The sequence below is a fragment of the Podarcis vaucheri genome (assembly GCF_965113315.1).
Source record: "Podarcis vaucheri genome assembly, chromosome: 6".
Taxonomy (NCBI): Eukaryota; Metazoa; Chordata; class Lepidosauria; order Squamata; family Lacertidae; genus Podarcis; species Podarcis vaucheri.
Genome location: NC_138764.1, coordinates 23,958,105 through 24,101,092, shown reverse-complemented (window position 1 = coordinate 24,101,092; position 142,988 = coordinate 23,958,105). Strand labels below are relative to the sequence as shown.

The 142,988-nt window shown below is 43.4% G+C and overlaps 6 protein-coding genes and 1 long non-coding RNA gene across 16 annotated transcripts in view; 4 read left to right on the top strand and 3 right to left on the bottom strand.

The window, feature by feature from the left end:
* The window catches only part of LOC309533871 (complement factor H-like), a 12,106-nt gene extending 3,850 nt beyond the window's left edge, over nt 1–8,256 (top strand). For 4 of the 8 annotated variants that reach the window (XM_082225547.1, XM_082225546.1, XM_082225553.1 and 1 more), the window contains 6 exons: nt 1,326–1,517; nt 3,442–3,537; nt 3,998–4,168; nt 5,117–5,317; nt 6,210–6,389; nt 8,054–8,256. In XM_082225547.1, the coding sequence (XP_082081673.1) occupies nt 1,326–1,517; nt 3,442–3,537; nt 3,998–4,168; nt 5,117–5,317; nt 6,210–6,389; nt 8,054–8,085 (872 nt within the window). In that variant the 3' untranslated portion in view covers nt 8,086–8,256. The remainder of the gene's footprint in view (nt 1–1,325; nt 1,518–3,441; nt 3,538–3,997; nt 4,169–5,116; nt 5,318–6,209; nt 6,390–8,053) is intronic. The other 4 variants (XM_082225551.1, XM_082225550.1, XM_082225552.1 and 1 more) reach the window with 4 other exon arrangements.
* A 3,662-nt stretch (nt 8,257–11,918) lies between these two features.
* Nucleotides 11,919–20,998, top strand: LOC309533879 (coagulation factor XIII B chain-like). Its single transcript, XM_082225571.1, has 5 exons — nt 11,919–12,113; nt 14,372–14,548; nt 16,412–16,600; nt 17,770–17,946; nt 20,697–20,998. Exons 1-5 carry the CDS (start codon nt 12,053–12,055, stop codon nt 20,888–20,890), a joined length of 798 nt encoding a protein of 265 aa, XP_082081697.1. The 5' UTR covers nt 11,919–12,052; the 3' UTR covers nt 20,891–20,998.
* A 6,405-nt stretch (nt 20,999–27,403) lies between these two features.
* On the top strand, nt 27,404–88,604 carry LOC309533859 (complement factor H-related protein 5-like). 3 transcript variants are annotated; one of them, XM_082225522.1, is made up of 8 exons: nt 27,404–27,570; nt 79,800–79,970; nt 80,900–81,088; nt 82,150–82,332; nt 84,048–84,260; nt 84,902–85,075; nt 85,977–86,159; nt 87,954–88,604. In XM_082225522.1, the coding sequence occupies exons 1-8, from the start codon at nt 27,507–27,509 to the stop codon at nt 88,157–88,159; spliced, it is 1,383 nt and encodes a 460-aa protein (XP_082081648.1). In that variant the 5' UTR covers nt 27,404–27,506; the 3' UTR covers nt 88,160–88,604. The 3 variants fall into 3 exon arrangements, with proteins under 3 accessions (XP_082081648.1, XP_082081649.1, XP_082081647.1); XM_082225521.1 differs by lacking the exon at nt 27,404–27,570 and adding an exon at nt 78,290–78,587; XM_082225523.1 differs by lacking the exons at nt 27,404–27,570; nt 80,900–81,088 and adding an exon at nt 78,289–78,587.
* Nucleotides 29,057–73,019, top strand: LOC309533828 (complement factor H-like). The gene is made up of 18 exons (XM_082225444.1): nt 29,057–29,256; nt 30,976–31,188; nt 36,728–36,898; nt 38,085–38,258; nt 38,992–39,192; nt 41,297–41,479; nt 49,254–49,430; nt 50,457–50,630; nt 51,570–51,752; nt 52,820–52,999; nt 55,464–55,634; nt 58,865–59,041; nt 60,767–60,943; nt 63,807–63,983; nt 65,862–66,038; nt 69,206–69,388; nt 71,010–71,206; nt 72,534–73,019. Exons 1-18 carry the CDS (start codon nt 29,076–29,078, stop codon nt 72,534–72,536), a joined length of 3,099 nt encoding a protein of 1,032 aa, XP_082081570.1. The 5' UTR covers nt 29,057–29,075; the 3' UTR covers nt 72,537–73,019.
* LOC309533905 lies at nt 88,474–90,918 on the bottom strand. The gene is made up of 2 exons (XR_014220499.1): nt 89,470–90,918; nt 88,474–89,189 (listed from the first exon to the last, which is right to left on the bottom strand). It is a non-coding gene; the product is annotated as an uncharacterized lncRNA (long non-coding RNA).
* Nucleotides 90,919–91,028: 110 nt separating this feature from the next.
* LOC309533840 (complement factor H-related protein 5-like) lies at nt 91,029–118,579 on the bottom strand. Its single transcript, XM_082225477.1, has 13 exons — nt 118,321–118,579; nt 115,531–115,764; nt 113,830–113,935; nt 112,025–112,101; nt 111,060–111,260; nt 108,523–108,705; nt 106,109–106,279; nt 103,741–103,923; nt 102,756–102,935; nt 102,031–102,204; nt 93,424–93,594; nt 91,815–91,952; nt 91,029–91,722 (listed from the first exon to the last, which is right to left on the bottom strand). Exons 1-13 carry the CDS (start codon nt 118,382–118,384, stop codon nt 91,643–91,645), a joined length of 1,962 nt encoding a protein of 653 aa, XP_082081603.1. The 5' UTR covers nt 118,385–118,579; the 3' UTR covers nt 91,029–91,642.
* A 3,299-nt stretch (nt 118,580–121,878) lies between these two features.
* LOC309533858 (complement factor H-related protein 2-like) overlaps nt 121,879–142,988 on the bottom strand; it is a 23,160-nt gene continuing 2,050 nt past the window's right edge. The window contains exons 3-9 of the mRNA XM_082225520.1: nt 142,522–142,710; nt 141,341–141,523; nt 140,038–140,250; nt 139,609–139,782; nt 139,104–139,304; nt 125,333–125,515; nt 121,879–122,440 (exon numbers count right to left, since the gene is read on the bottom strand). Coding sequence (XP_082081646.1) covers nt 122,421–122,440; nt 125,333–125,515; nt 139,104–139,304; nt 139,609–139,782; nt 140,038–140,250; nt 141,341–141,523; nt 142,522–142,710 — 1,163 coding nt within the window. The 3' untranslated portion in view covers nt 121,879–122,420. The remainder of the gene's footprint in view (nt 122,441–125,332; nt 125,516–139,103; nt 139,305–139,608; nt 139,783–140,037; nt 140,251–141,340; nt 141,524–142,521; nt 142,711–142,988) is intronic.

Genomic DNA, 142,988 nt, shown 5'->3' with positions numbered 1-142,988 from the left:
ATACCAGACCAATAGTGGGTCCAACGGTCAAGAAGGTGGTTTCTGCATGTGCTGTGGATGGGGCTTGTCAACCTGGGAAGGTAGCTTATCTAGGAGAAGGAAATCTCTGATCCTAAACCTCCTCTGCCTTTTGGGATATCTTCAAGAGAAGAAAAGGCTACACAAATCCGGAGTGGAGTCCCTTATAGGGTTGGAAGTCTCCTTCCAGGAACTCTTGCAGCCAAGCTGGTGCCACACATATTGCTCTGCTTTCCTTTGGACCACATCAGTGAAACCTAGAGGCCGGTCTTGTCATCTGGGTAGCCCAGGACCTCCCTACACACCGCCCAGGCTTGCACCCCAGGGAGCTCATTTCGGTAGCAGCTAATGTAGCAGTTTGACTTAGCTTCCATCTGAACATATGTAGGCACTCTACATCAGGGCTGGGGAACCTGTAGCCCTCCAGATGCTGTTGGACAAGGCCTAAATTCCCTGACATTTGGCCCTGCCAGCTGTGACTGATGTTCAGCAACATCTGGAAGGCCACAGGTTAGCCACACCTGCTCTAGGTGATCAGGACTCCTGGTTTTATAGAAGTACCAATTGCATGGAGTGCTAATGCTAATGTGCACAGGGATTGATTTGAAAAGGTTGCCCTCAACATCTAGGCCAGGCTTCCTCAACCTCGGCCCTCCAGATGTTTTTGGCCTACAACTCCCATGATCCCTAGCTAGCAGGACCAGTGGTCAGGGATGATGGGAACTGTAGTCTCTAAACATCTGGAGGGTCGAAGTTGAGGAAGAATGGCCTAGATGTTGAAGGCTAGGAACAATGGACCAATGAGGCTGAAGGGAGCTGGAATCCAGATACACTTGGAAGGATATACAGTGGTACCTCGGGTTACATACGCTTCAGGTTACATACGCTTCAGGTTACATACGCTTCAGGTTACAGACTCCGCTAACCCAGAAGTAGTACCTCGGGTTAAGAACCGTACCTCAGGATGAGAACAGAAATTGCACAATGGCAGCAGCAGGAGGCCCCATTAGCTAAAGTGGTGCTTCAGGTTAAGAACAGTTTCAGGTTAAGAATGGACGAATTAAGTACTTAACCCGAGGTACCACTGTAATCTGAAAAGGGATATAATATAAAAAATATCATTTGAACCCAAGTTAATATGTGGGTTAATTTTCATTCAGAATTGAGCAAAAACTGGATGTCATTTGTAGGCCATAGAGTTATAAGCTACTCCTAGGGATCCAATTAATCTAAAGTCAGACCTGGAAGGCTAAATAGGAGAAGCCAATTCCAAAGATGACCCCATCTCTGTCTTCCTTTTCTTTCAGCACCCTGCACTATCACAAAACAACAGCTGGAAGCCAGAAACCTGCTGTTGTACGGTGGGCAAAAACATTCAGAGTTGATTAAAAATGCACATACAATGGAATTCATATGCATGAAAGGATACATAATGATCTCTCCTTCTGTGAGAACGTGCATTGATGGGACCATGGATCTGCCATCCTGTAACCCTGTCGGTAACTGCATTGATAATGCTATTTCACATCAGTTGGGTGGTTTATCTGAAGGGTGTGTGTTTCTGCTGTGTTTGAGCTGGTCTGCTGACACCATCAAATTTTGGCTCTGCATTTTGCCCAGGCAAAATGGGTCTTTGCTTTATGCAGAAAACCCATGAGAACATCACCTTCCGGTTTAAAAGCATCTCCCAGTACCTTCTCCCATTTGCTTGGATAGCCTCTAAATCCCTTAATCTCCCACCAATGAGTTGAATTCACCACCATCATAATGATCATTGGATCCAGCTGTTGTTGTTGTGTAAAATGACCTTAATAAAATCCTATTGGATTGCTTACACAAACCACTGCTGGATGCCTGTGGAAGTGAAAACAAACGTTTCTAAGTGAGGATAAATTCATCTGCCTAGTTTTGTTGTCACCAAAGCCAGGAAATACAGGCTACAGTGGTACCTCTGGTTAAGAACTTAATTCGTTCCAGAGGTCCATTCTTAATCTGAAACTGTTCTTAACCTGAGGTACCACTTTAGCTAATGGTGCCTCCCGCTGCCGCCGTGCCATCGGAGCCCGATTTCTGTTCTCATTCTGAAGCAAGTTCTTAACCTGAGGTACTATTTCTGGGTTAGTGGAGTCTGTAACCTGACGTGTCTGTAACCTGAAGCATCTGTAACCCGAGGTACCACTGTAGTTTGTTGCAGTGTCTAGGTTTTTTATCGTTTTACCTCTGGGAAGGAGGAACAGGGTAGGAAGAGGATGGGAGTCTGGTGAGGTATTTGGAAAGGCTTTGTGGGTCAGATTTATAATAATAAAATAATAATACTGTAATTTATTATTTATACTCCGCCCATCTGGTTGAGTTTCCCCAGCCACTCTGGGCAGCTTCCAATCAAGTGTTAAAAACAATACAGCATTAAATATTGAAAACTTCCCTATGATTTAGCCTATGAGCTGCTAGCTCCCTACTCCTGCATAATAGTGGACATGACTATGAGCTTGATATAGAAACAAACAAGCTCATGCCTTCCAACATCCCAGTGAAAATAGGGAAGCTCAATTCAATAATAGTAAGAGTAAGAGTAGTAGTAGTAGTGGTAACAACAACAACAACAACAACAATAACCCAGCCACTCTGGGCAGCTTTCAACATACATAAAAGCATAATAAAATGATACGGGGCTGCCTTCAGATGTCTTCTAAAGGTTGTACTGTATAGTTACTTATCTTCTTGGCCCGGGGGGTCATGTAACTCCATACTGTCCAACATTTATCTGATGAAAATAGGGATGTCCTAAGGAAAAGCAGGACATTCCGGGATTAAAACAGAAACCAGGACAGCTTCTGTAAATCCAGGACTGTCCTTTGAAAACAGGGACACTAGGAGGGTTTACAAGCTACCTGAGACATATGTGCAGATGTTTTATATTGAACTTCTCAGGTGGAAGCAACCAAAGGACTAATGCTACTCTGGTAGCATTTAAATCAGACTTTTGCCTTGATCAAAATTCACCTCCCTTTCCCTCACAGAGCCCTGTGCTATCTTACTCAATGAAACAGGAAGCTAGTAAACAGAAGAATGTATGAGGATATTTTTTTATAATGCACTTACATTGATGATTTGATTGCAAACCAGAACATGCTATTTCAAAAACCTTTCCACATCTGTTTTTACACGCCACTGCAAAGCAAAGTGTAATGTCCGCTTAGTTTGAACTGACTGGGATTGTGCCTCTTTCCATGAAGTAACTTTTGACAACGATCATATATGCCTTCAGATCGGAGACCACAGGTGTTAGAGATTTATGGGCAACAGAGGTGTGGCACATGCCTCCAGCATCACACAGAGATGTTAGATGCTAGAAAGGGCATTCATAAGATAACTTACCTATTCTACCATTATAACATATGTTATTCCATTGGGTCATTCCAGTGTCTGACCAAGAGACTTCCATCACTGGTGACATCCCTGCCGGTGCCACCACTTCCAAGAATCTGCTGCTGCTAGCATCAGATCTCTCCACACCAGGTACCAGAATGATTCAATGCCCCCTGTTACCCATTAGGCTGGAATAGGGATGGAACGATCTGCCAGTCCCTCAGTTTCTCATTTTTCTCAGTCTTAAGTTCATGGGGCAAAACTCAGCTGAAAGGGGTGTCCTAAAACAGGGAAGAAGGGATTAAACAATCCTCCCATATTGCCGCTGCTCCAGTCAAATTTGCAGTCCCCTTCTTGTGCAATTGATTTTCATTTTAAAAAACACTGGAAGATCATATCACTGATCCCCACTGCAATGCATTTTGAGCTGAGGCTAAGTGCTTGCAGGATGGCAGCCACTGTTGATTGCTGGGGTGGCTAGTTTGCATTCTAGAATGATCATTTAATTTTAAAAGCCATGTGGTGGTGGTTATATGTTGCAACCACTGAGCGGTATTGAGGAAGACATTAACCGTACTTCCTAAAATTCCTTTTTCTGTTTCACCACAAGTGATGTGCACTGCCCCAGAAATAGGTGGCGGCAACTTCTTTCCTGTAAAGAGTCAGTACAAATTTGAGGAAGTGATCTCTGCTAAATGTAATCAGGGATATCAGCTGGAAAGCCGCAAGAGCTCTTTTAAATGTACAAAGTATGGCTGGTTACCATCTCCAAAGTGTGTACGTAAGTAATTTTCATGTTGTAGTATTTTCCCCCCCATGTAGTGTTAATCTCAATGACTGATAATGGAATCTGTTTTGTATTTTTGATGGTTTTTCATCTACTTTTCCCCAAGGTGTGTGTTATGTACTGAAGTTCTCACCCTGGGCCAGCAGGGGGGTACTGTAGATAGTTTTCACTCAGGTCCACATATGCAAATAAGGGATTGAAAGTGACGTTCAGTGATTGGATAGTTACAGAAAATGGTTACTGTTGCGTTCTAGTGGAGCTCTATATAAGCAGGCTGGCTGAACCCTTCAGTTCAGTTCCGTTCTGACCTGTGAATAAACAAGAGCTGTTTGAAGAATCGCTGTGTCGTCTGATATGTTCACCCACAATTTAACAGTGTGTTTATATCATATGCCAGGGCTGGCATTCTGAATTTGCCACTTGTATGGTTTCAAGTACCAGCTCCTCTCTGAACCATAAACCCCACCTCCAGTTCTTAAATCCACTAGCACACTAAACAAGTTGTCTATACTGAATTGTTCAAAGAACCCTCAAGAGAGAGCAATGGTATCGGCCTGGCTCAAGGCCTTACATTCCCAATCCAACAAACTGTGGATACACACAGTGGAAGCCATTTGACTTCTGAGGTGCATTCGAAAATGGAAGCCATTCGAAAACCCAAACGTTCAGCAACGGAGACATTCAAAAACTGAGGTACCACAGTATCACTACACAATTATGTTGATCCTCGTGGAAAACCATTCCAGTTTCAGAGCCACATTACAGGGACCATAAGAATAAGAGGAAATATTCGCAATTCACAGAGTTTAGGACTGGCGAGTCAATGGGGCTATTAGGCTAACATTGGAAAAACCTGCATTAACAAACAGAACCGAGTACCGTCAAGCAAAATAACTGAAGGTGTTTATCTGTTTTAACAGTCTCTGTTTATCTCTTTCAAAGCAAAGCAATGTGATTATCCCCATATAGAGAATGGAGCACTATCTTGGTCTAACACATACTACAGTGATGTCTATTTTCCAAAAAAGGAGGGACAGACAATTAGTTTCAGATGCAAGCACGGCTTTCTGCCAGAAAATAAAAAGTACTGGTATAGAATTAGATGCACCAATTTGGGCTGGGATCCAGAACCGAAATGTTTCAGTAAGTGTATGTTTCTCTTATTCTCCTTGAGCTAAGAAGGCACCAGCAACATTAATGATGGCTGCTGAGGTGCTTTCAAAGAGTTAGTCTACCTAAGATGGAAATAGCATATAAGTCAAAAGCAGGGCTGACCCGTTCTATTTTGTCACCTGAGTCAAAACAGAAAGGTTCCACTCCCGCTCTGCTGTCACTCTGTCAAAGCCTCACTTGGTGGGGTTGCATGGCTGTAGCTTCCAGGATGTGGCAAGATCTTATGAGAGATTGGAGAGATATTGCCGGAACCCAGAAGCTGGATGCAGCTGAAGGCTGCCATAGCTCCCTGGTGCTGGCACCTTCCTTCTATGTTTTTCCCACCTGACATTTCAAACTTGCTTGTAAATATGAGCCCTTTCTTGGTATTTCGAACCCCTTGCGCAACGAGGGAGATTTGGGATGCGCGTGCAAGTCCCCACCCACTCCTTATCACATGGGGGTTTTTGGATGCCTGAATAGGGCTAGAATTTGCAAACATTCATTCCAAACCTGCTTTAGGACAATCCCTGTGTGTGCGCGCCATGATTCTGCAGGCATGCCTAAAAAGTGCTGAATATCATATTGGGTGTAGCAGAATGTAGCATTCGGAGAATCTTGGTTCTTTCATTTTTTAAAAAAGTAAGTTTCTTAGGAGCTTATGCTAGGAACCTGCCTTATACTAAGCAAGAGACTCTTGGTCAGTATTGCACAGTGTGATGCCATTCAATATTTGGCAGTGGATTTCCATGATTTCATACAGGGGCCTCTTCCATAGCTGGACCAGGATGTCCAAATGTATTTTGCGTACTGTTCTCTAATAAAGGTTTTGTACACATTTCCTCTCTTTACATTCATGCACATGTATTCGTTTTGCCTTTAGGACTGTGCACCCCTCCTAAACACTTGCCACATGGTGAAGTAATTTACGACTCTAAGAATAACTTCATCGAGGGTGATAACGTTTCGTTTCGTTGTGATGCAGGATATCGACCTGAAAATCAAGCAACGGCCACGTGTACAAAAAATGACTGGTTGCCTACTCCAAGCTGTTCCTCCCTGTGTAAGCTTTACTTGATAACTGATCAATACACCTCGGATTGTGGATACAGCCTATCTGATTCTGCCTTAAACAAGCCGCATTAACTTCATACCCTTACTTCCATGATAGTTCTGTACCAACAAATTCCTTTAATAAGGTTTTGGGGGGACATGGAATAGAACTGCATGCGTCTGGGCTGACTTAAGGCTCATTCACGCTCCTGTTTGTCCCATGATTTCTAAGCAGGGGTTGCAGATGATTTTCTTTTGTCCCACTGCTTTCCCTGAGAAAACCCATTGTTTACTGCTGAATCGGAACAAACACCGATCTGCAGAAAACTCGATGGATGTTTGTTCCGATTCAGCAGTAAACAGCAGGTCTTTCTGGGCAAAGCGGTGGGGCGAAAGAAAAACCTATAGGACCTAGATATCAAACAGATATGTGGACGAGCCCTTAGCTTTCAGTGTGATCCTATAAATCCTTTATTTACAGTGGCACATTTCTGTATTTGCACTGCAGCCCAAACAGGAAATTAGATTAGGTTTCATAAATGGTTCCACAGCAATCTGCTCAGATTTATGAGACCAGAGGCTCAGTCCTGTGGTCCAGGCAAGATGGCTGCCCCTGACTTGGCTGGATATGAGCAAGTAGTATTCAGAAAGAGAGAAGCTTCAGAAATGCTATTTGCTATTTGGCAGGATTCTGGCCCACCCCAGTGGCTAATCATTTGTGACCTCCAACCTGTATAGGCAATGGATTTGTTTCTTCTCTCTTCCCCATCTGGATGGGAATTGGCGGATGGTTTATTTATTACCTCAAAAAAGGATTAAAATTCCAATAATAGTTAAATAACAACAGGTGGCTGCTACTGCTGTGCTCCCTTAGTAGAAATATTATAGTTCGCTAAACCAGTTGCCTCTATGAATCTCAACTGAGGGACAAGGAGGGATATTCACAGCTTGGACACTAGGCTAATGGCTTTGGGTTGACTTGCTACCATAAGAGATAATGAGCAATCAAAACCAAGACTCAGAAATGCTGAAAATGATGCCCTGCTGATGTTGGATTCTATTTCTCATGAGCCCGGAGCACATCAGGGATATTGGGAGGAGCCCCAGGAACACACAAAGAGCATCATTTTAGCTATCCTTGCTCTGCTGAAAGGGTGCCAATTTGTATAAAATATGGGTTGGGGGGGAGGAAAGTTCTGCCCCCCACAACATTTGAATAGCAATGCCTATCAATTTTTGGGAGGCATCCCCCTCAAATATTTTATGGGGGGGGGCGTGAAGGGACCTTGGCCCCTAGGAGTTGACTCCTGTGCTCTGCTAACTGCACAGTGAGTGTTCTCAATTTGTTCCCATCAGCAAGCCTCATTTCGCAACACGTTTTAGTGCTGCACGCTAGGACAGTAGTACCTCAGGTTAAGAACTTAATTTGTCTGGAGGTCCGTTCTTAACCTGAAACTCTTCTTAACCTGAAGCACCACTTTAGCTAATGAGGCCTCCTGCTGCTGCCGCCGCACAATTTCTGTTCTCACCCTGAAGCAAAGTTCTTAACCCAAGTTACTATTTCTGGGTTAGAGGAGTCTGTAACCTGAAGCGTCTGTAACCTGAGGTACCATTGTATAAAGAATCTAACATATGTTGTATTTCCTCAACCCCCCCCCCCCAATAACATTACAGCTGCATCCAGATTTGAGAGAAGACTTCAGTAGGTCAACCTCACCAGCGCCTGGAGATTAATGTATATATGCTATTTATTTTTATATGATTTGAATTCTTTCTTAATTTTATCGCTATGGATGTTGTTTGTTTGTATTCATGCTGTTAGCTGCCTTGTGTAGAAAGTCACAGTACAAATAAATTATTTTTTTAAATATAAAAAATAGCAAGATTTTATATCTGTAATAACTCCCACCCTTTATTATACATATGTCACAATGTTGTGAACTGAAGCATTTATTTAACAGGGGCTAGGGCTATAGCACTCCTCCATCAGGGACCCTTGGAGGGTAACTCTATTTGATGTAGGTCATAGGGCCCTCCAAGTGGTGATTTACCCTTAGATGGACTCCCAGCAGATGGGTTGGAGAGGTATACGTAATTTGGCTTCACCCAATGCCTATGCCAAACGATTCACATCTGTAACCAATAAAGTTGTGACCTATTTGAATCCATAAAACCATATGCTGTGTCATGTCTGGTTATTCACCCCTTAGGCAACTGTGGGGTCATGGGGTCTTGGCTCGCAACTAATTTTACATAAAGTTAGGCAAATCAAGAAAAGGCTTGAGTATTCAAAGAAAATTTAAATAGAGCACTGGAAGAAATTTATGGCGCTTAACTAGATGGTTGTATTTTTTATCTACAGTGGTGCCTCGCAAGACGAAAAGAATCCGTTCTGTGATTCTCTTCGTCTAGCGGTTTTTTTCGTCTTGCGAAGCAAGCCCATTGAAGGATTAGCGGATTAGCGCTATTAGCGGCTTTTAGAGGCTTTTAGAGGCTTTTAGAGGCTTTTAGCAGCTTATCTGCTGATCGGATCAGCTGATAAGCGGCTTAGTGGCTTAGAAAAAAGGGGGGGGGGAAGGAAAAAAAACACCAGCAGGAACTCGCAAGACATTTTCGTCTTGCGAAGCAAGTCCATAGGAGATTCGTTTTGCGAAGCACCTCCAAAACGGAAAACTCTTTCGTCTAGCGAGTTTTCCGTCTTGCGAGGCATTCGTCTTGCGGGGCACCACTGTATAACGGCTAAGATAATAAAGGCATATACTGGTAAAGTTGAAATGAATTGAAATCCAGTTTTTACAGCAAGTTCTAACAGAAATAATGAAAAGTAATATGAATATATGGGTTGCACACAAGCTCTAAAAGCAGAAAATGGCTCAAACTAGATTTCCCCATGTGGAACAAAATAAAGAGTTCTACCGCAGCCAGTTAAAGGGCATCCTATGTAGGATCTTGTTTGTACCCTGGGGACTAGGGGCAGGTGCCTGACACCTGAAAAGCCAGCCTAGATGAAGGCAGTATTGTTTCAAGGGGGGTGGGGGGTGGATAGGTATATATATAGAAAGGAGCATTACTGGATGCCAAGATCCAAGTCTCTTTGGTGAGAGAACCCCAGCAGAGATTTAAAATCACAAAGCATTCAGCAAAGCAAAGTGTGGAAACGTGGGCTGTTAGACCTTTAAAATATGCCCTTCTAAGTTCCTTTCAAAGTTTCTCTCTTCCCCTTGCACAGAAGAAGACCGCAGGTTTAGTAGGTTAAAAATGGTTTACTTACAAACCCACCAAAGGTCTGAATCATGTGCTATTCCATACAGCGTTCGGAAGAAGTTGCGCAGGAAGTAAAACTTTGCTTAGCAAGTATGACTTGGCAACTATGGGGATCCTGCAAGCAGGGCCCGAGTGCAACAGCATCCTCCCCACTTGTGATTTCCAGGACCTGGTATTCAGAGGCAGACCCAGCAGCATAGCCACAACCCTGTCAAGAGCCAAGTGGCGCCACATTGCGCTGCCTGCCCACCCAGCCAGGTGGCAATCCTGGTGGCTTGCCACGACACTTGGAGGACGAATCCGTTGGGGTACTGCCAGGGAGACGGGGGCATTTGGCAGGCCCCCAGCTGGCTCCAGCCATCAGCCGGTACAGCATCAATCAGCAACACAAGCCTCAGATATGTTTAGAAGCTCTGCACGGTCTTATCAGCAGAGTGAATAAATCCTCGCAACGGAAGTGGCAGACATGTGCAAGCATTATTTACAGCATTTTATTCAGCATAGTTCAGGAACAAAGGAAAAACATGTCTGCTTCCCTTTGTGACAAGCAAACAGCAAAAACAAAAGCAATATATAAACGGAAGTTCCCAGCGAGTGCTGGAATGTAAACAGGCATGTAACACACAGCAGTCATGCCTGTTCCCCTTTAAGGTGGAACGGAACTGTATCCTAACAGAATCCCCCAATGTCTGTGGAGAGGAGCCAGGTTGCCACTTGACCGCCTCCCTCTGTCTGCACCTGCTCACTATTGGCTGAGTGAGGAGTAAGTGAGTGCTGGTCAGGTGGCCATTTAGTGAGGGGACTGAAGGGTGACTCGCCACAGCCTGGAGACTGAAGGGCAACTTGACCTCAAGAATGCGGCAGAATGCAAGGAAGGTGGATAGAGCCCTCCGTCCAGTCTGCACTGAGCCTCCACGGTTGCCAGTCTCTGCCAGCCTCTGCCAACCTCTGCCAGCCTCTGCCAGCCTCTGCTATGGGGATGCCTAGCTTGCTACATTTGATGAGTAAACTTGTCAAAGGACACAGTCTCCCAGTTTTATCAACGCACTGGTATCTAGAACGTTGCTTGGTAGACTTCCAGTTGGCAGCTATAAACATCTTTGCTGTTGCTGCTTCTTTTTCTTTGGCGATCACTCATAGTCAAGTAAGATTGTCTTACATGAACACGGTTTTAACAGTGAGTCCGTAAGTGACTATGGAGGCCAATTCTGAATTTACATTTCCTTACACAGTGGTGACATAGGTTTCTGGGCGGGAGTTGATGACATTGAGGATTTGCCAAGCATGCCTTCCACTTAGCACGTTTCTCTCTTTTGTCCTGAGTTCGAGTGCCTTCAAAGCCTGTGACACATTTGGTAAAGGCTGTTCTCCAATTGGAGCGTTCGTAGGCCAGTGTTTCCCAGTTGTCGGTGTTTATGCTACATTTTTAAAGATTTGCCTTGAGAGATTCTTTAAACCTCTTTTGTTGACCCACCAGCATTACACTTTCCATTTTAAAGTTTGAAATAGAGTAGTTTCTTTGGAAGACGATCATCAGGCATCCGCACAACATGACCAGTCCACACAGTTGCTAAAGAAAGCTTTTTATCCAGAGATCTAGGATCATTTGACTGAAAACAATGAAGTTGGAGAAGGTCCTATTATTTACACGTCATGTTACTGCATCCTCTCTCTTTTATCACGGGATGCTGGTGGTGAGGATCATGTAGACCACCTTGTGCACATTGGTGGGAAAGTGTGATCTAAATAGAATAGTAAATAAATGAATGTTCAATAGTTGAGGTAAAGGTGAGCATTTTGACACTAGCTCATCTCAAAATAAGACATTCCACCTGACAAAAGCTGCAGCCAGCTAAGGAAAGTACATCCCAATGCATTGATCGGATTTTTCCTTGCCAGAGGGGAAAGTGTGTGTGTGTGTGTGTGTGTGTGTGTGTGTGTGTGTACCTTTAGATTGAAGGAGGGACTGTAGTTCATGCTCTGCCCCCCTAAGGCCCCAAATTCAATCCCTGGCAGTTCCAATTAAACAGATGAGGTAACGGATGATCTCCCTGCCCGAGAGCTGAAGCCAGTCAGAGAATACTAAGCCAGATGAGCAAGCAAAAAATCTGATCTGGTACAACAAGACAGCTTCTCATGTTCCCGGTTTAGCTTTGCTTCTTTTGCTGCCCAGATTGCAACACGAAACCCACAGAGCCTCTCAACAGCAAATGCTTATTTTAACTATTCCCTCCACCTCCCATTATCTCCCCCAGTCACCAAAGAAGGCATATCTCAGTGTTGTGGCAAACCATTAACTACAACAGGGGGAGTTGATCTCAGGCCTTGGACTCTTGTTTGGCCTCCTCTGAGCATTTCGGAGCTAGACTGCACGCGGCAGATCAAATGAAAATTGCCTGACATCCTGAGATGAACCGGCTGAGGTGCATAGTTCTGTTGCTTCTGTGGACAGGCTGTACTTCCCAAAATGGTAAGTTGTTCAGATAAAAAGGCAGTTTTAACCAGGGGGAAAGGAGGTGGCCATTCTGCTTGGTATCAAAAGGATTAACTGGTGAAGAGTGCAGAGGGTGGGCTGGTGATCATCAGGGCTGGTCCAAGACATTTTGTTGCCTGAAGCAATGGGCAGTATGGTGCTTCATTTCCATTCCATGTACAAAAGCTGACTGGTCACCTGATCAGATAGAGGGAGGGTGCCCAAGCAAGGCCATGTTGTCACTGGAGGGGAATGGGGATGGAGGAACAAGCAGGGGCTGCTGCCGTCCCTGGCACCTGCTGCATGAGACAGTTGTCTTAATGCCTAACGGTAGAGCTGACCGAAAGTGGTAAATATGAAGGGGAGCAGGTGGCGCTCAGGTCTAAGCTACTGAGTCTCTTGGGCTTGCCTATCAGAAGGTCGGCGGTTCAAATCCTCGTGATGGGGTGAGCTCCTGTTGCTCTGTCCCGGCTTCTGCCAACAAAGTAGATAAATAGGTACCGCTGTGGCTGGAAGGTAAACGGCATTTCCATGTGTTTTGGTTTCCATTACAGTGTTCTGTTGTGCTGGAAGCGGTTTATCCCCCCCCCCAATTTTTAAAATTAATTTTCCAAAAATAAAATAAAATTAAACAAACAAATAGACAAACAAACATAAATCTCATCCATATTTAAACCAATCTTAGTAGCATTGTTAAGTGACTTCCTCATATCCCCCTGGTTGAATTTCAATGTATATCATTTTAACAGTTTTCCAAAACCAATATTCTTATAAAATTAACTTAATCACTTAACATCTTTCTTTCTTTCAAATTTGGCATTAAACATATTAATTCATCACATTACATATTTAAATCCTAAGCCTATCTGATATTTGCAAGCTTTTCCAATTAAGTTAACTTAACATATTTAACTAAGTAGGCTTTAAATTTCATCCATTCCTCCTGGTACTCCTCCTCCTTCTGGTCACGGACTCTTCCAGTCAGGTCGGTTAGCTCTGAAAAATCCATCATCTTCATCTACCACTCTTCCACTGTTGGTACTTCTTGTGTTTTCCAATTCTTCACTAACAAAATTCTTGCTGCAGTTGTGGCATACAAAAACAATTTAACAACTTTCTTGGGCAATTCCAAACCTGCTATTCCAAGAAGAAATGTCTCTGGTTTCTTAATAAATGTATATTTCAACATTTTCTTCAATTCATTATAAATCTTCTCCCAGAAGTCTTTCACTTTGGGGCAGGTCCACCACATATGATAAAAGGTACCATATTTTTCTTTACATTTCCAACATAAATTATCACTGTTATGGTATATCTTGGCTAATTTTACAGGAGTCAAATACCATCTGTACATCATTTTCACTATATTTTCCTTACATGCAGTGAACTTGACCCCTTTCTTCCACAATCTTTCCCAGTCTTTAAACATTATATTATGTCCCACATCTCTTGCCCAATCTATCATCGCTGATTTAACTTGTTTATCCTTTGTATGCCATTCCAACAATAAATTATACCGGAAGCGGTTTAGTCATGCTGGCCACGACTAAATATGGATGATAAATATGGCCATGATAAATATGGATTTTCCCTTTGTATTGACTTGAATTAAATGGTGGTGTCAGTATAGGAACATCATCCTCAAAAAACCCATAACATCCATCTTCATCCTTCTATGCTATGTTGCTCAGAAGCAGTAGCTTAGGGCTGAAAAAAGAAGACACCAGAGCTTCATGCCGTCATGCATTTATTTAAATAACTATCTGACTTTTAGAAGACATCTGAAGGCAGCCCTGTTTAGGGAAGTTTTTAATGTTTGGTGTTTTATTGTATTTTTAATATTTTGTTGGAAGCAGCCCAGAGTGGCTAGGGAAACCCATCCTGATGCGTGGGGTATAAATACACCATCATCATCATTAGTCTTCAGTGAAGGAGATTCACAGCCTCTTTTACACAACTGGCAAGGAAAAAGAACAGCTTTACAAGGAGAGTAATACAAAGAATACTAGATAACCAGGATTGCCAACAAAATCCGTTGACAAAACCTCTGTAAAAACTGCCATGCTTATCAAATGGCAATAATCCTGGAAACGGAATGAAATATGATATATAAATTATTGTCAAATCTCTTCTTCAGATTGTTGTTGTTGTTTAGTCATTTAGTCGTGTCCGACTCTTCGTGACCCCATGGACCAGAGCGCGCCAGGCACTTCTGTCTTCCTTCTTCAGATTATTAATGCTAAATATCATTCCAGTGTGTGAAAAACCACCTGAAGTTGACTTTGGGGAGACTGTAAGAGGTGAGAGAACAAAATTTCGGGAATTTGAGAATGCAAGAGTACAGTACACGTGTAGCCCGGGATATGTATTGGAGGGACCCAAGTGGACAACATGCGATGGACAAAAGTGGACAACACCACCAAAATGTTTGGGTAAGAGATCATATTCTGTTAGCTTGTTTATTAGGATAATTTCTAAGGGACGACTCACACAAGTCTGATGTGTAATGAGCCAGAGTTGCCAACTGTTCTCAAAAGTGCTCTCTTCATCTGGCATTCTGGTGTAGAGGAAGATTTTTAAAAGGATAAAAAGAAGAAGGGTGCCAACTTGAATAAAATATTTTGGGTGGGGGCAGGTAAGCCCTGCCCCGCATAATCGATCACAATTCACGGCACCCCCCCCCCATTTGAATGGAAATGCCCCCTCAGAGTTGGCTCCTATGAAAAGGGGAGAAAAGCAGTAAAATAAACCATACAATTTTGTAAAAAAAACCAGAAGTATTTCTGTTAGGGATTGTAGAAAAAGAACTGCCAAGGAAAATAAAGAACTTATTTATGTATGCGACAATGGCGGCAAGAGTCTTAATAGCACAAGGATGGAAGAATGAGGAAATCCCAACAAAAGAACAGTGGCAAGGGAAATTGATGGATTATGTGGAACTGGAGAAAGTGACATACAAACTGCGAGACAAGGACAACTGGCTTTAAAGAAGAATGGGAACTTTTTACAAATTACTTAAAACAACAACAAAATGAACTGGACTCCTTGACAGGTTTTGGATAAACACACACAAATTTATTATTATTAACATAATAGATAGATAATTTAAGGATCTTTACAATTTTATAATATGCAGAAAATAATACGTGTTGAAAAATCAGAGAGAGGAGCTGAGGGAAGTCTTGGGGGGAGGGAGGGAGGGTTTTTCTTGGGGAGGGGGGAAGGGAAAAATGGGGGGGGAATGAAGATGATATGTTTTTGATAATTTGTTATGTTGAAATTCTTAAGAAAAACTATTAAAAAATTAACCCTAAAATAAAATTTAAAAACGTATTTAAAATGCTTGCTGAAATTAAAAGGACTTTGCTAGGTGCTAGCAATACAATAGCGAATGGACATGGCTGATGTCAGCTGGGAGGAAGTTCCATATGACAGAGTAATGAAAATTGGGCCCCCAAAAAAGAATTCTGGGAATTATAGGGATAGAACTACCTAAATTGCATAGAAATTTATTTATGTACGAGACTACAGCAGCAGGAATGTTACTTGCCCAAAAATTGAAAGAAGAAGAAGTCTCAGCAAAGGAAGAATGGATACAAAAACTTATGGAATATGCAGAAATGGTGAAACTTACCGGAAGAATAAGAAATCAAGATAACAAACTTTTTATAAAAGAATGGAAATGGTCTATTGAATATTTACAGATCAATTGTAAACAGATAAAAACACTGGCAGGATTATTTTAATAACCTGCAGCTATAGAAAAGTAAAAATATAAAGAAGATAAATAAAAGAGTAAGTTAAGTGAATTTGGATATGCAGACACAATGAAGCCTTTAACGTCCTATTCGTTTTCTCCCATTGACATGATGAAAGCTGGACCATCTGTAAATTCCTAGGCTGAGTTTAGGCTACCCTAACTACAGTAAAATGTGGGACATGGATGGCGCTGTGTGAAGGTCGGCGGTTCGAATCCCTGCGACGGGGTGAGCTCTCGTTACTCAGTCCCTGCTCCTGCCAACCTAGCAGTTTAAAAGCACGTCAAAGTGCAAGTAGATAAATAGGTGCCGCTCTGGCAGTAAGGTAAACAGTGTTTCCGTACGCTGCTCTCGTTTGCCAGAAGCGGCTTAGTCCTGCTGGCCACATGACCCAGAAGCTGTACGCCGGCTCCCTCGGCCAATAAAGCGAGATGAGCACCACAACCCCAGAGTCGGTCACAACTGGACCTAATGGTCAGGGGTCCCTTTACCTTTAACTACAGTAAAAACACCTGCCCTTTTTTCGTCTTCTTTTAGCACCCTGTAGTATCACAAAAGAGCAGCTGGATGCCAAACACCTGCTTCTGTTTGGTGGCCGAAGGCGTTCCCACGTGATTCAACACAATGGGACACTGGAATTCCTGTGCAGGGAAAGATATATCCTCCGGCCTCCTTCAGTCATGAAGTGTAACGACGGACACATGGATCTCCCATCATGCATCTCAGGTTAATGAGCTTTCAACACTTGATAATTCCTCTTGGATTATTGAAATACTCAAGGTTATCCCAATTTTACATTTGAAAGTCAGTTTGTCCAATTGCTTCTACAGAGTCTGTCCCTCCTCCTCCTCCTCCTCCTTTTAAAAAGGATCATAAATAAATAAGAATAAACATGTGCACCCCACCACCGAGACCATTCTATTGTAACTATCCAACCTCCCAGAATTTCAACACCTCTTGAGGTGGTTTGACCCCCTTTTTTGTTTTAACAGTACAAATTCTACAAAAACCCTCCATATCTCCCCCAAATCATTTCTCCTGCATATTCCCCATCTTACCTTAATGGCACATGTTAATTTATCGTTAATCGCTATATCCCATCCCTTTTTATGCCATTCTTCCATTTTATATTCTGCTTGCCCCTTCCACTTTCTAGCTATAATAATTTGTGCAGCTGTCAATAAATTTCTGAGCAAGTCCATCATAGCCTGTGAACCTTCCACCCCATCGTAAATTGATAATAATGCTATCTCTGGACTTTCAGTCAGCTTTAACCCAGTGATTTCTGCTGTCTCCTTAAACACCCTTTGCCAAAAGCATTTGTACATATTTACACCCCCACCACATGTGAACATAATTCCCTGTTTCCCGGCATCCCCTCCAACATAACACCGAATATTCCTTGTTTATTTGTTTTAATCTGACTGGTGTTAAATATCATCTCCAAAATAATTTATAATAATTGTCTTTTATTCTTATAGACAGCATTTTCAACATACATTTCTCCCATAATTCCCCCAGCTGTGACTATCTGTCTGCCCTATTGTCTCCTTTCCTCACAACTCTTTTAATTTTCTATCCTTTCTTAAAAGTAATTCATGAGCCCACAGTACACCTCGTACGTCTGCAAGGTCTTCTGCTGTGGGATGGATTAGGATGATGGGTGGGTAAATAATAGCAATACACAAGGGGAGCAAAACAAAGTAACCAGGAACGTGCACAAAACCTATTGTTGAGGGCTCTGTAAAAAACAAAACCATAAGCTGTCATGCTTATTGAATTGTAATAAAGACGGAATCCTGGAAATGCAATGCAATTTGTTGTTAATAATAATAATAATAATAATAATAATAATAATAATAATAATGGAATCTTGGCACTAAATATCATTCCAGTTTGTGGAGAACCACCTGAAGTGGACTTTGCAGAGACTGTAAGAAGTGTGAGAACCCAGTTTCAGGAATTCGAGAGCATAAGGGCATTTTACAAGTGCAACCCCGGTTATGTGATGGAAGGATCTGGATGGATAATATGCAATGGACAAAACTGGACAGAACCACTGAAGTGTCTGGGTAAGGGGCATGTTCTGTATGCTGACAGGAAGCTTTAAGTCAGAAAGAATGAAATCTAGGATAAATTCTGAGGGCTGTTTCACAACTCTGAGGAGACTCCGAGCAGCAAACCTCACAGTGCACTCCTCAAGGGACTTTGCCTTGGGTAGGTTTCTACAAGGCTCTGTGCAAACACTTTATCAAAATTTTATGTTTACAATTCAAGCTGCAAAGCCATTCTTGCCCTGTAAAAAAAGATCCCAAACTGATACTCACTGGTTCTTGCTAACCTCCCCCAAATAATTAAGAGTACAGTGCCACAATGGCGGATAAAATTGTTAGGATATTTCCGTTCCACCTTAAAAGGGAGCAGGCTGTGAGTCACAGAGTCTGCGTATTTCCTGTTTTCACAGGATGTTTCTGTTGTGTCTTTGCTTTCGTTTCTCTCTGTGTCGGAGACACTGACGCAGGCAGTCATGGCTTTCTTTGTTCTGATCAACGCTGAATAAAACTTGTAAATAATGCTCTCCTGAGTGCAACTTTTGGCTGTGCATTATCTGCTGATAAAGAGTGTGCATCGGCTCTAGAATGTTCTGGAGCTCATGTCGCTAATTGCTGATACTGCGTGTCTACGGGAGCTCGATGGATCGTCCGGCAGCCGGCTTGGGGGCCATGATGGACTTTATCTCCCTGGCAGTATCCCAACAAAAATATCTTAAAATATCATACCCCTGTATGTACAGCTGTATGTACAACTGATAGTGTGCGATGTGCAATGAGAGAGACATGCAGGTTTGGCTATGCAACCCAGAGACACTGTCTGCCCAGAATTACTTAGAATTTCAACAGGAGGAAGATAATAAAATCTAATTTTGTGAGAAATAAGACTTTGGACACTCTCCAAATATATTTTATGTACTTATTTAGTTTTGCACTTTGGCTTTATTCTGTATTGATTTTTTAAGGATGTTTCTTCATTTTTATTTTTGTAATCTTTCATTTTTAACCACCCGGAGAACATTGTTACGTGGGCAGTGTAAAAAAAAATACTAAATAACTAAATACACAAAGAGAGGGTGATTCCCAGTTAGTGGAAGAGCACATGGGATGGTTAAGGAGCATACGGATTTTCTCTGCTCTTCTGTCACCCTAACCAAGGAATTGGAATAAGTTGTGTCATTACCCCAAATACTATCAACATCTATTGTTGTTTAGTCGTCTTAGTCATGTTCGACTCTCCATGACCCCATGAACCAGAGCATGCCTTGGAAACTCTCACTTTCTTCTCAAAGCTTCTCCTTTTTAATGTCCATGGAGTTTTCTTGGCAAAATACTGGGGTGGTTTGCCAGTTCCTTCTCCAGGTGGACCAGATTTAGTCTAAACTCTCGGCTATGACCTGTCCATCTTGGGTGGCCTTGCAGGGCGTAGCTCATAGCTTCTCTGAGTTATTCAGGCCCCTTCACCATGACAAGGCAGTGATCCATGAAGGGGATCAACATCTATAGCAACAGCTAAAAATTATATTGTCCAGTTTGTCTAGGTAAATTGCAGCCTGTTTTCCTCTGGCCATCCTTTTTGTGAAGGGGAATAAATAAGTGAAGAAGGAATCACAGATGCTACCATATTGGTCTGAATAGAGGCCACACTCACCACTCCCCAAACCTGACTTGTATAAAACCTGAAGCTGTGATTTAACAGGTGCAGGCTATCAGTGGGGTCTTGCATTTGGACGAGTGTGGTACTTTAAAAAGGTAAAGGACCCCTGACAGTTAAGTCCAGTCGTGACCTACTCTGGGGTTGTGGCGCCCATCTCGCTTTACTGGCCGAGGGAGCCGGCGTACAGCTTCCGGGACATATAGCCAGCATGACTAAGCCGCTTCTAGTGAAACCAGAGCAGTGCATGGAAACGTCGTTTACCTTCACACCAGAGCGGTACCTATCTATCTGCTTGCACTTTGATGTGCTTTTGAACTGCTAGGTTGGCAGGAGCAGGGACCGAGCAACAGGAGCTCACCCCATTGTGGGGATTTGAACCGCCGACCTTTTGATCGGCAAGCCCTAGGCTCTGTGGTTTAGACGACAGTGCCACCCACCACTCTCACTAAACAAACTACTACGAAGCTCTGCTAATGAAATAAAACTAACAGATTCTTTTTCTTTGTGATAATTTTTCTTTGGTTTTACATATTTAAGTTTACAATCATAACAGCACACGTCCAAAATTACAAGATTCTCCCAAATCTCTGGACTTCCGAACTCCCCCTCAACGGGTTCTATTATTAAACCTTTCCTACTGCATCTTTTTTTTAAACAAACCACTTTTTAAATAATAATAATAAGAAGAGTTTGGATTTGATATCCCGCTTTATCACTACCCAAAGGAGTCTCAAAGCGGCTAACATTCTCCTTTCCCTTCCTCCCCCACAACAAACACTCTGTGAGGTGAGTGGGGCTGAGAGACTTCAGAGAAGTGTGACTAGCCCAAGGTCACCCAGCAGCTGCATGTGGAGGAGCGGAGACGTGAACCCGGTTCCCCAGATTATGAGACTACCGCTCTTAACCACTACACCACACTGGCTCTCCATTGTATATAACTCCATTGTATCCACAGTTCTTGCTACAATACAAGTGTTATTGTAATCCTGCTAATGTTTTCAGCTGCTTATAGTGGTTTTTAAGATACATTATAAAATTTCCCCACTCCTTATTGAAGTTTTGGTCTTCCAGGAAGACCAGGAAGACTAACTGCTTTTTTTTTAACCCTTTGCAGCACCCTGCAGGATCACAAAAAAACAGCTGGATTCCAAGCAACTGCTTCTGTCTGGAGGTCGGAGACATTCACATTTGGTTCAACACAATCGTACGTTGGAATTTCTGTGCAGGAAAGGGTATATCATCTCAGCTCCTTTAATCAGGAAGTGTCTCGATGGGCACATGGATCTTCCATCATGTATCTCAGGATAATGATGAGCTCTTGACTCTCGGTGATCCCTCCTGAATTATCTAAAATACTTTAGGAGTTTGCTTGCTGTCTCACTCTGATATGTGAAGACGACTTCTTCCAAATCCTCATCAAGGCTCTACCCTTCTTAAAAGCGATTTCCCGATTCACAGACTAGCTCAGATACCCAGGTGGGGGCACTTGCCAAGGGCACATGACCTCACAGGTGCCAGAGTCAGACCAATGTTGCCTCCTGTCTATGCAATGCATGGTGTTCCTTCCCGGTCTCTTAACTGCTCTACGATGCCCCTGACTCCCCATGGGAGCTGGATCAGTCCCACTGAATTGGCGCTTCATGTCAGAAACTGCTCCTTTTCGTTGGGGATAATTCAGACTGAAATTCCCAGGTGTCAGAAAAGGTCATTTATGTACGCCAGTACTGTGGCCCGTGTTTTGTTAGCCCCCAAATGGAAAACAAGTGTGGTCACAACCAAAGAAGAATGGCAGCTTAAGTTGACAGAAAGCGTGCAGCTTGCAGACTTAACATATAGAATAAGAGAACAAGAAGAACATATGTTTAGAGAAGATTGGAAAATGTTTTTTGAATATATGGGAAATAACTGTGTACAGCTGAATACGCTGGCAGCATTAAGATAAATTCAACAGTGTAAATAAGTTCTGGTGAATGGAATACTGAATGGTATAGGGTTTTTTTTTGTAAAATATGCAGGGATTTATGATATGTAAAATGAACCATGGAAAGAGAAAAAGAGAAGTCATCTGCTTGGAAGGAAGCACTTTGATCCTCAGCTGGGAGTGGGAGGCCTTGCACTTTGTTGGAAATTGCATAAGTAGTAAGTGTCAAGCAAGTAAACACATGACACCACAAAGCCCTTTTACACAATAAATCAAGAACTTATAGAAGAGGTTAATTTGAAGGGGGTGGGGGAGAAAGCAAAGCATGCTGACTAATTATTCTCCCCCCCTTAAGCTATTGTGCTTGCCTGTTACTGTTGATTTTTGCACTTTCCTTTTTTAAAAACAACAACACACAATTTTTATTGGTTTTTAAATAAATACGAATACAATAACCACTAAACACTTATCCAGCAGTGCAACTGATGGTGTTGGTTTCATCCACTGTCTCTTAGACATACACTTACACATTCAAACATAATACTTAACGCAACCTCTCCGCTGAGAATATTGAGCAGTTGGTATAAGAAGTTCTTGATTTTGGTCATTAACATAGTTAAAGACAGGGGTCCACGTTCCTTGGAAGGTGTCTCTATTTGTAATGCCTTTGTCTGTTAAGAAGCTCAGACAGTGCTGTATCCCATATATTATTTTCCCGTATGTTCAAGGGTATTTCTGCCTTGTTCTTCCATTGCCAAGCTATCACTAATCGTGCTGCAGTCAGTAAGAAGCCTACTAGTTTGCTGTGGTGCAGGGTGGAGCCTAAGTCTATGTCCAAAGTTAGTAGGGCAAAGGCAGGATTTGGAGAAAAGGGTTGGCCAGTAGCTGAGGATATAATGAAGAATTACTCTATTTCAAAAAATTTTAACATGAGGGTCTTCCCATCAAACATGAATAAATGAACCAAGCTTTCCGCAGCCCTTCCAACATAAAAAGGAAGGGATTATTTTTTGCCAGCCTAACTGGTGTTCAATGCCATTGGATGTTGAGCAAAGTGTCCTGTAAGTAAACCAAGGTGGTTTTGAGTGGGAGAGTGGTCCAGATACCATCCCATTTGTGTTCTTTAGTTGGGTGGCCTAAATCTGATTCCCATACAATTTGAAGTCTTTGCCTCTCAAAAGTAAAATAAGCTTGGTAGCAAAGCAATGAATCCTTTGCTTTGTTTTGTTTTCTTGCTTCTCCCAGTCTGGCTGTAGCTGCTTGTTTCTCTGACCGATGGGGTAAAGGAACAACAAATATTAGAGGGATGAGGAAATGAAATAGGTATATGGAGGAAGAGAGCTGGGAGGGGGAAACCCCCAAAAGAAAAAGAAAAAAGCCCCTTGTCTAGGAGGAGTTGGAGCTGAGAAGGAAGTGAAAAAAGGAAGCAGGAGGTGGAAGAGAAAGGAGATCTCACAATACTTTCTCTGCTAATCTCAGAAAGAGGATGTGTAATTTGCTGACTAAGAGCAGCACCATCCAAAGCATAATATTTATTCTACCACTCGAATCCTTGCACTGTGAAGGTACACCCTCTTTCCTTTCTGATAGAGTATTTCCAAAGAAAGTCCACATCAGGAATTTGAATGAAATGAGAATGACACTTATATGATGACATAATATTGTTGTAAGGAGGTGTCTGGGTTAAAATAGCAAAAAGAAGCAGGCAGCAGGGAGTGCTGTACTGTGGTGAATGTAAAAAAATCATCGGGGGCAGTTGGGTGGGGGCTCAGGAATACACATAGCTGTCAACTTACAGATTTGAAAATAAGGGACCAGCAGCCTCAGAAATAAGGGATCAGCAGCCAAAATAAGGGATTTTCAGAGCACAGGTACCGTATTTTTCGCTCTATAACACGCACCCGACCATAACACGCACATAGTTTTTAGAGGAGGAAAATCCGTAGGCATGCCACCTGTAGGCATTCCCTCCATAACACGCACAGACATTTCCCCTTACTTTCTAGGAGGAAAAAAGTGAGTGTTATGGTGCAAAAAATACGGTATGTTCGACTTCTGAGCCCCTCCAAGCCAAAGGCAGAAAGCCCAGCCAGCAGCCAAACGAAGCCTCAAGCGGTGGTTCCCACAGCGCAGCAACCCAGCAAAGGGGATGCAGCAAGGAAAACCACCATCACCTCTCCGCTGGGAAGCGCTGAGCAAAGGCGAGTCCCCAGGCAACGTGGCCAATTTGATCAGCACAAGGCATGCAAGCTCCACCCCCCAGTCGTTCTTAGACTCCTTATTGGGTGAGCAACGCAGGCAAGCAACACAGTTGGAGCCTCCCTCCTCCCTGGCTGGCAGGGAGGGAGGGAGAGGAGCTGCTGCCTTTGAAACCCGGGAAATTTAAGGGACATCATCAGTAAGGGACAGCAGCGGGACATGGTGCTGGGATAAGGGAGTTTCCCGCCAAATAAGGGACGGTTGACAGCTACGGGAATACGAATGCACCAAACTGTGACCCACAGGCTTGCTTGACATCAGACTTCCTCTCAGTTGGCTCCACAGAAGGGGCAGGTTCCTCACTGACAGTAGGAGGTGGAGCCATCGGCAGCCCTGTGGCAGGGGGCATTCGGTGAGGTGAGGTGGGTCCGCTGCTATAGAGACTTCTTTTTGCAACCTGCTCAGCCCCTCCCGGGTATCCTGCTCTTTATCTCCCAGGCTCCTGAATCCCTCAGTGGGATTGGACACTTCTTGGAGTTATGGCAGTGATCCCACCAAAATGCTTGGACCCTCCCCAGCACCCTCCAGCTCCAACTCTCTAAACATTTCTCCTCAGGATACTCCATGACACTCCTGTGGGATCCATGACAGGTAGAGGAAAACAGGGAAAACTGTGTATAATGTGGTTCTTATGCCTTTAACAGCTACGTCTCCAGACCAGCAGAACATAGATGATTTCCCATGGTAAGCATGGATTTGTCAGGGCAGGGGTGCCACATGCCCTTGAAGGTAATTTAAGGAGTACTCAGTGCACCATCCTGGGTGGCAGCACCCAAACTTTGAAATACATTCCCCTTAGAAATTAGGATGGTGCCAATAATTTGTACTTTCCAGCTCAATGTGCAGAAAGAGGTGGGCAGTTGCACACATGGGCTTTGGGGATGGGACATACTGTACACCCCTCCTGATAATGATAATGATAATGATAATGATAATGATAATGATAATGATAATGATAATATATACCCCTCCCATCTGCCTGGGTTTCCCCAGTCACTCTGGGCAGTTCCTAACAGAATATTAAAAACTTGATAAACCATCAAACATTAAAAACTTCCCTAAACAGGGCTGCCTTCAGATGTCTTCTAAAAGTCAGATAGTTGTTTATTTCTTTGGTATCTGTTAGGAGGGTGTTCCACAGGGCGGGTGCCACTACTGAGAAGGCTCTGTCTGGTAACCTCACATCTCACAGTGAGGGAACAGACAGAAGGCCCTCAGAGCTGGACCTCAGTGTCCGGGCTGAACGATGGGGGTGGAGATGCTCCTTCAGGTATACTGGGCTGAGGCCATTAGGGCTTTAAAAGTCAGCACCAACACTTTGAATTGTGCTTGGCGGCCATTCCCAGTCACCAGTCTGGCTGCAGCATTCTGGATTAGTTGTAGTTTCCGGGTCACCTTCAATGGTAGCCCCATGTAGAGCTCATTGCAGTAGTCCAAGCTTATAATCATCATCACCACCGTATTATATTTATGCCCCACCATTTTCCCTGAAGGGACTTAAGACAGCTTATAGCTTGATCACAACTTTTAACTTGGTGGGGGGCGGGAACCATTAAAAAACTTAAACATGATAGAATTAAAACCATATATCTGCTAGCATTTGTCTGTCTTGGGAGACAATGGAGGAGTGCACTTTTGGGAGTGAAGTCAAACAGTTGGAGTTACAGCGCCTGCTATGGCTGTAGAGACCGATAGGGGAGAGACATGTTTTGTTGCTTCTGGGGCTGATAAAGGCATCCGGTTGTGCTGTGGCAGATATAGTATTGCATTTCTTATTTCTGTGTTCCTCCCAGCAGTTATTCCTCCTCTGGTCCCTGCCATGGATGACCAATCTGACTGTCTGTCTCTTCAGCACTGTGGTTGACTACAAGGGATTCCCACACAGTGGGGTTGATATTGCTACCCATCATGCCATCTTTGTAATGCAGAGTGAGTCTGCCAATGGGCCTGGTGCCTTAAGCCAGTTCCCTAAAGATGTGGGGAGCTGGTTTCAAAAAGACGTATATATAGTTTATATAGAAACTATATAAAACAACACAGCACCAGCCCCTTCATTAAAAGCAGCCAGCTTCCCAAAGCCTATTGAAACAAGGAAGTCTTCAACATCTCTCTTAACACGGTTGCTGTCTTCACTTATAGTATTTGAAATGACTGGAGGAGGGCTGTTGTGAACTAGCCCCCCTTGAAATAGGGAAGTGAATAGATAAAGCAACAGTGCAAAATCATAGCTGTCAACTTACAGATTTGAAAATAAGGGACCAGCAGCCTCGAAAATAAGAGATCAGCAGCCAAAATAAGGGATCAACAATTACTTTGATAAAATACATATTTTGTTGCATGAAAATGGCTTTAGATACCTATTAGGTCGATAAATTACCACATAGCATATATTCAACACACAAAAAACAGCAACAATTTGTTGTTGACAAAGGACAGCTGGACATAGAAAGGGCCCCATTACCTTCAGTAATTGACATCATCAATAAGGGACAGCAGCGGGACATGGCGCTGGGATAAGGGACTGTCCCGCCAAATAAGGGACGCTTGACAGCTATGTGCAAAATCCATGAAACTGGGATCTTGAAACAATGTAATATTTCCTATTTTGATAAGCATCCAGAATGTGGCATTTCTTAATATTTCACAATCAGGGTTTTTTTTAAAGCAAACAGATGGCAAGCTATTACATCCGCATTGTTCCTGGGAATTTACTTTGCAGGAATTTGTTTTTTCTACGTGACTGTTTGTGCTTTGAGTCCACTCAAGTGAGTGGGATAGATTAACCCTTTCTTCTTTCATGGAATAAAGCTCAATGCAACCTTTAATTATCCATATTATAATTCCTTTAGAACAACCCACTGCCTCCACTGTGTGCACTGCAACATCTGGCACTGGCAGAGAAGTGGTGCCTCCTAGGGCCATCTTAAGCATATTTGGCGCTGTGGTGCAAGTGATGCTCTTGGCGCCTCTCCCCCTCCTCATCCTCCTCGCCCCCTGAGCCGGGCAGCTCAAGGCTCGCTTGCCACGCGGGCTTCCTCAGCAGTCCCGCTACTGCCACGGGGCAGGCAGGAGGGAGAAGGGCGCCATGTAGTTTTGCGTGCCACCACCACCACCTCCTCTCCCAGCCAGGAAGCGAGAGAGCACAGCTGGCCGTAGGAAGAGCAGCCGCCACCCAGCATGTCCTGGACTCCCACTGCTGGGTGCCACTGATGGGCGGGCGCCCTGGCGCAGGGCGCCACTAACCCTAATGGATAAGTTGGCCCTTGTGCCTCCATTGGTGTCAATTTCAAGTGAAAACGTGCCGGTTTCAGGCGAGGTCTCACCCGAAATGGATGCAATCTCACCCCAAATTGGCTTCAGTGCTGGTGCTGCTTCTCTGCCACTGGTGGAGTTGAGTTGGCCCTTCCTAATAGTTGCTGTTAGAGGACAGCTAAAAGGGCTTTCTCAGGAGTTTGCAACTTGGTAAGAAAGGTTTGTTGCTGTTCTGCCTAGCTGCCATCACCACACCAAGTGCTGTGCCAATGCCAATCTTTCGCAAGCACTCCTTGTTGGTTTCAAAGTTCATGTTCCCCATTCCAGTAATCCTCTCCATTCCAGTAATCCTCTCCATTCCAGTAATCCTCCCCATTCCTCTCATGGCACAGAGCCATGAACCACCAGTGATTTCTTTTTTGCAAGGACAGTCATTAGAAAAATTAGTTGTAGAAAGTGAGTATCCTGTGGTCCAGAGCAACAAGCAACACTATGGAAAGCTGGCTGTTCTTCGTTCTTCCATTTCTTCTGTGGACATGCTGTACTTCCCAAAATGGTGAGCCCACACTTTTTAATGTATGAAAAGCTCAACTGTATACTTAGCGGTGATGATTTTATTAATATATCAACTTGTAAATGCCCTCGCATCAGATGTCCAAGGGATAAACAACTATCTGACATTTAGAAGACATCTGAAGGCAGCCCTGTTTAGGGAAGTTTTTAATGTGTGACATTTTAATGTATTTTTAATCTTTGTTGGAAGCCGCCCAGAGTGGCTGGGGAAACCCAGCCAGATGGGCAGGGTACAAATAATAAATGATGATGATTATATTGTTAATGGTAGAGCATTTCAGCCTTATAAATGCTTATACTTGAAGATTACCAATATAGACGGTTATTTTGAAAAATATTGGATCTAAGATGCATTTATTTAACACATTTTAAATGTGTCTTTCAGAGTTCCAACCTTCAAAATGTGTTTTACCAGTTATAGTTAGTTCAAAAACTATAAGGCTATAACAGATAAATATTCAATAACATCTAAACGTTAACATAACATTAAAATGATAGCATCAGTTTATTTAAAATAAATAAATAATGGGAAATATTTGACTTGTGTTTGGTTTCAAAGTACAGCTTTATTTATTTACTGTCAGGCTTCAGGGAATTCGCTTCCTCCCCCGTGGCTTGTATATAAGCAGAACAAAGGAAAAGGATTCTTCTTACTAGTTAGAAACTTTAGTAATCACAGCAAGAGAACCAAGAACCCATCTCCTAGTGATAGCGGTGCTCCCAATTAAATAGCCCACCCCCTTCGGTCCCTATGAACATAAGTCACTTCTACGTCTCGTAATCTGAGCTTGTCCCCTCTGTGCTTTCTGTTGTGTGACTTTCTGAGCCCTTTTAGCTTTGGGGAGGGCAGTGGAGGAATGCCGTCTAGAGACTGTGAATCTGTTAACCCTCTCCCTTCCAGTGTTTCTTCTCCTAGGTGTTCACCATCTAGTATATCCCAGCTTCTACCTTCTGAACTATGCCCCTCTGCAAACCACTGTTCCCAATCTATACTGTCCTCCTGGGGAAATTCAGGATCTGGATCAGGAGCGGGGAGCGGGGAGCAGGAGGAGGCTCCCACCATTCCTCCTCAGTGCAGTCCTCCACAGCTATTGCATCTGAGTTGGAACTGGCTTTTCCTCTGTTTCAAATACAGTGGTACCTCGGGTTACAAACACTTTGGGTTACAGACTCTTCTAACCCGGAAGTAGTACCTCGGGTTAAGAACTTTAACTCAGGATGAGAACAGAAATTGCACAGTGGCATGCGGTGGCCGTGGGAGGCCCCATTAGCTAAAGTGGTGCCTCAGGTTAAGAATGGTTTCAGGTTAAGAACGAACCTCCAGAACGAATTAAGTTCATAACCAGAGGTACCACTGTATCTCAAGAGAGAGAGAAATACTCCATCTCAACATACCTGATTTGAACAAAGGGATTTCAAAGTCTTTTATTTTTGACCTTTGGTAACTGTACTAAGTCACTGTTCTTATCACTTTATTATTTACTAGAAATGGGGAAAAACTGTAGTCACACACCCACTATTGAGAATGGAGACATTATCACCTTACCACAGAAGCAATATGCATCTGGCTCTTCAGTAGAATTCAAATGCCAAAAATATTATGCCATGGAAGGAGAAAACAGAACTTTTTGTAACAATGGGAACTGGACAAAAGTGCCCATTTGTCTAGGTAAGAACTTTCCCCCCTCTGTTTTGATAGAAATTCCATCTTCTGGCATGCATATAGGGTTGCTTCATTAATTTCTTCTATATGTGATATATTTGGGAAAGGTTCAATAATTGTTTCTTATTAGTAAAGCACCACCATGAAGCACCATGAAGATATAGAAAGGGACAATCCTAGTTCATATCTTGCTTTCAGGCAATATCTTTAGCATGCTAGTATCCTCTCAGCTTCAGTCATAATTTTGTAAAACAGAGGTACTAATACTATGAAAATTAGTTGCTGGAACAACGTTTCCAAGTACAATTCAAAGTGTTGGTGTTGACCTTTAAAGTCCTAAACGGCCTCGGCCCAGTATACCTGAAGGAGTGTCTCCACCCCCATAGTTTAGCCCGGACACTGAGTTCCAGCTCTGAGGGCCTTCTGGTGGTTCCCTCACTGTGAGAAGTGAAGTTACAGGGAACCAGGCAGAGGGCCTTCTCAGTAGTGGCACCCTCCCCGTGGAACGCCCTCCCATCAGATGTCAAGGAAATAAACAACTATCTGACTTTTAGAAGACATCTGAAGGCAACCCTGTTTAGGGAACTTTTTAATGTCTGATGCTTTATTGTGTTTTTAATATTCTGTTGGGAGCCACCCAAAGTGGCTGGGGGACCCAGCTGCATGGGTGGGGTATAAATAATAATAATTTATTATTATTATTATTATTATTATTATTATTATTATTATTATTATTATCTATTTGAAGTACTTTGGAGACTTAACAAGCACAGTGTCTGTGATTGGGAGAACCTGTGGCCTTCCAGATGTTGTTTGACTCCAACTCCCATCATCTCTAGTCAACACGGTCAAGGATGATGGGAGTTGTAGTCCAACAATATCTGGAGGGCCACAGCTTCCCCATCCTTGCACTATATGAATGCCAAAAACGAGTTCACCCTTTGGAAAATAATGCCATTACTAAACCATTTAAGTGGTGTGGTAGTACCAGTGATCCATTCTTATGGAAATCAGCCCTGAATGCTCACTGGAAGGACAAATCGTGAAGCTGAGGCTCCAATACTTTGGCCACCTCATGAGAAGAGAAGACTCCCTGGAAAAGACCCTGATGCTGGGAAAGATGGCGGGCACAAGGAGAAGGGGACGACAGAGGACGAGATGGTTGGACAGTGTTCTCGAAGCTACAAACATGAGTCTGACCAAACTGCGGGAGGCAGTGGAAGACAGGAGTGCCTGGCGTGCTCTGGTCCATGGGGTCACGGAGAGTCGGACACGACTAAACAACAACAACAAGTACCAGTGATAGGAGGTCTTAGTGCTGTTTCCTGACCAGTAAGACTTCTTAGCAATGATACTTCAAAGAGGCACCTTAGCAGAAGCAGAAGAGGAGTTTTACTTGGCCAGGCCTGGTAGACTACTTGCAATAGCCTAGCAGAGGAGATTCTGCCTGCAGGCCACAGGTTTTCACATGACTTTAATGATTATTCTGGAAATGCTGTTTGCTGTGTGTGTGTGTGTGTGTGTGTGTGTGAGAGAGAGAGAGAGAGAGAGAGTGGGAGAGAGAATTTGTTGCTTTTTCCAAATGCAATGGTATGTCAAAAAAATTGACTTGCGTTCCCAAGACTGATGTACATAAAATCTTCCTTTTTGTTTAAGTTTTCCAATATGGCAAATACATACTCTGGTTGCCGTCATGAACAGAATCTATTTTCATTCGCATCACAGAGCCCTGTGCAATCTCATTGGCTGAAATGGAAAGCAAGAAAGTTGAGGTGGTCGGGCAATCGGATGAGCATCGTTTTCAAAACTTATATGTACAACGTGGTACTTCTGTTGAGCTTGCCTGTAAACCAGGGCATGCTCCTGCAGCAAATTATTCCCCGTCTGCTTTTGTAATCCGGTGCAATGGAGAAGCAATTGTGTATCCTGAATGTGAAGGTAATTCAATATGGCATTATTTTTAAAATAACAAAATTTATATACTGCTTGAAGAATCTCAATAATCACTGGTTAAAGAATACACCAAGTTCTCATCGGGCTGTTTTGTGTTATGTTTGCTCCCTTAGTTTGTTCTTCTAAATCTTTTTTTCCTGCTTCTGAAAATGTGATGTTCTGTTGCCCTGCAATGGTTATGTGGGCTTCATAACTCAATCCCTGAAATTAAAATCAGCATGCCTGGTGACCAGCGGTTTCTCTTTCCAACTTCTTCAGAACTCATGTCTTCAGTGAAACCTTTGTCTGAACTCCACACCCCTCATCCCTTGTTGAAACAATGACCACATAATAGGAGCATTTTCTCATATTCCTCTCCAGTGACACTTGTCTCTCCATTCCACTTCTTCCTTGTGTCATTGCTATCTTTGCCTTTCTTCTTTCTATCCTGTGCCCCTATTGAAATTTAGATTGTAGGATTTGTCTTTTTTGCCCTGATACTACTGGGTAAATAAAGGTAAAGGGACCCGTGACCATTAGGTCCAGTCGCGGACGACTCTGGGGTTGTGGCGCTCATCTTGCTTTATTGGCCAAGGGAGCCGGCGTACAGCTTCCGGGTCATGTGGGCAGCATGACTAAGCCACTTCTGGCGAACCAGAGCAGCGCACGGAAACGCCATTTGCCTTCCCACCAGAGTGGTACCTATTTATCTACTTGCACTTTGACATGCTTTCAAACTGCTAGGTTGGCAGGAGCAGGAACCGAGCAATGGGATTCGAACCGCCAACCTTCTGATCAGCAAATCCTAGGCTCAGTGGTTTAACTCACAGCACCAAAGAGAGTCGAAAATAAATAATTAAGGTTAAATTCATGCGCCCAAGAGAGTCTAAAATAAAGAGGAGAACATGTTTGTTCCGCAGCTGAGATTAGTTGCTGGCGATCTATGTCCCACAACCTAGTTTTTAACATGGCCTTGGTGACTGGGAAAGCCACAGTACCCAGGAGAACCTCTGAAAGCCTGAGTTCCCGTATCTTTGTGCAAAACACTTGTAGCCCTGGGGAAGGGGAGGAGTCTGACAGAACTTTGCTAAGTAAAGTATCTTTGTCTGCTGAAAACAAATGTTTAGCCAGCATAAAAGAAAACTCATCCAGGCAACTGTCTCTAGCTTATGTTGGCCTCCCTCTAAACACAGGGCTGCGTAAGGTACGCAGCATGGGACAGCAAAAATCTTAAATAGAAAGGCTGCCTTTGCTTGTTCCACTGACTGGGAAAACCCTGACATCCAGACTGAAATTCCATAGAGCAGCTGAGCTCTAACATTAGCATTAAAAACCTTGAGGGCAGACGGGATGTGTTTGTTACCTCTTGTTGCAAAGAAGCACAATATGGCCTGCATAGACAGCTTGCTGGTGCTTACCGCCCCTGCGCAGTGCAAAGACCACCGGTTCCTGTGATGGAAAGTGATCCCCAAATAGTTGAATTCAAATACCTGCTGGATGTGTTTTCCACCAAAAAAACCACCTATATCTCTTACGAGAATTCCCGAAGACCATTATTTTGCTTTTATCGAAGTTCATACTCATTTTCATTCTAGACCGATAGCCGATACAGACATTTAACAAATGCTTTAAGCCAGTTCTAGTCCGTGAGAGCAGAATCATATTGTCTGCATATAGGAGAATGGGAATTTTTGATGCACTGAGTTCTGGGCTGTGAGCATCCACCAGTTTTAGTAATGGGGCAAGGTCATTTAAGAAGAGATTAGAAAGAGAGGAAGCAAGAACACAGCCCTGTTTCACACCTCGATTTATAGCAACAGGGTCTGACACCTCGTCCCCTGGAGTTATTCTTATACGACAGGTATTATTTGAGTAAAGCTTTTTAATCAGGTAAAGTAACCTGGGATCTAAGCCCAGTGACTCAAGTTTGGACCATAACATCCCCCTGTCAACTGAGTCAAAAGCAGCCTTAAGATCTAAAAAGGCCACAAATAGGCCTTCTTTATGGTGCCACATGTACTCGGTGGCTAAATGGGATAACACTATACAGTTACGTAAAGTGGATATCCCTGCCTGCTCTGGGCCTATGTTGTTCACGTCAAGCCACGTAGTTAATTTGGATAAGAGATGTTTTGCATACAATTTCCCAATATTTGATAATAGTCTTATTGGTCGATAGTTGGAAGGTAACTTTTTGTCCCCCTTTTTAAAGATTGGGATAATTATGGATTTCTGCCCTGAATTAGGCATAATTCCAGTTCTGTCCACCACAGTGAATACTTCCGTTAGAATCATAGCCCACCAGTCTGGCTTGGCTTTAATTAGTTCAGACAGGATGGCATCAGGGCCTGCAGCTTTGCCTAGTTTCATCTGAGAAATTAAATTTTTTACTTCAGTAACGGGGCCACTCAACCAGTGTCGAGGAAGAGGCAAGATCTTGGCTGTCTGATGGAATACAATCGTCATAAAAGATCGCCTTAAAATGCTCTACCCAGAGCATAGATGGAATCAATGTCAGTCAGTGCTTTTGAGTCTGTGGGGGGGGGTATACAATAGCCTTCCAGAATTTCTTATGATCATTGGTAAGGATGGCTGAAAGCAGCAAATCCCAGCAAGCCTGGCTGTGTCTTATCTGACTAAGCTGGATAGACTCCCTAAGTTGCTTGGTTCTACGAAATATGTATCAGGCAATCAGGAGCTGCCTGCCTCTTTAGACCCTCTGTAGATTCTCCTAACCTTTACTTTAATGCCTTTGATTTCATTATCAGTCCACTCACCAAACCCCAATTTCTTAGGTGGCCTGTGCGAGTGAGAATAGGGCAATTTGGTTATTAGGATGTCCATAACCTCCTCAAACCAAGCGACTCTAGCTACTGGGGAGAGTTCACCACTCCCTACTGAGATCAAGTGAATCACACAATCAGAATACACCAAGGTTTGGAAAGACGATAGAGTATGCTTGTTAATTCTAATTCTTATCTACTGAGGACGCGATACCCAGGGGAGTGGATTGATTAAATTTTCTGGCACTCTTGATGGAAAGACAAATTTGCATTGAGAGCATCGACGGGAATGTGTGTCCCAGAAATCGTTCCCGGGAGTTCTTCTGTTGAGGTGACCTCTAGTGCCGGCATAGCCAATTCAGCATTTGCGGGGCAAGATGAAGGTTGATGAAGTAAAATATTAACTTCTTGCAGATGGGCTTTGAGGCAGTTCTGGAACACAGGTGGGAGAATAGGTTGCTTAACAGTTTGTGATACATCCAGTAAGTTTGGCATTATGTTATCTATCCGGAAGGTTTCTGGTTTGTCCTCGGCTGGGGGTCAATCGTAGCTCAGCGCTCGGGGTGACCAGCTTCCCAGTGTGCGTCTCCTGATCAAGTTCAGACAATCCCCCAGACATCTGTGTAGTTTCTGATCTTGCTTGCTCCTCCTCCATAACTGTGGGCAAAGACTGTTCCATGGACAGAGGTGGGGATGAAAATATCTATAGTGTCATACATGTTGATTCGGCGTATAGTTGGATCCAGTCCCTTGGTCTGCAAACGCGTTTCTTGGTTGGGTGAGTCCCTTACCGGGGATTCCTCCTGTAGAAAGGCCAGTATCTCCTTTCCCAGACCTATCATCATTCGTATTCCTGCTGCCCACATTAGCAGGTTCATGGGGGTTTGTCCTAGGCTTGTTGAGGTCACACATCAAATCTTGAATACTGTTTGTTATTACTTGAATTTCCCCTAGTATGGAGTTAATTGGGGTTGTGTTTATTGTTGCTCTTTCCTCAACATTCCTAAGGAGCAGAGATTTCTTTAAAGTCACTCTTTGAGGCCCTCCTGTATTAACTGCAGCTGTGTTAGTATCAATCAGAGGAACTGGAAGATTTCCATGTTGGCTTAATCTTGAAGGTGGAGCAGTCAGGGGTTGCTCAAGAGATGACCGACTTGGCCTCTGTCTAGCTGGGAGTAGAGGTACAGCGTCCATGTGGAAATGACTCAGGAAGCCACCCATTTTGGGGAGAAGCAGAGGGATGGCATGACTTTGAAATTTGAGAAATAGCTTTGTTACTCTTGGATGGCTTGGCAGTTTTTCCAGTGTTTTTAAGTCCAGAGAGCCTATATCCAATCTCAGAAGTTCAGATAAGGAGAGGCAGACTCTTCATCTGGAGATCCAACACCCTTTGTTCTCCCAATTGCTAGGAATCTGGCACACTGTAATAAAGACCTAGTTTTCATGGAACAACCCTGACATGTAAATTAAAAGGATTTTGTACATGCATAGGTTCCTTTGAGCCTGACATGGTGTGGTTTCCAAAGCAAGCAACTTGAATTCTCCTGAACTTTCTCAGTTCATTGAGGCAAGGGTAAAAGGTAGAGAAAAAGGTGAGGGGAAAGCTGAACCGGGCTGGAGCAATTTTGATGAGGTCCCATAAAGACTGAATGAAGATTGAATAATGGGGGCACTCTTAAATGCTTTATTTCCTTAAAAGGTGTTAAATGTTACTTGACACAACAGGCAAGCCATCTACAAAAATGAGGTAGGGTATTTTAAGCTTTCTGTCACAGGTAATTTAAGAAGCTGCTTGAGCACATCCTGTTCTCAGCCATTGGTGCTGAGTGAAAAAGTAAGAGATGAGTGCTTTGTGCAAATTGGATAGAGTACCTCTGCCATCCAGAGTATCATGTTCAAACCTGGGGATGGGGCAACTAGCCTTTCCAGATGCCGACTTGTTTTTGGAAAGGCCATTTTTGTTCTCACCAGGGCTAATGAATGGCCAAATATTGGATTGTGGCCAAGCACAGAAGCAATCCAGTATAGAGCAAGGCATTTTCACGCATCCAGAATCCTTAGGCAATGAGGGCAAGCACAATTCCAGCAGGGGAGGAGAGGCAAGGTTGCCACGGCTCACTTCCTTTGTTGTGCTTCTATGACATAGGCATTCACTTTTTGAGGAAACGAGTCAAGATGCTCAAGGGAAATGCTCAGGATGATAGGGAGGCAGTAACCCTTGTTGCAGTGGCCAGTAGGGGAGCATTGCTCTCCTGGCATCACTGCCAGTTAGAGAAAGGGGAAGGTCAAGGCAGTGAGGAGTTCAGCACAGTGGCAGTGGCAGTGGCAGTGACAGGCGTGCTGAATTGACTCTGCCACTGCACCTGTGACGCAACTCCCCACTGCCTTGCCGCCCATTCTTGGTAGTTGGCAGCAATGTACGACATTGGGTAGCCCAGGTGAGCTGTGCCAAACCACCCACACCAGCCAGCCAGCCAGCCGCAACTGACACCTAGGAAACATATGGAAGCTGTTGAGAATATTTTATGTCACTGGACTTGAATCTAGTTCCTTCCTGAATGAGAATTATGGCTTCAGTTCTGCATTTATCATGCTCTTGTGCATGATTACGTGACTCCTTCTGAGTTCTGGCGCCTTAGAAATGGAAATACAGTGAAGTGTTCATGGAAGGAACATTTTAGAAACATTGCATTACAGTTCTTTTTGTTACAAGTTGACACCTCGTTTCCTAATACGGAAATTTTGTTTGTATTTTGCAATAGAAATTACTTGCCAAGAAGAAAACATCGATCATGGAGATATACTAAACCCAAAGAAACTTTACAAAGAGGGGGACCAACTTCACTTCTCATGTTCTGATGGGTACAAGCGTGCTGAGATATCGGATGCTACATGCACTCGGAATGGGTGGAGTTCAAGACTTGCGTGCGTAGGTTTGTATGTTTCCAGTTCCTAGCGCTGTCGTCTTTTCAGTGTAACCCTGTGCATGCTTACTTTGAAGTAAGCCCACTCTGTTGCACAACTCTCTGAGGGAATTGTGCACAAGACTGCAATTTTAGTCAAGTGAATTGGATTAGATAATTTAAAATAGATCAGAACGTTGTCCTTGGTGAATCAGGACAATGACTTTTACACCTTTAAAACTATGCCATTTTGTGTTTTATACCGGTATTTATTTATTCCTCACTCACATCTTGCATATAGGAGGGAATGCTCCTACAGTGGTGTCTGGAAAGGCACCTATTATTATTATTATTATTATTATTATTTATATACCACCCAATAATCCAGAGGTTTCAGGGTGGTTCACAAAAAAGATCTATGACAGCAGAAAGGGAAGAGAGGAACATCTAGAATGGCAGTGGCATGTGGCAGCACTGTGCTTATATTATTTTAAAGGGAATAATAATTCAGTGATCCAAGAACAGAATACGTGTGCTTTTGTTCCTTTTCAACTTTTGTTCCTTTTCAACAAAATACATATTGCTAATCAAGTAAATTTTCTTTAGCAAGTTCCGCTGATTCTGGTTTTGCAATCTTTTGCTAAGATGTTTAGATGTGAATTTTAATCTGTTCTTATTCTACTGTTATTTTATCTTTTTGAAAGTTATTATTATTATTTTTTACTTTTTTGTAAATTTATTTGGGTTTTTTAAATTAAATTTTACAATAACATATCAACATACCATATAGAAACAAGATTCCACAGAATCTCCTGGACTTTCCTCATCCCCATTGTGGGTCCTATTGCTAGTCCTTTCCTCATGCATCTTTTATAATAATCCAAATTTTTTGCATCTCCATTATGTCCAAAATTCACCATTAAACTGCAAGTGTTAGTCCAACCTGACTAATGATTTTAGCTGTTTACAATGGTTTTTAAGATAGATTATAAATTTCCCCCATTCCTCATTAAGATTTTGGTCTTTAAAATTATTGCTTTTCTATTTTCTTTTTTTATTGAAAATTTTAGTATTCTTTTGTAAACCGCTTTGAAGTTTGTTTTTAACAAATAATAAATACGTTCTCATACCGATGTACTGAATTATATCTAGCCAGGGAAAGAGTTTGTTGCTTGATCTGTTGCTGACCAAGTGTCCTCCTTGTATTCCTCCATAGAAATTGTCTGCTCCCCACCCCAAGTAGAAAATGGCGACTACTATCCTAAGCAGAGTTACTATGACTATCAAGACATAATTGAAACACGGTGTGACTCTGGCTATAAGCTTCGGAACCGCCGATTCCCTTCCATGTGTACAGAGGCAGGGTGGTCTCCTTCTCCGAAATGTATTTGTAAGTAGCTTTCTCTTTGCACTTTCAAAACATGAACAACTAGCATTCAATGCATCCAACTTTGTAGTTTATGAATTATATGCCCATCGCGATGATAGTTGAGGTGTGTGTGCAGGGAGAGCCATGAACCTCTACCTATTGCTCTATTACTGGAGGTGAGGGGCTGTGCATGGAGGCACATGGGGTCCCTTGGATGGAGGCTGGGTTATTCACAGTCAGAGTAAGGGCTCAGATTTTTGCCCACTGAAATGTTGTTCCCAAGTACAAAGTTTTATTGCCTTCATTCACAAATATATCGGATGAAATAGGGATGCAGGCACATCCGACTGAATGTCTGCACAGGCTCGAGCTTTTTGCAAAGATTTGGTTTCAATGCTTGCTAAAATATTGGAGTTCCCCGCACCATTACCCTATGTCCTTGTTCTAATGGCCAAAAGCTTATCTCTGGGCTGGAGAAGACTGTGGTCTTCAAGCCCCAGCAAACTGTCTTTCCCCAGCTCTGACTGTTCCTGGCAGCAAATGTGGGTCTGGGGACCACCTGCATCTTCTGCCACAGTCATCTATTTCTGTTTTCATACACAGACCAAAGAGGGAAACCCAGATAATATTCAGACACTGATACACTTGAGCCAAATGTGCCACCTCCATTAAACCAGCCAGGCAAGGAAAATAGCAAGTGGAACTTCCTGATTTATTTATGTTTGGCTTAACCTTTTTCTTATCTTCTCCAAAGCAAGTAACTGTGACTATATTTGGATTGAGAATGGACAACTATCTGATTTCTACGAACGCTGGCCGGACTACTATTTTCCAAGCAGGGTGGGACAAATAGTTGACTATAGTTGCAGTTATGGTTTTCTACCAATAAATAAAGAAACATGGGGTAGAAGTTTATGCACTGAATTCAGCTGGAGACCAGAACCAAAATGCTTCAGTAAGTTAACATTTCCCTTGCATTCTCAACTTTGATCAGAAATGGAAACGACCATGTGCAAACACAAAATATGCCTCTTCCGAAAGATGTGGAAGGAAAATGTGTAACGTGGCTAAACAGTGAGTAGTCAGAGTGGAAAACTTTAAAATTTAATATGAAAATGTCTTCATATGGCACTAAAAATATAATAAGCTGAGTACCAGGTTGACCCATTTGGTAGTGGTGATTGTGTTCCATAAATATGGGGGGAGGGGGCTGATGGAAAAGCTTTCTGTGTGATCACCACCCCCTAATATCAGTAGAAGATCTTGGCATTTGGGCAGGTGGCTATGGACGTAGGGGTGGGTTGGATCATCTTAATCTCTCATCCTTGTGATTGTCACACAAGTACATTGTAAGTCCCTTCTGTCAAATGCCTGTGCAATATTTTAAGACAAAATCTTTAAAATACGCCTATACTTTAAGTATAAAAAATAATAGTTCTAATGGTATTTGAAGGGGTTCCATGGTACACTTTTTCCTTTAACAAAAAATCTAACTGCTCAAGTTTGGTGTAATAAATAGCTGGTGGCCATAGTGCTTTATGATGTGACATCCCTTCCTGGGTAATCTGTTAGTTTTAGTTTCTTTGAACCTTTCTCCTGGGAATAATGTCACCAGAAATCAAAAAAGAAAATAGACCACTTTTTATGTATACAACAGTAGCAGCCAGGATCTCAAAAAGTACGCTACAGGATCCTGCCCTTGCTGGAGACCCACAGAGATGAAATAGATTGCTCGCCTCTTCTTCCCTTTGGCAAATGACTGTACTGTTGAAATGGCGAGGATCCAGTAGCAGCCAGGATCTCAGCCAGGATCGCAAAAAAACTGGAAAAGTGACAAAATACCTTCGATAAAGGAGTGTCAGGTCCAGATGATAGAATATCTACAAATGGCCACGATGACAGGGAGAATTAGAGGGTATCCAAAACAAAAAGTATGTACAGAAAAAATGGAAAATCTTTAAAGAGTATTTGCAAAAGTATTACAATAACAAATATCTCTTGGCAGAAATAGAATGAACCTTGTAAAACAACAAATATAAGGTCTTTTGATATCTGACGGAAACAAAGAAAGAAATATAATAACTTGGAACTGTGTGTGAAAAAATTGTAGAAATAATAATACAATGAGTCTAATCGGAAGTTAAATATGTTTGTTTTGCTTTGCTTTCTTCTTCCTCTTTTCTCCCCCCCTTCCCTCCCCCCTGCCTCTTCTTCTTCTCTTTCTCTTTTCCTTTTTGTGTTTCGTTTCTTGGTCTTCCCTTTTTTGATACGTTAAGAAAAAGATAAAGAGAGAAAAGTGTATTATGAAAACCTCAGTAAGTTAAAAGTGATGTTGTATAATTTCTTTATTAGTATTTATAAAATGTTAAAATGTTAAAACTGGTTAAATGTAATTATATGATGTTGCATCTACTGTGGTTTCCCCCTCCCTTTGTTATTGTTGAACTCTAAATAAAGTTTTATTCCGGGGGGGGGGGGGAAAGAGTTTTAGTTTCTTTGAGTTTCTAATTTTTCCAATCTTAAATTCATTTCTCCACATTTCCGCATCAGTTTATTGGTTTGCGTGCGTGTGTGTGTGTACACACACACACACACACACACATATACCATATTTTTTCTACACACCTTTCTACACATCAGTTGGCCAGAGAACTGCATTGCAAAATTCAGAGCAGTGAGAATTTCGAAGGATGTCTGTGTTTTGGTTTCTGAATTTTTTTGCGAAGGCAAATAACATTCATGTTCAAATACAGATTCACCTTCAAATATGAATCGGATCAATTCATATTTAAGCAGCTAGGAAAGGTTGTTAAAAGAGAAAAAAGTGGTATGTCACTGTGACTCCTAAAGATTCTTTCAACACATGAAGGGGTCCATAAAAAAAACTATTTTATGAATCACATTGTGTGTCTATTTTCTACATCTATATGTTGCAAAAGCATATAGGAAAACTTTAAACTCTTGACTAATGCACCATCTATCTTGAAAATAAGATTTCAATTGCCAAAATATATGTCAATCAATGATGCAACCTTTTTATTTTATTTTTTTGCTTTTAGAAAAATGTGATATTCCTAGACTGCTTGCACATGGTACATTCAATGCCCATACTAGGCAGAAGTTCATAGAAGGTGATGAAATTTCGTATTCTTGTGAGGTTGGATATGAACCTATAAATCAACAAGCTAAGGCCGTGTGCACCAAAAATGGCTGGTCACCTACTCCACGTTGTAACATAATAAGTAAGTGTTATTTATGGAATCCAATTTGACAATATAGAACCTGAGAACCTGGAGCCTGCCCTGTCCTGATGTGAACAACCAGTACATTATATTATTTTCTTGGACTTCTCACAGTTATAGGAAAGCTCAAGGGTGTGCATGTTTGCAAATCCCATGTTGATTTAATAATAATAATAATAATAATAATAATAATAATAATAATAATAAATTATTATTTATACCCCGCCCATCTGGCTGGGCTTCCCCAGCCACTCTGGGCGGCTTCCAAAATAATATTAAAATACTGTAATACATCAAACATTAAAAGCTTCCCTAAACAGGGGTGCCTTCAGATGTCTTCTAAAAGTCTGGTAGTTGTTGTTCTCTTTGACATCTGGTGGGAGGGCATTCCACAGGGCGGGTGCCACTACCGAGAAGGCCCTCTGCCTGGTTCCCTGTAACTTGGCTTCTCGCAGTGAGGGAACCGCCAGAAGGCCCTCGGCGCTGGACCTCAGTGTCCGAGCAGAACGATGGGGGTGGAGACGCTCCTTCAGGTATACTGGACCGAGGCCGTTTAGGGCTTTAAAGGCCAGCACCAACACTTTGAATTGTGCTCGGAAACGTACTGGGAGCCAATGTAGGTCTTTCAAGACCGGTGTTATATGGTCCCGGTGGCTGCTCCCAGTCACCAGTCTAGCTGCCGCATTCTGGATTAATTGCAGTTTCCGGGTCACCTTCAAAGGTAGCCCCACGTAGAGCGCATTGCAGTAGTCCAAGCGGGAGATAACCAGAGCATGCAACCAGAGCGAGGCCCCGCCCTGGGCCAGGTGGAGAGTGGCAGGAGCAGGGCCCTCAGGCACTCACACAGGGGATTTGTAATGAGTAGCAGAGGAAAGAGGCCTTTGCAGCACCTATCTCTTCTGAACGTCTCCTCTTCACTGGGTGAAGCAATCACAAGCAGCCTGGGTACTTGCCAAACATGTGGTAGATGGAGCTGAGCCTGGAAGAACTTGTTTAATATTTGTACTCAAAGGATGGGACTTCTGACAGGCTGTGGAATGAACCTTAAAGTCTCTCTGAAACCTGAGCTACATAACAGCAGGAGACTCAAACTAACAACAATAAGTTGTTTTCTTGCCAATCAATTGACGAGAGACAAAGTTCTGGGCCTCACTGATGAAATGCAAACTGGCAAATCCATCTTAGAGTAGTCAAGGAACTCAAATGTGAAATTGCTGTCCATTTAGCTACAAAATGTAACTTGTCCCTCAGATTAGCCTTCATAATGAGGTCTGGAAAATAGCTAATGTATCTCCAGTTTTTAAAATGGGATCCAGAGAGAGCATGGAAGTAGTAGTAGTAATAATAATAATAATAATAATAATAATAATAATAATAATAATAATTTGTATTTATACCCCGTCCTCTCCGGCCAGAGCCGGGCCCAGGGTGGCTAACATCAATAAAATTACAATAAAACATAATTGGGGGGGGGGGGGGGAACAAACAAACAAACAAAAAACCAGTTTATTAAAATACAGGTTAAAATACAATTTAAAATGCAGCCTCATTTTAATAGTAGCCCATAAATCAAAAGCAGAAGGGGAGGGAAACATAAGGTTCAGACTGAGTCCAAACTAAAAGCCAGGTGGAACAGCTCTGTCTTGCAGGCCCTGCAGAAATATGTCAAGTCCCACAGGGTCCTAGTCTCTTGTGAGAGACCATTCCTTTTTTTTTAAAAAAATAATTTTTATTGCATTTTTTCCATATAAAGATACACAGTATTGAACAAACAAAGAAAAAAGAAAGAAAGAGAAAAGAAGAGAAAAGAAAAGAGAGAAAACCAACCATTTCAACAACTTATTTCAACTTTCCAATGGACTTCCCCACGTCTCCCGCACAGAGCATTCTTGACAATAAATTTATCAGCAAATTATAACCTTGTTTCATGTGTTTCTTTTATACTTTCAATTGCAATTTAAGTTTAAATTCCTTATTTTCCGTTTACTCTATGAGCAAACATATTATCCTTTTTGACCATTTAAACCTTGATTCTTTCATTAATATTATCTAATTTCATATGTATTCCACTCTCGTTACTGGGGCTAACATTCATAGTCATGCGAAATCCTATAGTTCATATAACTTATAAAAATTTTGCAAATAGTCCTTAAATTTTTTCCAGTCCTCCTCCATTGCTTCTTCTCCCAAGTCTCGGATCCTGGCAGTCATCTCAGCTAGCTCCATGTAGTTCATCAATTGCGTCTGCCACTCTTACAGTGTGGGCAAATCTTGAGTCTTCCAGTACTTAGCGATAAGAATTCTTGCTGCTGTAGTAGCATACATAAAAAACGTTCTATCCTTCTTTAACACCCTTTGGCCGACAATGCCCAAGAGGAAGGCCTCCGGTTTCTTAGGAAAGGTGTACTTAAACACCTTTTTTAACTCGTTATAGATCATTTCCCAGAAGGCCTTCACTTTGGGACAAGTCCACCAAAGGTGAAAGAATGTCCCTTCAGCCGTCTTGCATTTCCAACATTTATTATCAGACAAATGGTATATCTTAGCGAGCTTGACTGGGGTCATGTACCACCTGTATATCATTTTCATAATGTTTTCTTTCAAGGCATTACATGCCGTAAATTTCATACCGGTGGTCCATAACCTTTCCCAGTCTTCAAACATGATATTGTACCCAATGTCTTGAGCCCACTTTATCATGGCTGATTTAACTGTCTCATCCTGAGTATTCCATTTAAGCAGCAAGTTATACATTCTCGATAATACCTTGGTCTTTGGTTCTAACAACTCTGTCTCAAGTTTCGATTTTTCCACCTGGAATCCTGTTTTTTTGTCCAACTTAAAAACCTCATTAATTTGGGCATAGTGAAACCAATCTTGCACCATATCCTTTAATTTTTCAAAGCTCTGCAACCTCCAATTATCTCCAATGTTTTCTATTATTTCCCAATATTTCGGCCAACCGGCCTCCATATTAGGTTTTTTCTGAGCCTTGGCCTCTATTGGTGATAACCACCTCGGAGTCTTACTTTCAAGTAAGTCTTTATATTTTTTCCAGACCATAAATATTGCTTTTCTGACAATATGGTTTTTAAACATTCCATGTGTTTTTGCCTTGTCATACCACAGATACGCATGCCAACCTAGCGAATTGTTAAAGCCTTCCAGATCTAGGACATCAGTGTTTTCTAACAGAATCCAATCTTTCATCCAGCAGAAGGCTGCAGCTTCGTAGTATAACCTTAAGTCTGGCAGGGCAAACCCCCCTCTTTCTTTTGCATCAGTTAATATTTTAAACTTTATTCGGGGCTTTTTGCCCTGCCAAACAAACCTCGAAATATCCTTCTGCCACTTTCCAAAACATTCCACTCTGTCCACGATCTGCAAGGCTTGAAACAGAAACAACATTTTTGGCAAGACGTTCATTTTTATAGCTGCAATTCGGCCTAACAAGGATAGTTTCAATCTTGACCAGATTTCTAGGTCTTTTTTAACTTCTGACCAACATTTCTCATAGTTGTCTTTAAATAAGTTCAAGTTTTTGGAAGACAGGTTAACCCCCAGGTATTTCACTTTTTTAACAATATTTAAGTCTGTTTCCTTCTGAAACCTATCTGTTTCAGAAGATGTCAAATTCTTTCCTAGTACCTTAGTTTTTTGTTTATTCAACTTAAATCCCGCCACCCGACCAAATTCTTGAATCAATTCTAAAACTCTTTTTGTACTAGATTCTGGCTCCTGTAGTGTTAAAACCAAGTCATCTGCAAAAGCTTTCAGTTTATATTGTTTCGCTCCGACCCGTATTCCTTGTACCTGCCGATCCTTCCTGATCATATTCAGCAACACCTCCAGGACCGAGATAAATAATAAAGGGGATAGGGGGCACCCCTGTTGTGTTCCTTTTTCAATATAAAACTCCTCTGTCACCACATTGTTCACTATCAACTTAGCTTTTTGTTCTGAATAAATTGCTTCTATTCCATTCTCAAACCCACGTCCCACTCCCATCCCTTCCAAGTTTTTCTTCATAAACTTCCAAGAAATGTTATCAAAGGCCTTCTCTGCATCAATAAATATTAACACTGCTTTGGTGTTAATATTTGTTTGTAACAGTTCCAAAATATCAATAATGTTCCTGGTATTGTCAAATCTATTTGCCAAAATGTCTGCAAATATTTTGTAATCCACGTTTAGGAGTGAGATGGGACGGTAGTTCTTAAGTTGAGTCTTTTCAGTTTCCACTTTGGGTATCAGTGTGATGAATGCTTCTTTCCACGTTTCTGGTGCCCTCCCTCCCCCCATAATCTGGTTACAAACCTCCATTAATGGTTGTATCAAGTAGTCTTTTAACGTCCTATAGTACTTGGAGGTAAGTCCATCAGGGCCTGGAGATTTGCCTAGTTGCATGTTCTGAATGGCATCCTCAATTTCCTGTTGTGTTATTTTGTAATTCAAGATTGATCTCTTCTCCTGAGATAGTTCTGGTAGGCCCTTGTCTTTCAAAAATTGGTCTATCTCAATCACTTCCTCGGGCCCTTGGGTATATAATTTTTTAAAGTATTTCTGGAAACACTTTCTAATTTCTCCCGGTTTCTGAATGTTTTTCCCTTCAACTTCTAGATTGGTAACATAATTTAATTTTTGTCTCTTTTTCATCTGCCAAGCTAGCAGTTTTCCACATTTGTTTGCAGATTCAAAAGATCTTTGTTTCATTTGTTTAATTTTCCATTCCACTTCTTGGTTTATCAGTTTCGCATATTGTGACTGGTGGAATTTAATTTCTCTTAAAGTCTCTTTTGATTTTGGATTCAATCTTAACTTTTTCTCTCCATCTCTTATCTTCTCTAGTATCTTATCCTTTCTTCCATTCCAGAATTTTTTCTTAATCGTATTCTGTTGTATCAGAAACCCTCTCATAACGGCTTTACTTGCGTCCCAGATTGTTCTTTTTTCCACCGAAGTGTTCAAGTTGATTTCAAAATAGTCCTTTAAAGCTTTTTGGGCCTTCTTTACAATCTCTTGATCTCTTAACAGATTGTCATTCATTTTCCATCTGAAGGAATCGGCTGGAGTAAGTCTCACTTCCATTTTCAAAGCGTTATGGTCGGAGCAGGTCTTTGGGCAGATTTCCACTCTTATAGTCTTAGGTGCCAGCCCTCTAGTTGTCCAAATTTGGTCGATTCTTGTCCATGACAGGTGGGCCTCAGAGAAAAAGGTTCCTTCTTTACCTAAGGGGTTTCTCGTCCTCCATATATCAATCAAGTCCATATTGTCAGTTAATTCAAAAAAAGTTTTGGGTAGTCTGCCATCCTTGGTCAAGTTCTGGTTCTGTGACTTATCCATATAAGTAGAGACTACCCCATTCATATCTCCCATCATAATGATGTTAGAGTAATCCAGATAGTCCAGTAATGTCTCATGTAGCTTCTTGTAAAATTCTGATTTCCCCTCATTTGGTGCATAAATTCCTAATATCAAAACTTTTTCTCCTTGAGTTTGTATTTCAATTGCCAGGATTCTTCCTTGTTCATCTTTAAACAAAAATTTCGGTGATAGGTTCTCCTTTGCGTAGATCACCACACCTCTCTTTTTAACTCTGTCTGATGAGATAAATTCTTGGCCTAATCTTTTGTTAATTAACACTTTCCTATGGAGCCTGGTCACGTGCGTTTCTTGCAAACAAATTATATCCAGGTGTTCTTTTTTCAAAATATGGAAAATCCTTTTGCGTTTTTCCGGGGAATTTGCGCCATTAATGTTCCAACTATACAGCTGCAGAGACATCCTGTTTCAATCTGTTGTTGCTCTTTATGGGGTGTCCTCTTTTTTGTCCAAATCCGAGGGTGTTGGTTCTTATTCCAGACTGTGGTGGAGGCCAAGGGACTGCTGTTCCCTTCTGCAAATCCTCTCCGTGGTCGTGTAGGAACTTCTGGTTGTCCTCTTTTGTTTTAATTTTAACCTTCTTTCCTTTGTAGTTAAATGATAAACCTTGTGGAAACTCCCACCTGTAAGGTATCCCGTTGCTTCTCAAAAGTCTAGCTAGGTATAGCTCTGAGATCCAATAATTGTTTTGGTATATCCTTGTAGATCTCTGCTTTTCTGTCCTGGATCTCAAGTGATTTGTTAAAATGAAGGTCAAGTATTTTGTCTCTCTCCTGCTTGGTCCTCAGGATAATCAGGCAATCTCTGGGCCTGTCCTTCTTTGCTGTTCTTCCCAATCTAAACGCAGTTATTATTTTAAAGTCTTTGTCTTCCTCTATACCCCAGAACCTAGAAAATTCTGCTGTCAAGTAGCCGATCAGGTCTTCTTTCTCAAGCTCTGGGATAGAGCGTAGTTTTAAATTATTTTCCCGGTTTCTCAATTCCACCATAGACAGGTAGGCCTGCTGGTCAGTAATGTGCTTATGTAGTGGCCTTACCTCTCCTTTCAGTTCGTCCACTTTCTGATTCGCTTGATCAGCTTTTTCATTCGCTGCCTCAGCTAATTTCCGATTCTCGGCAGTTTTAAATTCCCAATTGCTTGTGAATGTTGTGCCACTTGTTCAGATAGTTTTGTAATAGAGGATGTGGCTAGGTCAATTTTTGCAGTTTGATCATCAACCTTCTTATTTAGAATCGCAAATTGTTGTAACATTTCATCTAGAAGGGTACTGGATCCCCCTGCAGCCATATCCTCAGTTGTTGGCTGATCAGCTTCCTTTAATAGGGCTGTTGTTGAGAGTTCAGCTCCTTATTTTAATAGTAGCCCATAAATCGAAAACACAAGGGGAGGGAAATATAAGGGTCAGACTGAGTCCAAACTAAAAGCCAGGGGGAACAGCTCTGTCTTGCAGGCCCTGCAGAAAGATGTCAAGTCCCGCAGGGCCCTAGTCTCTTGTGATAGAGCATTCCACCAAGTCGGGGCCAGTACTGAAAAGGCCCTGGCCTTAGTTGAGACCAATCTAAGCACCTAGAGGCTTGGGACCTCCAAAGTGTTGTTATTTGTGGACCTTAAGGTCCTCTGCGGGGCATACCAGGAGAGGCGCTCCCATAGGTACGAGGTTAAAGTTGCTTAATTTCTGCTTGCTTAATGCCTGTTCTGAGGAAATTTGTGGAAAGTATTGTGAAAAATAAAATAACCAACCATATAGAAAAAGAAATCTTGCTGAAGTCGAAACAGGCTGGCTGCTGTAAGGGCAAATCCTGTCTCACCCACCTAGTAGAGTTCTTTGAGTGTGTTAGCAGGCACATATGAATGGTGGTGATCTGGCTGACCCCTTGGACTTTGAAAAAGCTTTTGACAAGGTATCTCACCAAAGACTCCTAAATAAGCTTAGCAGTCATGAAATAAGAGGTGAAGGTCCTTTATGAGCCAGGAATTGGTTAACCAGCAGGAAGCAAGAAATAGACAGTTCTCTGAATGAAGGGATTCAGAAAGTGAAGTCCCTAAGAATCAGTAATGGGACCTGTTCCTTTTAACTAGCTCATAGACAATCTAGAGTTAGAGGTGAGCAGTGAAATGGCCAAGGAAGCTGGTGATACTAAATTGTTCATGGTCACTGTAACAAAAAGAGACCTTGAAGAGCTCCAAATGGGACTCTCCAAATTGAGTGAATTGGTGGTAGAATGGCAAAGGCAATTCAATTTAAACAACTGTAAAGTGATGCATATTGGGGCAAAAAAATATCTTAATTTCACACGTATGCTCATGGAGTCTGAAGTAGCCAGATTTTAGAGCATGTAAACTGATACTATAAAACTGATCATAAACAAAATTCATTCTTTATTTCCTCAGAGACATGCCAAGTGCCAACTCAAAATAATGAAATCTTTAACACAAGTCAATCGGTTTTCTTGTTTGAAGAAATACTTCACTTCAAATGTAAAGATGGGTTTGAAACCATTAAAAAGGCCACAAGTGACCATGCAGTATGCACAGAGAATGGGTGGAGTCCAAATCCTGAATGTCTACGTAAGTTATAATTTATCATTGTTTAATTATATAATTACATAACACAGCCTTGATATAATTATATAACACAGCCTTTGTCAATCAAACAAGGTTTGTTTCACTGATGTTTTCTATGTGGTTACATACACAGGCCACTAGTTTATAATCTTTCAGAAGCAAGGCCTCCAATTATCCTAGATATAGACTTTAGGATTATCTAGTATGTCATAACCAGCAATACTCTGGTTTCTCTTCAGATATTGCTATAACCAGCAATATCCTTTATTTTCTTCAAGTAATTTTCTCCCAGTGATTCCTAACGATTTTACATAACTAAAATACCTCCAGTTGGCATACATCCGTGATCTAATTAATAGTGATCAGTAAGAATATATGTACTCATCTCGGATGTAATAAAGTAAGATGTGAAGCTGGATTTTTAGCAATCTGATTCTGTAGATGAAATTGCTACATATAGGAGTCAGGCAACTTGCTCTGTGTTTAACAATGTGTTTGGCTTGCTCAGAGTTCAGAGAAAACATCTGAGAATAAAATACCCCAACTGAAGCACCTTTTTGCAGTGGTTCCTCCATCCAGGCAGACTGATAAGAATCTTTCACCTGGAATGTAAAGAATGAAGAAAAAACAACAGGAAAGCAAAAAGTTAATGGAATATATCCAAGCTCAGGTTGTTCAAAGAATTCACACCATCTTCTAGATTAAGAGTCGCACCAGCAACTCACCTGAGTGTGCCAGTTGTTGTTGTTGTTGTGAAAAAAGAGAATTTGACTTCTTCTAGAGAGATTTTCAGGCATGGAATTTTTGAAGGTATGAGGAAGGTGTACTCACCCAATAGCTGAGAAACATGGCATGCTGTCTTGTTAAAAATTTATTGGTCTCCACTCCCAGGGGGTCAGAGGTTATGCAAGCCTGCAATAAGTTTGATGAACATTTGCAAAGATTTTGCTCAGCAGTTTAATTTGAGGCATGTTTGTTTTGAAATGCACTTAATTATATTCAATCTGCTTTGCTCAACATTTCCTTTAGCAATACATTGTGATGGTTTCCTTCTGGAGAATGGGCTACTTGACCCTAGAAAGAACCAATATCAGCACAGAGACGTGGTGAAATTTTCCTGCCACGGAAACTACAAAAGAGTTGGGCCTGACTCTGCCCAGTGTTATCATTTTGGATGGTCTCCACAGCCCCCAACATGTAAAGGTATGCATTTTTTTTCATAGCTTATACAAAAAGTAAATATTAGTGCGCTTGTTACTCTTAAAAATTTCCTGGCAGCCTTTTTTTAGTAATGTTTCTTCCAAGTCTTACTGGGGAAGATTTCACTGGCTAGTGTATACATATATACATTTTGTTTAGTGTTGTGTGGTCAGTGGAGTATGGGAAGGAGGTGATGTCGATGGCGCTGTGGTCTCAACCACTAAGCCTCTTGGGCTTGCTAATTGGAAGGTCGGGGTTCGAATCTGGGGTGAGCAAATTAGCTGCTGGAGTTTGGATTACATGTATAGCAATGGAGGAAGAATCTGTTTTTAACAGATTTATGTAGGGAATTTGCTGGTTCCAACCTGATTGAGATTTGCTCACATTGCCTGCAAATTGCATCTACCAGCCAGTTATGTCCAAGCTGTCTCTGCATTGCTGAGTTTTGAAAGAGAAAGAAAATGCCTGAAATGAAATGAAACACAAAATTATATGGGAAAATATGGTATGTTATACATGCAATATACTCCGTTATATAGTTCCATTTGATACAGGTAAATTTCATCATATGCAGGGGTTATATTCCTTGCTACCATAAGCAAAATTATGTAAAGCAGGAGTAACCCCAGAATGGCCCTGTGTGAGCATCCCTACCTATCTGTAGCTGGGGGGGGGGGGTTCATTCAGCAACATGGCAACCATTTCCCCCTGGCTTCCTCTACACAGTTAGTGGTAATGGGTGAAACTAGGAGCTACATGAGTAGTGTTGATCATTTGAGTCTTTCCCACATAAATGACACCATCCATTCCACACAACTGGCTGGAACTCAGCGCATCCAACATCATTTCATAATTATGAAAATTCTATGTGGAAGGGTGTGCTGTCTAGACTTACTTTGAGTCAACAGATACAAGACTGAAGCGATGCTCTCTTACTTCCAGCACAAGTCGATCCTTGTCAGCCACCCCCCAGCATTTTGGATGGCAGTATTAGCGGTGACCTTCAGGAAGAATATGAACATGGAGAAAAGGTGGAATACAAGTGTAATTTCGGATTTACAATGACTGGATCAAAGTTGATTGAGTGTTTGGATGGACAGTGGACATCTTTACCACTCTGCAAAGGTAAATTACAGATGCAACTAAGGCATGTTCACAGAGCAAATGCTATGTGCAGATAAAACTGTTTTTGTTAACTCAGCAAAGTCCACCATGTGCATATATTCCACTAGGATTTCTTTTCTATTTATATGCTGGAATTTTCTGTCCCAGAAGTTTCCCAAGTTGCAGGAGAAGAAAAAGGTCTGCCAAAGGGAAAGTGGAGCGTAACATTTGATGTCTCCATATGAAGCAGAATCAGACCATCTTAAGTGTCTTCATGCTTTGCTTTATCATTGAAATGCTATGTTTACCCAAATGTGGTATAAAAGAAGATATTTCTAAATTCCAGTCTTAAGTTTCCAATGCTTGGGACTGGAAATAAGATCAAAATGGAACAGAGAAAAATAACAACAAATCAATGCTCAGTTATTAAGAATGAAGTTAAAATCATACAAGCCATAATAATATCAAAGTCTGCCTCTTCATTCTACTTCTGCAATATATACTGATGAGCTGAAAAATAAAGAGCTGTGTCAGGGAAGAGTTAGAAGTTTCCAGTTTCTCAAAGAGAGAAAGCATTCCCCAAGGGGGGAAGGAGAGCAGTGAATCTAATAGAAGAGAGCAAGAGGAACAACAGGGAGGGACTGTTCCCAGGAAAGGCAAGGGTTCAGTTCTAGCTCAGATTTGGAGGAGGGGAGATACAAGCCAGCTCTAGCCAGAAGGTTAGAAAAAAGAGCAGGAAAGCGAAGGGAAGGGCGCCTTCACCATTTTGAGAGTGGCTGGTCATGGAGAAGCAGAGCTCAGAAGGTATCTGAAATAAGTGACTCTGAGGAATAATCGTTAAGAACTGTTTATAAGATTGTTTTGTTAATACGCAATAAAAAGTTTTATAAAAGAACAAGAAGCGTTTGTGTGGTGATCTGAAGAGGACAACGACCAGTCCTGACAAGCTGCCCTTGGCATTTTTTATCTGGCGTGTAGGAGAGGCTGAAGAGAATGAGCAGCCAAAACAACTGGGGACTGAGATTATCGTTTTAAGAAAATAAAGACCTCATGTTTTGTTTCACATCATTTCCTTCTGTTTTCAACAGAGGAACCCAGAGCTTGTGAAGTACCTCCAAATATTAGAAATGGACGCCCTGCCAGGGTTGACTCAGAGAGATATCTGCATGGCGAAACTGTGGCATATGAATGTAATGGAGGTTTTTTCATTGTTGGAACTAAAGAAGCTGTGTGTCTGCATGGGCAGTGGGAGTTACCATTATGTGCTGGTAAGCTATTATTGTTGTTTATTGAATTTATATACCACCCTACACCCAGGAGTCTCAGGGCGGTTCGCAGAATAAAATCAATATATAAAACCACAAAATACATAATAAAAACAGAAACAACAAGCCAATAGCCCCCCCCCCCAAAAAAACCAGAAGGGTAAATCAGATCAACAAAAGGCCTGGTTAAAAAGGAACGTTTTTGCCTGGTGCCTTAACAGTGTATAATTAAGGCGCCAGGCAAACTTCCCTGGGGAGAGCATTCCACAGACAGGGAGCCACTGCAGAGAAGGCCCCGTTCTCGTGTTGCCACCCTCTGGACCTCTCGAGGAGGAGGTACATAAAGGAGGGCCTCAGAAGATGATCTTAGGTAGGTTCATAGGGAAAGAGGCGGTCCTTGAGGTATAAAGCCGTTTAAGGCTTTATAGGTCAAAACCAACACTTTGAATTGAGCCCGGAAACTACTTGGTAGCCAGTGCAGTCAGACCACGATCAGTGTAATATGCTCAAACAGCCTTGCTCCAGCCTGGCCACTGAATTCTGACCAGCTGATGTTTCCAAACCGTCTTCAGAGGCAGCCCTACATATAACGCATTGCCGTAATCTAACCTTGAGGTTACCAGAGCATAAACAAGAGTAGTTAGGCAATCCCTGTCCAGATACGGGAGTAGCTGGGCCACCAGCCGAAGCTGATGGAAGGCACTCTGGGCTACCTGAGCCTCGAGCAACAGCAAGGGATCCAGGAGTATCCCCAAGCTACGACCCTGCTCCTTCAGAGGAAGTGTAACTCCATCAAGAGCAGGCGACCTCCCACCTATCTGGTCTGGGAAACCACCCACTAACAGTAGCTCAGTCTTATCTAGATTGAGCTTCAGTTTGTTGGTTCTCATCCAGTCCATTACCAAGGCAAGACACTGGTCCAACACTTCCACTGCCTCACCTGGAGATGTAAAGGAGAAATAGAGCTGAGTGTCAAGCTATACCATTACAAATAAATGCAACTCTTATTTATATAGACACTTTTCATATCTAATTACCATTTATTAACATAAGCAATTATATGCTTGTGATCCATTGGACAGGAAATTAGACCTACTGCCAGGAGACCTCTGCCACAGACATACTTTGTGGTCTTAATCAAGTCTGTTACTACTTCTTCACCTCTGCTGCCCTATAAAAAATGGCAATAATTATGGTTTCTCCTCCAGAATTGCTGCAAGGATTGACTGCAATAAAGACTGAAAGGCGTATTGGAAAATAGACGTGCATGAAAAATACCAGTGAGATTTTCTAGTTGACTAACTCCATTTGATTGTGATTTGCTAACAAACAACTTTACTTGAACAATATTTGAATTGTTAGATGTTGCAGCAAAATGTAGACGTCCACAGAATGCAGAGTTTGTACCAAATGCTTCTCTGGAGAAAAAGTTTATGCACAACAACGTTGTAACCTACATCTGTGGTTCCAATCAACATAAAACAAAATGTGTTAATGGAAAATGGTCACCTGAGCCAGAATGCATAGGCACAGTTTTGCATGCTATATACAAATGCATGGTTTCTCAACTTGAGTGACAGATGTGGCCACTGGAAGCAAGAGTGGGACAGACCTGTTCAGGAGTGCCTTCCTGGGTAGACTAGACTCATCTCCTTTGGAAAGATCATATAAAGCTTTCTTTAAGATTGCATAAATTCTGCATGCCTTATGTACTCGGCTGGTGTGAGATCAGGATATTAGTTTATCCACTTCAGGAGCAGAAGCATTGCTGCCACATGGAAAAGGCAATCATTCGACCGAAGGATAGAATTAGCAGCTTGCAAAGCAGTCACTACAGGCTGTTGGTTCTTGCAAACAGAGGCACAGGGTACATTTTCCCTTCTGCATCCCTGTCTGAGAGCACCATCCCTGGAGGTCAACTTAACTGTGGTGCCCAGGATTCAGAAACACATAAAACTGGATTGGGTGGCGTATCTTGCTACTTTCTCAACAGTGACCTTCCGGTAGCTTTATAATAGTAAAATCTGGGTTGAGTTCACATGTCAGATTTAGGTTGCCAGCAAGAACCTTTTTGGTATGTTCTCATGCACCACAAGAAGCATGCAAAGCTGAACTGAACCACACACAACTTAAAACACTGCAATAGAGGAAGGGTAGCATGCAAATATAAATTTCAGGAGTGGCAGCAACTCCCCACACTTCTGTAGACAGACACCTCACCTGCACTGAGTTTTGGAGAGCCTGATGAGGCAACATGGGGATCTCACTGGAACTAAACTGGAGAAGTTCTGCTTCTCTTGCAGGTTTTACCAGGCAGCTCTTTGGTTCAAGACCAATGCAACTAACTCATTGCAACACTGAATCCATTCAAGGGATAAGGAGGTTTGACTAGATGCTCACTTTCCATAGTTTCCTTGCATAACTTTATATTATTGAATTCTAATGGACCTTTATTTCTTTATTAAAGCATTCTGTCCACCACCACCTCAGCTTCCCAATGCCATTGACATAACTGATACGAGAAACTATAAGAGTGGTGAGGAGATAAGCTTCAGATGTCAGGAGAACTTCTTTCTTCAAGGGCCACAAAAAATAAAATGTGACAATGGAAAGTGGCAAACCCCACCACGCTGTTTAGGTTAGTATGATCTTCCTTTCATATTTCCCTTTTTTGTTTTCAAGAAGTCAGAGAATTGAGGGTGGTGGTGTGTGATTTATAATCTAAAGAAGCACAACTTTTTAAAAATGAAGAGAAACTATAAAATATAAATGACAATGTGGCCTCAAAATGGCAATTCCTCTCTCAAATTATTCTAAGGACACACTTTGGAACCTACTCATAGAGAAGACAGTGAAAGCCACCAAGTTAGATGGCTTGAAAAGAGGACTGGAGAAATTCATGGAGAAGGCCATTGATGTCTATGCTTTGCATATACCAGTTGCTGCAGATCACAGGAAGGGAGATTGCTCTTACACTCAGATCAGGCTTGTAGGTCTCCAACAGACATTTGCTGCCCACTTGAGGAACAGAACGCTGGCCTAGAAGGGCCATTGACCCATCAGGCTCTTCTTATGTTCTTATTTAATAATGGGGATTCAAACCAAGAATGTGGGTGTTGCTGTGGTCTAAACCACTGAGCCTCTTGGGCTTGCTCCAATGGGGTAAGCTCCCGTTGCTCTGCCCAGCTCCTGCCAACCTAGCAGTTCAAAAGCATGCCAGTGCAAGTAGATAAATAGGTACCACTGCGGTGGGAAGGTAAACGGCATTTCCGTGCACTCTGGTTTCTGTCACGGTGTTCCATTGTGCCAGAAGTGGTTTAATCATGCTGGCCACATGACCCGGAAAGCTGTCTGTGGGCAAACACTGGCTCCCTTGGCCTGGAAGTGAGATGAGCGCCGCAACCCATCTAGGGGTCCTTTACCTTTTTTTATAAATAGTAATGCACTTGTGAGGTAATAAAGATGCTTATTCAATAGGTCAGTGGTTCCCAAACTCTGCTCCATGGAGCACTCGGTGCTCCACAAAGCATCTCCAAGTGCTCCGAGAAGAGGTTGGAAAGGAAAATAAATAAATATGTTTCTTTGGTATAAGGGTGGAGATAGTGCTCCATGGTGAATTTCTCTCCAATAAGTTTGGGAGCCGCTGCAATAGAATGGCAGGAATTAGATGTAACACAAATGGCAGCTGATGCCACAAGGAGCAACCAATTGTCTTACACCCTTCCCCTGTTGTCCCCTACACAGCTGATGAAGCAAAATATATGATGTGATCTGATTGATTGACTGTATATCCCACTCTTCTTTGCATACCCAGGCAGAATAAAAATAAAAATAAATAAATAAATAAAAAATAATTTTCTCGTTTTTACCCTGCCCATCTGGCTGGGTTTCCCTAGCCACTCTAGGCAACTTCCAAGAGAATATTAAAAACATGATAAAATATCAAACATTAAAAACTTCCCTAAACAGGGCTGCCTTCAGATGTCTTCTAAAAATCAGATAGCTATTTATTTCCTTGACATCTGATTGGAAGGCCTTCCATAGTGTGGATGCCATTACCGAGAAGGCCCTCTCCCTGGTTCCCTGTAATCTCACTTCTCGCAGTGAGGGAACCGCCAGAAGGCCCTTGGAAGAGGACCTCAGTGTCCGGGCTGAAGGATGGGAGTGGAGACACTCCTTCAGGTATACTGGGCTGAAGCTGTTTTGGGCGGACAAACTTTGTTCAGGTATTCAGTGAACATGCATAGAGGAAGGAGGGAGTTGCCACCATCCTCCTTACACAAGCCTTCATTTTGCATACAGAACTTGAATGCCTGAAGAAGACCGCTTGGCTGCAAATAACTCCTCCATTCTCCAACTTTCAAGACAATGGCATTGCACCCTGCATATTTCATTGGCAACCTATAATGGGGCATAAAAGGAGAAAATAAAATCTTGCATTCCATGAAAGATACTATTCATAGTACTGAGCTAAGTAGTCTTACGACCTGCCGCTATGGTTTGAAATAACTAAGGCAGAAGTAGTTAACCTTTTTATACCTACTGCCCGCTAATGCATCTTTCTTGATGGTAAAATTTCCTTACCGCCCACCAGTGCTCGATGGGAGGAGGATTCAGTTTGTGCCGTAAAACCCCCTACCGCCCACCTAGAATCCTGAAATGCCCAATAGTGGGCGGTAGAGACCAGGTTGACAACCCCTGAACTACGGAATGGAAAGTGTAGTGGAAATCATAAGTGCGTTTTTATGAGAATAACCCCCCACTGACTCACTTAACTGGAAAAAACTTCTTGGTAAACCTACTTAGGGTGTCTAGGTACCTAACCACTCTCCCATCTGCAGTGCACATATTAATAAAATAACAGATATCAAAGCAATACTATAAGCCTCCAAATTTCTTTCTTCCCTGCCTCACTTTGTAAAGCGTGTTCTCCCTAAAATGAGAGCACGTGTTGCGGTGGGGTCTGCCAGGCCAACTCTCTGTTGCCAGGCAGGTAAAATGATGATGGCTTGGGGCAATGATTGGATGGCTGGGTTACTGGGGCAAATTGCATGTAGCAAGTTGGTGGGTGGGACCAAAGGCTTTAAATATTGGGGTACTCAGCTTTTGCTTTCTCTTTCACTGCGTGCATCGGATCACCCGCCCGCCCTGATTTCCAGTTGACCTTGCTATGCCTGTCATGGGGTCGTCTGCCGTTGGGGCAGGGGCCTAGTAGGAATTTTGTCCATTTGGCTGATTTGCTGGTGCCATTTGGTTTTTGCCTACTACTTAGCAATTCGTCACAACTTGTAAAGTTGCGGTTAGGCATTGGTTATAAAAATTGGTGGAGGAGGGGTCAGGATAGGCTGAGCCTGCCCCTCCAAAGATGGTGTGGAAGGGAATTCTGTTAAAGGAATCCTGGGGCTTGCCACAATTTGGTCCAATCCCTGAAATGGGACCAGGGCCGGCAAGCCTTGGGGGGCTGGTTGGGTGAGCGGTGAGGGACTGTCACTCAGCTCAACTGATCCCCAATATTGTTTTCCCTTCACTGGCTTCCGAGGGAGTTCGGAAAGTCAGTTCTGTCCCAGGCGGGGGGACAGATAGTCATAACCAATGCCTAAGCAACCACTCACAGATTATGCGTTTTAATAAAGTTGTGGCCAAAATTATGCCAAAAACCTTAAACAAAAATTATGTGTGATTTGTGAATTATTTTGAGGGGTGGCTTGGGGACCTCCACACACAAACCGACTTTGAATTGGCTGCCTCTGAAACTTTCTACCAGATGAAAAAGGAGGGAGCAGTTCTGCATATAAAACACTCTGGAAATGTTTTTATGCCATTTAATTGTATTCATGAAGACCGCATGTTATATAACTCCCTTTCCAGATTCAAGATGTGGAGATCCCCCTGCAATTGCCCATGGTGAGGTAAATAATAGATCCCAGAGAAAGTATCTTTCTGGTGAAAGTGTGGAGTATCATTGCCATGAAGGTTTTGAACTTGGCGAATCAAGTACTTCAACATGCGAAAATAGGGAGTGGTCCCCACCGCCAACTTGCATAGGTAAGAAAATACATTTATGATATAATAATAATTTATTATTAATACTCCGCCCATTTGGCTGTGTTTCCCCAGCCTCTCTGGGCAGCTCTCAACAGAATATTAAAAACACGATAAAACATCAAATATTAAAAACTTCCCTAAACAGGGTTGCCTTCAGATGTCTTCTAAAAGTCAGATAGTTGTTTATTTCCTAGACCCTCAGAGCTGGACCTCAGCTTCCATTCAAAAGTGGAGGGGTAACTATATAGCCAATGAAGAGCTTTCAATGAGACTTCAGTCTTATTCCATCAAGACTATGCATGGAAGACATTTTGCCAAACCTATAGAAATTGTGACACTGCCTCACTTGAAGTGTCCTGCCAACCAGCAAACATTTAGAGTTTTGAAATATTCTCCCTCTTGCAGAATTGAGGGTAATTCAACTTGCAGTCTAACATTTTGTTGCTTTAATATTTCAACCATGACCTTGCTTTTGGTTTTGGGCAGCACTTGAATGTTTCAGAGACTTTTCAGGGGCTCCTCAGTGAGACGCTGGTTTACTGGCTTACCATCCATAGTCAGAACAGACCAGCTTCTGTGAAAGAAAACTTGATCGATAGAACCTGATCCACATTTACTGGTTTCCCCCTGTAATGCACAGCAGCAAAAGGCATAATGTGTATTATGGGCTGCACTGTAAGATTATATGGGGCAGTGGCAAAACTCAACAGATACAGCCAGTGCTTATTTTCTAAGAAAATGTTTAGGGGTATTCTCATTTTGACTCAAGAAAATCACCATTTCATAGTTCAGATTGGGGAAAATAAATACAGTAAATGGACAAAAGTACAAAGATTCACAAAATGTTTAGGAGTATGCGTACCCCAGGAAAAAAAGCACTGGGTATAGCCACTGTCCTGCTTAAACTGATAATGTGCTTTAGGTTGTGACTCCAGAATCCTGTAGTATTTAGGATTTCTTTGGGAGTCAAATTGAAACTTGAGAGCAGGCAATTAGGAAGGTGGTATAAAAGTTTGAAAACCTCTGGACTAAGGACCTGGCCAGACTTAAACATGTATCTAAATTCTGTAGATTGGCCATAGCAGACATATTAAATTACTAAACCATCTGTTTTCTTTCCCGGTAATATTTATGTTCTTCAACATTTAACCCATTGTGAATTTCTCTGATTACTGATCCCTCTCCCCACTTTCTGCCTGTCTTCATATCTCACTCTTGGGGGGGGGGGACAACCAACAACACACAACTCCCTTCAGCCTTTGAAATGCAGCTTTGTTCAGTACAGTGGTGCCCCGCAAGACGAATGCCTCGCAAGATGGAAAACTCGCTAGACGAAAGAGTTTTCCGTTTTGGAGGTGCTTCGCAAAACGAATCTCCTCTGGGCTTGCTTCGCAAGACGACAATGTCTTGCGAGTTCCTGCAGGGTTTTTTTCCTTCCCTCCTTTTTTCTAAGCCGCTAAGCTGCTTATCAGCTGATCCGATAAGCCGATAAGCTGCTAAAAGCTGCTAAAAGCCGCTAAAAGCCGCTAAAAGCCGCTAATAGCGCTAATCCGCTAATCTGTCAATGGGCTTGTTTCGCAAGACGAAAAAACCGCTAGACGAAGAGAATCACAGAACGGATTCTTTTTGTCTTGCGAGGCACCACTGTATTTTAGTAGGGAAATCCAGACACAGGTATGGTGACATTTTTTGGAAATCATATTTTCATTTGTATTATCTTCTCAGAAAAGTCGTGTGGGGAGCCCCCCATACTCACTGATGCTGCATATGAAGGATTAATAAAAAATCGCTATGAGTCTGGGGACCAATTACCTTTCAACTGTGCGCCAGGTTATGCTACAGAAGGACCACGGAATATTACATGCCACAAAGGAAAATGGTCGGAAGCTTCAACCTGTGAATGTATGTTGCATGTTTTGCCTGGGTAACAATTCTAAAGATAGTTTGCTTCTGGGAAACCAAAACACCTACTTCCGGGTTTGCAGCATTCTATTTCCAATTTGTTCATAAACTAAGCTGTTCTTAAATCAAGGTACCACTGTATTGATCAGGCAAGAATCTGGGCTCACCCACACTGACCTTTCCTCCTGCACTTTCTAGGCAGAGCTCCAAGCTTTAAAGCTCCATATCTGAGAGCTTTTCTGTGGATTGCTGTTTGCTCCAATTCAGCAATGAATGGGTATTTGTGAGAAAAGACAGCTTCCGATTTATGTGAATGCTACTAGATGCAGAACGTTCTCTGACAAATCAGAGAAGTGGTCAGCCACTCCTACGCTTGGAGAAAAGAGAGCTTCTGACCAATATCACAGGTCCTTCTAGGGCAGCCTTTCTGCTGCCCTAGGGTACCCTTTTATTTGTATCAGTATCTGAGCAGTCCCCGCAAGCAGTGTGTCCCATCGTACTGTACCTCCCTTATCAACCCAGAAAGACGTGGGCCCACAGCACACACGTAACCTCTTCTCGGGTTGGAATCTTCCTGGGAAATCTATATAACGTTAAAAAACTGAAAACAGTAACTTTTTAGATGAAGGTCCTACTGACAGCACTAGTTCCTAGGCGAGATGCATTCTGGCAAATCCTCTCTGGTGGTGTTAATACTGTTGCAAGTGATGGTGGGGGCAACAGCTCCTTCTTTGCTTCCCTCCCATGCCTCACAAACAGAGAGGGCAAACAGCAGTGATGACTCCAACCTCCCATCATTCCCCAGAGGGCAACCTCCTGACTCCTCCTCCATCTCCCATCTCCAACCTCAAAGCATTGCAGAGAGGAATGTAGATCCCCACTCTGCCAATATTAATTTCCAATTTGTTTTATGAAGGAATTGGGAAGTGGGGATCATGACATTGCATGCATGGATGAATGGAATGGATGCTTTTTTAGAACTTGGTATGTTTGGATGAATGGAATGGGTGGTTGGGGGCAACATTTATTCTTTATTGTGGAGTGGGGCATTTTTGCCCCACCACTAGATTGTAGGGCCTCAGAGGCTGGCTGCATTTAAATCCTGTCCCCAGGCTTTAACTTCCCCACCCCTGATGTAAACTAAGTGATACACATTGTAAATTGGTTTTCTGATGGTTATATTTAGGAATTTAGTGCTGAATCCCAGGTTCGGCTGCCGTCATAATTGTAGATGTCCCTTTGTCAAATTTAAACTCTGCCCTGAAGAAATAATATTGCGTAATACAATTCAATTAAAGGGCAGTGGCAACATCCAGCCGAGTTTGAGAATGTAGTTATTCTTTCCACTGAAATCTATGTGACATAGAGCTTAACTGGGCCTATATTATAGCAGAACAAATCAAGTATCTTAGAGATACAGTGGTACCTCAGGTTAAGTACTTAATTCATTCCGGAGGTCTGTACTTAATTCATTCCGGAGGTCCGTTCACCGCCGGAGCCCAATTTCTGTTCTTATCCTGAAGCAAAGTTCTTAACCTGAAGCACTATTTCTGGGTTAGCGGAGTCTGTAACCTGAAGCGTATGTAACCTGAAGCGTCTGTAACCTGAGGTACCACTGTATTTAAACTAAATGGCCTTGGGTTAAAATAACTATCTGTCTGAGGAATGGATGGATCTGTCAATTTCAGTTCTTCCAGCTTCTCATTTTTCCTGGGCTGCCCAGACAAGAAGATCCCCCTCTCAGCTTTGCTGATGTGGTTCAAAGGAAAGCAGTGCAATACATTTGGTACCAGCTTGGCTGTAGCAGTTGCTGGAATGAGGTGTACAAGGTGCCATCCAACTGTTTTAGGGACTCTGCTCTGGATTTGTGTAGAGTTTACTTCCCTTCTCCTAAAGATATCCCACAAGGCAGTGAAGATTCAGGATCAGAGCTTTCCTTCTCCTAGATGGGCTACCTAGTTGGTGAGCCCCTCACAGCATTTGCAGAAACTGCCTTCTTAACTGTTGGACCCACTGTTGGTCTTTGCATGCAGGTGTGGTAGTTAAACCAATGTTTGGCTTTAGTTAAGCATTGGACAGCAGGATTGCAGGTAAGCTTGGTCCTCCTTAACCATGATCTGTAAACATAGGCACCAACTCCTACGGGCCGAGACATTTTGGGGTGACTTCTTTTCCTTGCACAGGGATGCGGGTGGCTCTGTGGGTTAAACCACTGAGCCTAGGGCTTGCTGATTGGAAGGTCAGCGGTTCGAATCCCCGTGATGGGGTGAGCTCCTATTGCTCAGTCCCTGCTCCTGCCAACCTAGCAGTCTGAAAGCACGTCAAAGTGCAAGTAGATAAATAGGTACTGCTCCGGCGGGAAGGTAAACGGTGTTTCTGTGCGCTGCTCTGGTTCGCCAGAAGCAGCTTAGTCATGCTGGCCACATGACCTGGAAGCTGTATGCCAGCTCCCTCAGCCAGTAAAGCGAGATGAGCACCACAACCCCAGAGTCATCTGCGACTAGACCTAACGGTCAGGAGTCCCTTTACCTCTTTCCCTTGCACTGCAGTTGGCTGGGGAGGACGGGGTCCACCTGCTGCTGGGGTCGTGCTGCAGCCTCATTTGGGTCCACTGCCCAGCTCTGTGTGATGTTGCACCTGTTACAACAGGGCGTTGCATGGGGCCCCTGCAATGTTTTTGAGAAGTTGGCGACCCTGTCTGTAAGCAAGGTTTGCTTGCATTAAGCTCTTGCACTCTTATCTTTGTGTTTGTTCACATTAGGTTCTGGCATTCTTTTTTTAAGAAGAATGATGGGTATCTATCATGCAGAAAGCACAATTTGTGGAGGAAAAGCTTATTTGTTGGTTTCCTCTCCCCATGTAGATGCAATCTGCGGAGAGCCCCCTGCAGTTGCCAGTGCTGACATTGTGGCGGGGACAGCAGAGGTCTATCTGCCTGACCACGAGGTTCATTATGAGTGCCATGAAGGTTTTGAAATCTCTGGATCGCCTAATGTAACATGTCAAAATAAAGAGTGGTCAGAACCACCGACATGTGTAGGTAAGACCTGGCATTGCAGGTGATGATGATGATGATATTTTTTTATTATTTATACCTCACCTATCTGGCTGGATTTCCTCAGCTACTCTGGGTAGCTTACAAGATATCTAAAAACAAAATAAAAGCATCAATCCTTAAAAACTTCCCTAAACAGGGCTGTCTTCAGATGTCTTCTAAAAGTTGGATAGTTGTTTATTTCTTTGACATCTGATGGGAGGGCATTCCACAGGGTGGGTGCCACTACTGAGAAGGCCCTCTCCCTGGTTCCCTGTAACCTCACATCTTGCAGGGAGAGAATTGCCACAAGGCCCTCAGAGCTGGACCTCAGTGTCCGAGCAGAACGATGGGTGTGGAGATGCTCCTTCAGGTATACTGGGTTCCTGATCTTCCTTCTGTGTGCCAAATATAAATGTGAAAAAGGAAGTGGAAGAAACTGGAAAGAGATTACAAAATGCCTGGTGGCCAAGGCAGATATTTTATTTTTGAGTTAAAACTGGAGGCATGCTTTACTGTTACAGCCAAATAAGTTTATTTTTAAAGTCCTAACAAGGAGAATTATCCACCTGTGTGAGTCCCTGTTTTCCATGTGCCCTCCTCTGAAGGCTGGCAATTTTGCCTCTGCACTGGGAAATACTGCATGAAAAAATGGTATCCCAGTGTTAAGACATGCCTCTTTCTAGTCAGCCTCAGATGGGGAAGGGCAGCAATAGAGCATGGAAACTGCCTCTCAGACTGTGCATTTGGGCTCAAAGAAGACTTGAATTGTATAGGAGAATTTCAATATAGTAATGTACTAGCAGGGATCGAAGACGGGTTTTGTATGCACAATGCACCACGTTCAATCCCTGGCATCTCCAGGTGGAGGCTAGGACAAACCACTGCCTGAACTCCCGGAGAGCCTCTACCAGTCCATATGGACCAGGGATGGGGAACCTGTGCCCCCCCAGATGTTGTTGCACTTCCCATCATCTCTGACCATCAACCTTGCTGGCTGGGGATGATGGGAGATGTAGTCCAACAACATCTGGAGCACCACAAGATCCCTGACACAGATAAAATTGATCTAGGTGGACCTCAGTGCTTTTTGTGTTCCAGGAGCAGGGAAGAAGAGTTGCCATATGCACCTTGACTTGCCCTTAAATGACCCAATACAGCTGCCATTTTCAGGGACTTTTCTTCCTGGACTCATTTACAAAAGTTGTGTAGGTGGTTTCCCACGAGGCAAGACACAGTGATAACAACAAGAACCTTTATTGAACTAACAGAACTGGACAACAGGGGCAAAGGAACTGCTTACGTACATTTCTGAAGGCCTGGGCCACTCCCACTCCAAACGTGATTGGCTGCCTAAACTTCCAAGCTGTGAATTATGACTCAGAGTTTAAGGGCCAATGGCAGAGGCCTAAATCCTGAAATGTTCTGTGATTGGATATCATGTATCGAATCAGAACATAGGGGCTCAGAATTCTTAGTCCAGACTCAAGCTCAGGTAAACACAGACCACTGAATACATAACAGAAAGCACACACTTTTGACCTCTAACTTTTATAGCTAAGAATGACAGCACTGGGGTTGCAAATAGCAGGCTTGAGGTTGCAACCCCACAAGCATGTGCTCTTTTCTCAGCTTCCCCCAGTGCAGGTTTACTCTGCGTCAAACAGGGCTCTTTCCTAAGTCCATGTGTTTATGGTTACAGCTGGGTAGATAGGAGCCTATACCCTCGATGGGGGTTGGAGACCAGCAATTCTCACAGTTAGGACAGTATCCTCTCTTATGACATCTGTTGTCCACTCTCAGAATGTTGGAACAAACTGGTAGCTGCTATTTTGTGGGAATAGAATGCATTTTCAAGGACTGAAGTTTTATCTCTCATTTCAGATGTAACATGCCCTCCCCCACCCCAGGTTTCTAATGGTCAGATTATGACTGCTCTCAAGCAAAGGTACTTGCCACTTGAGAAGGTGCGCTATCACTGTCGCCAAGGATACAGCCTTTTGGGAGATTTTACAGTAAAGTGTGTGAACAAAGAATGGACAGAACCACCAAGATGCATAGGTATTTGGTGTCCAATTTTAAAAACACAGTGGTACCTCGGGTTACAGACATCTCGGGTTACAGACACTTCAGGTTACAGACTCCGCTAACCCAGAAGTAGTACCTTGGGTTTTTGAACTTTTCCTCAGGATGAGAAGAGAAATTGCGTGGTGGTGGCAGTGGCAGTGTGGCAGTGTGGCAGCAGCGGGAGGCCCCATTAGCTAAAGTGGTACCTCAGGTTAAGAACAGTTTCAGGTTAAGAATGGACCACCGGAACGAATTAAGTTTGTGACCAGAGGTACCACTGTATTCTAAAAGAGAGGAATATAACATCCTTCCTTTTAAAAATAAAGTTGTATGTTAAATTTTGCACTGTGCGGATTCTTGCATAGTCTTGGACTGTCATATATTCTTTACCTTCTGCTAATCTCTGGGCTATGAAGAATATACCAGAGGGAGTCAAGACTGAAGTGTATACTATGGGAAAACCAACAATCTTCATCTAGAACGGGCCTGATGGAGATTCATATGGGATTACTCAGTAGTTGGAGGTGGTAGTTTTCCTTCATTGACCAATCATCACGATTGTGATTGGGAAGAAATCCATGCAGACCAAATTGGTCTTACACAGCACAAGGTGGCTTGTGATGCTTATTTAAATCAATTTGAGCTATTTGCGATGTAATCATCTGTTCGTGGCACATGTTGATCTAGACTATGCAGATCTGTTTCCAGTCTCCCTCCCAGATGACTGTGATCCAGAGCAAAGGATAGACTAGAAGTATTTTTGTCTCTTCCAGCACTAGTAGCCAGCATCCCTTGAACTGTAATAAGTACAGAAGAACTGAGATATCTCAACCTTTCTATAATAAATTCAAGTAGTAGTAGTAGTAGTAGTAATAATAATAATAATAATAATAATAATAATAATAATAATAATTTATTTATACCCCGCCCATCTGGCTGGGCCTCCCCAGCCACTCTGGGTGGCTCCCATAGAAACCAAAAATACAGTAAAATATCACACATTAAAAACTTCCCTAAACAGGGCTGCCTTCAGATCTCTTCTGAATGTCAGGTAGTTGTTTATCACTTTGACATCTGCTGGAAGGGCGTTCCACAGGGCGGGCGCCACTACCGAGAAGGCCCTCTGCCTGGTTCCCTGTAGCTTTGCTTCTCGCAATGAGGGAACCGCCAGAAGGCCCTCGGTGCTGGACCTTAGCGTCCGGGCAGAACGATGGGGGTGGAGACGCTCCTTCAGGTATACTGGACTGAGGCTGTTTAGAATTTATAGTACTTGATGCATTCTCAAGACAGACACGTGCCCTCTTGTTCTCTAGGAAATTGTTGAGTCAATTGTTCAGCTGGATTACTCAGCTCTAGATGACTGGGAGCTGCCTGTGTACCTTGAAGTATGCCATTTGAGGTGGTGAGAGTTGTGTTGTTATGTGTGTTGTGGATCATTTAGACATTCGTTCCACCATTTGGCTAACCGTTATAACCTCATAAGTAGGAATATTATGGTTTTTTACACCATCAATGCATAAGGTGCTTTAAAGCATAAGAGTGGGTGTGGAGAGGAGACAATGCAGAAAAATAAGAACAGGTCCGTTCCTGAAAGAGCTTACAAACTGAACTTTAGTAGACTGGAGAGGTAGGAACATAAACACAATACTGGATGAGACTAAAGATTCATCTACTGTGCTTTGCACAGTACCTAACGGGATGGCTTTGGAAAACCCACATGGAGGACAAAATCTGGACGGGGACAAGGCAAGAAAGAGAGAGATGAATAGGTCATCTTCAAATATGACTGCCCAAAATGATGGGGCGCACCCTGCCTCATCCCATCCTACTTCAGACATTGCTAAGCAGAAAGCCAAACGCTTCATGGCAAAGGCGGTTTTAGAACCAGTGGAATTAGCCCCATTCAACTGCAGCAAACTTAGTGCTTCAAGATGTTGATGGACTGTAACTCCCCTGACCATTCGCCATTCTGGGACTGATTGGAGTTGTAGTCCAGCAACATCTAGATAGCATCACACTGGCTACCCCCAAGTTGCATGTTTGGGGCAGGAGTTCCAGACATCAGAGGCAGAAAGGAGAAAACTAACAGAGGTGTTTATGGAAGCACAAGATATTAAGGCACCAGCATTTCATAAACTTCTATGCTTCTGCAGAATCAATTTTTACAAATAGATACTTGCAAGATACTGAAAGAGATTTTCAAAAACAGCAGAATATGATAAATTTTGATAGTGAAGAGCTGAGCAAAATTCAGAGGACACCTGCCGCCGCCTCCCAATGAGATCCATGTCAAAATAGGTTCTAGTTGTTTTAATGATTGGTCTGTTTGACCAACTAAGGAGGTGCTGGTAGAATGTCAGCCACACTTGAAGAGACAATAGAAAGACAATTTGTTCACTGATTATTTCACCAAGCATATATACATAGCTCAATAAAACGTATATTAAAACTTCCCCCCTTTTAAAATTACCGTATTTTTCGCCCCATAGGACGCACCGGCCCATAGGACGCACCTAGTTTTTTTGGGGGGGGAAATAAAGGGAAAAAAATTATTTCCCCCCCAGGTGCGGGGCTGGGGCGGGGGAAGCCCAAGCTTCCCCCGACCCCAGCCCCCAGAACAGTCTGCTATCGCGCAGCTATCCCACGGCTAGCGGAGCGCTGCACGCCCCAAGCTTCTGGGTGCCGGCAATCTCTCCGCTAGCCGTGGGAGAGCCGCTCGACTTCGCGCGGCTCTCCCATGGCTAGCGGAGGGCTGCGCTAAGTCCGAAGCTTGGGGCGTGCTGAGCTCAGCGCGCCCCAAGCTTCTGGGTGCAGGCAAGCTCTCTGCTAGCCGTGGGAGAGCTGCGTCTCCCACGCTAGCGGATAGCTTCCTGAAGCCTGGGGAGCGAGAGGGGTCGGTGCGCACCGACCCCCCTCGCTCTCCAGGCTTCAGCGAAAGCCTGCATTCGCCCCATAGGACGCACACACATTTCCCCTTCATTTTTGGAGGGGAAAAAGTGCGTCCTATAGGGCGGAAAATACGGTAAATCTTTGCATGATACTTTTCTTTTTTCCTGATGTAGAAGCTGAATTCTAGAAATGCTTGTGTGCACAGCCATATGTGTAATCCTAATAAATGCCATGTAATAGATTCCTTTTTCTGTTTCAATGCATCACCACAGATGCTGCAGGAAAATGTGGTCCTCCACCTCCTATTGAAAATGGAGAATTTCTGGACCTGGAAAAATCAGAATATATGCCAGGGGCATATGTACAGTATAAGTGCGAAACTTTCTACAAACCACGAGGAAATCAATATGTACATTGTGTCAACGGGCATTGGACAGGTATACCAACATGCACAGGTACAGGAAATTTCTCTAAATCTTTGCTTTTTCTGTTTTATTGAAGGATATTCAATAAATTCAAAAACCTGTGACCTAGTGGTACCAGTGTGGTGTCAGCAGTTGGCATTGTTCTATATGTGTTTTTGCTTTACTACACACTTTTAGTTACCCTCCATCCCAGCTCCTCCCATGAACTACAGGTAGTTCTCTCATGAAGCAAAGTGAGCCACCCACCAAACTTTGGGTGCCTTTACTGATAATAGGCAGCCATGTGGGTCTTTCCCTTTGCAAGGTTTTCCTCCCAGACACTGACTTTCCACTTTCCTCACAGCAGTGAATCCAAATTCCCCTCAGTGCCTCTTCCTGCAAACAGCTGCATCAACAAACTATTAGATGGGCCTTAAGGTTAATCACATCTATAATGAGCCTTCAAACTTCACGTTGTAATGTTTTGGACCAAAATCAATAGTTTAAGAAGAACATTAACAATAACCACTTGTGGAGACCATATTGTTCTTTACCCCAGATAAGGCGAAGGGACAGGAGATATCGTACGGTTGTTGCATCTTCTGACAAAATTTGGGCTGTCATTACAGGCAATCCTCACACCTTGTTCTGCTGTTACTGAATGCCCTGATAGGCCTCAATAAAACATTCCTCCATGACTTGATCATGGATGAGGGGGCTGACCTGGTATATTCCTCACCTGGAAGCCAGTCCACCTGGGAGCCAGGGTTGAGTTGTTCCTGCTGTTGGGCCAGAGACACAGGGATCCTGTTGGTGTACTGTCCGATCTGATGTTCACCAGCCTCTCTGTTTAAGCTAGTGGAAATAATCTGGGGAGTTGTACTGGAGAATCCCCAAGCACTTCGTAGAATCATAGAATGGTAGAGTAGAAAGGGTCATCTAGTCTAAGCCCTCCAATGCAGGAATCTCAGCTAAACCATCCATGGCAGATGGCTATCCAACCTCTGCTTAAATACCTCAAGGAAGCAGAGTCCACAACCTCCCAAGGGAGGTGGAACAGCTCTTACTGTCCGAAAGTTTTTTCTGGTGTTTAGTCAGAATCTCCTTTCTTGTAACTTGAAGCCATTGGTTTGAGCCAGAACAGGAAAAAACCAGCTTGTTCCCTCTCCCATGTGACAGCCCTTGCGATATTTGTGCTTGGAGACTTCATTTACATGCCGAGGCTGCATAGTCTGGACTGACTCAAGGACCTCATAGCTACCATGACAACAGCCACATACTCCTATATAATGTATAATAATATTGGTATCAAACCCCAATTCAGAAAGCACCCAATTAAATGTGGACTGCTACTGATGGTTTCTTCACATTGGCTGAATCGCAACTCAGAAAATCTAACGCTTGTGACTCCCAATTGGTTTTAATGGGGAAAATATTCAAATTGCTATTTATTTATTTATTCATTTGACAGAAGCTTTACTTATTTTTCCTCAGAGGAGACCCACTGATGGGACCGCATCTCAATCTCAATTTATTTCAGTGGGTTTGACTGAGTAAGACTAACTTTGGACACAATCCAAAGGGCTGTTGGTTTTTGTTTTTCGTTTTGGTCAAGTAAATTCCTTGTTGTCAAATTAATCTCTTAGATGACACGATTTGTGCCTTTCTACAGTTCCTTGTGCAGCAAACGAAGAAGATATGAATCAAAACAATATACGGCTAAGGTGGAAATCCGCTTATAAAATCTATTCCGCAACTGGATACAAGACAGAGTTTGCCTGCAAAAGGGGCTTTCAGCCAGATCCATCCTCACCTCCCTTCAGAGCCCGATGTAGAGAGGGCAGGTTGGACTACCCAAGATGTATACCTGTAGGTACATTGCAGTTAAAGCATAATAACAGAAAATTCAACACACATAGCTGTGATTTTTGTTAAGCTATAGAAAGCAATATGCATTACAAAATAAATGTCTTTGAAATTTTCTTGGTCTACAGCAGATTATCAATTCCCCCCCCCATTTATACCCATTTTTCTCCTCTCCTCCCAGAGTTACTCTTCTTTGTTGTTGATCATCTCTTATTTTCTCCTCTCACCTTCCCTTTCTTTCACTGTTTTCTCCGTTCTCCCTCAAAGTCCTAGACAGAATTAAAATGAGAAAAAAGTAGTTCTGCTGCCACAAGTAAAGCCCAAATTAAGCCATGACACAATCCACTTTTAGGTATGAAATGCCACGAGTGTTTTAGCGCTTCCTTACTCAGCCTTTAGAATAAATTCACCAGGACCATTTAAACTTCAGTGCTCCTAAGCATCAGAATCGTCACATTGTGGAGTAAGCATCTCTTGTTGCTCTTTCACTCTGAATGAATGGATTCATAATATTCCCCAGGATAGTTCCATAATTCCACCCCCCCCCCACAAAATCTCAGCTGGTGTCATAAATACAACAGCAGTAGTCTTTGCAGTGCAACACTGAGTCTGTATTAGCACCTGATTTCTGACTGGTTTTTCAAGTCCCTGCGACGGGTGGAGCTCCCGTTGCTCGGTCCCTGCTCCTGCCAACCTAGCAGTTCGAAAGCACGTCAAAGTGCAAGTAGATAAATAGGTACCGCTCCGGTGGGAAGGTAAACGGCGTTTCTGTGCGCTGTTCTGGTTCGCCAGAAGCGGCTTAGTCATGCTGGCCACATGACACGGAAAAACTGTCTGCAGACAAATGCCAGCTCCCTTGGCCTATAGAACAAGATGAGCACTGCAACCCCAGAGTCATCCACGACTAGACTTAACTGTCAGGGATCCTTTACCTTTTTTAAAAAACTTGGGTTGAGTCCAACCCTTTAAACTGGTGTTAAAGTTTACCTATCAATATCAAAAATGTTTGCCTAACAAGGCATATTTTGTACATGTGGAATGTTATTTTTAATGCCATCACTCACGGAAAATGATGTTTGACCTTTTATTGTAACACAGATAATTGGGAAAGTAATAATGGCAGCAATGATTGTGCAATAGGGTTGTGTCTGTTGAGTGACTCTAGACAAAAAAAATTGAAACCATCTTATAATTATTACATAGTGTTACTTGCATATGGAGCCAGTTTAATATAATAAATTAATCAAAGACTCTTAGCAAGTATCTGCACAAAGGATAATTATGCATGTATGTAACCTTACATTTTCATTGCTTACTTTCTATTTAACAGTGACAACAAAAGTAATTGGAAGAAGCATACAGAAGACATTTTTAACCAGCACCTGGTCTTCAAAATTCATTGATGATTTATTTTATCAAGCTACTTCTTCACAAACACCAATAGATTTCCCCATGGATTATATGCAGCTGCTCACAATGGATCATGGACCTAAAATTGGAAGCCGACTTCCTTGAAGACACACTTGTAACTTTTAAGGATTGATACAATGAGTATAGATGTAGGCCTGGTTCACTTTCAATAAATTCTACTTGAAAGCATCGTGGAAAATGTTATAGGAAGGAAAGAAATACACCAGGAGACAAGAACCCAACAGTTTTATATAGACATTTCCAGCTCTGGACTTTTGAATTCTCAGTGAGGCCTAGCAGCTGTAAATAATACACTAGTTGTGTAAAACTGCAGTGAATTTTTGTAAGCTTGTAGGGCTATTATGTTCATTCCAAAATAAAAATAAAAGCACTTGTTCATAAAAAATTCTTTCCTTTGTTAGTATATAATAAAAATGCATAGCATACACATTATTGTTTTTTAATGTACTAGTAGCAAGCTTACATGCCTGTGGGAGGAAACCCCATTGAGTACATTGAAACTTACTTCTGGGTTAACGTTTATAGGACTGTAGTATTACAGAAGCGGATTTAGATCAGTGTGACTGGTTCTGCTGCACTGGGCACTGAGCCTGCGGCATCACAGGGCATCACAACTATGACATGGTGAATTGAACAGAACAGAAGGGGGGGGTGTTGCTGAATTTGGGCCCCACATAGGACACTGCTGAAATCTTAAAGACCAAATTATGCCCCTGGCTATTACTATTGCTTTTGGCATATTAACAGCCCCACAGATATATGTGGCTGCATTGGTGGCTACTGGAATTTGGGAGTAAAGATCTGTTTCTTATGTCCTTAAATCCCAATATTAACAAACCATGAAAGTATCTGTCAGATCAGTCTTCTAGTCCTGTTTTCCACAGTAAGCAATCATATACCTCTGGTACGCCCAAAATGCAATAACATTATCTTGTGCATGTTCCCTAACTAGGGATAGATTTTGTTTCTTTCGCTTCTCTGTTTCCCAATCTTAAGTTCTTTTGCTCCCTTTATATATTTTGCTGTTTTATAAATGAATAATAAATAATAATCAAAATGAAAACAACAACCTAATAACCCCCCCCCCAAAAAAAAACACCCCACATTTTAAAAGGGTATAAGACAGTGGTGGCAAACCTTTTGGAGACAGAGTGCCCAAACTGCAACCCAAAACCCACTAATTTATCGCAAAGTGCCAACACAGCAATTTAACATGACAAACCTAGACAGCATCTTAAAAAGCAGAGACATCAGCTTGCCGACAAAGGTCCATAAAGTTAAAGCTATGGTTTTCCCAGTAGTGATGTATGGAAGTGAGAGCTGGACCATAAAGAAGGCTGATCGCCGAAGAATTGATGCTTTTGAATTATGGTGCTGGAGGAGACTCTTGAGAGTCCCATGAACTGCAAGGAGATCAAACCTATCCATTCTTAAGGAAATCAGCCCTGAGTGCTCACTGGAAGGACAGATCATGAAAATGAGGCTCCAATACTTTGGCCAGATCTTGAGAAGAGAAGACTCCCTGGAAAAAAGACCCTCATGTTGGGAAAGATTGAGGGCACAAGGAGAAGGGGACGACAGAGGACAAGATGGTTGGATAGTGACCTTGAAGCTACTAACATGAGTCTGACCAAATTGTGGGAGGCAGTGGAAGACAGGAGTGCCTGGCGTGCTCTGGTCCATGGAGTCACGAAGAGTCGGACACAACTAAATGACTAAACAACAATATTTAATATTCCATTAAAAATGAGCTGGGGGGGGGGCTGCCCTGAGTTGTAGAGCTTTGGGGATTTTTTGGGGGGTGCCAAGAGTTGCAGAGCTTTTGCAGGGGCTTGGATCACTGTTCTTTTTGGGGGGTGGAACACTCACATGCATTATAAATACTTCCTGTAGCACACGGAGCAGAAACAACACATAGTCTCAGCAATTGCAGGCAGCAACCAATCACACGAACTACAGCCGCTGACTATCTCCTGCTCGCTGCAAAAAATCCCGCCAATCACTGGAGGGGGGGAAGGCAGGAAAACACCTGCTTGGCTGCCGATAGACAGTCTCTAAGCTGCTGTGGGGGCCGTGCCCTTGAAGGATCGGTTTATGCACGAGGAAATGTGGGGGGAAGTGGCTGCCCAATTTGAAAACCCAAACAACAGCATTGCTGGCGCAATGATGCGTGCCATATATTTGCCACCGCTAGTATAGGATATCAGTCCTTGTCCACACCATTTCACATTTTTTGAAAAAGAAAAAATCTGTTCACGCTAAACAAACCATTTTGCGCCCCAAATTTGCCAGTGTATTTCAAGTCTCATTTTTCCTAATAATGAACTTGGTGACCCCTTGGTGACCCCGAGGAATGTTGATCACCCATAGACAGAAGAATGCCTGCAGCTCATTTCCTACATTCCAAAGCCACTTTTCACTCACACAAGTCACAAAGCCTCTTACAAACAATAAATAACAATAACAGAATGTAACATCACAAATACAACATAAAACAAATAAAATAATTAACAAACCATTAGTAAATCAGTAAAACAATTACAAACCATCAGTGAAACAATGCCCGCAGGTCATGGATTTCGCCAAAATCCCGATGCTGTGCAATTCACTCAAAAATGGTGCCAAACACCTGCAAATTCCCCCTGCAAGGCTTTTTGGTGCAAACACCACATTTCCAGGTAGGCTGAAAAATGAGCCCTTGGCGCCCAGGCCAATGGGTCATGGTTTTTGCCAAAATTCTGACGTTTTTCCGCGGGTTAAAGTACCGAGGGCTGATTTTTTTGGCCTATGATAAAATGTACTTTTTGCACGCCAAAACTTGCAGGGGTGAATTTGCAATAGTTTGGTACCATTTTTGAGACAATTGGATAACGTCAGATTTTTGGTGAAATTGTGAACTTTTTCAAAAAAATGTTTTTCTACGGGCTAAGGCGTTGAGGGCTAGCATTTTGGTCTATGATAAAACATGCTGTTTACACTGCCAAACCATGCAGGGGAGAATTTGCAACAGCTTGGCACCATTTTTGAGACAATTGAATGACATCTAATTTTTCATGAAATTGTGACCTTTTTCGAAAAACGTTCCCCAGCAGAGTAGTCTCTTGACCCCCATCCGACGCCTCCCCTCTCTGCGCGTAAACCTACTGCGCAGAGAGGGCGTGGCTAAAGGGGGACCTGCCCCCCCACTTTGCTCATGCACAGTGTCTTGGCTCTCTCTTGCATCCTCTGAGCCCGGCATCTCTTCCCCACTAGAGGCGGGGCTTCCCTCCTCCGCGGAGGAAGTGCTGCTTCTCATGATCTTGGGAGGCTCCCTGTAATCCAGCTGCCCTTCCATCTCTCGCCTCTGAGCTGATGGCAGTTCCCTGACACATATCATCCTTAATTTTCCCTTCATTTTTCCTCCCTCCCCCCTCCCTCCCACACAAAGCCCCACCCCGACTTCCCTCAGTTCCAGGAGTCTCTGGTTTCTCTGTAAATGCTGTTCTCTGCATGTTACAAATTTGTAAAGATCCTTAAATTGTTTGACTTATTATTGTCAATAAAAAGTTTGTGAATGTTTATTCGAAATCTGCCAAGGAGTCCAATTCACTTTGTTGCCTCTTCAAATACTTTGTTAAGGGTTCCCATTCATCTTTAAAGTCACAGTTATCCTTGTTCCATGGCTTATGTGTCAATTTTGCCTGTTCTGCATAGTCCATCAGTTTTTCTTGCCATGATTTTTAGTTGGCATTTCTTCAGTCTTCCATCCTTGTGCTATTAGGACTTTTGTGGTCGTTGTCGCATACATGAAGATATTTTTCAGCTTTTTTGGCAGGTCTTTCCCTACAATCCCTAACAAAAATGCTTCAGGTTTTTTTTTTTGACAAATGTTAGATGGAACATTTTCTTCAATTTGCTATATATCATTTCCGAAATATTTTTATTTACATTACAGTCCCACCACATATGATAAAATGTCCCTTCCTTTTCCTTAGACTTCCAACATATATTTGAACTAGTTTTGTACATTTTCCCTAGCTGCACTGGTGTCACATACCATTTGTACATCATCTTCATATAACTCTCCTTCAACAGGGAACAGTCTGTAAGTTTTAAATCAGTTTTCCATAATTTTTCCCAATCTTCCATCATAATGTTGTAACCTATATATTTTGCCCATTTAATCATGACTGATTTTACCTCTTCATCTTTCGTCTCCCATTCTAATAGTATGCTGTATGCAGCCTTCAGTAATTTCACTTTCCCTTCAATCAATTCCATTTGAAGCCAGTTTTGTTTTTTTTTAAGCAAACAGATGGCAAGTTATTACATCCGCATTGTTCCTGGGAATTTACTTGGCAGGAACTTGTTTTTTCTACGTGACTGTTTGTGCTTTGAGTCCACTCAAGTGAGTGGGATAGATTCAACCTTTCTTCTTTCATGGAATAAAGCTCAATGCAACCTTTAATTATCCATATTATAGTTCCTTTAGAACCACCCATTGCCACCACTGCCTCCACTGTGTGCCCTGCAACATCTGGCACTGGCAGAGAAGTGGTGCCTCCTAGGGCCATCTTAAGCATATTTGGCACTGTGGTGCAAGTGATGTTCTTGGCGCCTCTCCCCCTCCTCATCCTCCTCGCCCCCTGCGCTGGGCAGCTCAAGGCTCGCTTGCCACGCGGGCTTCCTCAGCAGTCCCGCTACTGCCACGGGGCGGGCAGGAGGGAGAAGGGTGCCATGTAGTTTTGCGTGCCACCACCACCACCTCCTCTCCCAGGCAGGAAGCGAGAGAGCACAGCTGGCCGTAGGAAGAGCAGCCGCCACCCAGCATGTCCCGGACTCCCACTGCTGGGTGCCACTGATGGGCGGGCGCCCTGGCGCAGGGCGCCACTAACCCTAATGGATAAGATGGCCCTTGTGCCTCCATTGGTGCCAATTTCAAGTGAAAGCCTGCCAATTTCAGGTGAGGTCTCACCCGAAACGGATGCAATCTCACCCCAAATTGGTTTCAGTGCTGGTGCTGCTTCGTTGCCACTGGTGGAGCTGAGCTGGCTCTGCCTAGTAGTGCACATTGCTGTTTTGTTGTTGTTTAGTCGTGTCCGACTCTTCGTGACCCCATAGACCAGAGCACGACAGGCACTCCTGTCTCCCACTGCCTCCCGCAGTTTGGTCAAACTCAGGCTGGTAGCTTCGAAAACACTGTCCAACCATCTCATCCTCTGTTGTCCCCTTCTCCTTGTGCCCTCCATCTTTCCCAACATGAGGGTCTTTTCCAGGGAGTCTTCTCTTCTCATGAGGTGGCCAAAGTATTGGAGTCTCAGCTTCAGGATCTGTCCTTCCAGTGAGCACTCAGGACTGATTTCCTTCAGAATGGAGAGGTTTGATCTTCTTGCAGTCCATGGGACTCTCAAGAGTCTCCTCCAGCACCATAATTCAAAAGCATCAATTCTTCGGTGATCAGCCTTCTTTATGGTCTAGCTCTCACTTCCGTACATCACTACTGGGGAAACCATAGCTTTAACTATACAGACCTTTGTTGGCAAGGTGATGTCTCTGCTTTTTAAGATGCCGTCTAGGTTTGTCATTGCTTTTCTCCCAAGAAGCAGGCGTCTTTTAATTTCGTGGCTGCTGTACAGCTAAAAGGGCTTTCTCAGAAGTTTGCAACTTGGTAAGAAAGGTTTATTGCTGTTCCGCCTAGCTGCCATCATCACACCAAGTGCTGTGCCAATGCAAATCTTTCGCAAACACTCCTTGTTGGTTTAAAAGTTCATGTTCCCCATTCCAGTAATCCTTCCTCATCTCATGGCACAGAGCCATGAACCACCAGTGATCTTTTTTTGCAAGGAGAGTCATTAGAAAAGTTAGTTGTAGAAAGTGAGTATTCTGTGGCCAGGAGCAAGAAGCAGCGCTATGGAAAGCTGGCTGGTCTCCGTACTTCCATTTCTTCTGTGGACATGCTGTACTTCCCAAAATGGTGAGCCCACACTTTTTAATGTATGAAAAGCTCAACAGTATACTGAGGAGTAATGATTTTATTAATATATCAACTTGTAAACACCCTCCCATCAGATGTCAAAGAGATAAACAACTTTCTGACATTTAGAAGACATCTGAAGGCAGGGCTGTTTAGGGAGGTTTTTAATGTGTGACATTTTAATGTATTTTTAATCTTTGTTGGAAGCCGCCCAGAGTGGCAGGGGAAACCCAGCTAGATGGGCAGGGTACAAATAATAAATTATTATTATTATTATTATTATTATTATTATTATTATTATTATTATTATTATATTGTAAATGGCAGAGCATTTCAGCCTTATAAATACTTATACTTGAGGATTACCAATATAGATGGTTATTTTGAAAAATATTGGATTTAAGATGCATTTATTTAACACATTTTTAATGTGTCTTTCAGTGTTCCAACCTTCAAAATATGTTTTACCAGTTAAAGTTAGTTCAAAAACTATAAGGCTATAACAGATAAATATTAAATAACATCTAAACGTTAACATAACATTAAAATGATAGCATCAGCTTATTTTTTTAAAAAATGGGAAATATTTGACTTGTGTTTGGTTTCAAAGTACAGCTTTATTTATTTACTGTCAGGCTTCAGGGAATTGGCTTCCTCCCCCGTGGCTTGTATATAAGCAGAACAAAGGAAAAGGATTCTTCTTACTAGTTAGAAACTTAAGTAATCACAGCAAGAGAACCAAGAACCCATCTCCTAGTAATAGTGGTGCTCCCAATTAAATAGCCCACCCCCTTCAGTCCCTATGAACATAAGTCACTTCTACGTCTCGTAATCTGAGCTTGTCCCCTCTGTGCTTTCTGTTGTGTGACTTTCTGAGTCCTTCTAGCTTTGGGGAGGGCGGTGGAGGAATGCTGTCTAGAGACTGTGAATCTGTTAATCCTCTCCCTTCCAGTGTTTCTTCTCCTAGGTGTTCACCATCCAGTATATCCCAGCTTCTGCCTTCTGAACTATGCCCCTCTGCAAACCACTGTTCCCAATCTATACTGCCCTCCTGGGAAAATTCAGGATCTGGATCAGGAGCGGGGGGCGGGGGGCAGGAGGAGGCTCCCGCCATTCCTCCTTAGTGCAGTCCTCCACAGCACGGTCCCTGACATTTACTGTGCTTTCAGGAAAATGGGAGAATGTTGATATTGATGGTAAATATAATTGCAGTTTGTGAAGAACCACCTGACATTGATTTTGGGGAAATGATAAGTGATGAGAAGGCCAGATACCTGGAGGGTGACAGAACACGATACAAGTGCAACCCTGGATATGTCTTGGAAGGCACTGAATGGATAACATGTCGTGGGCAAAAGTGGACACCTGCACCCAGGTGTTTGGGTAAGGAGGCATCTTGACTTTCAATATTGCAAACTCTAAATCAAAATGTGGGGTGTCCAACATAGCCTCTAGAAACCCAACTGCATGCAAAGTTGCTTTCTCCATGTTTGAGGACTTAAACACTCTGTCAAGAATTAGGAACTGCTGGCCTTCTGGATTGTTGTTGGACAGCAACTCCCATCATGATATGAGGTATAATTCAATAATATTTGAGGGATCACAGATCCCTCATCTTTACACTGTTTGGATACTTTAATTCTGCTAATATGGATCAATGGATTTGCATAATTGGGCAGAATGCTGTAATTTGAGGAAACTAGAGAATTCACATTCTGGATCAGAGTTATTTAGTGCAAACATCGATAGCCAGAGTTGCCATATTGTTTGAGAGTTCGACTAGATCTGAATTCACATCTCCAGTATGGAATCAAGGTGTCATTTTGGGTCAGTTTGCATCTTTGAGCTCTTGCTCCTTTTCTCAAGACTGTGAGGGGAAAAAGACAAGAAGGGTCACAATCCAATGACATACAGGCTATAATCCTATACCCATCCCAAAGATTAAGCCCATTGCACTGAATGGGAGTTACTTCTGAAGTGCATCTATAGGGTGGTGCTATTAAATACATCCCCATACATTTCAGTGGGTGGCAAGTTAGAGACTATTTTTACTCCAATGTTGACCTTAATGGGTTTTTTCCAGTACTTAAATGGAAGTTGACAGAAACCACAATGAATGACTGAGTGGGTGCAGCAAATGAGTCTGTCCCTATTGTGTTTCCTCATGTGTTTACATCCTCCTGTTTTGAACACGTAAAGACAGCTACAGATATGAGGTAACCTTGCAGCACAAAGAGGGCAAATGGAATAGGACACACAGAGAAATGAGTCCCAGTGATGATCCCCGCCTCCTCTCCCTTTCTTTCTTTTAGCACCCTGTGGTATCACAAAACAACAGCTAGACGCAAAAGACCTGCTCCTGCCTGGGAAGCGAAGACGGTCCCAGGTGATTCAGCATAACCAGTTCTTGCAGTTCCTGTGCAAGGAAGGACATGTCATCACAGCTCCTTCAGTCAGGAAGTGTATCGATGGGCACTTGGATTTGCCATTGTGTATCTCTGGTAAACATGCTGTTCATATTGAAAAATTCCTCCATGGTTATTTAAATGTTCAAATGGTCTATAACTACCTCGCTTTCCAGTTCAAAAGCGAACGCTTCCAGTGCTGTCTTTCTCATTGGTTCAGAGAGTCTCCAAATTATCTGAGTTGCTGCAGGGCCCCAGTGCTTGTTCTCTGTCCAGTGGACCATAGCTTGATTCTGCTAGAAATCTAGTTTTCATTCATACGGCACTTGCACACAACAACCATGTTCATCTGGGACCAGAGGTGGTGTGTCCAATTTTGCCACCTGAGGTGAAAAGGGAATGTGTAGTCCCTAGACCCCCCACTGCACTGCACCCCTAACTTCCACTGCTGTCAAAATGCCCCTCTCTTGCAAACGTAGCGAGAGCCATAGGTTTCCACAAGATATCCCCACTCATCTTCTCCACCCCAGGGTAAGGAAGACAAGCAGCCATACTGTCTGCAAGAACTCAGCCAGAGTCAGGGCACTGTGCAAGGTGTTGACACTTGTCTTTTCCAACCATAGAGTGGAGAAGACAAAGGGCAACACCACGTCTTGAAATTCTTCCTTCAAAGCTTTGTATTCTGAGGGAATCAATTTGCAGCCAGGAGCTGATTACCTTGGTTGCATTATTTAGATGCCATGCTATTGCTTCTGAGTTGGAACTAGCTTTTCCTCTGTTTCAAATACAGTGGTACCTCAGCTTACAAACACCTTGGATTACAAACACTTTGGGCTGCAGACTCCGCTAACCCGGAAGTAGTACCTCGGGTTAAGAACTTTACCTCAGGATGAGAACAGAAATTGCACAGTGGCACACAGAGGCAGTGGGAGGCCCCATTAGCTAAAGTGGTACCTCAGGTTAAGAATGGTTTCAGGTTAAGAATGAACCTCCAGAACGAATTAAGTTCATAACCAGAGGTACCACTGTATCTCAAGAGAGAGAGAAATACTCCATCTCGACATGCCTGATTTGAACAAAGGGATTTCAAAGTCCTTCATTTTTGACCTTTGGTAACTGCACTAAGTCACTGTTCTTATCACTTTATTATTTACCAGAAATGGGGAAAAACTGTAGTCACACACCCACTATTGAGAATGGAGACATTATCACCTTATCACAGAAGCAATATGCATCTGGCTCTTCAGTGGAATTCAAATGCCAAAAATATTATGCCATGGAAGGAGAAAATAGAACTTTTTGTAACAATGGGAACTGGACAAAAGTGCCCATTTGCCTAGGTAAGAACTTTCCCCCCTCTGTTTTGATAGAAATTCCATCTTCTGGCATGCATATAGGGTTGCTTCATTAATTTCTTTTATATGTGATATATTTGGGAAAGGTTCAAATAATTGTTTCTTCTTAGTAAAGCACCACCATGAAGCATGTGAGATATGGAGAGGGACAATCCTAGTTCATATCTTGCTTTCAGGCAATACCTTTAGCATGCTAGTATCCTCTCAGCAGGGACGCGGGTGGCGCTGTGGGTGAAACCTCAGCACCTAGGACTTGCCAATCGCATGGTCGGCGGTTCGAATCCCCGCGGCGGGGTGAACTCCTGTCATTCGGTCCCAGCTCCTGCCCACCTAGCAGTTCGAAAGCACCCTTAAGTGCAAGTAGATAAATAGGTACCGCCTTATAGCGGGAAGGTAAATGGCGTTTCCGTGTGCTGCTCTGGTGCCGGCTCGCCAGAGCAGCTTCGTCACACTGGCCATGTGACCCGGAAGTGTCCTCGGACAGAGCTGGCTCCCGGCCTATTAAGTGAGATGAGAGCACAACCCTAGAGTCTGGCAAGACTCGGGCAGGGGTACCTTTACCTTTATCCTCTCAGCTTCTGTCCCCATTCTGTAAAATATAGGTACTAATAATATGAAAAGTAGTTGCTGAACAACGTTTCCAAGCACAATTCAAAGTGTTGGTGTAGACCTTTAAAGTCCTAAACGGCCTTGGCCCAGTATACCTGAAGGAGCGCCTCCACCCCCATAATTTAGCCTGGACACTGAGGTCCAGCTCTGAGGGCCTTCTGGTAGTTCCTTCACTGTGAGAAGCGAAGTTACAGGGAACCAGGCAGAGGGCCTTTTTGGTAGTGGCGCCTGCCCTGTGGAATGCCTTCCCATCAGATTCAAGGAAATAAACAGCTATCTGACTTCTAGAAGACATCTGAAGGCAGCCCTGTTTAGGGAACTTCTTAATTTCTGATGTTTTATTGTGTTTTTAATTTTCTGTTGGGAGCCACCCAGAGTGGCTGAAGGAACCCAGACGGATGGGTGGGGTATAAATAAATCATCATCATCATCATCATCATCATCATCATCATCATCATCATCTTTTGAAGTACTTTGGAAACTTAACAAGCACAGTGTCTGTGATTGGGAGAACCTGTGGCCTTCCAGATGTTGTTTGACTCCAGCTCCCATCATCTCTAGTCAACACGGTCAAGGATGATGGGAGTTGTAGTCCAACAATATCTGGAGGGCCACAGCTTCCCCATCCTTGCACTATATGAATGCCAAAAACGAGTTCATCTTTGGAAAATAATGCCATTACTACACCACTTAAGTGGTGGTGTAGTACCAGTGATAGGAGGTCTTAGTGCTGTTTCCTGGCCAGTAAGACTTCTTAGCAATGATACTTCAAAGAGGCACCTTATCAGAAGCAGAAGAGGAGTTTTACTTGGCCAGGCCTGGTAGACTACTTGCGATAGCCTGGCAGACCAGATTCTGCCTGCAGGCCACAGGTTCTCACATGACTTTAATGATAATTCTGCAAATGCTGTTTGTGTGTGTGAGAGAGAGAATTTGTTGCTTTTTTCAAATGCACTGGAATGTCAAAAAATTGACTTGTGTTCCCAAGACTGATGTATATAAAATCTTCCTTTTTGTTTAAGTTTTCCAATATGGCAAATACATACTCTGGTTGCCTTCATGAACAGAATCTATTTTCATTCTCATCACAGAGCCCTGTGGAATCTCAATGGCTGAAATGGAAAGCAAGAAAGTTGAGGTGGTCGGGCAATCGGATGACCATCGTTTTCAAAACTTATATGTACAACGTGGTACTTCTGTTGAGCTTTCCTGTAAACCAGGGCATGCTCCTGCAGCAAATTATTCCCCATCTGCTTTTGTAATCCGGTGCAATGGAGAAGCAATTGTGTATCCTGAATGTGAAGGTAATTCAATGTGGCATTATTTTTAAAATAACAAAATTTATATACTGCTTGAAAAATCTCAATAATCACTGGTTAAAGAATACACCAAGTTCTCATTGGGCTGTTTTGTGTTATGTTTGCTCCCTTAGTTTGTTCTTCTAAATCTTTTTTTCCTGCTTCTGAAAATGTGATGTTCTGTTGCCCTGCAATGGTTATGTGGGCTTCATAACTCGACCCCTGAAATTAAAATCAGCATGCCTGATGACCAGCGGTTTCTCTTTCCAACTTCTTCAGAACTCATGTCTTCAATGAAACCTTTGTCTGAACTCCACACCCCTCATCCCTCGTCGAAACAATGACCACATAATAGGAGCATTTTCTCATATTCCTCTCCAGTGACACTTGTTTCTCCTGTTCCACTTCTTCCTTGTGTCATTGCTATCTTTGCCTTTCTTCTTTCTATCCTGTGCCCCTGTTGAAATTTAAATTGTAGGATTTGTTTTTTTTGCCCTGATACTACTAGATAAATAGATTGGCTTAAAACAACAACAGCAACAACCCTTCATATACAGAGAGAAAGCAGCACTTCTAATCCAGGTGGTTTTGCCACTTGTTTTTCTGTTTCCATGTCAGATGTTTACTTCATTGTTTTTTTAAAATAGAAATTACATGTAACCCTCCAAAGGTGGCTCATGGCGCTTTTAGACCTCAAAGGAATATATATCATGGTGAGGATCTAATTCAAATTCAGTGTGACAGTGGATTTCATCTAGCTGATGGGCAAAATATAGCAGAATGCACAAGGAATGGATGGTCACCTCTACCACAGTGCAGCGGTAAGTGGAATCTGCATGTCTTAGCACAATTATTGAAGGGTTGGTGTACATTATTGTTGCTGGTTTTTTTAGTGGTCTGCATCAGTATGTATGTATATATATATATATATATATATATACAGAGTGGCTTATCCACACCTCCCCTTGTTCTGCTATTTCTGTCACCCCCTGGAACGAAACTGCTCTTTAGTGCTCAACAGGATTCCCCAGGGTTTCCCCAGACTGCCATTTGTTCTGATATATCACTAAAGAGTGGGTTTTCCCTTAGAAAGGAGGGGGGCGAGGGGAAAACTCCTTGGACCCATGCTTAGAAAGTGTGAGTCAAGTGGGAAGCTGCCAGGACTTGTGCTTTGTAGGCACAGCGTTTGTGGATGAGCCATACACACACACGCACACACACACACACACACACAAAGGTAAAGGGACCCCTGACGATTAGGTCCAGTCATGACCGACTCTGGAGTTGTGGCGCTCATCTCACTTTATTGGCCGAGGGAGCCGGCGTACAGCTTCTGGGTCATGTGGCCAGCATGACTAAGCCGCTTCTGGCGAACCAGAGCAGCGCATGGAAACGCCATTTACCTTCCTGCCAGAGTGGTATCTATTTATCTACTTGCACTTTGACATGCTTTCGAACTGCTAGGTTGGCAGGAGCAGGGACCGAGCAACGGGAGCTCACCCCGTCGTGGGGATTTGAACTGCCGATCTTCTGATTGCCAAGTCCTAGGCTCTGTGGTTTAACCCACAGCACCACCCGTAACCCATATATAAATATATATATTAATTTTTAAATTAAATAATTAAGCTAAATTATAGAAATGCTTGTGTGGACAGCCATATGTGTAATCCTAGTAAGTGCCATGTAATAGATTCCTTTTTCTGTTTCAATGCATCACGACAGATGCTGCGGGAAAATGTGGTCCTCCACCTCGTATTGAAAATGGAGACTTTCTGGGCACGGCAACTTCGGAATATATGCCAGGGGCGCAAGTACAGTATAAGTGCCAAGCTTTCCACAATATGCAAGGAAATCAATATGCACAATGTGTCAACGGGCATTGGACAGATACACCAACATGCACAGGTACAGGAAATTTCTGTAAATCTTTGCTTTTGCTGTTTTATTGAAGGATATTCTCTAAGTTCAAAAACCTGTGACTTAGTGGCACAAGTGTGATGTCAGCAGTTGGCATTGTTCCATCCCAGATCCTCCCAGGAACTACAGATAGCATTCCCATAAGGCAAAATGAGTGGAGTCATGAGTTCCAATTCCTCATTTAATAATAATAATAATAATAATAATAATAATAATAATAATAATAATAATAATAATAATTTTATTATTTGTATGCTGCCCATCTCACTGGGTTTCCCCAACCACTCTGGGCAGCTCCCAACAGAATATTAAAAACACAATAAAATATCAAACATTAAAAACTTCCTTAAACAGGGCTGCCTTCAGATGTCTTCTAAAAGCCAGATAGTTGTTCATTTCCTTGACCTCTGAAGGGCGAATGCCACTACCGAAAAGACTCTCTGCCACTTCCAGCCACCAGTCTGCATCCCACTAGATGCCAAGGAAATAAACAACTATCTGACTTTTAGAAGACATCTGAAGGCAGTCCTTTTTAGGGAGGTTTTTAATGTTTGATGTTTTATCATGTTTTAATATTCTGTTGGGAACTGCCCAGAGTGGCTGGGGAAACCCAGCCAAATGGTTGTTTTATTATTATTATTATTATTATTGCAAGGGGTTGGACTAGAAACAATTTCCAAATCCCTTCCACCTCTGTATTTCTGCATCTCCAGTTCACTCTCTGGATCTGTGCACACAGCCAGGCAAATTAGAGTTGCTCTTTTGAGAATGGTCAGTGGCAATGAACATAATATGCCCACAGAAGGGTCTGGTTTCAGTTAAAATAATCTCTGTGTGCAAGGCTTGTAAAGACTTTAGCCTGAGAAGTTGAAGAAATAGTTATTGGCCAAATGGATGAATAATATAAAAAAATCATAGAATCATAGAGTTGGAAGAGACCACAAGGGCCATTGAGTCCAACCCCCTGCCAAGCAGGAAACACCATCAGAGCACTCCTGACATATGGTTGTCAAGCTTCTGCTTAAAGACCTCCAAAGAAGGAGACTCCACCACACTCCTTGGCAGCAAATTCCACTGTCGAACAGCTCTTACTGTCAGGAAGTTCTTCCTAATGTTTAGGTGGAATCTTCTTTCTTGTAGTTTGGATCCATTGCTCCGTGTCCGTTTCTTTGGAGCAGCAGCAAACAACCTTTCTCCCTCCTCTATGTGACATCCTTTTATATATTTGAACATGGCTATCATATCACCCCTTAACCTCCTCTTCTCCCGCATATGTAGTCTGTCAATTTATTAGTCCATTTCATCACAAGCCATTCATACCTTACAAGCAAAGCATTGTATTCAACTAACTTTCACTTACCGTATTTTTCGCTCTATAGGATGCACCAGACCACAAGATGCACCTAGTTTTTGGAGGAGGAAAACAAGAAAAAAAATATTCTGAATCTCAGAAGCCAGAACAGCAAGAGGGATGGCTGCACAGTGAAAGCAGCAATCCCTCTTGCTGTTCTGGCTTCTGGGATAGCTGTGCAGCCTGCATTCGCTCCATAAGACGCACACACATTTCCCCTTACTTTTTAGGAGGGAAAAAGTGAGTCTTATAGAGCAAAAAGTACGGTAGTTTTTATCAGAGGAGACTGATGGATGGGACTACATTATGAACCTCAATTGATTTCAATGGGTATGACTAACTTTGGGCACAACCCAAAAGTTTTATTTGTCAAGTGAACTCCTCATTGTCAGATTAATCTCTATGATGACATGATTTGTGCTTTTTTGCAGCTCCTTGTATAGGAACCGAAGAAGATATGAATAAGAGCAATATCCAACTGAGGTGGAGATACAGTGCAAAATTTTATACAGTATCTGGAGATGTGACAGAGTTTGCCTGCAAATGGGGCTTTGGACCAGATCCAGCCTCTCCTCCCTTCAGAGCCTTATGCAGAGAGGGCAAGTTGGACTATCCAAGATGTATACCTCTACGTTAATTGCAGTTAAAGCACAATAACAAAAAATTCAGCACTCATAGGTGATATTTTTGTTAATCTAGAGAAAGCACTGTGTATTACAAAAGAAGGTCTGTACCAGTATTTAATGAATATTTTCAGTCCTGGCTCTGACCTTAAGTTGTATCATGGAAATCACTTTTCAATGTTTAACCATATATGTATTTTTCCCCCAAACGCTTTTTACTGAGATTTAAGAACACCAACACCAACCAACAAAAACATCACACCTTATTACATATATCCTACTTTATGCTCCATAGAGCCATTGACTTCCGTCCTTCCCTTCCGCAAGATTTCTTATTCCAATCTATAATTCACAGTTTCATGGGTTAAAAATTACACCGTGACGTAAGATTTAATTCAATCCTGCCAACGTTTTCATATTTCTACAATTCTCACTTATATAAACCATAAATTCACTCCATTCTTTTTGGTACTTCGTCTCCTCCTGATTGCGAATTCTGTGTGTGAATTTTGCCATTTCAGTGTTTTCGACCAACTTTATCTGCCATTCCCTTACAGTCGGAAAGTGACTTCCACTTTTGGGCTATCAAAACTCTAGCTGCTGCTGTTGCATACAAATATAGTCTTTGGTCTGTCTTCTTAATATTTTCTCCCACCAAGCCTAGCAAAAATTCTTCCGGCTTTTTTGGAAAAGTATATTTAAACATCTTTTTTTAACTCATTATAGATCGAATCCCAAAACTTTTTTATTTTGTTACATGACCACCACATGTGGTAAAAATCACCGTCCTTTTCCTTGCATTTCCAGCAAGTTTTGCTACTTGTCCTATACATTTTTGCCAGTTTGGTGGGAGTGAGATATTAATGATAGACCATTTTCATAACATTCTCTTTTAAAGCAGAGCATGCAGTGAATTTTAGACTCTCGTTCCAAAGTTTAGTGTTTAACCATATAAGTATGTTCATTTTTCTCATTTCCTCCCTGTGTTTCCCCCTCTGTTTTTTACCATCTCTTATTTTCTTCTACTCACTCTCTTTCCTTTCACTCTTTTCATCTTCCTCTTTTAAAGAAGAAGAAGAAGAAGAAGAAGAAGAGTTTGGATTTGATATCCCGCCTTTCACTCCCTTTAAGGAGTCTCAAAGCGGCTAACATTCTCCTTTCCCTTCCTCCCCCACAACAAACACTCTGTGAGGTGAGTGGGGCTGAGAGACTTCAGAGAAGTGTGACTGGCCCAAGGTCACCCAGCAGCTGCATGTGGAGGAGCAGGGAAGCGAACCCACTTCACCAGATTACGAGTCTACCGCTCTTAACCACTACACCACACTGGCTCTCCTCTTCCTCTTTTAAAGTCCTCAACAGAATTAAAAAGATAAAAAGTGGTTCTGGTGACGCTAGTAAAACCCAGATTAAGCCATGGCACAGCACACCTAGGGGTTTTAACTCACAAGCAGGAAAAAATATCTGATTCCTCACTCAGCCGTTGGAATAAATTCACCAAATCCATTTAAATTTCAGTGCTGCTAAGCACCAGCCATCACAACGTGATTTTTTATATATATACCAAAATATTTGAAGCTTCCCAAAAGTGATGCCACTGCCACCAACCTGTCCAGTGTGGGAGTATGTCTGTGAGGTCAGGATTGCATCAGTGCACCCTCACAGCCCTGTTTCTTGCCACCTCCCTGGTCCCATACCAACCAGGTAAGCATCAGTGATGGTCCTATTGGAAGAGCAGCTTTGCAACCCTGCTCCACTACCTAGCCACTCTTGCATATGAGTACATTTGGGAAACTGGCCTTAAGTTTTCATTATGTCAAATGCTAATGACAACTCCTATAAAATGATAGCTGGTATATGGACCCTGAAAGAATTCATAAGGCAACTGGAAACTTAGCTAATAAATGCTGGAAATGTAGAACGATCCACATTGGAAACTTTATTTATAGCGGCTTCATCACAAAGCAAAGGGATTTTGGTCTCAAATAAGAAACAGAATAGGGAGATTAATATGCACACAATTAGATCTGGATCCTGTCTTTCTTTTTATTAAGCCATATTAAAAAGCTTCCAGTGCAACAAAGAGGATTAATATGCTATATACAGTAAGATTGTTTTATGCTAGATGCCAGGGAAAGGCGCAAATCAGAATGAGCAGAGAGGCTGTACAATTGTGCTGTTGTGGCAAAGCTTGCAAGGTATTTAAGAGGGAAAGGAGGAAGGCAGAACAAGCTGCACGACTACTTCCTGGACAACAAAGCACCACCCTCAGCACCTCTGCCTTATCAGGATAAAGCCTCTCTTTATTGTAGGGTTGCCATATTTTGAAGAGCAAAAAAAGAGGACACATTTAACTATGGCTCTCTCTGGAGAGTCTCATCATGAAAAAGAGGACTTGTCCTGGAAAAAGAGGACATATGGCAGCCTTACTATTGGCACCCATCCTGCCCATCAGTCAAACACTTTCCCAACTTCTCTTGATTCTGATGGAATGGAATATGAGAGTTATCTGTATTCTGAATACCGATGAGACCATGCACCAAAATCCTGGATTGGTATCTCCCTGCAGTCTCATGGATGTTGACTATCATAGGATACAGAATGGATTCTTACAGGACCTCACAGCTTAAAACAGAACACAGAAGAACGCAACCATCTCCTAGTACTGCATCTTGGTAGCAACCAGGCAGTTAAGAGCAGAACCATGTAATAATACCTGCTCAGCCATGCCCCCTCAGCAAGTTTTAGTAAGCCGTGAGCAGCAAGGTTTGAGCAGACAGGTAAAGGGACCCCTGACAATTAGGTCCAGTCATGACTGACTCCGGGGTTGCGGTGCTCATCTCGCTTTATTGGCCGAGGGAGCCGGCGTACAGCTTCCGGGTCATGTGGGCAGCATGACTAAGCCGCTTCTGGCAAACCAGAGCAGCGCATGGAAACACCGTTTACCTTCCTGCCGGAGTGGTACCTATTTATCTACTTGCACTTTGATGTGCTTTTGAACTGCTAGGTTGGCAGGAGCAGGGACCGAGCGACGGGAGCTCGCCCCGTCGCGGGTATTCGAACCGCCAACCTTCTGATCGGCAAGTCCTAGGCTCTGTGGTTTAACCCACAGCGCCACCCGCGTCCCTGCCTATGTCATTAGGCTGCATCAACTGAAAATGACCCCAAGAAGTTGAAGCAGCATCTGGGCACCTGACTGGGGACTGTAGCAGGTGGGGATGTGGCACTGGGATTGCTAGAAAGCAGGGCTTTTTTCAGTTCTGGCACCTTGCAGGTGGACACCATTGCCATTACAAGGGAGGCGTTCATGGTAGAAAGACAGCACTGCTAGAAGGGCAAGGGACTTTGCCCTAAAGTGCCTTGCAAACAATTCACAATGAGTTTTCAAAAAGTCTTTAGTAAAAGAAAAGGAACAGTGTGCCACATGACAATGATCTAATGTTCTTGTTTAGGTTCTCCTTCCATTCTTCATGACTGGCTTCTAGAATGCAGGTGGTTTGCTACTTAGTCTTCATTCTCTCTCTCTTTAGCTCCTGTAGCTCGTGCTCAAGCACAGCCATGCGCCTCTCGAGTGATTTTACTGCATAAAAAAAAACAAAGGCGTATGAAACCGCAGCCAACCTGATGGGCATTTGTAAACCACAATCCTATGCTTTAGGGCTGCTAACTTACCTGCGGCATGGATAGTGTGTAATAAATCTAAAAGGTCTCTGCTGCTAATGCCATCACTTGTCGCAGGCATGGGGTTGCTCTGGCTTCCAGGAGCAATGGGAGAGTTTGTGCTGTGATGCATGGTGACAGTTGATACATCTACAATGCAAAAACATGAAAATGGATGAAAATGCCGGTGCATGTGCTCCTCTTACAAGGGATGCCAAATTTGGCATTGCAGTTTGGAAATATGGTCATCCTGTGTTGCTTGCTTTATTTTAGAACTCTTTGCATGCCCCAAAACTGTGTCCGTGATTTGACTTTACTCTGAGCAATGAGCGTGCCATTAAAGCAGAGATGGCCCCTTTGTTGTAAGCTGGTACTGATGCCAGTGTGTGCCAGTCAAGCATTCTGGAACCCAATGCCACATACCAAGCAAATGGCATCTATAAATCAGTCATTAAGCACCCTTGGCGAGTGAAATAAAGTCAAGTAGCACAAAGGACGTCTTTGTTATGTTTTACATGGGTTGAAGCTCCTCATTTCCTCAATTGAAAGGGGCAGCCACTGCCACAGTTTCATTGTTAGGAGAAAAAACGGGGTGGTGGTGGCGGCATTTGTCTTTTGTTGCAGACACACATACTCAACATAGAAGACTCACACATAGACTGAGTAATGGTAAGGTAAAGGTAAAGGGACCCCTGACCATTAGGTCCAGTCATGACCGACTCTCTGGTTGCGGTGCTCATCTTGCTTTATTGGCCGAGGGAGCCGGCGTACAGCTTCCAGGTCATGTGGCCAGCATGACTAAGCCGCTTCTGGCAAACCAGAGCAGTGCATGGAAACGCCGTTTACCTTCCCACTGCAGCGGTACCTATTTATCTACTTGCACTTTGACGTGCTTTCGAACTGCTAGGTTGGCAGGAGCTGGGACAGAGCAACAGGAACTCACCCCGTCACGGGGATTCGAACCGCCGACCTTCCGATCGGCAAGCACAAGAGGCTCAGTGGTTTAGACCATAGCGCCACCCGCATCCCTGCAGTGTTGCTTTGGCAAAACAGAACGCAGCATGTGTGGCTATCACACAGGGTCCCCGGACATTTCACCGTCTATTGATCCCTGTGCCACCACTTTATTTCTCCCTACCACCACCCAGGCCCTACCTGGTACAATACTGAGTCCAGTCAGGGTTAAATTGGAACATATTAATTGTTTATTTATTGCAATTTAACAAGCGTGTGGTTTCATAAACGGTATTGGTCAATTACAGTCATGGGGTGCCTATCCAGTCCTATAACCTCCGCTATCTGCACTCACTCACTCACTAAACCACCTCTCAGATATTTACTTGTCTTCCTAGCCCCCAACTATTCCTGATCAGCTTATTTCACTCTATCCCAAACTCTATCCCAATTCACTCCCACTCCAACCAACCACCCAACTCCCAACGAACTCCTCCCTTTGCCCCTCCCAGAGCTGGTTTTATAGTCCCTCTGACTCCACCCCCAGGTCCTGATTGGGTAACCTGTTTAACTCTTTCACCTCCAGTACTCTCATATGTTAACGTCACAGCACGCATCTTCATTTAATTTCCCCAAAGGCAAAATATTCAAGTAAGAGCATACTAACCAACACAGCGCGGGGGCAATTGCCACTTGCCATCCTCGCACGATATGTTCTGTGGCCCTTGAAGCACAAAAAGCTTCTCACACAGGAAATTTATCTGTTCACCACTCTCGTAGGTTCTCGGCTCAGCTACATCAATGGCATTAGGAATCTGGGGTGGAGGCGGGCAGAGGTCTACAACAACAACAACAACAACAACGTATCAAACATATGCTATTATTATTATATTTATTTTATTGCTTTTTTCCTCCAAGGAGCTCCCAGTGGTGGGCATGGTTCTTCCCCACCTCATTTAATCGCCACAACAACTCTGTGAGGTAGGTTAGTATCCGACTCTCGAACTGCTATACCGCAATGTCTCTACTAAAGATTCAGAATAACACATTATTAAAATCGTTTTGTGTCATCGACATGAAGGGGTTCACATTTATAACTATAATTAGTTAATTGTACAGGCCACAATCCAAGAAATCATTCTATGAATTCCTATATGCACTGGAGAACATCTGACGCCTTTTCCCGCGAGTTCCCCATGTTGCCTCACCAATTCTCTCAAAGCTCAATGTACCATAAGGGCGTCTAATGCAGTGCAATGAACTCCTGATGGAATGCATTTCCTCATTTTATTTATTATGGAAATTGTATCGTGAATATCAGTTTAGGGTTACCTCACAACCAAATGAAACTCTTTTCGAAAGAATAAAATAAATAAAGCAACAGCAGGGCTGTTGCACCTAGAACACTGGTTCCAAACAGCCTAGACCTGTTCCAACTAGTGCGGACCAGTTCCAACCAGCTTGGACCTGTTCCAACCAGTCTGAACTGGTTCCAAGCGCCTCGACTTTTTTCAACTGGCTTCGATCGGTTCCAAATGGCATGGATTAGTTCCAACCAGCTCAGACATGTTTCAACTGGTATGAACCAGTTGGGCTGTTTCCAACTGGACATAGACCTGCTCCAACTGACTTGGACCTGCTCCAACCTGCCTGGGCTGGTTCAAACCCATTTGTAACTGTTCAAACCAGCCTAGACCAGTTCAAACCGGCCTAGAACAGTTCCAACCGGTCTGAACTGGTTCCAACTGGCCTGGACGGGTTCAAACCGGCCTAGACCGGTTCAAACTGGCATGGACTGGTTCAAAGCAGTCTGAACTGGTTCCAACCAGCTTGGACCAGTTCCAACCAGTCTGGGCCAGTTCCAACTGGCCTGGGCAAGTTGGAACTGGCCTGGAATTTTTCCAACTGGTTCGGGTGGGTTCCAACTGGCTTCGACCAAGTCCAAATGGCGTGGATTAGTTCCAACCAGCTTGGACCTGTTTCAACTGCTTTGAACTGGTTCCAACCGGCCTGGGCTGGTTCCAAGTGACATAGACTTGTTCCAACCGGCCTGGACCTGTTCTAACCAGCTTGGGACGGTTTCAAATGGCCACCACCTGCTCCAGCTGGCCTGGACCTGCTCCAACCTGCCTGGGCCAGTTCCAACCCACTTGGACCTGTTCAAACTGGCTTAGACCGGTACAAACTGGCCTAGACCAGTTCAAAACGGCTTGGACAGGTACAAACCGGCCTAGAACAGTTCAAACCAGCAGAGACCACTTCCAATGTGATCTGAACTAGTTCCAACCGGCTTGGACCAGTTGAAACCGGTCTGAACTGGTCCCAGCCGGTCTGAACCGGATCCAACCAGCCTAGACCAGTTCAAACCGGCCTAGACCAAACCGGCTTGGACAGGTTCTAACCAGTCTGAACTGCTCCCAACCAGCTTGGACCAGTTCAAACTGGCTTGAACCAGTTCCAACCGGTCTGAACTGATTGCAACCGGCTTGGACCGTTTCAATCAGGCCTGGACCAGTTCGAACCGGTCTGAACTGATTCCAAATGCTTGGACCGGTTTCAACCGGCTTGGACCAGTTCAAACAATCCTAGACCTGTTCCAACCGGCTTGGACCGGCACAAACTGAGCTAGACCGGTTCAAACCGGCCTAGACCAGTTCAAATCAGCTTGGACCGGTTCCAACCGGCTTGAACCAGTTCCAACCAATCTGAATCGGTTCCAACCGGCTTGAACCGGTTCCAACCAGACTAGGCCAGTTTGAACCAGCTTGGACAGGTCTGAATCGGTTCAAACCGGCTTGGATCTGAACTGGTCCCGACCAACTTCAACCGGTTCCAACTGGTCTAAACCGGTTCAAACTGGCTTGGACCAGTTCCAACTGGTCTGAACTGGTCCCGACCAACTTCAACCGGTTCCAACTGGTCTGAACCGGTTCAACTGGCTTGGACCGTTTCAAACCGGCTTGGACCGGTTCAAACAGGTCTGAATTGGTTCCAACCGGCTTGGACCGGTTCAAACCAGCTTGGACCGGTTCAAACTGGCTTGGAGCGGTTCAAACTGATCTGAACTGGTTTCAACTGGCTTGGACCGGGTCCATCCGGTCTGAACTGGATCCAACAGGCTTGGACCGGTTCAAACCAGACTAGAACAGTTCGAACCAGTTTGAACTGGTTAAAACTGGCTTTGACTGGTTCAAACCGGTCTGAACCGGTCCCAACCAACTTGAACCAGTTCAAACCAGTCTGAACCGGTTTCAACTAGCTTGGACCGGTTCAAACCAGTCTGAACCGGTTTCAACTAGCTTGGACCGGTTCCAACCAGCTTGGACCGGTTGAAACCGATCTGAACTGGTTCCAACCGGCTTGGACCGGTTCCATCCTGTCTGAACTGGATCCAACAGGCTTGGACCGGTTCAAACCAGACTAGACCAGTTTGAACCAGCTTGGACTGGTTAAAACTGGCTTGGACCGGTTCAAACTGGTCTGAACTGGTTCCAACTGGCTTGGACTGGTTCAAAGCGGTTCGATCCACTTCCATCTGGCTTGGACCGGTTCCAACCGGTAAGAACCGGTTCCAACCAGCTTGGACTGGTTCCAACCGGTCAGAACCGGTTCCAACAGGCTTGGACCGGTTCAAACCGGCTTGGACCAGTTCAAACCGATCTGACCTGGTTCCAACCGACTTTGGTCGGTTCCAACCCACTTGAACCGGTTTAAAACTGGTTCAAACCAGCTTGGACCAGTTCCAACCAATCTGAACTGGTCCCAACCAACTTGAACTGGTTCCAACCAGTCTGAACCGGTTTCAACTAGCTTGGACCGGTACAAACCGGCTTGGACCGGTTCAAACCGATCTGAACTGGTTCCAACCAGCTTGGACCGGTTCCATCCGGTCTGAACTGGTTCCAACCGGATTGGACTGGTTCAAACCAGCTTGGACTGGTTGAAACCGGTTTGAACTGGTTCCAACCGGCTTGGACCGGTTCCAACTGGTCAGAACTGGTTCCAACCGGCTTGGACCGGTTCAAACCAGACTAGACCAGTTCAAACCAGCTTGGACCGGATCAAACCGGCATGGACCGGTTCAAACCGGTCTGAACTGGTTCCAACTGGCTTGGACCGGTTCAAACCAGACTAGACAAGTTCGAACCAGCTTGGACAGGTTCCAACTGGCTTGGACCGGTTCAAACCGGCTTGGACTGGTTCCAACCGGTCTGAACTGCTTTCAACCGGTTGGGACCAGTTCCAACCAGTCTGAACTGGTTCCAACAGGCTTGGACCGGTTAAACAGGTCTAAACTGGTCCCAACCAGTTTGGACCAGTTCAAACCGGTCTGACCTGGCTCCAACAGGCTTGGACTGGTTCCAACCCACTTGAACCCGTTTAAACCAGTTTTGACTGGTTCAAACCGGTTTGGACCAGTTCCAACCGGTGTGAACTGATCCCAACCAGCTTGGACCGGTTCCTTCCAGTCTGAACTGGTTCCAACGGGCTTGGACAGGTTCAAACCAGACTAGACCAGTTTAAATAAGCTTGGACCAGTTCAAACCGGTCTGAACCTGTTCAAACTGGCTAGGACCATTTCCAACTGGTCTGAACTGGTCCCAACCAGCTTGAACTGGTTCCAACCGGTCTGAACCGGTTCCAATTGGCTTGGACTGGTTCAAATGGTCTGAACTGGTTCCAACCGGCTTGGACCAGTTCAAACCGATCTGAACTGGTTCCAACCGGCTTCCACCGGTTCAAACCGGTCTGAACTGGTTCCAACTGATCTGAACTGGTTCCAACTCACTTGGACCGGTTCCAACCCACTTCAACCGGTTCAAACCAGCCTAGACCACTTCAAACCAGCTTGGACCGGTTCAAACCAGCTTGGACCAGTTCCAACCAGTCTGCACCGGTTCCAACTGGCTTGGACCAGTTCAAACCGGCTTGGACCAGTTCAGACCAGTCTGAGCTGGTTCCAACCGGATTAGACTGGTTCAAACCAGCTTGGACCGGTTTAAACCGGCTTTGAACTGTTCAAATCGGCTTGGACCAGTTCCAACCAGTCTGAACTGGTTCCAACCGGTCTGAACTGGTTCCAACCGGTCTGAACTGGTTCCAACCGGAATGAACTGGTTCCAAGTGGCTTGAACTGTTCCCAACTGGCTTGGATCGGTTCAAACTGGCCTGAACTGATTCCAAACACCTTGGACCATTTCAGTCCGGCTTGGACCAGTTCCAACCGGTGTGAACTGGTTCCAACCGGCTTGGAGCGGTTTAAACCGGCTTGGATCAGTTCCAACCAGTCTGAATGAGTTCCAACCAGCTTGGACCGGTTCAAATGGGCTTGGACTGATTCAAACCGGTCTGAACTGGTTCCAACCAGCTTGGACCAGTTCCAACCAATCTGGGCCAGTTCAAACTGCTCTGGGCAATTTGGAACCAGCCTGGAATTTTTCCATCTGGTTTGGGCTGGTTTCTTTTTTTTGCAAATATTTTTTATTACATTTTCTATAAAAACTTCCATCTTTCCATTTTCCACATCACGTATTTTAGTTTGTTGAACCTCCCTCCACTCCTCTGACAGTCATCCATAATAATTCTCCTATTTACACATTTCTTAATATATAGTATCACCTTTAAGTAATTCCTTTATATCCTTATTTTCATTTTTGCGATATTCCTCACTTTTCACAAAGCCTCTTTAAAACACACTAGCGTTGTATTCTCCTCACATATAGTTTTCAAATACTCTCTAAATTTTCCCCAATCCTCCAAAAACTTATGGTCTCTTTGAAATCTAATTTTCCCCGTTAGTTTGTCTAATTCCGCATAATCAATTAGTTTATTTCTCCATTCGTCCAGAGTCGGTACTTGTTCTTGTTTCCACCTTTGAGCTATCAGCGTCCTCGCGGCAGTTATTGCATATTGGAAAAGTTTGAAATCCTTCCTTTTAATTTCCCTTCTGGTTATTCCTAGTAGAAAGGTCTCTGGTTTCTTAACAAAGCTATATTGTAGCATTTTCCTTACTTCATCATATATTTTTCCCCAGAAACCCTTCACTTTCTCGCATTCCCACCACATATGCATAAACGTGCCCTCTTTCTCTCTACACCTCCAGCATTTATTACAGATCTTATACATTTTGGCCAATTTAACCGGTGTTAAGTACCATCTATATACCATCTTCATGGCATTTTCTTTTAGTGTTATGCATGCTGTGAATTTCAGATTTTGATTCCATATCTTTTGCCACTCTTCCAGCTCTATACTGTACCCTAGATCTCTGGCCCAGTGGATCATTACCTCTTTCACCTCCTCATCCATCGTATGCCATTCTAGTAGGATTTTATACATTTTTGATATGATTTTACGATCATTATTAACAATTTCTGTTTGGAACTTCGAATCCTTTTCCTCATACCCTTTTTCTTTCACCTCCTTTTTAAACATATTACTTATCTGCCAATAGTGCAACCAATCCCGTACATGTTCTTTCACTTGTTCATATGGCTTAACTGTCCATTTGTCCCCTTCTTTGAATACCAGGTCTCCATATGTGACCCAGTTACTTTCCATATTGAGTTGCTTAATTCCCATCATCTCTAAAGGGGATAGCCAATGTGGTACCCCCCTTTCTAATATATTTTTATATCTGATCCATACTTCGATTAGCGATTTCCTGAATATATGATTTCCAAAAGATTGATGACCTTTTCTACCCTCCTGCCATAGATAAGCGTGCCACCCGAACCTATTGTCGAATCCCTCTAAGTCCAATAATTTCGTGTTTTTGAGCTTTATCCAATCTCTTACCCAGCAAAGACATGATGCCTCGTAATACAACTTCAAGTCTGGCAGGGCAAATCCTCCTCTCTCTTTTGCATCCGTTAGCAGTTTATATTTAATTCTCGGTTTTTTGCCCTGCCAGATATATCTTGAAATCGATCTCTGCCACTCCTTAAAAATTTTAACTCCTCTTAATATTGGGATCGTCTGAAATAAAAATAGTAATTTGGGTAGCACGTTCATCTTGATCATTGCTATTCTGCCCCAAAAGGATAGTTTTAACCTTCCCCATCCTTCCAGGTCCTTCTTAATTCCTTTCCATATCATAACATAATTATTCTGGTACAGATCAATATTTTTTGGTGTAATCCAAATTCCGAGATATTTAACCTTTTTAACAACTTCAATTCCCATTTGTTGTTGGAACTCTTCAATCATTGATTGCTCCATATTTTTAGTTAGAATTTTAGTTTTTTTCCTATTTAATGTGAAGCCTGCCACTTCCCCAAATTTACCAATTTCCTCTAACACTTCCTTTACGCTGGTCATCGGGTCTTCCACCGTAATTATCAAATCATCAGCGAAAGCTTTGGTTTTGTATTCATTTTGGCCTACCTTCACCCCTTTTATCCTTTCATTTTTCCTAATTGAATTAAGAAGGATTTCTAGGACCAATATGAACAGCAGGGGTGAGAGCGGGTTTCAACCAGCTTGGACTGCTTCCAGTTATCGTGAATTAATTCCAACCAGCTTGGACCTGTTCCAACCAGTATCAACTGGTTCCAACCAGTCTGGGCTAGTTCCAAGTGACATAGACCTGTTTCAACCAGCCTGGACCTGTTGTAACCTGCTTGGGCTGTTTTCAAATGACCTGCACCTGCTCCAACTGGCCTGAACCTGCTCCAACCTGCCCAACGGAGAGGGTTATCTCAGGAGGTTCAATCAGGAGGGAACAAAGATGGAAGAAGTTTGTCAGAAAGGGAGGAGGGAGGAGCTGATCCAATCCCTTCTCAGAGTCAACTCAGGGAAGGGCTGTTAGACAGGAAGCCATTATTCAAGAGGCTGGGTTCTATAGCCTCTCTCTGTAATACTGAGCCTGAAAATAAAAAAAGGATGGGAAGAAACTTTTCCTTGTCTTTATGCTTCCCTGGGCAGCCAGCTAGGAGCTGCTGATAGCATCTTGACACCTAACGTCTTCCTCATCTCATCCCTCTCCATCCTTTTTAACAAACAGCAGTGCTTCAGTCTAGAGGCTATTTGTCAGACAGCTCAAGCCTCACCAGGAGAGCCAATTCTGTCCCCAAATTAAGATATCAAAGAAGGAATAAAAATAATCTATGTTGTGATTTCAGTTGGTGGTGGTTTGTTTTTACAGCTGCTTTTGAGCCTCTGTTGTCGAGTTTTGTCTTGGCTTTACGAAAGAAGCATGACCAACCTACAAAGCGTGTTCTCCCTAACAGAGAGCACGTGTTGCGGTTGGGGTAACATGCCACCTTGCCATGACTAGGCAGATTTGTGAGAGACCCAAGCCCTTAACGGGTTAAGACTGGGTTGCTGGGGTAATTTTTTTGTTACCAAATTTGGAGGAGGGGTTAGAGTCTTTAAATACAGGGGCCAGACGTTGGACTTCCTCTTGGCCGTTTTGCATCGGATCACCCGCCCTCCCTCCCTTTTATAGGGTGGTTTTCATGGTTCGCTTGACCTTGCTATGCCTGTCATGGGGTCGTCCGCCTTGGTGCGGGGGCCTGGTAGGAATTTTGCCATCTGGCTGATTGGCTGGTGCCATTTGGTTTTCGCCTACTGCGTAGCAAATCGTCACAACTTGTAAGGTTGGCGGTTAGGCATTGGTTTAAATTGGTGCTTGGAGGGGTAAGTGCCTACCCCTCCAAATGATGTGAAGGGAATTCCGTTAAAGGAATCCAGGGGCTTGCCATACAATTTGTCCTTGTCCCCGGTGTCGGACCTGTGGCCGTGCAAGCCCCACCGGAACATGAGGGTGAGGAGTGCGAGACTGATGCCCGGCTTCAATTTCTCACTCAATACCTGTTTGCCACTCTGGCTTCCGTTGGTGTCCGGTATGCCAGCTCTGTCCCTGAGGGCATGGACAGATAGTCATAACCAATGCCTAAGCAACCACTCACATTTTTGTATTTGAATAAAGTTGTGGCCAAAATTATGCCAAAAACCTAAACAAAAAATTGACGTGTGAAGTGTGAATTTTTTGGGGGTGGCAACTGTGGGACTCAACACGCAAATGCATTTGCAAACTGTTATTTTTCAGTATTTCCCCTCGTGAGTACATCAGTCAGGAGTAGGGGCAGGAGAAGTGAACAGGTGAAAATGTCGCTCCCCTCAAAAGGAAACAAAATTCAATATGGAAATACCTCCTTTCTGAGGATGCAACATGCCCCAATGTATATTGTATTTGCATTTTGCCTTCGGGTTTTGACTACCAGCTATGTCAGTTACCTAAGTTAAGAAAACAATGGAAAAAAGAACATACCTTTGCATTCCGGTTTGGGTAACCATTCTCCCTCGATGCATTTAGCTTCACGAAGCCTGGAATCACAGATGTAGCTGAGGACATCATTGTTGTCATACTGACTTTTCAGAGGAACAGCTGATGCAAAAGTTGCATTCTTAGGCATCTTTGGACGTGCACATTTTGTTGAAAAATCTAATAATTCAAATATTGTTCAAGTGAGGTGGCTTAATAGCTAAGGCATACACATTTGTATAAATTAATAAGCCTGAAAATGTTACTGGATAAGTTCTCTCTCTCTGTCTCTCTCTCTATATATATATACAGAATTTATGGAAATTAATCTTTGTGGCAAAGAGATCAAAATTATTCTCAATTTTACAGACAGGAAACTGAGGCTAAGATGCAATGACTTGCTCAAGGCTACATAGAATATGCTTGGAGGAACATTATGTTGTTACTCTTCCGTAGTCACAAAAGTAAAATAATATCCCACAATAAGTGCACTCACATATCGGGCCACTTTGTTGTGAAGGTTATTTTTGCTTTAGTTGACCAACAAAAATTAATAATGTATGGGCTTCTTAGATATTGTATGGATTTATCTCAACCAAGACCAAGATGAGATGAATTTAGTAATTTGGGACATCCCTACAGAAGTATGAGTTTTGGACACTTCATAATAGTGCAACCCCATAGATACTAGGGTGACAATCACAGCTTAGTAAACTATGAGCTCTGCTTACCTGCACATCTAGGTAATTCCCAAAGTCCATGAAGACACCTGGCTAAGCTGGTCTGAACGATGACAAAGTTTTCTTCACATTCATATTCCACATCCTCACCATGAATATATTCTTCTCTGACTGTTCCAGCTGCATGTCCATTTGGAATACTGGGTGGTGGACCACATTTCTTTTCCTCTACTGCAAAAGGCATAAAGGAATGTGAAAGAAAATACTCCAGATTGTGTTTAGACCCCGATCAGAAGGCAGCTTTATTAACTGAAAAAGGATCTTAGTGTGGCAAATCCATTGTTCTCAGAAGTCAAGGACAGCTCTCTGTTCCTAACTCATATTCCAGGCACTAAGCGTTCACTGGCAGTGTCAGGTGAAAGGGTCAGTATATAAACTTTCAGGGTTCACCTTTTCATTGGAAATTAATTTGCCACATGCCATTGCAATTACTTAATGTGGTGTAAGAAACATTTGGCTGTTTTAAACACGGTTGATACGTTTATGTTAGTATTATTGAAGCTGGGGAAAGGAACTTGTACACAACATTTAAGATAATTTCAGAGCAGAGAAATCAGAAGAGAATATTTAAGATGTTCTCTTCCACTTTCTCGGACACAGGAATCATTGGACTACAGTGGTGCCTCGCAAGACGAAATTAATCCGTTCCGCGAGTCTCTTCGTCTTGCGGTGTTTTTGTTTTGCGAAGCATGGCTATTAGCGGCTTAGCGGCTATTAACGGCTTAGTGGCTTTAAGAAAAAGGAAACAAACTTGCAAGAACTCGCAAGACGTTTCATCTTGCGAAGCAAGCCCATAGGGAAATTCGTCTTGCGGAACGACTCAAAAAACGGAAAACTCTTTCGTCTTGCGCGCTTTTCGTCTTGCGAGGCATTCGTCTTGCGAGGTACCACTGTACATAGAATCATGGAAAATGATTACACACACAGAGTACACTGTGTACACACTTATTTTATATGGATTGCAACCATGGCTTACATGTACAAGAAGGTACTGGTGTCCATTTTCCATCAACACACTCTATTATCTTTGATCCAGTCATCACAAATTTGATGTTACACTCGTATTCCACTTGGTCACCATGCTGGTATTCTTCAAGAAGATCATCAACAATACTGCCATTCCTAATGTTGGCTGGTGCCTTACAGTGGTTGACTTGTTCTAGAAGTAAGCAAACATAATTCCTCACCTAATAAGGTTTGCACAACACTATTCACAGGTGACACGGGTGGCGCTGTGGTCTAAACCACTTATCAGAAAGGTCGCGGTTCGAATCCCCACGACGGAGTGAGCTCCCGTTGCTCTGTCCCAGCTCCTGCCAACCTAGCAGTTTGAAAGCATGCCAGTGCAAGTAGATAAATAGGTACCACTGAAGCGGGAAGGTAAATGGCGTTTCTGTGCATTCTGGCTTCCATCACAGTGTTGCACCAGAAGTAGTTTAGTCCTGCTGGCCACATGACCTGGAAAGCTGTATGTGGACAAACGGCGGCTCCCTCAGCATGAAAGTGAGATGAGCTCCGTAACCCCATAGTCGCCTTTGACTGGACTTACAGTGGTGCCTCACAAGACGAAATTAATTCGTTCCGCGAGTCTTTTCGTCTTGCAATGTTTTTCGTCTTGCAAAGCACGGTCCGTCGCAACTGCGCCTCTTCAAGCGGCTTTAAGAAAAAAGCGCAAGACGTTTTCGTCTTGCGAAGCAAGCCCATTGGGAAATTCGTCTAGCGAAGTAACGCAAAAAACGAAAAACCTTTTCGTCTAGCGAGTTTTTCGTCTTGCGAGGCATTCATCTTGCGGGGCACCACTGTAACCATCCAGGTGTCCTTTACCTTTACTACAGACAGGTATTTACACTAACAACAATAACAACAACAACAGATTTATTAGCCACTTGTTACCAAGATCTCCAGATAGGTAAAGGTAAAGAGACCCCTGACCATTAGGTCCAGTCATGGCCGATTCTGGGGTTGCGGCACTCATCTCACGTTATTGGCCGAGGGAGCCGGCGTACAGCTTCCGGGTCATGTGGCCAGCATGACTAAGCCACTTCTGGTGAACCAGAGCAGCGCACAGAAACACTGTTTACCTTCCTGCCAGAGTGGTACCTATTTATCTACTTGCACTTGGATGTGCTTTCGAACTGTTAGGTTGGCAGGAGCAGGGACCGAGCAATGGGAGCTCACCCCATTGCAGGGATTCAAACCGCCGACCTTCTGATTGGCAAGCCCTAGGCTCTGTGGTTTAACCCACAGCGCCACCTGCATCCCAAGATCTCCAGATGGCTTACATCTAAAATTGAATTACAGCCTAATGCCCAGTTTTCACAACTATTCCAGGCACTGCAGCAGCTCAGTTCCCTGAGTTTCAGCTAAGAGGGGTGAGACAGTTGGGAGGAACGGACCCAGCACCAAACTATGGGTTCTAATTTCATCATTTTCATGGGCCTACTAATACATTGGCATCAACTGGAGGGTCTCTTCTTCACATACCATAATAAATTATTGTTATTATTATTTATTTATCATAACTAATTTATACTTATACAGCTTAATTGGTAAGGTGGCTTCAAAGTAGTTTACAACTATAAAACCAATGATAAAATAGTACAAATTAAAATACACAAGAAAACAAATTTATCAAAACATGGAGGTAAACGGCCACAATGAAAACACTGTTGTCATCCGCCCTAGGCTGAGCATTTTGCCTCCTCTATGACTAACAAAGAACACAGGACAATGGAGCCTGCCTGACCAAATAAGGTAAGCATACTGATAAGAAAACAAAGCAAATTTGTGACGTACTGTATGCATCCTATGGAGGGAATGCAGGAGGGAGGCAGGCGGGAAAAGCCCCCAAGAGCCGCACACAAGCTCCGTGCGCTCTTGCGGGCTTTTCCACAGGAGGGAGAAGGGACTGACTGGCCACATCAGTCCCTTCTCCCACCTCCCAGAAAAGCCAGGAGAAGCCGCGATCTCTTTAAAGGCGTTGTGCGGCTTCTGCGGGCTTTTGCGAGAGGTGAGGGAATCCCCCCACCTCCCAGGAAAGCCAGGAAAGCCCTGCGCAGAGCGTCTCCCAGCAAGGAGAGGCTGCACGGGGCTAAAGGGGAAGCCAAAACAGCGAGCGGGATCCATCCCGCTCACTGCCTTGGCTTCTTCCATAGCTGCGCGCAACCCCTCCGGCAGGGAGAGGTTGTGTGCAGCCTGTACGCTGCTCTTTGGGGCTGGGGGGGGAAAATATTTTTTTTCTTGATTCCCCCCCCCTAAAAACTGGGTGCACCCTATGGTCCGGTGCGCCCTATGGTGCAAAAAATACGGTAACTTCCTTTAGTAGTCTGTGAAGAAATAAGTACCTTTACAGCGGGGAGGCAGCGGAGACCAGCCAAAGGGATAACACTGGGCAGAAGCAGGACCAACTATTGTGAATCCTTCATGACAGAAAAATTGCAAAACGTCGTTGGGTTGATACTGGTCTTTTCTCGGCTGAATATCCCCATGCTCCAACAGGAGACCTTCACATATTGCTGGGCGAAATGTCGAGGAAAAGAGATTAGTATAACTAAACACAGCTATTATTATTGTTAGCACCTTATTTTACAATGTTAGCTTGAAACTAATGTACTGGAGAGAGACTTGGAGCTGGTTATACATCTCTGGGCTGCTATTAAAATGTATGTACAGTGGTACCTCGGTTTTCGAATGTAATCCGTTCTGGACGACCGTTTGGCTTCCAAATGTTAGAAAACCAAGGTACAAAGGGTCTTGCAGAGGGGGTCTGCACTTTCAATGGAGAAAATTGAGGAGAGGGGACCCACAGCAGAAGCCGTTCGACTTCTGAGGCGCATTTGAAAATGGAAGCATTTACTTCTGGGTTTTCGGCATTCAAAAACCGAAACGTTCAGCTTCCGAGACACTCAGAAACCGAGGCACCACTGTATCGTGTCATTTGAAATGGAATGAGATGTTATATGAAAGAAAAGAAGGTGTCAACATCAAATTATTAGAATGGTTTTACTAGAGCAAATCCATCACTCTGTCTTGAGGACTGGCCATCCAGTTTTTGCTGAGGTCCTTTTCAGTTGGTGCTCAGGCAGTGCTGCCTATCCACTCTGCATATAAAATCTCTGTTCAAGAGGTTTGGTACAATTCATCAGCATTAATGTCAGCACATTTATTGATTTAACCAGATGTGGTCATGTTGTCTTTCCACACATACCCAACCTCCCCTTTTTAAACACTGCTGCCCAGGTTGGCTCCTACATTGTAATATAGTGTGGGAAGAGAAGGATTAAATTTAACCCCACTTCACCTCCCAATATAGGGATGCAAATCACAGCATTTACATTTAAACCCATAAGACTTCTAAGGAGAAAAGCTTTACCTGCCTCCCCATAAACTACAAATAACAAGGACATGCTGGCTAAGAAGACAGCAAATAGAGACAGGATAACAACCCTTGGAAACCCTATAGATTGGTGAGCTGGGAGGTTTCAGTGCTTGACTGCACCAGCTACAAGACTGCAAAGCCCCTTTTTCTCTGAACCCCGGGAGCTTCCTGGATTTTGACCATTGTTTCCTAGATCCTTAAAAATCATCCTTCTGCCACTTGTGTTGCAACTATTCTTGTATTAATTTAAAAGGCCTTTAGCAACTTGGGCCCAGGATAGCTTAAGAACTGCCTGATTCATTCTATGTTTGCCCAATCACAGAGGTCTTCTATAGATTCACTGGCTGTGGTCTACCATGGCTCAGATTCCACCACAGGAACAGTGTGTGCAGTTTTGTGGGCACACTTTTATGGAACTCCCAGTTGAGGTCAGAGAGGGTTGACCTAAATGTTGGATGGGGTGGACCTCTACTGAAGACTTGACCTACTGAAGACTTTTACAGTGGTACCTCAGGTTACATATGCTTCAGTTTACAGACTCCGCTAACCCAGAAATAGTGCTTCAAGCTAAGAACTTTGCTTCAGGATGAGAACAGAAATTGTGCTCTGGCAGCGCAGCAGCAGCAGGAGCTAAAGTGGTGCTTCAGGTTAAGAACAGTTTCAGGTTAAGAACGGGCACCACTTTAGCTAATGGGGCCTCCTGCTGCCGCCGCGCCGCCAGAGCACGATTTCTGTTCTCATCCTGAAGCAAAGTTCTTAACCTGAAGCACTATTTCTGGGTTAGCGGAGTCTGTAACCTGAAGCGTATGTAACCTGAAGCGTATGTAACCCGAGGTGCCACTGTATATACCGTAAATTGTACTCTGGAGCTGGGCCCAAGACAAAGGGCAACCGACTACACTTTTCTACACTTCCTTCTCTGGGCTAGTGGTAGCAGCAACAAACATGTCAAGAGGGGTAGAGCGATTCTAAAGCAGGCATAGGCAAACTCGGCCCTCCAGATGTTTTGGACTACAATTCCCATCATGCCTGATCACTGGTCCTCTTAGCTAGGGTTCATGGGAGTTGTAGGCCAAAAAAAATCTAGAGGACCGAGTTTTCCTATGCCTGTTCTAAAGAGCTGCAAATTCTCCCAAGTCCAGCTCAATCCACCACAAGTGTGGTGCATACCCAGAGTGCTAGTGGTTGTTTTACCCTGTGGAGAGGATATAGAAGGGGTGGCTGCTGCAAATGCCTCCTTTCCTCTGCCACACATGGGATTTGTAAACACGCACAGTTTAAGCTTTAAGAAGTCAAAGAAAACCATGTAACCTGCTGTTTACAGCAGAACAGTTCCTCGGGTTCTATATTCTCAGATAAGATACCGCGAATAACACTCACTTTTCGTGTCACAACGTGGAGCAGGTGACCAGCCATTTTTTGTGCACGTGGCTGTTCCTCCTGGATTTGGAGTATCATCGCCCTCATCACAAGAAAATGAAATTTCTTCACCCTCTCTGAAGGTCTGCTGATTTAGGAAAATGAATCTACCATGTGCAAAGGGTATTGAAGGGTCACATTGCTCTAGAGGCAAAAAGAGTAGTTAAGACAGCTTTGTCAGTGATGGGGCCCTGTCTCTGGAATGCTTTCCCCAAGGAAGCTTATCTGGTGCCCACATGGATAACTTTTCTAGGCTACTACAGTATGGTGCCTTTCTGAGGTTTACACAAAAAGGGGTGGATGAAGAAGGACGGATAGTAACAAAAATACAGGATGGGTAGTTTTACCACTCCATCCTAGTGAAAAATTTGATTACATTTTTTAAATGTATTCCAAATTCAAAGAATTTCAAAGGTGGGGCTCCCCATGTCCTGGATTAAAGGAGATAATGTATTTTGTTTGTTTTCTGCTTTCTTGCTTGTTGATTTCCAGTTTCCTAATTCTGATTAGCTATCCTCATCTTCTTGGTCAATCAATCGCCGGTATGTGACTCCCAATCTTGTTTTAACAGGTCTGTAAGTCTGATTAGCATGCAGGGGGCTTTTATTTCAATATTTTCTTTTGTTATTTTAAAAGACAGTCCTCCCTCGGTAGCCCCTCCTTCTGCTGAAAGTTCTGGGCTTCCATCCAAAGTTAAGATTAACAGCACCATTTTCTCTTTGATCTGTTTTTAATGAAATGAAATAATTACAGGGCAAGGGTTCACAATTCCTACACAATAGTTGGTTCTTAGTTCTCCCATTTTCCTAGCATTTACAGTTTTTTCTATTAGAATTTTTTAAGAAAACAACAACAAACCAATGGTTTTGGTGTTGTAAGTAGCAACAGAACCCTGACCAATCAGATTTTTCCTGGAGGAAGAATGGTTGCAGTGGCAGAGCCCCCTGTAACCTGTTATGCATGCACACTATTTCTAGCATGCACACAAAGCCAGAAATGCTACAAGTCAGCCAGTTGCTGGTTGCTAATGAAAAACTCAGAAAACATACATTATTGACCAGTAATTTCATTAATCTCACGTCATACCAGCTTTTAAAATACTTGTACCTGGTGCAACCCCATCTCATGTGGAGGTATGCACCAACCGTGCCACACCCTCTCCAAAATATATGAGAAAGATTAAGTTTTATCAGGGATAACTTCCTTGGTGTCAATTACTATCTATAGATGCAATATTTTCAGTAACAGCTCTCTAGCAATGATGGATGTTGTTTTACATGGTGTCTTTAATCACAGAGCACAATAAAAGATCACTGGAAACACAATAAAAGATCGAAGTTGTGTCTGTAGTATCTGACTGTGCTTTATATATTCTTTTTTTTATAAAATTTTTATTGGTTTTACAAAAGTTTTTATAACAAACAAACATAAATAAAACAGACAAACAAACAAATATAATTTCATAATGTCCTTTCATAAACTTCTTTCCTCGGACTTCCCCATACCTCCCCTTTCTGCATCCTCATGTCCGAATTTTATAGCAACTTATAAATGTTTTCTCCCATCCTAATTCATCATAGTCCTTTCTTAATCTAATCTTATATTACTGCAACCCTTTCTCTCTACAAAATCTCGACATTCTAAACTTCATCAAGTTTATAATAGTCCTTAAGATAAATCTTAAATTTCTTCCAGTCTTCTTCCGCAGTCTCCTTTCCCTGGTCACGAATTCTGCTCGTCATCTCCGCCAATGTCATATAGTCAATCACTTTCATCTGCCATTCCTCCAAGGTGGGTAAATCTTGTGTCTTCCAATACTTTGCGATCAGTATTCTTGCTGCTGTTGTTGCATACATAAAAAAAAGTTCTATCCTTTTTTGGCACCAATTGGCCGACAATGCCCAAGAGAAAGGCCTCTGGTTTCTTAAGGAAGGTATATTTAAATACCTTTTTCATTTCATTATATATCATCTCCCAGAAAACCTTAATCTTCGGGCATGTCCACCAAAGATGATAAAAAGTACCTTCAGTTTCCTTACATTTCCAACATTTGTTATCAGGCAAATGGTAAATTTTTGCTAGCTTAACTGGGGTCATGTACCACCTATAGACCATTTTCATCACATTTTCCTTTAAAGCACTACATGCCGTAAATTTAATACCGGTGTTCCACAACCTTTCCCAGTCAGCAGACATAATATTATGACCAATGTCCTGTGCCCACTTAATCATAACTGATTTAACTGTTTCGTCTTGTGTATTCCATTTCAACAGCAAGTTATACATTCTTGACAAGTTCTTAGTATTGGGTTCTAGCAATTCTGTCTCAAGTTTTGATTTTTCCACCTGGAAGCCAATTTTCCTGTCTTGTTTAAAAACCTCCATTATTTGATAATAGTGGAGCTATTCTTACCAGTCTCACAAGGCCTCCGCAGTTAATTTTTCTATTAGATTTCTATTTCTGAGCCAAGAGGAGAATGCAATAAACATCTACTTACTGAGGCATTTCGGTTCTGGATTCCATCCAAATTTGGTGCATGTAATTCTAGGCCATTCTTCTTTATTTGGGGTCAGGAAACCAGGATGGCAACTGTAGGAAATCACTTGTCCAATGCTGCTTGGAAAATAGTTGTTTTTAGAGTGTTCATACTTGCTAGCTAGGAATCCATTCTCTATTTGGACATAGGCACAGTTCTTTGCTTTGGAAAAGATAAAATAAAAATGTAAGCCCCAAAAAACCAAACCAGAATGTTCAACTCACTGCAAAGGGCAAAGGCTCAGATTCAGTCCCTGTGCCCATGTTGAAAGCACATCCAGACAAACACAAAGAGTCAGCGGCGTAGCGTGGGTTGTCAGCACCCGGGGCAAGGCAAGTAATTTGTGCCCCCTAACCCGGGGCAAGGCAAGTAATTTGCGCCCCCTAACCCCTAACCTGCCGCCGTTGCCAGCTTCTTCTTGCTGCTGCCTGGTTTGGTTCTCTCCCGCGCTCAGCGCTGCGCTGGGCGGCCGCTGCACTGTCCCTCCCCCAGATAGTCCCTCGCTCTCTTTCCGCACCGCACGCCTGGCACCCACCCCCTCCACAGTGGGTGGCGACCCAGCGGCTCGGATCGGATTCGCACAGCCAGCACTGCAGTGAGAGAGAGTGAGTGAACCAGGTAGGGGCAGAGAGCTGCGAGTGCGAGCGCCCCCCCAGATGTTGCGCCTGGTGCGGCCGGCCCCCCTGCACCCCCCACGCTACGCCACTGCAAAGAGTTGCTAAGCGTTCAACTACAGTATCTTGAAAAGCTGCTCTGTGGTTTCTCTGGCCTTCAGGAGGAGCTTTTCAGGGATATGGGGGCAGCAGTTGCTGCGAGAACAAAAGAGAGGGATGGGCAGGAGAAAACTGTGAGGCGACACCTAGTTTTTACTCAAGCAATTCTGCAGTACTTTGAGTCTCAGTCAAGATCTGTAGAGGTCCGCTTACCTTCACAACGAGGGACCTCATTGCTCCATCCACCTGCACGACAATCACGGAAGTCTGTAGGACTGAGCATCTGAAACCTGCAAGTTTTTTTTAAAAAAAATGAAACCGAAACATTTTAAAACCAAATAATTGCATGACAGGAGCAGCTTTGGAATATCGTTGAAACACACTGAGACTCAAACAAATACTTCTAGAATAGCAGGGTTATTTTCTAGGGTTTTTTTCTTCTAGAGATGGCATGAGTGTTCACCACAGGTGAGCTCAGACTCAAACTGAATGGATTCAGGAGAGCTGGTCACTAAAGCGAGGTGAGTATTCAAATCCTCAGTTCCCCCACACTGGCTGAATGTTGAAAACTAAGTATCAGGGAGAGGAAGCCCCAACTGCTTCCAATATACAAACACACTCCTTCCTTGCTCACCTTGTTCTTAAGGCTAGGAGTTTTTGCAGAAAGAAAGCAAATAGGGTAGAAGAGATTTCTCTCTCTCCTCGTCCCTTTGGTCATTATAACCAGATTAGCACCACAATATGGCTAGGCCCTGGGGATTGCAGGAGCCCTTGAACAAATCTTCCTCCCCAGTATCCATCACAGGCAGGATTACCAAGCCTTAAGAGGAGGGAAGGTGGACAAGCAGGTCAGAATGTGTCTGAGCACTGGGAGCTGGCAGGAGTTTGCTTAGCATTGGTTTTAGGGCAACATAAATGGCAGAGGGGACACCTTATGATCCCTCATAACATACAGTGGTACCTCGGGTTAAGTACTTAATTCATTCCAGAGGTCCATTCTAAAGCTGAAACTGTTAACCCGAGGTACTATTTCTGGGTTAGTGGAGTCTGTAACCTGAAGCGTATGTAACCTGAAGCGTATGTAACCCAAGGTATCACTGTATCTTGTTTGACCCCTGATTGGGGGAGTGGGAGCAAACTCAATTGAGTTTTCCCATTGCTTGTTGTTTCCCAGTTTTACTATTTATCTGTTACTGCATGACAGAAGCTCAGTTGGGTCCTTCTGAATACAGTGGTACCTCGGGTTAAGTACTTAATTCATTCTAGAAGTCTATTCTAAACCTGAAACTGTTCTTAACCTAAAGCACCACTTTAGTTAATGGGGCCTCCTGCTGCCGCTGCGCCTCCGGAGCACGATTTCTGTTCTCATCCTGAAGCAAAGTTCTTAACCTGAGGTACTATTTCTGGGTTAGTGGAGTCTGTAACCTGAAGCATATGTAACCTGAAGCATATGTAACCCGAGGTACCACTGTGTGCACTTGGGTACTTGCATTATATACATTATATGCATTATATATATGCACATATAGTCAAAAAATAAAAGTAAAGGACCCCTGGACGGTTAAGTCCAGTCAAAGGTGACTATGGGGTTGCGGCGCTCATCTCGCTTTCAGGCTGAGAGAGCTGGCGTTTGTCCACAGACAATTATCTGGGTCATGTGGCCACAATAACTAAACTGCTTCTGGCACAATGGGACACTGTGATGGAAACCAGGAAACACTGTTTACCTTCCTGCCACAGTGGTACCTATTTATCTACTTGCACTGTTGTGCTTTCAAACTGCTAGGTTGGCAGGAGCTGGAACAGAGCAACAGGAGCTCACCCCATCATGGGGATTCGAACTGCTGACTTTCTGATCAGCAAGCCCAAGAGGCTCAGTGGTTTCGACCACAATGCCACCTACATCCCTTTATATATGCATATATATATATATATATATATATATATGACTAAATATCTGAAGATAAGAGGGGTGGGGGATATTTACCCTTCATTGCACCAACAGAGGGGATATTTACCCTTCATTGCACCGATACACGACACGAGCACCAAAGACAAATTCGTCTCCATTAACAAGTTCTAAAGAGCCAAATTTGATGTGTCCAGGATGTCCACAAGGCCTTTCTGGAAATTAAGTGTAAAGCAAGATAACACATATGGCTATAACAATGTGCTTGAAAATGATGCAATGTTGTGAGAAATGTATGAAGGCTGCTAAGAAGAGCAACCTCGAATCTTCTCTTCCTTTCTTTCCAGTAACATGAAGTAAAGGAAGACATGTGACATTATCATGCTCAGACTTTCCCCATCCCTGCTCTGATTCACTGGGTGCCTCTTATAGACAGATTTGTGGGGAAAGTCTTAACATGATGCTGTCATATCAAATGCCTTCTTTTATAAAGCTTAATGAGGGAGATGATGTTGGCTGTAGTGATAGCTGTAGTGATGGTGAGATGCTTAGAGCATCTCCCAGCCCCTTTCCAGCCCCACTGCTGCATAACATCCCTGAATAATAATAATAATAATAATAATAATAATAATAATAATAATAATAATAATAATTTATTATTTATACCCTGCCCATCTGGCTGAGTTTCCCAGCCACTCTGGGTAGCTCCCAATCAAGTATTAAAAACAATACAGCGTTAAATATTAAAAACTTCCCTAAACAGGGCTGCCTTCAGATGTCTTTTAAAAATAGGATAGCTGCTTATTTCCTTCACATCTGAAGGGAGGGTGTTCCACAGGGTGGGTGCCACTACCAAGAAGGCCCTCTGTCTGGTTCCCTGTAACCTCACTTCTCGCAATGAGGGAACCGCCAGAAGGCCCTTGGTGCTGGACCTCAGTGTCCGGGCAGAACGATGGGGGTGGAGACGCTCCTTCAGGTATACAGGACCGAGGCCGTTTAGGGCTTTAAAGGTCAGCACCAACACTTTGAATTGTGCTCGGAAATGTACTGGGAGTCAATGCAGATCTCTCAAGACCGGTGTTCTGTGGTCCCGGCGGCCACTCCCAGTCACCAGTCTAGCTGCCACATTCTGGATTAATTGCAGTTTCCGGGTCACCTTCAAAGGTAGCCCCACATGGAGCACATTGCAGTAGTCCAAGCGGGAGATAACTAGAGCATGCACCACTCTGGCAAGACATTCTGCGGGCAGGTAGGGTCTCCGCCTGCATACCAGATGGAGCTGATAGACAGCCGCCCTGGACACAGAATTAACCTGCGCCTCCCTGGACAGCTGTGAGTCCAAAATGACTGTGCACCTGATCCTTCAGGGACACAGTTATCCTATTCAGGACCAGGGAAGTGTCTCTTACCTGGTAATTTATGTCCCCAGCTCTCTTTTTAAGTCAAAGCAACTCCGGAAACAAGGGGGGAAATGGGGAGAGCCACTTAATGGTTAAGTCACGGGATCCTGGACAAGTGTGTATCCTTTGCAAGTTTTGCAGAGCTCTCCAGCCCTCTGCTTATCCACAAGACTAGGGCACATTCTTCTCCTTACCAACTCTGGTGGTCTTAGACCTCCAATCATATGAAACCCAAAGCAAACAGAGAAAGGGTTAGTGGCTACAAAGTGAAATGCAACCTTGTATTGCCTTGTTGTTGCTGTTTTTTTAATAAAATGGGCCATCCCAAGGCTTATCACAAGGAGAGGGGGAAAAAACTGTTCAAATATTTCAATAGCTTGTGAATTTTATAAAGTTATGTTTATACTTACTTCTGCATTGCACATGTGGTGTGGATTGTACCCATTTTCCGTTGTTACACCGCAATTTTATGCGCCCAAATTTTATATACCCAGGCTGGCAATTGTAAATTACTTCATCCCCGTGTGAATAGGACTTTTTGTCTGATATGTCTGCAAGTTCTTCATGGTCTCTTATTGGTGGTGGTCGGCAGTCTTCAATTAAAATAGCATCAGTAAAATCAACAATGAGTGGCACCCTTTGACCTGTAAATTTTAAAGAATTTGAAGGAAGTGAAAAAGAACTGAGTTGGAATTATGCAATAAAAATGTTGGCTTCATAACTTCATAATCTCCACTCATTGCACCACAACTCAGATACTTAAGCAGAAAGCAGGTCTCTAGCTGTTTTTGGACTACAACTCCCAACATCCTTAGCTAGTGGTGCCAATCAGGGGTGATGGGAATTGTAGTTCAAAAACAGCTCAAGACCCAACTTTCGGAAACCCTGCCATAATGGAGGGGGGGATGCAGTTTCAGTCAGATTCCTACCTAGAGATGTAAAATTTCTGGAAATTTTGAAGCCATGCGGAAAACCCCCCCTTTTTTTCTGGGAAAAATGGAAATTTTGGAAAAATTGAAAAAAAGTTCAGTGTGGAGTAGTTTTACAAATTGCGTGAAACACAGTGTAGATCAGGGGTGGGCAACCTAAGGCCCATGGGCCACAAACGGCCCACAGGGGTCATTTAACCGGCCCCCGAACCACCCCCGAACCGAGCCGCACGCTTGGTGAGTACCCACACACTGCGCTAAAGCAGCGCAGTGTAGCACAGAGACTTGCTTCCATGGCACTGAAAATCACACCTGCTCATGTGCAGATGCCGAAAATCACGTCTGCGCAGATGCAGATGTCGGAAATCGTGGGCAGGCGCGCTCACATATGCCTGCAATCTGGCCCACAGAGGGGGCTCCACAGCAGTGAACTTTGCTGACCCTTGGTGTAGATAAAAGTACAGTGGTACCTCAGGTTAAGTACTTAATTCGTTCCGGAGGTCTGTTCTTAACCTGAAACTGTTCTTAACCTGAAGCAGCACTTTAGCTAATGGGGCCTCCTGCTGCTGCCGCGCCGCCGGAGCACGATTTCTGTTCTCATCCTGAAGCATAGTTCTTAATCTGAAGCACTATTTCTGGGTTAGCGGAGTCTGTAACCTGAAGCGTATGTAACCCAAGGTACCACTGTATTATGCTTGCAATAAAACATGTAACCACCCCCTTTCCCTCAAAAGCAACAAAAAAAGGAAGAAACCATCAACATAAAAAATAATCAGATTTGCCCCTTAGCACCAACAGCAAAGAAAATTACAGTAAGTTCCACTTCAATATTTAAGCTCCATAGAAGGTCTACCCTTTGAGTAGCGCTTTAAAAGGAGAGAGAAGACACAACATATACATGTGGTTTATTCTATCTCATTTTCTGAACTACTGCTATCGTTTTCTATTTCTTCTTGCTCTTTGTAATTTTTCTCATGGATATCCAAAAAACAGCTTTGGAAAAAAACAGGGGGAAACCTGTTTCCCCCCAATTTTTCTGTCCCCGCCCTCCAGGCCTTTCCATATCTGCTTGAGGATAGCCAGGGCAAAGCATAATGCAATTTTTTTTGCATGCCAGGCCCAGAAGTAACCAACATCCAGTTACTGAATAGTATGTTGCACTAAGGCTCAAACTCTGTTTGAAAGGAAAAGGAGTGTGTGTGTGTGTGTGTGTGTGTGTGTGTGTTTAATTGAATTTGTTATTATATATTATAAACCGCATGATGGTAAGAGAGCTTTCTAAGCAGTTTACAAAAATATACAACATAATATTAAAATGATTGATAAAACACAGTTAAAAGCAGGCATTTAAGAGTATTCAATAGATCAGCCTTTCTCAGCCTGTGGGTCCCCAGATGTTGTTGAACTACAACTCCCATCACACCTAGGTAGCAAGGCCAGAGCTCAGGGATGATGGGAGTTGTAGTCCAACAACATCTGGGGACCCCCCAGGTTGAGAACCGCTGCAATTGATGATTAAAGTCAGCAGTGGTTAAAAGGAAGTAAATTGCATGCAGCTTCTATGTGTTCAGATGGGCTGGCCCTAACGAAAATGTTTTGAGCAGTTGCCAGGAAGAGTAGTGAGAGCAGCTGCCTGGTGTCAATCGGCAAGGAGCTCCAAAGTGTGGGTGCTGGAAGGTCTGGGGGAAAATGGAAAAATTGGGGGGAGGGAACAGGTTTTTTCGGTTTTTTTCCAAAGCCTTTTTTTCCACCAGCAAAAAATTGAAGAAAAAAAAATAGTGTGTGGAATATTCAAACTATATCAAAATATTTTTTTTCAATTTTTCTGGGGGAAAACGGCTTCAGAAAAAACCGGGGGGAAACCTGTCCCTTCCCCCATTTTTTCCAGTTTTTTTTCCAGGCCTTCCTTCCCATCTCTATTCCTACCTGAAGTTTTAGTTCTACCATTCTGGTGAAACTAATTTGTTTTTTTAAGTGTTGGTTCCACACTTATGCCACAATCCTATGCACATTTTCCCAGGACAAAGTCCCGCTGGGGCTTTCTGAGTGGATATGTATAGGATTGTGTTATAGGTTAGTAGTATTTTAGTTGATAAAGACTTAGGTTAGTAAAGGATTTAAGTTGTTAGGGACTCAAGTTAATAACCTCTATTTTTCTCACACTGATTTCATTGGGCCCCAAGTACAATCGAGTTAGATCCAACCCATAAGGAATCTGGCAACACCCAACTTCCCTGGTAAAAAAATTTGTCAGCCGCCTACACAACTTACCATTTGGAGAAGGACAAGATGTCAGAAGAAGAAATGGAATAAGAAAGACCAGCCAGCTCTTCATATTATTTCAGGAAGCTTGCAATGCTCAGTACCACAAAATCTTCACTTTCATCTGTCAACATATTCCAATGATCTGCAAATATCTTTTTCCTCTCTTTGGAACCTCCAATTATTTTCTTTAGCCCTTTGCCATGTTTTTAAAAGGCTTTTTGTGTTTGATAGACGAGTCTGAAAACAGCAAGAATTGGGGGAATGTGCAAGGTACTTTTTAACCCAACTCAGTTTATTTACACACAACCCATGAGTTCTCTGATGCAATCCTGGCAGCAACAAAATATTTCTCTTTCTTTGGTTTCAATAGTTATTTTATTTTGCTCCGTTATCATAGTTTATTTCTTGCTGCTTTGTTTGCCTGCTTGTTTTTGTCTCACAGCGCAACCTGTCAAGAAGAATAATTGCTGAAATGCCTGACACAGTTGAATTTTAAAGACAATTAAGATTATTTGCAAAAAGTCTGTGAGTGTTGCAATTCTGACAGTAAACCAAAAGGGTAAAGTCCACTCATTAGTTGTTGACCAGAATGATTCTGCCAGCCTTGTTCTTGCACCTCTAAGAGCAGCTTGCTGTGAAGAAATCAGAAAATGAAAATACGGGGGGGGGGGGCGGTATAGGGAATTGATGTTAACTATGACCATATGTTTTGGGACGTGGATGGAGCTGTGGGTTAAACCACAGAGCCTAAGACTTGCCAATCAGAAGGTCGGCGGTTCGAATCCCAGCAACGGGGTGAGCTCCCTCCCGTTGCTCGGTCCCTGCTCCTGCCAACCTAGCAGCTCGAAAGCACATCAAAGTGCAAGTACATAAATAGGTACTGCTCTGGTGGGAAGGTAAACGGCGTCCGTGCGCTGCTCTGGTACGCCAGAAGCGGCTTAGTCATGCTGGCCACATGATCTGGAAGCCGTATGCCGGCTCCCTCGGCCAATAAAGGAGATGAGTGCTGCAACCCCAGAGTTGGTCACGACTGTACCTAATGGTCAGGGGTCTCTTTACCTTTACCTTTTATGACCATATGTTTAATAGCAGCATGGCATGCATGCTGCTTTTACAAAGTACGGCTTTTGTGGCTAGTTGAAAAGGTTTTTAGAAAGCAGATTTTTTTTTTGAATTGTGAGGCACAATCCAAATGAATGAAGTCTGCTTAACTTCATTGGTCCAATGGATTTAAGTGCACCTCACCAGTGTTGAGTTGTGGATACCATGTGAAACGAAATTTGTCGAAGTTGATGCTGAAAAACAACACATTTACCATAAAAAAGCACTTGTTCTGGTGAACTTCAACACCCACACTGATGCTACCTAGTCAAGAGCAGTAGTGGACATCAAGGCCACCACAATAACCATGGGGCTGTCTCAATACATCATGGACTCCAAACACGTTGTAGGTCAGGCCTTTAGGCCGGTATCTCCTGCAGAATTGGGATTGACTATGCCTTTTATCCCATGGGGTGGGAGACCTCCATGATCTGTCCATGGAGACTTATGGAATGTGATGCAGTCTTGCATGCTTTGGGGGATTTTCTAGGGGCATGACTAGAGTGCTGGCACAGATAGGGACATCAATACAATTGCTGCAAAACACACTCCCTGGCACAGGAGACCCTATTGGGCTCCTTGCTTTTCCAGAGAGCTGTGGGCAATGAAACAGGCTGGAGGATGGCTGGAGTGCAAATGGCAGAAGTCTTATAGCAAGTATGACCAAGCCCAGATACGCACACATCATTGCACTTGCATGATGGCACTGAAGAAAGTATACCTTTCTGGCACCATTGCACTCTTGGGCAGTGGTTTAAGAGTGCCTACTTAGTATTTGCAGGGTGGGTGGGTGCCCCCTGCCTTGCCCCTTCCATTGTCTGTCCCCAAAATCTTCCACGTGTGGGTGGACAGTGCTTGCCAAATCCCTGCATGTAAAGTCCCTGCTATTATCAGAAGAGGATTAAGCTGTCAAATTTAAAAACCGACACGTCATGTGATTTCATTTTGCTCAGCGTATGTGGGGGCTCTCTGGCACATGGTCCAATATTTTACTGCCAGAGGGTTTACCTTATTTTTTGCTCTATAAGACTCACTTTTTCCCTCCTAAAAAGTAAGGGGAAATGTGTGTGCGTCTTATGGAGCGAATGCAGGCTGCACAGCTATCCCAGAAGCCAGAACAGCAAGAGGGATTGCTGCTTTCACTGCGCAGCGATCCCTCTTGCTGTTCTGGCTTCTGAGATTCAGAATATTTTTTTTCTTGTTTTCCTCCTCCAAAAACTAGGTGCCTCTTGTGGTCTGGTGCGTCTTATAGAGCGAAAAATATGGTGCTGTGGCTATTTACTCTAAACCACACCCACCTGTCCATTAGCTGGCATCACTTGTTGGTGGCAGTAGGAGGGTGAGTGGGTTCAATTCTGTATTGGCTGCAGGTGCCTGGGTGTCAGGGACTGAGCAGAGGAGGAGTGGTGGAGACTGCCTCCCCTTCCTGATCCTTCCAGGGAGGAGGGCAAGGAAGATAGTATAGATTTACAACAGGGGGTTGAGGCAGGTCGCAGCTCAGAGACAGATGAGGGGGAAAGTTGGGAAATCATGGGAGAGCCAGAGCAACACCTGGCTACCTGGCTGACACATCATTAGAAAGCATTCCAGAACCCCCGTTTCCCAGAACCTGGTGAGCCTTAGAACTAGGAGAGCAAAGAGCTCAAAGACAAAGGGCACTTAGCAGCACCCATAGAAGTGATGAATGAGGAAGTGGGAGAGACCAGGGTGGAGATTCACTCAGGACAATGCCATTACCCAAGAGGCAGGGTTGTATAGCCTCTCTCTGTAATATTTAAATAAAAAAGGATGGTAAGAAACTTTTCCTTGTCTTTATACTTTCCTGGGCAACCTGCCAGGAGCTGCTGACAGCATCCTGACACTGGGTTTAGCAGTGCCTTCTAGTTACTCACTCTGCATTATTTTTGCTGTTTGCAATCTATGGGCTGGATTCAACTAAACAGTTCACCTAGTGGGAGCCAGCACTACTAATCCTGCTAGAGCAATTGAGTTCCCTTCCCCCTTCCCAGTGCATGCCCCAAATCAGCTGTGGGGATTGGACAATCTCCCCAAAACACTGGATGCGGGGGGGGGGGGAGATCCACCTGGAAAGCAGAAATGCTTCTGCTGATGTAATGAGTTTCAGGAATAAGCACTGCAACATTTGGTAGTGCCATATGTCTACAAGTCAGCACCGGAATGATTCAATGAGGAGTTTCTGCTGTGACCTATAAAAACAAGGCACAGCACTTTTTATTTGTGTATAGTCCAGCAGTAGGGCACCCCAAAGACACCAGTAAGAAATAATAAGACAGGGCAGAGGAGAGATAGTTGTCCACATTTGATCAGTGATGATAGACATTATGACACATGGTTTTGTTGAAAACCACAAAAAGGAAACCACAGGTATTGATGGTAAGAATTTTGATGGTGTTAATATGTCCATAGTCAGAACATTGTATGAACAAATCCAAAATATCAATATAAATCGTATCAACATCTTTATTAATTTAATCAAAACATTAAACTTTTTTGCAAGTTATTTTTAATTATATAATGATTTAAAAACATTTTTTCTGGTGCCTGTTTTATTTTATTTTTTAAGGAACAGAAAATCGCTGTAGTTTAAAAAAGAGTTTTGTTGCAATTATGCACCAGTCCATTATTTAGGCTGCACTCCTCACTAGGAGTTCAAACATCTACAGCAAGAAATGTGTCTGCAAATATTTTGCACTAATGCTTCTTTGGGTATATTTGCCCTTTGTTATATATTAAACTTATCATATTATAAACTGTATTTTATCAAAGTGGATCAGACCATTTGATATCCCTACCAGTGATAAAATTGCAGGTGTTGCTTCAATGAAGTATGGTAAGTTCCCAATTTTAGATCTATGATCTTTTCTGGGATATATATATATATATTTGTTGGGAGCCAGTATGATTTGATAACATTAAGCATTAAGGATAAGTGATGGATGACTTTTGAAGATCATAACGCTGGATAAAAATGTCGGCCATCCGCTTCATTCCATTCGTTCTGTTTCTGTTAAATATGAAACAAACAATGAAAATATAAGGTAACATGCATAGATTTTTGTGTTAAGCATGTATTGCATTTTAACTATGTTTCGTATTATCTATGATTTGTGTAGATACATCTTAATCGGCAACAGAATAGTCTTGAATCCACTGGATCCAGCTGCCTCCTCAATCCCCTGATAGTTCCCTGGATCTGCTGCCTTAAATATACCAGTCTCAAATTTGAGGTTCCCATTTCTTTCAGAGGTAAGGGACAGAATTATAAAACTGTCAGCAAGAGGAAAATAAACATGCAATCACAGCACCAGCTTCCTACCCTTGCCGGACATGCCGGCAATATTATGCACAACTTTACTCCCCACAACTGCTTAGGATTGCCTTGTAAGTTACTGTATTTTTCGTTCTATAGGATGCACCGGACCATAGGAGGGGGAGAACAGGAAAAAAAATCCCCCCCCTCTCTGCTCAGCGCCCGTTCAGCGAAGCAGCAGGAGAAACGGAGCCCCTTTCATTTCTCCTCCCACTTCGCTGAAGGGGCGCTGCGCAGCTCCCTCTCTCTGCTGAAGCCAGGAGAGTCTAGCTCTCCTGGCTTCAGCAAAAGGAACCCAAAGCCTTTGGAGTGCATCACAAGGTCCCACTGCGCTCCAAAGGCTTCAGGCAGCTATCCCTGAAGCCTGGAAAGTGAGAGGGGTCGGTCTGCACCAACCCCTCTCGCTTTCCAGGCTTCAGCGAAAGCAACACGAAGCCTCCGGAGCGCGGAGGGAGCGCTCCCTCTGCGCTTCGGAGGCTTCACGTTGCTATCGCTGGAGCCAAGGAGCCTGCATTCGCTCCATAGAACGCACACACATTTCCCCTTAATTTTTGTAGGGGAAGAAGTGCGTCCTATGGAGCGAAAAATACGGTATTTGCACTCTGGTGTCATTGAGAAGGACCTCATTCTACTTCTTTTTGGGTAGACATATTTGAACCAGGCCTAACCATCCAACTTCATTTTCCCAGTCTGCTTTAAATCCATCCTATGCCCATCAAAACAATTACCCTCCTTACCTTTCCATTTTTCCTATCAGCTAAGGTCTTTTGGCCTATGCTTACCACTGAAAACCTCTGAGGCAATGGAGGTGGGCACCAAGTAGCTGACATTTGCTCAGCTCATGATGGAGGCAACACATAGTTGGGAAATCAGCTAATTTAGCTGTTGTCCCTTTTTATTTCCATTTATCCAGACAACGCTATACACATTTCTGGTCATCAATTTGAAGCTTTTTTCTAATATCCTTGGAAGGGTATCAATCTACTACTTCTTCTACAAATCAGCCTCAGATTTCAAGGGTTATCCCAGTGCAAAGATACTAAATATAAGAATTGCTAGGGGCAAAGGAGGCCGGTTGGGTGGGGAGAGGATTGGTTGGCTGGTACCTATTCTCCCCTCCCCTCGCATAGTTTATCCTTTAGTTTGTGACCTAAAGTCAACATAGATCAAGTTGTCCAGTAAATAGTTTTAAACTAACTGCAACACTTGACAAGAGCTATCTACAATGTGTACCTGCTTCATTCTGTGGGAGCCAAATATAATATGTATGTCCTCTGATCTTGGGGTCTCCTAGACCTCCTGCTACTTCCTCCAAGAGCAGAAAACGGCCACAAGCTCTACCATTCTCTGCAAGCTTCCCCTTTCACCCTGACATTCAAACTGCTGCCTCAGCACACCTAATAGTATTTTGGAAGATGAAAGCTATGGTGGGCATTGTTCCTCAGCCCAGCTGTCAAAGAAGCAGCAAACTTCATCACTCCTTCATCACTGTAAATCTTTGGGATGGAAACCATGAGACCATGAATGCATACTGCCCAACTGTATCTTTTAAGCAGAATATCCTGGATTGACAGAAGCCTTTCTGGCTTCCAATCCCAATCCCACATGTCCCATTTTGCTCCCATGCTTTTGGCTGGGACCCAAAGGCAGGCGGTTTTTTTGGGTCCCATACTGTGGCTCAAGTCAATTGGCTCACACCAGAGTGTGGGACCCAAAAAACAAACAAACAAACAAATAAACAAACAAACAAACAAACAGAAGCAAAGCCTGTCTTGTCACTGTTCTCCTTCTTCCTTCCATCACATCACTTGTGGATGGTGGCTTCTGGAAATAGGTCTGTAGTACCAGAAGAGGAGGAGGCAGAAGATAGGACAGGGGAGGGAGGGTGGGTGAAGGAATACCAAGACAGGGGTGGTTGGTGCACCAAGAAGTATAGTGATGGGTAAGTAGAGAGTGCCAAGTTTGGGTGACTGGGGGAGTGGAGGAGCGCAGATATGGGGCAGGGAGAATGGCATGTGTGTGGGTGTCCCACTTTTCCCTCCTGGAATGTTGGAGTGTATGTAACTGACGATGGTGACCGGGAGGTGAGACATGGAAGGCAGTTCCTAGAGCTGACTCAGAATTAAACTCAGTTCTGCATAACTTTCCTTCTTGCTTATCATTTTGGTTGCTGCTGCCATCGACTAGGACAGTGCTGTTAGGGAGGGCCACAGCGACTGGCATTTTACTCCGGAGCCGGGGCCAGGACAAAAGTCAACCAACGATGCTTTTCCATATCTTCCTTCTTTGGGCTGGCGGTAGCAGCTACAGGGATAGGCCAGGAGGAGTAGGAGATTCTGAAGAGCTGCAATTGTTCCCAAGTTTAGTTATTTCCATTTCACATGCTGCGCTTACACAGAGTGTTAATGATTGTGACGTCCTGTTGAAAGGACATGGTGGGTGCTACAAGGAGCTCTAGTCCTCTGCCACTCCTTGCAAATCATCATGGGATTTGCATACTTGCACATCCTTAAGCTTTCCTATAACTTTGTTTACAGCAGGACAGAGCAGCATCTAGTTCCTCTTGTTCCATATTGCCACACTTACTTTTCATGTCACAACGTGGAGCAGGTGACCAGCCATTTTTGGTGCACACGGCTTTCGCTTGTTGATTAGCAGGATCATATCCATTCTCACAAGAAAATGAAATTTCTTCACCTTCTATGTACTTCAGCCGAAAATGGGCATTGAATGTACCATGTGCAAGCTGTCTAGGAATATCACATTTTTCTAAAAGCAAAAAAGTAGATATGTTACATCATTGACAGACACATATTTTGGCAATTGAAATACCATTATAACTCTTCTTTTTATACTTAGAGAATATATGTATTTTTAGGATTTTGTCTTTTAAAAATTTGCAGGCATTTGAAAGAAAGAATTAACAATGTGCTTGTTCTGAGGTGACAAGAACGAGACATTAATATGATTCAACCCACCCCTATGTCCATAGCCACCTGCCCAAATGCCAAGATCTTCCATCAGCCCCCCCCCCACACTTATGGAACACAATCGCCAGTACCAAATGGGTCAGCCTGGTACTCAGCTTATTATATTTTTGGTGCCATATGAAGACATTTTCATATTGAATTTTAAAGTTTTCCACTCTGATTACTCACTGTCTAACCACGTTACACATTTTCCTTCCACATCTTTCGGAAGAGGCATATTTTGTGTTTGCACATGGCCGTTTCCATTTCTGATCAAAGTTGAGAATGCAAGGAAAATGTTAACTTACTGAAGCATTTTGGTTCTGGACTCCAGCCGAATTTGGTGCATGAAATTCTGCCCCATCTGTCTTTATTTCTTGGTAGAAAACCATCACGGCAATGATAGTCAACTGTTTGTCCCACCCTTCTTGGAAAATAGTAGTCTGGCCAGCGTTCATAGGAATCAGATAGTTGTCCATTCTCAATCCGAATATAGCCACAGTTCTTTGCTTTCGAGAAGATGAGAAAAAGGTTAAGCCAAACATAAATAAATCAGGATGTTCCACTTGCTATTTTCCTTGGCTGGCTGGTTTAATGGAGGTTGCACATTTGGCTCAAGGGTATCAGTGTCTGAATATTATCTGGGTTTCCGTCTTTGGTCTGTGTATGAAAACAGAAATAGATGACTGTGGCAGCAGATGCAGGTGGTCCCCAGACAAGGACACGGGGTTATGGTGCAGGGAACTCTAATATTTTCGGATGCATTGAATGCTATCTGCTCATGTTTTGAAACTGCAAAGAGGAAGCTACTTACGAATACATATCGGAGGAGGAGACCACCCCGTCTCTGTACACGTGGAAGTGGCTTGGCGGCTCTGAAGCTGATACCCAGGCTCACACTGTGTTTCAATTGTGTCTTGATATTCATACTGAATCTGATTAGGTTGAAAGTTGCCATTTTCTACTTGTGGTGGGGAGCAGACAATTTCTATGAAGGAATGGAAGAAGGACATTTGGTCAGCAACAGATCAAGCAACAAATTCTTTCACTGGCTAGATATTATTCAGTACATGGGTATGAGCATTCATTTATTATTTGTTAAAAACCAACAAATCTCAAAGCAGCTTACAAAAAAAGATAAAGCAATAAAATGATTGATAAGGAAGATTGTCATTAATTTAAAACTTATTATTTTTTATAATAATGTTTATTAAAGTTTCACAAACAATAAAAAATTCCAGAATTTAAACATAAGAAAAACTACTAAGATATAAAAATACAAAAACCAAACACATAAAGAATACACAATAAAAAACAGTTAGCAAAAGAAGAGAAAAAAAGAAAGAATAAGAACAAAAAGAAAAGCCAAGAGACAAAACAGAAAATAGATTAATATTTTCAAATCTTATATTTCATTCACTAGTTTCTTGACCTCCTCACACCTCCCATTTTGTATTCCAGTTCAAATATTAAATTCAGCAAATCCTTACCCTCTAACATTTGTCCTCACTCGAGATATTAACCTATTATAAATGTCAATTTTCCAGTTATCAATCCTTATTTACATTTTCTTAGAAATCTTTTTACCAATACCAATTATTTTCCATCAGACATCATTTTAACATTCCTTAATTTTGCAGTGCTTCTGCAGGTAGTCTTTAAATTTCTTCCAGTCTTCCTCCACCGACTCTTCTCCCTGGTCACGAATTCTGCCAGTCATTTCTGCCAATTCCATGTAGTCCATCACTTTCATCTGCCATTCTTCCAATGTGGGTAGCTCCTGTGTCTTCCAATACTTCGTGATGAGTAGTCTTGCTGCTGTTGTTGCATACATAAAGAAAGTTCTGTCCTTCTTTGGCACCAATTGGCCGACTATGCCCAGGAGAAAGGCCTCTGGTTTCTTCAAGAAGGTATACTTAAATACCTTTTTCAATTCATTATATATCATTTCCCAGAAAGCCTTAATCCTTGGGCACGTCCACCAAAGGTGAAAGAATGTACCTTCAGTTTCTTTACATTTCCAACATTTATTGTCGGGCAAATGATAGATTTTTGCAAGCTTGACTGGGGTCATGTACCACCTGTATATCATTTTCATAATATTCTCTCTTAGGGCATTACATGCCGTAAATTTCATACCTGTGGTCCATAACTGCTCCCAGTCAGCAAACATAATATTATGTCCAACATCTTGTGCCCTTTTGATCATAGCAGATTTTACCGTTTCATCCTGAGTATTCCATTTTAACAGCAAGTTATAAATTCTTGAAAGTATCTTAGTATTGGGATCTAACAATTCTGTTTCCAACTTTGATTTTTCCACCTGGAAGCCATTTTTTTTATCTAAGTTGTATACCTCTCTTATTTGGTAATAATGAAGCCAATCCCGCACTCTATCTTTTAATTTCTCAAAACTCTGCAATTTCAATTTGTCTCCTTCTTGCTCTAAAATCTCCCAATATTTTGGCCACTTGGCCTCCATATTGAGCCTTTTTTGAGCTTTTGCCTCCATTGGTGACAACCACCTTGGCGTTTTATATTCAAGTAAGTCTTTGTATCGTATCCAGACATTAAACAGTGCTTTCCTGACAATATGGTTTTTAAACACCTTATGTGCTTTAACCTTGTCGTACCATAAATATGCATGCCACCCAAAAACATTGTTAAAACCTTCTAAATCCAAAATGTCTGTGTTCTCAAGAAGCAGCCAGTCCTTCAACCAGCAGAAAGCTGCTGATTCATAATAGAGTTTAAGGTCTGGCAGGGCAAATCCCCCTCTTTCTTTTGCATCAGTTAGTATTTTAAATTTTATTCTGGGTTTCTTGCCCTGCCAGACGAATTTAGAAATGTCTCTCTGCCACTTCTTGAAACAGTCCATTTTATCCAAAATTTGTAGCGATTGAAACAAAAACAACATTCTTGGCAATACATTCATCTTAATAACAGCAATTCGGCCCAACAAGGAAAGCTTCAAGTTTGACCATATTTCTATGTCCTTTTTAACGTCCGACCAACATTTTTCATAATTGTTCTTGAATAAGTTCCCATTTTTAGCTGTCATGTTAATCCCCAAATATTTCACCTTCTTAACCACTGTTAAACCTGTCTCATTCTGAAACCTCTCTCTTTCAGTCATTGTTAAATTTTTCTCAAGAACTTTGGTTTTTAACTTATTCAACTTGAATCCTGCCACATGACCAAACTCCTGGATCAGTTCTAATACTCTTTTAGTGCTAGATTCTGGCTCCTGTAATGTCAGTACTAGGTCATCTGCAAAAGCTTTCAATTTATATTGTTTAGCTCCGACCGTTATACCTTTAATCAGATGGTCCCTTCTTATCATGTTTAACAAAACCTCCAGGACGGAAATAAAAAGTAATGGGGAAATTGGGCAACCTTGTCGTGTCCTTTTCTCTATCTTAAATTCCTCTGTTACCACGTTATTACCACGCCTTTTGTTACCACACCTGTTACCACGCCTTTTGTTCTGAATAAATTGCACTTATACCATTTTCAAACCCTTGACCGACCCCCATCCCCTGCAAATTTTTCTTCATAAAACTCCAAGAAATATTGTCAAAAGCTTTCTCGGCATCCACAAAAATTAAAACTGCTTTAGTATTGATGTCCTCTTGCAACTTCTCCAAAATGTTAATTATATTCCTCGGATTATCAGACAAATGTCTGCCTGGAAGAAAGCCAGCTTGGTCCTTGTGTATCTCTTCCACTAATACTTTTTTTAACCTCTTGGCCAAAATGTCAGCAAAAATTTTGTAATCCACATTTAGCAGGGATATGGGTCGGTAATTCTTAAGTTGTGTCTTTTCAGACTCAATTTTCGGTATGAGTGTAATATAAGCTTCTTTCCACGACTCTGGCGCTTTTCCCCCCTCCAAAATTTCATTACAAACCTCCTTTAATGGTTGAATTATCCAGTCCTTCAAAGTTCTATAGTATTTTGAGGTTAAGCCGTCCGGCCCTGGAGATTTTCCCAACTGCATATTCTGAATGGCACCTTCCACCTCCTGTTCTGTAATTTTATAATTCAGCATTATCTTATTTTCTTGTGAGATTTTTGTAATCCATTTGTTTTCAAAAACTGGTCTATATCAAACTCTTTCTGAGGCCCTTGTGTATATAATTGTTTAAAGTACCTCTGGAAGCATTTTCTAATTTCCACTGGATTCTGAATGTTTTTGCCTTCGACTTCCAAATTAGTAATAGTATTGAGTTTTTGTCTTTTCTTCATCTGCCAAGCTAGCAGTTTCCCACATTTATTTGCCGATTCAAAAGTCCTTTGTCTCATTTGTTTAATTTTCCATTCAATTTCCTGATTCATCATTGTCAGGGAACTGACATCAGAGGAAAGGGAGGTGGTAGGGCTCCCAGAGGCTGGGAGGGAGTCAGCAGCTAAAGCAGGGACCAGCAGGGGGAGCGAGGGGTCTCTGGAGGAGGATCTCAGGAATGCTGAGAGAGACGCAGCAGCCAAGGCAGGAACTAGCAGGGGAGAGGGAGGGGTGAGAGACACGTCCAGCGAAAACAGCGGGGAGGTGTCAGAAGCAACCATAGGGAGACCCATGCTTCGCCGGAAGCTGCCACGTCATGAGTCCAGGAGACGCGTTTCCGTTAAGGAGCTTCTTTGCTGGAAGTGCTTCCGCAGGCAGCCACTGTCAGACTCTACGAGTGACTAGAGCAGACATGTCTGAGGAGCTCTGTCACACACAGAGGTTTGTGGAGCCGCACAAACTCTGAGGGAGCACAATTTTAAGCACAAGCAGCTAATCATCCCATCACAGCAGTCTGACAGTCTCTGTACGCTGCCTGTGCAGGAGAAAGCATCATGAGCGACCCAGCCGGAGCCGGAGCCGGAGGAGCAGGGGGTGGAGCTGGTCCAAGCTTGGAAGAAAGATACCGAGCATTGGAGGTCCAACTTGCGCTGCAGACGGCGAGGCTCGAGGAGAGAAGGGCTCAGGATGCAGACAAGAAGGGGAGAACCACGCAGTTCCCCAGAAAGGTACCAGGATTGGTGCAGAAGTTTGGGGGGGACCCCAAGGATTACCATGCCTTTAGGACAGAGATGCAATATGCCCTTAATGTGCAGTTTGATGAGTTCCCTGATGAGGAATCGCGAGTTGCTTTCGTAATTGGGCATCTTGAGAAGGGGGCGCGGGACTGGGTTCGACCCCTGATGGCAACGCACAATGACATCCTAAAGGACACTATGAAGTTATTTCGTGCAATGGATATCATGTTTTCCAGCGATATTGAGGAAGGGGTGGTGCGCAGACAGCTAATGGCTTGCAAGCAGGGAAGCCGATCTGTCCGTGAGTACTGGACTGAATTTACCATGCTGATTCACAGATTGGGGTGGGATTTATCGGCGGCACCCATTCAGATGCTATTTGAAGAAGGTCTTTCTTCGGCTGTGAAAGACGAACTGTCCCGGAGCCCCAGGGCGGTGTCTATGGATCAGCTGACCAAATCTGCGCTGACCATAGGAGCGCGCCAGGAGGCAAGAGCCTTGGAGAGGCGGGAAGAGAGAGGGGAACGTTGGAAGGAGTTCCGCATTCCAGACATTCCTGAGCCAGCTTTCCCGCCGGCAGAGCCGATGGAAGTCGGAACAGCCCGCGCGCGCGCAGTTTCAAAGCCCAGTGAGGGGGCTAAGAAGGAGGGAAAAGGGGCCCGGAAATGCTATCTCTGCCAACAGCCAGGCCACTTTGCCAGAGTCTGCCCCCAGAGGAAGGAATGGCAAGGGATGGTGGGAGCTGTTGAGGGGGGAGAGCAGGGAGAAACGGAGCAGGTAAAAGCCAACGCCTGGTTGCCACAGTCGGGGCACTGCAGCCAGGCCAAAGAGCAGTGAAAGTGCCCGTGCCAGAAGCTCCTCAACCTGCTCTAGTGATTGAAGTGTCGCTAGAGCTGCAAAATGGACACCCCCTAAAAATAAAGGCGCTGTTGGACTCAGGCAGCTCCTGCAATTTTATGAGCAAGGAGTTTGCTGCTGAACACCAGATACAGACGATCCCTTTAAGCAACCCCCTGCAGGTGACCACGATCGATGGCAGGGAACTGTTGGGAGGAGGAGTCAGCTTGCAGACCGTCCCAATGATAATGAGGGTGGCAAGGCACACAGAACTGATAGCGTTTAATGTGGCCACCTTGGGAGGCGCTCCCATTATTTTGGGAATGAGCTGGCTAGCCCTACATGATCCGCTGGTGGGCTGGCATCAAAGAGTGGTTTCCTTCGGTTCAGCACATTGCTTAGAACACTGCAAGGGGGGAAAGGGTTCAGCAGGGGCCCAAGCCACCCTAGCAGGGACTGAAGTAATGGAGAAGGTGAAGGTGCCACCACAGTATGCAGATCTCAGCGGCGTGTTCAGCGAGAAGGAAGCTGACCAACTACCCCCGCATAGGCCCTTTGATTGCCAGATCAATTTACTCCCTGGAGCACAGCTTCCTGTAGGCAAGTTGTATGCCATGTCAGACAGGGAAATGCAGGAGTTGCGAGAGTTCATTGACAAGAACCTGAAGAGAGGCTTCATCAGAGAGTCCAAGGCAGCGGGGGGTAGCCCAGTGTTTTTTGTGGATAAAAAGCACACGGACAAGCCGAGACTTGTATGTGATTTCAGGCGGTTAAATGCAGTGACAGAGCCGGCGGCTTTTCCTATGCCCAGGATTGATGATATTTTGACCAGGGTGCGGAAGGGAAAGATTTTTACAAAGCTGGACCTAAGGGGGGCGTACAACCTGATACTTATAAGGAAAGGGGATGAATGGAAAACCACCATGTTCACCCCTTTGGGGGCATTTGAATATCTCGTGATGCCTTTTGGATTACAAGCAGGCTCCGCGTGTTTTCAATCGTTCATGAACCACGTACTGGGGCCTTTGCTCTACAAGAATTGCGTGGCCTTCCTAGATGATGTGTTGGTGTATTCGGAGAATGAGGAGCAACATGTGAGAGACGTCAGAGAAGTGTTGAGCAGGCTGCAAGCCAACAGGCTGTGGGTGAAACTGGAGAAGTGTCAGTTTCATACCAAGGAGGTGGAATTCCTGGGGTACCGCCTGTCAGACAAGGGGTTGGCCATGGATCCCGGCAAGGTTCAAGCAGTGCTGGAATGGAAAACACCCAAAACCAAGAAGGATGTGCAGAGGTTCCTAGGGTTTGGAAACTTTTATCGTAAGTTCATCCGAAACTTCGCCCACCTGACGGCGCCCATCACGGACTGTCTCAGCAGTAAAAAGAAGTTTGTTTGGACGGCGGAGGCGGGGCGAGCGTTTGAGGAACTGAAAAGGGCCTTCGCCTCTGAAGAACAACTTCTGCATGTGGATTTACAAAAAAAGCTGAGGGTCGAAACAGACGCATCTGACAGAGCCATAGGGGCGGTGCTTCTTCTGCAGCCGGGGAAGGAGGAGTCAGAGTGGCGACCGTGTGCCTTCTTTTCGCGAAAGCTGAACAAATCCGAGAGGAACTACACGGTGTACGACCGGGAACTTCTTGCTATTCATGAGGCTTTCCGGAGATGGAGGCACCTGCTAATTGGTGCACAACATAAGGTGCAAGTGTGCACGGACCATAAGAATCTAGAGTATTGGAGAACTGCGCGAGTGCTCAACCAACGGCAGTTGAGATGGGCCCAGGAGTTCTCCAAATTTAACTTTGAGATTTGTTACGTGCCAGGCCCAGAGAACGTTAGGGCGGACGCTCTCTCACGCAAACCTGAATATTTGGAGGGGGAGGGAGCACCCGAAGAGACCCATGTCATTCCAGAGGACTGCTGGGTGTGTGGGGCGGCATTGGTGGGGCAAAGGGAACTGGTAGAGGGAACGGTGCAGGATGAATACGCCCAGGACAAACTCAGGGGTCTCAGGAGGGAGGGAGACAAACCCGGGGGTTTTGAGGAGAGAAACGGGGCGTTGTACTACAAGGGAGCGTTATATATACCTGAAGGGGAATTGAGGGAAAAGGTACTCAAGCAACTGCACGATAGCCCCACAGCAGGGCATTTTGGGCAACACAAAACCATGTGGCTGGTTACCAGGGAATTCTGGTGGCCCAAGGTCAGGGAAGATGTGCGGGAGTATGTGAGAGGGTGTGACCAATGCCAACGAGCCAAGGGGGAGAGGCGGGCACCGGCAGGTTTATTAGAACCACTACCCACGCCGGAAAGGCCATGGGAGGCAGTGGCAATAGATTTCATGACTGATCTGCCAAGGTCCAGAGGGAAAACAGCCATCATGGTTGTGGTAGACCTGTTAACCAAGATGGCCCACTTTATAGCCTGCTCACATGCGGTCACAGCAGAAGAAACCGCTAAATTGTTTGTAGAAAATGTGTTTAGGCTGCATGGCGCCCCCTTGAGGGTGGTTTCTGACCGAGGGAAACAATTTACTTCCAGGTTCTGGAGGAAGCTCATGAGCTTACTGCATGTAGAGGTTAATTTCTCAACTGCCCGTCATCCAGAAACCAACGGGCAGGCGGAAAGAGCTAATGGTGTCCTCCAGCAATATTTGAGGTGTTATGTGAATGACAGAGAGAATGATTGGGTGGAGAAGCTGGCGTTGGCAGAATTTGCCTACAACAATGCAGAGAACGTGTCCACGGGGATGAGCCCCTTTTTGGCTAATCACGGGTGCCATCCCCGAGCCTTCCCAGGGGGGGAAGGGGAGAACTGGAGCGTTCCAGCTGCAGAACAGTTCGTTGAAGAAATGGAAGCGATCCATCGCCAGCTCCAACTTAACTTAAACAGGGCTAAGGAGGAATATAAGAGGCAGGCAGACAAAAACAGAAGGGAAGGTGAAAGCATTAGGGTGGGGAACCAGGTGTGGCTGTCCACCCAAGGGTTACCATTCAAAGGGGGTTGTAAGAAGTTAAGACCCAAAAGGCTGGGCCCATTTGAAGTCACGCAGCAGGTCAACCCAGTGGCTTTCAGACTCCGGTTACCGAACCACATGAAGCTGCACCCAGTGTTCCACAGGTCGTTGCTGTCACCGTATAAAGGGAACAGAGAACGGAGGGTCAATAGGGGACCAGCTATGGAGGAAAAGGAACACAGCTACCATGTAGCGCAGATTCTCGATTCCAGGTGGAAGGGAGATCAAGTAGAGTATTTGGTAATGTGGGAAGGGGAGCCGGAGTCGGAAAACACCTGGGTCATGGCAGAGGATGTAGATGACGAGGTTTTGATAGAGACTTTTCATCAGAGATTCCCTCGTAAACCTCAGCCAGTGGCGAGGTTCCGGAGGGAATACTTTGCCACCACCGACGAAGAAGAAGAGTTGGAGGGGTTCTCTGATTCCGAGGCGGAGGAGGATTCAGCGAGCCGGAACGAAGACCGATGGAGGGAAATGTTCGAGACGTCTGAAGATGAAGAGGATTCTTTTCGGGGTTTTAGCTCCTCACCGCCCAGAGGAGAGAGTAGGGGCGGGGGGGAAGGGGGCCCTGGAGGGGAGGTGGATGTCAGGGAACTGACATCAGAGGAAAGGGAGGTGGTAGGGCTCCCAGAGGCTGGGAGGGAGTCAGCAGCTAAAGCAGGGACCAGCAGGGGGAGCGAGGGGTCTCTGGAGGAGGATCTCAGGAATGCTGAGAGAGACGCAGCAGCCAAGGCAGGAACTAGCAGGGGAGAGGGAGGGGTGAGAGACACGTCCAGCGAAAACAGCGGGGAGGTGTCAGAAGCAACCATAGGGAGACCCATGCTTCGCCGGAAGCTGCCACGTCGTGAGTCCAGGAGACGCGTTTCCGTTAAGGAGCTTCTTTGCTGGAAGCGCTTCCGCAGGCAGCCACTGTCAGACTCTACGAGTGACTAGAGCAGACATGTCTGAGGAGCTCTGTCACACACAGAGGTTTGTGGAGCCGCACAAACTCTGAGGGAGCACAATTTTAAGCACAAGCAGCTAATCATCCCATCACAATCATCTTCATATATTGCACTTGATATAACTTTATATCTCTCAGAATCTCCTGTGAGTTGGGTTTCAATCTCAGTTTTTTCTCACCCTCTTTTATTTTATCCAAAAAAAATTCTTTTTTCGCGTTTTGAGCTCTCTTCTTTAAAGAATTCTGTTGGATCAGAAACCCCCTCATAACTGCTTTACTTGCATCCCAAATTACTCTTTTTTCCACAGTGGTATTCAAATTTATCTCGAAATAGTCTCTCAGGGTTTTTTGGGCCTTCTTGGTCAACTCTTGATCTCTGAACAGGGTATCATTCATCCTCCATCTGAAAGAACCAGTTGGTGTTAGTCTCATCTCCATTTTCATGGCATTATGGTCGGAGCACGTCTTAGGGCAGATCTCTACCTTCCTGATCTTGGGTGCCAGTCCTCTAGTTATCCAGATTTGGTCAATTCTTGTCCATGTCTTTTGGGCTTCAGAAAAGAAGGTTCCCTCTCTACCCAAGGGATTCCTGGTCCTCCAAATGTCAATCAAGTCCATGTTGTCAGTCAGTTCAAAAAAGGTTTTTGGTAGTCTACCATCTTTAGTAACTACCTGTCTCTGCGACTTATCCATGTTTGTAGATACCACCCCATTCATGTCTCCCATCAATACGATGTTGTAGTCCATATAGTCCAATAGAGTCTCGTGCAACCTCTTGTAAAATGTAGATTTCCCCTCATTCGGTGCGTATACACCTACTATCAGGAATTTTTCTCCTTGTGTTTGAATTTCAATTGTAATAAATCTTCCTTGATCATCTTTAAAAACAAATTTTGGTGACAGGCTCTCTTTTGCGTAGATGACCACTCCTCGCTTTTTAACTTTGTCCGATGAAATAAATTCTTGGCCCAACCTCTTGTTAATCAATATTTTCCTGTGTAGCCTTGTCACATGTTTTTCCTGTAAACAAATTAAGTCCAATTGTTCCTGTTTAAGTATGTGAAAGACTTTTTTCCTTTTCTCCGGGGAATTAAATCCGTGAATATTCCAGCTTAATAGTTGCAGAGACATGATGTACTTAAGTTTACTCTCCTCCAACTGCTCCCAGTAGTTCCTCTTCTTCTGACGGTGGTATTACTTTCTTTATCTTATCCGCTCCCAAAGATGGTGGCACTTTGTCTAGTATTCCTGGTGGTAAGGCTCCTGGCTCTCCTTCTACACCTTTTTGCAGATCTTCTTCGTGGGCTCTCAAAAATTTTTCTTTCTCCTCCACAGATCTTATTTTAAACTTCTTACCTTTAAAGCTAAAAGATAGGCCTTGGGGGAATTCCCACCTGAAAATGGTTCTGTTTCCTCTCAGCAAAGTCACCAAGTCTCCGTAGTTAGACCTAAGATCCAAAAGATATTTCGGTATGTCCTTGAATACTTCTACTTTTGAGTCGTGTATTATCAGAGTATTCTGGTAATGCAAGCTTATTATTTTATCTCGCTCCTCTTTGGATGGAAGGGTAATCAAACAGTCTCTCACCCTATTCTTTCTCCCTCCTCTTCCAAGTCTAAAAGCGTTTGTTATTTTAAAATCTTGCTTGTCATCCAATTTCCAAAATTCCGCAAATTCCTGTGTCAAAAAGTCTCTCAAGCTATCTTTCTCAAGTTCAGGCACCGCTCTGACCCTCAAATTGGTCTGTTTCTCCTTCAATTCAATCATAGATGCGGATGCCCTGCGTTGATGCAGTGTTGTACTGGGCTGTTGGTGTCTAACCTTGCCTGATCTCGTTGTTTTTTCCTCCTGTTTTGTTAACTTTTCATCCATGGCACTTTATCTGGAAGTCAAGGTCACTCCCACAGCCTTGCTATGAGACTTTCCCAGGCTGGTTCTAAGTGGAAAATTCCCCAGCCAGTTGTGACTTTCTCAATAAACCTCTAGGGGGCCACAGTGGCAGTCAATAATGCTGCAACAAAATGTCTTACTAAGTTTTCAAAAGCCCCTTTCAGCAGGAGAGGTAGCAGTTTTAGCAGTTTCAAAATATCTATTTGCAGAGTTAACCATCAACTAGTTACATTGTTCATAGAGAGTGCTGTTCTCGATGTAGCCAACCTGTTTCAGTTTAGGCAGTCTGTTCCCAGGGATTAAGGGGTGGTCTTATGTCTCCCCTTTCTCTCTTATATTTAAAAATAGTCACCAGAAGTGCTGTCCCTTCTCCCCTCCCTTTCTTTCAGCTCAGGGAGGGGGTTCCTTAAACTTGACATCTAATAAGTCTTTTTTCCAAGCGCTCCTCACCCAGTATTTGACTTTGGACGTTCTTTTCTTGATCTTTTTACAATAAGACTCACTTTTTTCCCTCCTAAAAAGTAAGGGGGAATGTGTGTGCGTCTTATGGAGCAAATGCATGCTGTGCAACTATCACAGAAGCCAGAACAGCAAGAGGGATTGCTGCTTTCACTGTGCAGCAATCCCTCTTGCTGTTCTGACTTCTGAGATTTAGAATTTCCCCCCCTTGTTTTCCCCCTCCAAAAACTAGGTGCGTCTTGTGGTCTGGTGCGTCTTATAGAGCGAAAAATACGGTATATTTTTGGTGCCATATTGTCAGAACTGCTTCCAGATCCGAGCTCACAGAGGATCACGCTAGCCAGCGTTCACTTTATAAAAGTCTTTATTGATTTACAGTTTCCATTTCCAAGCTGCAGCGTGCAGCTCTACGTCTTATAAGCTAGACCGGCGAAGCTCCGTCTGAGTCCCCGCCTCCTGTACACCAACTTAATACCCTCGCCTTACTCCACCTTCTCCGCCTTTCCCTTCTTCTCTGGGTCCCTCTGCCCCCGTGGTCTCCTCCTTCCGGGACTCTTCTGACGCTGACCCCCCGGACCCTTCTGTCTCCTTGCGGCGGGCTTTAGGACCTGGCTCCCTTTCCGGGCTGCTTACTCTGCCGCCTTCCTGTGCATTTGAACTTGGCGCGCGCGCCCAACCTCCCACTTTCCGCTTGACCGTTTCTTCGCTCCCCGATGGAGGTGTGGCCACTCCTGACTCATGCCTTCCCCCCTGCGGCGAGGCGCCGGATCCCGATACCTGGCGCCTTTCCTCCCCACTGCGCTCTGTTGGGGACGTTGGCCCCGATTTCCAACTGCTGCTTTCTGAACCCTCTTTTGTCCCTTTTACCTGGGGTGTCCCCCTAATCTCCCCCCCTGCTCTAGCCACTGGCGCTCCTTTCTGTGAATCTTCTGATTCACTGGAAAGACTCGGAGATCTCGGGTCGTCGTCATCGCTCATCTTTCCTTCGGACTCCTCCCCCTCGCTCTCTGTTTCCTCCCTTGCCCTCACCTCTGCTCCTGAACCCCTGACACATATGAAGACATTTTCATATTAAATTTTAAAGTTTTCCATTCTGATTACTCACTGTCTAACCACGTTACACATTTTCCTTCCACATCTTTCGGAAGAGGCATATTTTGTGTTTGCACATGGCCGTTTCCATTTCTGATCAAAGTTGAGAATGCAAGGAAAATGTTAACTTACTGAAGCATTTTGGTTCTGGACTCCAGCCGAATTTGGTGCATGAAATTCTGCCCCATCTTTCTTTATTTCTTGGTAGAAAACCATCACGGCAACGATAGTCAACTGTTTGTCCCACCCTTCTTGGAAAATAGTAGTCTGGCCAGCGTTCATAGGAATCAGATAGTTGTCCATTCTCAATCCGAATATAGCCACAGTTCTTTGCTTTGGGAAGATGAGAAAAAGGTTAAGCCAAGCATAAATAAATCAGGATGTTCCACTTGCTATTTTCCTTGGCTGGCTGGTTTAATGGAGGTTGCACATTTGGCTCAAGTGTATCAGTGTCTGAATATTATCTGGGTTTCCCTCTTTGGTCTGTGTATGAAAACAGAAATAGATGACTGTGGCAGAAGATGCAGATGGTCCCCAAACAAGGACACGGGGTTATGGTGCAGGGAACTCTAATATTTTCGGATGCATTGAATGCTATCTGCTCATGTTTTGAAACTGCAAAGAGAAAGCTACTTACGAATACATATCGGAGGAGGAGACCACCCCGTCTCTGTACATGTGGAAGTGGCTTGGCGGCTCTGAAGCTGATACCCAGACTCACACTGTGTTTCAATTGTGTCTTGATATTCATACTGAATCTGATTAGGCTGAAAGTTGCCATTTTCTACTTGTGGTGGGGAGCAGACAATTTCTATGAAGGTATGGAAGAAGGACATTTGGTCAGCAACAGATCAGGCAACAAATTCTTTACCTGGCTAGATATTATTCAGCTCATGGGTATGAGCATTCATTTATTATTTGTTAAAAACCAACAAATCTCAAAGCAGCTTACAAAAAAAGATAAAGCAATAAAATGATTGATAAGAAAGATTAGCAATAATTTAAAACTTAAACAGGAACAACAACCACTCAGTAACCTTCCATCTCTAACTTGAGTTACCAGTACCTTTGCATTCAGGATACACAATTGAATCTCCATTGCACTGGATTACAGAAAGAGATTGCGAAGGATTTGTTGTAACCATGTAGCCCATTTTACAGGTGAACTCAACAGAACCACCACGTGGTACATAGATGTTTTCAGATATGTCTCCATCCAACCTCCTTTTAATTTCTATCTTCCGATTTTCCATTTCAGCCAAAGAGATTGCACAGGGTTCTGTGAGGAGAAAGAAAATAAATTCTGTTCATGAAGGCACCCAATATATATAGCTGCAATCCTACAGGCTGACAAGCCCATGGAAAGTCATCAGCTGCCATGGTTGAAGAGGAAGGATGCAAAACCAGATGCTTTCCTATTAGGAATTTTAGGTATAGAAATACCAATGAAGCAGAAAAGACTTTTTATGCACATGACAACAGCAGCACGGCTACTTTTGGACAGGAGATGGAAAGAAGATAAAGTCCCATCCAGAGAAGAATGGTTGATAAAGATGATGGACTACGCTGAAATGGCGAATATGACTGGGAAGATTAGAAACCAAGAAGACAGAAATTTTAATAAGGAATGGGGAAGAATTATAAATTACCTTGGAGAACACTGTAAAGAACTAAAAACTTTAGCAGGATTGTAGCAAAGCTTGTAATGTAACAAGTACTGTGGTAAAACATGGCATTTTAAGAAAAAAAACTGAGAATAATATAAGATGCAGTTGAAAAAAGATTGGCAGTGGGACCCATGGAGGGTGGAGGGAAGTCCAAGGATTAGATATGGGGTTGTAAATGTAAATTGTAAACTTGAATAAAAATGTTTTAAAAAGAAGAAGAGGAAGGATGATCTTCCTGAGAAATCTTGCAGGCCCTACATCTCACGTGGCCTGGTGGAGTGTCAGGGAATGGAGGGGTACCCCCTTTAAAATGGAATAACCATCATCTCACATAACCTTTTCCTTCTTCCTCACAGGGCAAAACTTTCCCACCCTCAAATCCTTTGAGGCTCCCACAGAGGCTTTTTGCAGTCACTGGTTTACACAGCCAGAAAGGATTTTTTCTCCCAACTACAGTTGGCCCTGGCTTGCTTAAAAGCAGTGCACTCAAAAAAAGATATGAATTAGGTATCTCCCATGCTTTATCTCACATCCTTTACCATGAATTTGCCCCATATGATTCAAATGTCACAGAGAACCGCTGTCTGTAATATTAATGAAACCGGAAGTCAGACAATACAAACAAACGACAGCAATGAATTTCCTTAAATGATATTCTAAACTCACTCATGCAAATAATATAAGCACTACCTTTGTTCTTACCTAAGCAAACAGGTGCTTTTGTCCAAGTCCCATTATCACAAAAAGTTCTGTTATCTCCTTCCAGAGAATAATATTTTTGGCATTTGAACTGAACTGAAGAGCCAGCCTTGTACTGCTTCTTTGATAAGGTAATAATGTCTCCATTCTCAATAGCAGGTGGGCGGCTACAGTTTTTCCCTCTTTCTGGTAAACAATAAAGCAATAAGAATGATGACTTAGTTCAGCAACCAAGGGCCACGAGTGAAGAACAGCAAATACTCTCACTACCCTGGAATATTTATAGCAGGGGGGAAGTCACGTATGGCTCATGTGCAATAACGTGGCCCGTAACTACCAAGGTCTGTTGGGGCTTTGACTGCACTAAAGAACTGGTGGGTTGAACCACCAAGACATTAATCTCATAACTGCAATTACTGGTATGTGATTTGCTCAGAATCTGAAACATGCTAGTTCTTTTCCAGTATGTTTCATGGGACATGGCAGAAAATGTAGCACAAAGGGGTTGGGGAAATTAATCCATTCTGTAGGTCATGCATGTTGGGAACGGTTTATCAAGGCTAATTTTTTTGGCCCAAACCAGGATTCCAAAGTAATTCACAAGAAACAATAACACAATTAACACAACTTTAAATGTTATGAACTACATCTAACAGCATGTGTTATGACATGTATTAAGCATGACACTCAGAGTTTTTTCCCCGGCCAGAACTGTGTTCCAGCATCTCTCAGGTGAGTTCCATTGCCTTCATGAGAGAAAAAGTGAGGTATTCATGATGAGTTCCAGCACCTCTTTATCTAGAAAAATAGCACTGGATACACTGATCCTCATCGCCAGAGTGTCTGGGGCAGCCTAGTCATATGGAAGGGGTACAAATAATAACAACAAAACATTATGGACATGCCTCTGGTCCATACATTCATACTAACTGGATACCCAGCACATGCGGGCCTATTTCTGATGCAACAGTCCTGGTCCAATCAAACCACAGTGCAGTGGACTGAAAACAAATACTACAGCCTTGTCTCCATGTGCTTATAGCAGGATACAACCAATTCTGTGGAGGGGGAGGGGTGGTGAAAATTTGTGAACAAATGAGGAAGGCAGCCTTGGAACCTGTGGAACCAGTCAAAATGGAAAGTGTAACTGTTGAGCAATTTTTCAAGATGAACAATGTCTTTACCAGAGATACACGAGGGCAAATCCATGTGCCCATCAAGACACTTCCTGTCCAAAGGCACCGTGAGGACATGCCCTTCCCTGCACTGGAACTGCAAGATCTGATTATGTTGAATCAGTTGTGTCCGTACTCGGTTCCCAGACAGAAGCAGGTTTTTGGCCTCAAGTTGTTGTTTTGTGACAATACAAGGTGCTGAAAGACAAAAAGGTGGCGATGGGGACACAAGTCAGGGATAATCACTGGTGCTCATTTCTTCATGTGCCCTATTCCGTTTGCCCTCTTTGTACGCTAAGGATTGGCTCACATTTGTCATTGTCTTCAGGGAGGGTTGCCATATTTTGATGAGAAGAAGAAGAAGAGTTTGAATTTGATATCCCGCTTTATCACTACCCTAAGGAATCTCAAAGCGGCTCACAACCTCCTTTCCCTTCCTCCCCCACAACAAACACTCTGTGAGGTGAGTGAGGCTG

Coding starts and splice junctions, on each gene's coding strand:
- LOC309533859 (XM_082225522.1), top strand. CDS start 27,507: ATGGAAAGCTGGCTGTTCTTCGTTCTTCCATTTCTTCTGTGGACATGC. Junction 27,571..79,799: donor ATGCTGTACTTCCCAAAATG/GTGAGCCCACAC, acceptor ATATAATTGCAG/TTTGTGAAGAACCACCTGAC. Junction 79,971..80,899: donor ACCTGCACCCAGGTGTTTGG/GTAAGGAGGCAT, acceptor TCTTTCTTTTAG/CACCCTGTGGTATCACAAAA.
- LOC309533840 (XM_082225477.1), bottom strand. CDS start 118,384: ATGAAGAGCTGGCTGGTCTTTCTTATTCCATTTCTTCTTCTGACATCT. Junction 102,936..103,740: donor ACCAGTACCTTCTTGTACAT/GTAAGCCATGGT, acceptor TGCCTTTTGCAG/TAGAGGAAAAGAAATGTGGT. Junction 102,205..102,755: donor GGAATTACCTAGATGTGCAG/GTAAGCAGAGCT, acceptor TTGAATTATTAG/ATTTTTCAACAAAATGTGCA.
- LOC309533828 (XM_082225444.1), top strand. CDS start 29,076: ATGGGGAAAAACTGTAGTCACACACCCACTATTGAGAATGGAGACATT. Junction 38,259..38,991: donor TCCTTCTCCGAAATGTATTT/GTAAGTAGCTTT, acceptor TCTTCTCCAAAG/CAAGTAACTGTGACTATATT. Junction 41,480..49,253: donor TCCACGTTGTAACATAATAA/GTAAGTGTTATT, acceptor TTATTTCCTCAG/AGACATGCCAAGTGCCAACT.
- LOC309533879 (XM_082225571.1), top strand. CDS start 12,053: ATGAACCGGCTGAGGTGCATAGTTCTGTTGCTTCTGTGGACAGGCTGT. Junction 12,114..14,371: donor AGGCTGTACTTCCCAAAATG/GTAAGTTGTTCA, acceptor ATATCATTCCAG/TGTGTGAAAAACCACCTGAA. Junction 14,549..16,411: donor AACACCACCAAAATGTTTGG/GTAAGAGATCAT, acceptor GTCTTCTTTTAG/CACCCTGTAGTATCACAAAA.